Source organism: Paramacrobiotus metropolitanus, unplaced genomic scaffold (genome assembly GCF_019649055.1).
Source record: "Paramacrobiotus metropolitanus isolate TYO unplaced genomic scaffold, Prichtersi_v1.0 Parri_scaffold0000005, whole genome shotgun sequence".
Lineage (NCBI taxonomy): Eukaryota > Metazoa > Tardigrada > Eutardigrada > Parachela > Macrobiotidae > Paramacrobiotus > Paramacrobiotus metropolitanus.
Window position 1 is genome coordinate 1720606 of NW_026570225.1, and position 141096 is coordinate 1861701.

Here is a 141096-nt window from a genome sequence, read left to right on the forward strand (position 1 = left end):
AATAAATACAGAAAATAAATTTTTGAATTCCCAGGATCAATACAAAACAACAGTGACGACGTATGTATATATGCATACTTACAAAATGAACTGAAACTCAAACTTTTGTTACTATACGGTACGATTATACTAACAATTATTGCTTTTCGTTCTATGGTGCATTTAATAATATATTTTCTGCTTCGTTCACTATTTCGAAATATTTGTTTTTTTACTATGGGGTACGGACTTCTGCCTGCGACACTTTTTGATATGTCTGATCGATGCCGAATTCACGATGATAGACGTTGTGCATTGGCCATTCTGTATCGCAATGATAGCAGCTTGCTTCACGATCATTTGATTCTTCCAGTTCACGCTGTGTTTGGGTGCAGTTGTTGCTTGTTCTTCTGTTGGGCTAACCAAATGAAAACTCCACGTTCAGAATTTTTGTCATCTTTTCTAAAAGGTCGTCAATTTTTTTCGCCATTGCATCGGTTTGCGGGGATTGTTTCTTGGCAACATTTGCAAATGGCAGGCTTAAAGTTACTGCTGGTGTTTCCAAATTTCGTTCTCGGGTTCTGTATTTTACGGGATACAAATCTTCGGCCACTTCCAAAACGTTTTTTGGTGTCTTTTTACCCATGATGCGTAGTTGCATCGCTGTTTGCTTGTCCCTCATTCCTTTTAGTATGAAATATCCTATTTCTGTTTGTTCCATATTTGCGTCTGCGTGTTTGCATAAGTCCAGGATGGAAAAGTAATACGTCCGAAAGTCCTCATCGGTTCCTTGCTGCCTCGATATCAACATATCGATGGCTTGCTCTGGTGTACCCACCTTTCCGAAAGTTTTAAGAAATTCTGTTTCTACTGCATCCCATCCGGGTGCAGCATTTGCTGGACGATTTTTTATCCATTTTATTGCGGTACCAGCTAATACTTCGGGCAATCTTCTCGCTTTCGTGGCGTCGTCCCACGCATATGACTTCGCGCATCTAAGGTAAGATTCTAGCCAAGTTTCCGCGTCCTCATGTGGGGCGGCAGAGAATGGAGGGGGTAATTTAATCTTTGGCCCCTCTGCCATTCTTTGACGTTCTTGTTGTCCGTTCAAATCGTCGTCCTCCACTTTATCTACACTTTTAATTAAAGGTAAATTTCCGTTTTCTATATCCTCCTCTTTATCTTTTGGTGTATTCGCCTCTTCCAATTCTTCGGTATCTGATTCTTCTTCACTTGCGTCCTCTATAAACGCAGTCTCGTGTAAATTCTCTTCCTTTTCTTCCTCTTCAGTAAGGTCCTCGTTAATTGTTTGTTTCGGATTTTCTTCCGAATTTTCTTCGAGGCTTGTGTCTGGGGAAATTTCAGGGGTTTTTATCCTATCTGAAGCTCTTTTCACTTCCGGAATGCTTCTTTTGTTAACCAAATTACTGCTGCCTCCTGGATTCCAATATTTACTGTTAATCTGTTCTTCTGGTACTATTGGTGGCGGCAAGTTTTTTAGTCTGTTTGAGACGCGCTAAGCAACTGTGCTATTTTTTAAAATACTGCGCTGTTCTTGTGGTTTTTTAGGCGCCAGTTTGATTCATAATTAACAGAAAATAAAAGTTGCAATTTTCGTTATTTTTATATCTGTGTCAAGATAATTCACAATGTACGAACAAAATGTATATTTTATATTGCATATTATTAGTAACAAGCTGATACTATATAACACCTGCTTTTGCTTCGCTCGCTTATGTCGACTGCGGTTGCGATGTTCTATACTAGTATTCACAAATCTATGTTAATCCCTAGCGCCTATGATAATCCCCTCTCGTAGGGCCTATGATAATCCCTGCTCGTAGGGCCAATGATAATCCCCAAGGCCTATTATAATCCCTAGCGCTTATATTTATTACATACAATAGCGAACTTTATCAGTCAGACTGCACAGAGGACTCGAGCAGTGTTACTTTTCACGCATCAGTGGAGCCATGTGCTCACTTGATAAATCAAGCACAGGTTGAGACACATACATGTGTTTTACAGTCACACTTATTTGTGGATAATATACTGTGCTTACTGTCCTGATCACATTGCATACATACAAGCACTACGGATTTATTGTACAATTATCGTACTGGTGTAGTGCAACGACTATTATACTGTACTTTGTTGAGGAGTGCTGCTTTATTGTTTTTCGGATTACTACGATACAATGTAAGTGACAGCTTTTAATTAGTGTACAGTTTATCAGTGCACAGTTTAATTAGTGTGTAGTTTATCAATTACTAAGAGTAGTGCACGGTGCTTAATTAATGTGCAGATTTCGCTTTCCTACTATGCTTGTTTTAATTTTATCAGTACGGCTTCATTGGTTTCCTATAGTATGTACTATAATGTTTGTTATTTACCTGTAAGTTTCTTAACACGGGCTCAATCTAAACTACGACTATCTGTATACAACTGTGTTATTACGGACCAGGTAACAACAACAGTGAAATACCTGTGTCGTGTGCGACAATCTGTAATGAAAGTGACCTATGGTCAGTAGGACCACTTCACAATACCTGTGCCGCAAGTGGGCTTTATTCCCAAATTTTTCCTCCCGGGGTATCCGAATTTTGTTCAAATTTCCAATAATGTGTGCACGTACTTCAAAATTTTATCCAAAAGAATACAATAATCCAGGTGTATTAATTATCAAATTCACGTCAGGTAAGTAAAACAATTAAGTGGTCACATTGTGGGCTTCGCACACATTGTGTACGTCTGTTGACATACAGGTTCGTACACTTATGTAATGCCTTTGTGTTCTGTTCTTTAGCCAACGTGTTGCACAACACGTTGGCCGGTTTTGCCGTCTTGAGTTGTATAAAGTATGCCGCCTCTCGGTAGAGAGCATGGCATTGCAGTGGTTTTGTTCTTGGCGCGTATAGACATTTAGGCCTTTTTGTGGGCGAGCTCCCACATTGGTAGCAGATCGTGGTTTTTACGCTCCTGATTTTATATACCGTGTATAAAGTGACCTTTTTATATAACTAAATATCGCTCTATCGAAGGGGAGCTCGCCCACATAATACTTTACGGATTACCACCCATGGCTTGGATGTCCCACCCGCTTTTTACAACAACATACCGTCGATTCAGTATCCCTAGTAAGCTACTCTAATCGTTGCCCAATGTTTAAGTTTTTGTGCAGAAACAAACAGATTATTCGCGAGTCTGCCTAGTATTATACCTAATTAAATTTGGTGAATTACGACTTTGTCTGCCCGTTTGCTCAGTTAAATTTGCCCATACGATTCTTTGAAAGTTGCGCATATTTGTTACTTGTGGCCATTTTCTTTGTGTTTTTAGTGCACAATCAAATGAATTTTGCATTTATACACTGCCGGCCTAATTTTGTTTTCTTCGATATTAATATTACAGATGTTACTCAGTGCACAGAATTTATTACTGGCAAAGTTGCCCTAAATTTTTATCAATGGATCCTTTTCTTTTACCGAAAGTTGACCTATTGCGCGATTTAAACTTCTCTATCTCGGGATAGGTGATGCTGTGTGGAGTAGTCCCACTATTAACGGTGCGCGAGGCGTGGGACCCTTGCAGGTTAGTATACTACACAAAGCAACGCTTATATCTGTGTTGACAAAATTGAATTAACTACGTGATACCAAAAACTGCGCATTAACTGATTTTGTTTATTAATTCTGTCGACAAACTTGTTCAACAACTGAAAATGCAAAGCGCTTCCTTTTAAACTGGCTGTATTGCCGCCACCGGTTGGATATTTCTTTCACTGTTGGCAAAATTCACCGAAAATTTCGAACCTTTTCTGAAACATTATTCTCTTTTTCGGGCACATTCTGGGGGCAGTCATGAAATCTTTTCATGCAAAATTTCACCTTAAAAGAGCAAAAAAAAATACAATAATTTTACACAGTGTACGGGCTTCGTAACCAACAATTTATTGCTTAAGCACCAAACTTGCTGATTAAGTAACCAAGTATTTCGCACCCTGGTACTGAGACTTTGATTAGACGTTCTATTTTGAAGTCGTTTTTTTGACTGACTTTTGTTTCTTCACTCATGGGTATTATTACATAAACAAGAATTACAAAACTGCTAAATTCCTCGTTTGTTCACTCGTAATAAAATTCGTTCTCTCGCCACCGAAAGTACGGCGACGTAATTACCAATATTTTAGTGCCAAAAAACGTCGTGTATTGCGTAAAAACAAGAACAATAACGTCCGTTGTACTTACTTAACTTGGTGCCAGCTAATAATGTTAGGTAATAAATTGGCTAACGAACGACCGAAAAATGTACGTTCGGTTACGGTTACATCAGTAACTTCCTCTTTGTAATTATTAATAGAACCGTTTCACCTGTCTTGGCCGTTGGTTTTATGACTTGGCAACAAAACAAATTTTTTTGTGATATAACATTTTATGTTATCAAAACTGTTATGCAACAGCTTTAATGAACGCAAAATTCTTCCTATAAAACCATTATTCTTACATCTTGACTAGTCATTTACGATGCAAACATTCCGTCAGCAATTTGACCTTTCGTCAGTTCTACTAACCTATCATGCCCAACACCGAATGTTTGAACTGTGGTGGTTGGGGTCACCACTATAGCATCTGCCCATCACCCCGCACTTGTTTTCGCTGTCACATTGAAGGGCATACAGCCCGGGACTGTGACGCTGACCTTAATGACGAAGGTAAGCTGTACGATACCTGCCCTATATGCGATGAAGGAGTGCTCATCTCTCCAAATGAATGTGTGGAAGAGTTGTGTTGTGACCTTTGCGACTACTATGAGCATGATATTAACACATGCACATGCCCTCCCACTTAAGTAAAGTCAACATTGGCAAGTAAGTTCCGTACTAGATTTGTTCTGCTTGGCCAATATTTTAATATCAAAGAAAAGTAGTCCCAGTCATGTCTTGTATCCTTTTTGTAAAAGCTTCCTTATCTTTTAGATCAAATTTTTTAATCAACAAAAAATAAAAATTATTTGTTCTGTTTCATCAAACTGTTCTTGGTATCTGTTCTTAGTGATGCAAAGCTCTTCTAAAAAAAAGATCGCCTATGCAACTCATGCTTTAATTGCAGCAAAAGATCGCATTAGCGACATCTTTCCTATTACATCAGTTGAAAGGTCGCATGAAGCGACAAATAAAAATTTTCTTTACCTTAAAAGATCGCACGAAGCGACATTTAACTGTTTTTCGTTCATCAAAAGGTCGCATGAAGCGACAAATAAAAATTTTCTTTACCTTAAAAGATCGCACGAAGCGACATTTAACTGTTTTTCGTTCATCAAAAGATCGCATGAAGCGACAGATAAAAGTTTTCTTTACCGCAAGATCGCAAGCAGCGCCATTTAGTTTAGTTGCGCCATTTAGTTGTTCTATAAAAGATCATAAAGCGACACGTGAAATTTGTTTTATTTAAAAAGATCGCAGGAAGCGACAAGTAATTTTTTATTATTCAAAAGATCGCTTAAAGCGACAAATAAGATTTTTTTATTCAAAAGATCGCAACTACCGACACTTAATTTTACGATTTAAAAGATCGCATAAGCGACAATGCAGATTTTCAACACCATTTAGAAAGATCGCATAAAACGACAATTACGTTTCCTATATTACCCAAAAAAATCGCATAAGCGACAGAATTGTAAGATGCCTGCAAATATTTACCTTCAAAGATTGTATACACCATCATATTTACCCTAACTGTGAACGCTTCACAGCGTCTTTTCTAATGTTCGATTTTGGTTCTGCTGTTCCGGTTTTTCTTGTGTACGATTTCTTTTAACTGTTAGCGCGTTACACTACACCGGTCAATTACTGTTCAACTTTACTCCGCTTTCTATACAAATTCTTTATGTAAGCGCTTCACAGCGATTTCTTTTACCTTTTAGTAGTACAGAAGTGTTATTAGTGTGTCCAATGTCGTTTAACTACTTGAATCGGTAAACACTTTCTCCGGTTGCACTCTTGTTCTACATTCACAATACGCGAATACATGCAGTTAATCCGAAGATACGTGCAGAGTGCAGCAATGATACCGCTTCACAGCCAGCCAGTCGAGAATTTTTGCCGCCTTGTACTCAATCGCCTCAGGCAGTAAGAATTTCATCGCTTTCTGCGCATTACTGGACCACACTTCTATTTCAATCATAACAAAAATGGATCATCACCGTCCACCTATGGTTTACTGCAGTGCTGACTTTCATTTTATAATATTGGACATCGATATCGCCGACAGTAATCTACGAATAACATACGAAACGGATGCCTTGCCTGTTGACTTTCTCAACAATCGCTATTCCTGCCAAAATTGTCGCTACTCTACTCAGTCCGCGCTCGGGATCTTTACACATACATTCCGAAGATACATTTTACCTGCTATCCTAAGCCGGTATCTACTGCGAATCATTCGCCAACGATATACCGCACGCGCCGTGCGCGAGCATAACCGGGAATTTGATGCGGCTCACCCGTAGAAGAAGATGCATGTGGCTTACGCCACCAGCTACACTGCGACGCCAGCGCAGACAACGGAAATATAAACGCCAAGCAATTTTGGACTGGATTCCATTTTCAGTAGCTCTACCGACAGCTACAATAGCTACAACAACAACAAGAATATTAGTTCCAACACCTTCACAGCTGACTGAATCGGCGATGACACCTACAACGGTAACTCTAACACATCAACAATCAACGTCGTCAGCCCTCACAGCGGACCCAGTACCGACTCATCAACCGAAAGAAAATCAAAAGGAATGTCCGGTCTGTTATTGGGACTTCAATCACAAAAAGAAATTGCTTACGACTGCGGAAATGCGTTGCGGTCACGCAATATGTTCACGATGCCTTGGAAAAGCATTCCAAACATACACAGATGACCTCCGGGTCGATTCCTCTCTTGCTCTCATACCACAACAGAGACCACGTTGTCCAGTATGTCGAAAGAGCATCCGCCCGGAGCGGAGTCGTTTTATCTAATCATGATAATTTCCGTTCTAAAGCATCTCTACCTATCGTCCTTTAAAACAAATTTGAAAATCTTAGTTAGTGCATGTTGGTGCTCTTTTTCTAGACGTTCTTCAGTTGTCTGTTTTCTCTTTTGGTTTTGGTTTTCTCTAGACTATATCTACATGTTGTTTTTCCAACACGGAGGGAAGTGTGGGCTTCGCACACATTGTGTACGTCTGTTGACATACATGTTCGAACGCTTATGTAATGCCTTTGTGTTCTGTTCTTTAGCCAACGTGTTGCACAACACGTTGGCCGGTTTTGCCGTCTTGAGTTGTATAAAGTATGCCGCCTCTCGGTAGAGAGCATGGCATTGCAGTGGTTTTGTTCTTGGCGCGTATAGACATTTAGGCCTTTTTGTGGGCGAGCTCCCACAACATCTACAGGTTCATCCTTCACGCCAATTTGTCACAACATAAGTGTGACGAGTTCTTTTACCTGTGTGTGACTTACTGTGTGTTGTGTGTATATGAGCCCTAATGAAAGGTCAACGATGACCAGTACCTATGTAATTACAAACGAACCAAACAACCAGGTGTGCACGACCTTTTAATAATCTTTGACCATTGCCCACTACAGTATAATTATCATCAGCTGATCAGTATTTTAGAAAAGACTCGAATGAGTACTAGGGCCCGTTCACGCGTACACCTATCTATCTTAATTGCTTAGTGGGATGTGAGTTCAACCGGGGACAACCACCTAATTGCATTAGGTCCCAAAACTGCGTTCACGCAGCACACCTATGCTAACGTTAATTACCTAGCTCTTAATTGATAGATAGCAATGCGCGGCCTGAACAGTGCTTTCCTGTCGAAAGGTACCTTTTCGTTTGCTCCGTAGACACAATGGTTAAGACATATATGAACCACTTGAGGTTCCTTTTTGTATGGACATACACGCTCTTCTGGTTAAAATGCTTTCAGAATGATTATGTAATGACCTAAAAAGATGTTTTGATTCAGGATATGATAACTTGCGTCGTTAATTACCAGTGCAGAGTATCACCGCACATTAGCATGCACATGCAACCTATTTGCCGTAAAGATCACATTTTACACGAAAGCATGCGTCTGCTTTAAACTTGTAAAGGCAAAACTGCAACAACCGCACGGTCACAGTTTGAATGCGCGCAGTCTATGTTGTAATTATTTTTTGAAAACGAAATCTTTTAGCACGGATTCATCTAATTAATCATTAGTTCGAGTCTGTGTGTTGCTGGCAGACACAATGTGTAAGCTGTAAACATTTAACTGAGAAAGAGTTTTAATGAGGGAAATATCGCTGGGTGCCGTACTTACTGGTAAGTATTATTATTTGTAATTGCACTTTGCAGGTAATAAATTTATCGCTTATGACAAACCACTGTTGGTGATGACAGTTGAAATAAAATAAACAGTTTTGTGTTGTAATATCAGTTTATTTATTGAAGCATTGCCCATTGTACACTGTAAATTTATTGTGGTGTGCAGTTCATATTCTTCTGCCAGTGTTACTGCAAATTTACTGTAATGTAATTCAATCACGAAAATAATAATTATTACTATGAAGCGCTTAACTCCTCTACACGACACGTAGGCACCCGCCCGCTGTATCGGCAGCTGGCAACCGCCCGCGGTAGCAGTAGGCAGCGATATAGGCACCCGCCCGCTGTAACGGTAGCAAATAGCCTCCCTGGGTGACTGAGCGCTGCATAATGGCAAGCCCATATCAGGCGCATGGCAAGCCGAGATATTCAGCACTAAGCCCAACTGGATAAACTCGTGTCAGTTATCAATAGATTCATAAATTCTTACGCCCTTATTTTTTAGAAAATTATCTCCTAATTCGAGATTCAGTTTTTGTCTTTTCGATACTGTATGTCTAAATATTTAAAAGCCGGCCTGTGTATGTACCGTATTCTCTCACGTAGCGGCTCTGTGATACTGGTATTAGTTTGGAAGCTCACTAACCATAAGCTATGTTAATCTGTGCCAGATTTAAATACATTTAAATAATTGGGTACCCAGATAGCTAAAGGTCACAAAAATAGATTAAAAAGACAGAAAATCTTGAAGAAATAACAATGTTATTAAAAACATTTTTATCTGCTTTCTGACTTCTGAGCCTTAAGCTGTATCATTTCATTTTTAACTTTGCAAATGATTGTAAAGCTGGTTCGGCTGTTTTTTTAAGCATTTTACACTTGAATTATATTTTTAAAATCTATTTTGTTACTGTAACTGCAGACTGAATTTTTTGTAATTTCTTTCATATTATTCCTTACCTCAAACAAAAGTGGTCGCGTGCTAGCGCGACCGATACTTGTGTATCTACTACAACGCTGTAATATGAGTAATAGCGGTGGCAAAAAAAGAGCTGAAATACTGAGCTACTATAAGCGGGATGTATTTGATCTTCGTAAACATTACAAGTATAAAATAATTACCATTCTGCGATTTTGCTGTTTTAATTTTGCGTTTCGTTTCGGTACGTGGATAGGCGGCATGTGTTCACGCAGACCCAGCGGACTATCGGAAGCGCCTAAACAATAACTTTTATTGCACCTATTCAAAGGTGCCTGTGTGAACGCAATTCTGCTCCCTATTTAGGTATCTACTTAGAAGAGCGTGCCGCGTTCACGCATACTGCTAAGAAACCGGCCGTTTTGGGCGGTGTCTCAATAGGAAAACTGATAGATAGAAGTCCGCGTGAATCCGGCCCTAGACTGAATTGAATGCCTTTGATGGGCTCTTTATATATGGATCCGGACCGGTTAGAGTGTGATCGTGACTCATCCTTATGATGTCATTATGATGTAAGAATGAGTAATTATGACGCAGTTATGACTGCATTGTCCTTGGCGTTCGACCTTGACGGGCACGTGGTGGCCTCATGTATGTGAGTCATCGTGACACCGGCTATCGCCCAGCACCGGCACCCGCACAGTATCGGCGCACACACAGCACGGCAACGTATAGGTACTGTATGCATTATACCGTCACTACTCGCAAACAAATATAAATTGTACGATTACTGTACCTTGTACTCATATGGGCAGAACGCGGCAACAGCATGCTGTCTGATTGAGATCAGAAAGAATCCGGCTGCAAGCATGCATCCTGTCTGTTCAGCCACCGAACTTTGGGGCAGAAACAACTTATTTTTCTGATTAAAAGTACAGATAAGTTGTACTTAATCCAAAGAAAATTCAGTATTAGGTGCGCATCCTGTAACCAACACAGTTTATATACCTGCCTTCAAATGCATCGGAGGCGAGTAAAGTAGTAAAAGTGCGGCTTGAATCGGGTATGAATACTTAGAGGTCAGGCAGGCAGTGACTTGGCGATAGGCTGTCTGCGCCCTGCATTCGCACACATTTGGACTACCTCTACGAATTACATAAGGCCCACTCAAATTCATAATTCGACCTACGTAAAAATCATAATTTCATATCAGATCGATAACGAGCATGGGTAGCATGAAAAATTAATAAGATGTGCAATCTGTTTTGAAAAATTCTAAGCGGTTGAGGCTGTAGGCCTTACCGTACGCTCGGGCTCTTATTTAGAACTTGACGCCTTTAACGCAAACGTGCCGAAAGGTGCTGAATTGCAGATGCTGCAGATTTTAGCGAGTCGCATCACTATTAACTATCCACCTTGCTTCTACCTTCACCGCACCGTACCGCACTGGTCATCGCAACGCAATGGACCACACCGGACCCAGCATCATGACGCAACGCCCACACACAGCACTGCAACGTACATGTAAGGTAGACTAATCAGCCACGTACTCTATGTATTGTACTACGACTATGCGCAAAAAATATATCTTGTACGAATAGAGTGTACTTTGCACTTATATAGTCAGAGCGCGCCAACACCAAGCTGTGTGATTGAAATCAGATCAGCAGCAACTGTGAACATGCAGCCTGTCTGTTCAGTCATGAAATTTTGGGGGCACAAGCAGATTATTTTTCTGAATAAAACTACAGTAAAGTTTCACTTACACCTGTGGAAATTAAGAACTTGGTGTACATACTGCAAACAACGCAGGATTTATACTGGCCTGAGCAAACATTGTAGCAGTACGAGATCGGTGGTGACTGTTTGTATAATCTGCTTGTGCCCCCAAAATTTCATGACTGAACAGACAGGCTGCATGTTCACAGTTGCTGCTGATCTGATTTCAATCACACAGCTTGGTGTTGGCGCGCTCTGACTATATAAGTGCAAAGTACACTCTATTCGTACAAGATATATTTTTTTGCGCATAGTCGTAGTACAATACATAGAGTACGTGGCTGATTAGTCTACCTTACATGTACGTTGCAGTGCTGTGTCGTGCGTCATGTTGCGATGGCTATGCGGTACGGTGCGAAGGTAGAAGCAAGGTGGATAGTTAATAGTGATGCGACTCGCTAAAATCTGCAGCATCTGCAATTCAGCACCTTTCGGCACGTTTGCGTTAAAGGCGTCAAGTTCTAAATAAGAGCCCGAGCGTACGGTAAGGCCTACAGCCTCAACCGCTTAGAATTTTTCAAAACAGATTGCACATCTTATTAATTTTCATGCCGTTATCGATCTGATATGAAATTATGATTTTACGTAGGTCGAATTATGAATTTGAGTGGGCCTTATGTAATTCGTAGAGGTAGTCCAAATGTGCGAATGCAGGGCGCAGACAGCCTATCGCCAAGTCACTGCCTGCCTGACCTCTAAGTATTCATACCCGATTCAAGCCGCACTTTTTACTACTTTACTCGCCTCCGATGCATTTGAAGGCAGGTATATAAACTGTGTTGGTTACAGGATGCGCACCTAATACTGAATTTTCTTTGGATTAAGTACAACTTATCTGTACTTTTAATCAGAAAAATAAGTTGTTTCTGCCCCAAAGTTCGGTGGCTGAACAGACAGGATGCATGCTTGCAGCCGGATTCTTTCTGATCTCAATCAGACAGCATGCTGTTGCCGCGTTCTGCCCATATGAGTACAAGGTACAGTAATCGTACAATTTATATTTGTTTGCGAGTAGCGACGGTATAATACATACAGTACCTATACGTTGCCGTTCAGTGTGTGCGCCGGTACTGTGCGGGTCCCGGTGCTGGGCGATAGCCGGAGCTGGGGCGGTGGCCGCTGCTGGGGCCGGGTTTAATGCGGTGTAGTTGCGTACTATTTGGAGAGAGAATCGATGTGCAGATCCCACATATTACATAGAAAAGTGTTAAATGCCCCTCTTTTGTAGTTGAAGCACGGTATCTGTACATCAATATGATCATATTAATTGCTAATATCCGCTTGTAAATATGCGAGCAACATATGATTCACGACACTGTAGCGCAGCTGTTCCCGGTGGATATGCAGCTCCGTCCCGCCCGGTAGGTATATATTGTTTGTGCTGACCAGTATGTAAATCTAGTGTTAATGCTCATAGGTACAAATAAACTTATCTGTAATATTAATCAAAAAATAAGTTGATTTTGCTTAGGCGTTTGATGACTGAGAAGACAGGCTGCTTCACAGGCAGATGCTGACTGATTTTAATCAGACTTCATACTGTTTTCGCGCGCTCTGTCTATATGAGTACAAAGTATACGTTTTGGCCATACGTGTGCAAAGTACAGTACTCGTACAATATATATTTGTTTGCGAGTAGTGACAGTACAATACAGACAGTACCTGTGCGTCGCTGTGCGGTGAAGTGTGGTGTTGGGCACCGGTCCGGTGTGTGGTGTGGGGAACAGCGCCGTGCGGGGCCGGTACGGTGCAGGGGATGACTGAACAGACAGGTTGCATGCTAACAATCGTTGCTGATCTGATTTTATTCAGAAAGCATGCTGTTGGCTCGCTGTGTCCATACGAGTGTAAGTTACATTACTCGTACCATAATATTTGTTTCCGCGTAGGCTGTTACCGCACGTTCTCAGGCGCTGACAGATACTGCCTGATTTTAATCACACCGCATACTGTTTTGACGCGCTCTGATCATATGCATGCTTGTACTCGTATACGTATATTTTTATTTGCGCGTAGTGACAGTTAAATACATACAGTACCTGACGCTTAAGTACAGTTACCATACCTTTGCGGTGCAGTGTAGTGTCGGACCCGGTGCGGTGTTAAGCTGTTGCTGTGAGTTAGTCACACCGCCAGAAAATGTCAGATTCTTTCTGATTTCAATCAGAAAGCATGATGTTAGCGCGCTCTGTCTATACGCGTGAAAGTACCGTACTCGTACAATTTATATTTGTTCACGAGTAGCGGCAGTACATTACATACAGCACATGCCTGTTTGGTAATGGAGTTGGCTGCGTTCTCTTGCTGTGCGGGAGTCGGTGGATGTGCACGGTACGTACATATTGTTTGTGCTGACCAGTATGTACATCTAGCATTAAATGCTCATATGTACAAGTAAACTTATCTGTAATGTTAATCAAAAAAATAAGTTGATTTTGCTCCAGCGTTTGATGACTAATCAGAGAGGCTGCACGTTCTCAGGCGCTGGCAGATACTGACTAATTTTAATCAGACCGCATACTGTTTTGGCGCGCTCTGATCATATGAGCACAAAGTACACTACTCGTACAATATTTGCATGCTTGTACTCGTATACGTATAATTCTTTATTTGCGCGTAGTGGCAGTAAAATACATACAGTACCTTACGCTTAGGTGCAGTTTACCATACCTTTGCGGTGCAATGTAGCGTTGACCCGGTGCGGTGTTAGGTCGTTGCTGTGTGGAGGCCGGTGAAATACGGTGCAGGTATAAAGTACAAGTACTGTTTTCTCCTTTCTTAAAAAAGTCACTGTGACTCATCGCCACCGCAGCTGAACCATCGAAAGTCTCATGACTGAACAGAATAAATGCACAGTCACCGAGTGATGCCATCTGAATTCACTCAGATTGCATGTAGTTGAAGCGCTCGGGCCATATGAGTGCAAAGTACAATACTCGTGCAGTATGCGTTTTTTTACGAGTAGTGGCAGTGCGGTACATGATTGATTCATCTACCTTACTTGTACGCTGCCGCGCGGTGGGATGTGGTGCTGGATCAGGTGCGGTGCGATGTTAGGACGGTGCTGTGCTGGGGCCGGTGCTGTCCGGGGGCCCGGTGCAATACGGTGCAGTGTGTAAGTACAAGCATTGTTTTCTCTTGGCACTTTCTGAGAAAAGACACATCGCTAGGCACTGACGGCTGCTGTCGGATTTCAATCACACAGCATGCAGTTACCCCGCTTTGTCTATACGAGTGCAAAGTACGGTACTCGTACAATAATACTTGTTTCCGAGTAGCGATCGTGCAATACATACAGTATCTGTACATGGCGGTTCGATACTGTTTACCATACCTTTACGGTAACCGGTGTTGTGTGTAGGCCGTTGTTGTGCGGTGCAGTGTGTAAGTCGCTTTTCTGAGAAAAGTCACATCACTAGGCGCTGCCGGACTCTTTCTGATTTCAGTCAGAAAGCATGCTGTTGGCGCGCTCTGTCTATACGAGTACAGTACCCGTACAATATAAATTACAATATAAATTTGCTTGTATGTAGTGGCAGTACATGGCTGGTCTGTACAGTCTACCCTCCTGGTCGATAGTGTACGCTGTGGGGCCCGGTGATGTGCGGTGCGGTGCCCAGTGCGATGAAGGTGTAAAGTACAAGTACTGTTTCTGAGAAAAGTTTATGTGCCTCGTCGCCAGTTACGCCACCACCGACAGCTGTCCCCGGTCAAATAGCTATGAACGCGCTCACTGAAAGCGAACACATAGTTTAGTTACTCATTACAATCTCTGCAAAATGTCTGACAACCGTGTAGAAATCATAGGAACGTTTCGGGGCTATACAATATATAAAATTACACCAAGAATTATAGCGTTTTGGTGTCCAAAATACGAGTACTGTTTTTTAGTACATGACGCCCAACCGGATGCGTATGGACTAGCACTGGCCAAAGAGTACGGCGTACGGCTACAATCCACACACCTGAATGCATTCATGGAAATAATTTATGGTGGACCGTGGGCGGGGTGTTTGGATCGTGGGTTTAACGGTGATGGCTTGCCAAAGATTGGACTGGCTGGCCCGAGATGTTTACGCCTTGCGCTTAAAATTTATAAAAAACGCGGCCGTATGATCCGTTTTTCCCAGTTTGGCCGCATAATAACATTGCCATATACAGAATTTTTTGCTCTGATGGCGGAAATTCACACAACGCACTGGAAGGACAACCGGACTTTCAGTCGCCTTTTCTTTGTTCGATAATGTGTCCATTATAATGATTTTATATTATAGTTTACTTGTTAAACAATGTGCCGCTGTACCTGCATATACGAATGCTGTCTGAACAATGAATAAAAGAGAGGGTGGGGAAAAATAAACAAAAGAAAGGGAGTAAACTCCGGTTCGGTTCAGTCTTGGGCCGGTCTCGGTACGGTTCGGTTCGGTTCGGTTCTGACCAATCAGAGAAGAGGGCGTGTCTGACCAATCACGTGTCCCTGCTATTCTGCCCCCCATACTACTGATCTGGTAGATCTGGGTGGTCTGGAAGATTTGGTGGTTCTGGCAGATCTGGCTAAATTTGGGGGTTTTTGTAGTTCTGGCTGATCTGGTAGTTATGGTTTATCTGGCTGATCTGGCATATCTTGTGGTCCTAGCTAATCAAGTAAAGACACTAAGGTCTTGAAACTTTCGTACGGGCTGAGCCAGCTGAACTGGTTAATCGGAAATTGTACAGGAACTGTACTAAGGTTTCGAAGCTTAGTAAAGGCTTTGGGCTGAATGCAACGAAGGTTAAAAGGCTGTACAGGCCTGAAAGCCGTAAAGCAGGTTCTGACCAAACAGAAGGTAAGGCCGGCGCTGGCCAATCAGAAAGGTTTGGAGGCGGGATCTGTTCGAACAGAGGGTTCTGCTTTAATATACTAGATAGACAAGCAGGACGCGCGGCGCTTACGCGCCGCGCTGAAGCAGCTTACCGCACGCTTGGCCTTCGGTGTCCAGAGGCTCGAAACGGCGGGTACCGCACGCGGGGCCCTCTGTTACCAAAAGTTCAAAAAAGTGGGTACCGCACGCGGGGCTTTCGGTGATCAAAGGCTAAAGGGCGGGTACTACACGCGCGGCCTTCGGTGCTCAAAGGCTCAGAAAGGCGGGTACCGCACGCGCGGCCTTCGGTGACCAAAAGCTAAAAAAAGCGGGTACCACGCGCGTGGCCTTCGGTGATCAAAGGCACAAAACGTCGGGTGCCGCACGCGTAGCCTTCGTGGACCAAAAGCTAAAAAGAGCGGGTACCGCACGCGGGGCTATCGGTGATCAAAGGCTCAGAAAGGCGGGTACCGCACGCGCGGCCTTCGGTGACCAAAAGCTAGAAAAAGCGGGTACCGCACGCGGGGCTATCGGTGACCAAAGCTCAAAAAGGCGGGTGCTGCACGCGTAGCCTTCGTGGACCAAAAGCTCTAAAAGGCGGGTACCACGGGCGTGGCCTTCGGTGATCAAAGGCACAAAAAGGCGGGTAATACACGCGCGGCGTTCGGTGATCAAAGGCTCAAAAAGGCGGGTACTACACGCGTAGCCTTTCGTGACCAAAAGCTCAAATAGGCGGGTACCACACGCGCGGCCTTCGGTGACCAAAGGCTCAAAAATGCTGGTACCGCACGCGTGGCCTTCGGTGGCCAAAGGCTCAAAAAAGCGGGTTCAGCAGGCATGGCTTCGGTGACCAAAGGCTCCAAAAATGCGGGTACCGCACGCGTGGCCTTCGGTGACCAAAGGCTCAAAAGGTCGGGTGCCGCACGCGTAGCCTTCGGTGACTAAAGGCTAATAAAAGCGGGTACCGCACGTGTGGCCTTCGGAGATCAAAAGCTCAAAAAGGCGGGTACCGCAGGCGTGGCCTTCGGTGACCAAAGGCTCAAAAAGCGGGTTTAGCAGGCATGGCCTTCAGTGACCAAAAGCTCAAAAGAACGGGTACCGCACGCGTGGCCTTCGGAGATCAAAAGCTCAAAAAGGCGGGTACCGCAGGCGTGGCCTTCGGTGACCAAAGGCTCAAAAAGCGGGTTCAGCAGGCATGGCCTTCGGTGGCCAAAGACTCAAAAAAGCGGGTTCAGCAGGCATGGCTTCGGAGACCAAAGGCTGCAAAAATGCGGGTACCGCACGTGTGGCTTTCGGTGATCAAAAGCTCAAAAAGGCAGGTACCGCACGTGTGGCCTTCGGTGACCAAAAGCTAGAAAAAGCGGGTACCGCACGCGGGGCTATCGGTGACCAAAGCTCAAAAAGGCGGGTGCTGCACGCGTAGCCTTCGTGGACCAAAAGCTCTAAAAGGCGGGTACCACGGGCGTGGCCTTCGGTGATCAAAGGCACAAAAAGGCGGGTAATACACGCGCGGCGTTCGGTGATCAAAGGCTCAAAAAGGCGGGTACTACACGCGTAGCCTTTCGTGACCAAAAGCTCAAATAGGCGGGTACCACGCGCGGCCTTCGGTGACCAAAGGCTCAAAATGCTGGTACCGCACGCGTGGCCTTCGGTGGCCAAAGGCTCAAAAAAGCGGGTTCAGCAGGCATGGCTTCGGTGACCAAAGGCTCCAAAAATGCGGGTACCGCACGCGTGGCCTTCGGTGACCAAAGGCTCAAAAGGTCGGGTGCCGCACGCGTAGCCTTCGGTGACTAAAGGCTAATAAAGCGGGTACCGCACGTGTGGCCTTCGGAGATCAAAAGCTCAAAAGGCGGGTACCGCAGGCGTGGCCTTCGGTGACCAAAGGCTCAAAAGCGGGTTTAGCAGGCATGGCCTTCAGTGACCAAAAGCTCAAAAGAACGGGTACCGCACGCGTGGCCTTCGGAGATCAAAAGCTCAAAAAGGCGGGTACCGCAGGCGTGGCCTTCGGTGACCAAAGGCTCAAAAAGCGGGTTCAGCAGGCATGGCCTTCGGTGGCCAAAGACTCAAAAAAGCGGGTTCAGCAGGCATGGCTTCGGAGACCAAAGGCTGCAAAAATGCGGGTACCGCACGTGTGGCTTTCGGTGATCAAAAGCTCAAAAAGGCAGGTACCGCACGTGTGGCCTTCGGTGATCAAAAGCTCAAAAAGCGGGTTCAAGCAGGCATGGTCTTCGGTGACCAAAGGCTCCAGAAGGGTGGGTACCGCACGCGTGGCCTTCGGTGACCAAAGGCTCAAAAAAGCGGGTTTAGCAGGCATGGCTTCGGTGACCAAAGGCTCCAAAAAGGCGGGTTCCCCACGCGTGGTCTTCGGCGACCGAAAGCTCAAAAATAGCGGGTACCGCACGTGTGGCCTTCGGTGATCAAAAGCTCAAAAAGGCGGGTACCGCAGGCGTTAAAGAACTAAAGTTTTGAAGCTTAGTTAGGAGTAAAAATGGAGGTGGGATCGGGTTTATCAGGCGAAGTTTTTCACAGGAGAAGGTATTAAGTTTCGGAAACCTAGTAAGGACAAAGGCGTAAAAGCACAGGTTTAAAGAGCTGCAAAAGCTTAAAAGTTGTTAGGCGGGTTCTGGCAAATCAGAAACGTAAGGTCTTTTCTGGCCAATCAGGAAACGTTGAAGACGGGAGCGTCACGGAATCACGGCTCTGGTTTAATATATAGGATATTCCACAGACCGGTTTTCTTTCGGGTTTTTTCTACACCCGATTAAACAGGATGGTACCTAAAGACGAATATACAGTATACACCGCTAGGCCACCGTTCGACTATCGTGATTGGGAATAATAATAATTCACAACTTCACAGTCAGTTAAACATTGCATCGTCTTTCACAATAGGCTCTCGTCTCCGTGGACATTTTGCACAGTATGAACACTTTGTTTGTTAACTACAACAACAAAAACACTACAGGACATAACATTATCCCCTGTCTCCGATGTATTCTTCGTATCGATATCGATTTCGTGTATTGACGATGAATTTGTCTTTAAAGCACAATATTTGTACTGATCATGATAAAGAAGTACTGTGTGCACGTTAGCATGTCCTCATCGTACGATATGCAAAAGTCTATAACACATCAGGTGTTTTGTGACTCACTCAGCCAGAGCGCATAAGTATGTCTGATAACACAGAAACTGCTAATAGGGCATTGTACACAGATCCTGGAACGAATGAGTTATGCAACCGTTGCTCAGTCAGCTACTACATCGACTTCCACACTGTGGAAGTCGATGTAGTAGCTGACTGAGCACGCGGTGCCTGCGGAGGCGGAGGAGCTCGGGCACGGCAAGCCCACACCACTGCGAGCACGAGAACCAACGTCGTCAGAGCGCTGTCTACGCCGCCTAAGATAATAACTGTATTGCGGTGACTCTCAGATCGCTACATCTCAGCATACCGCTTCATCTTAGCTCTCTGCCGGCTGATCCGAAAAGGCTGGGTTTTGAAAGAAGCTTGCGAATATACAAAGTACATAGCAGGCGTTTAGCACATCAGCACCAACAGATTTGATGTATAATAACCGCTAAAAGCGCGTGTGGAGCCAAGAGTAACTGGCCTGCCCTTCTCTGTGGCTTTTTTGAAAGGGAGCAGGGAGCTGCAGGACACCTGCCCTTCCCTGTGTCTTTTTTGAAAGGGCTCAGGGAACTGCAGGACACAAATACCTACTGGTTGAAAAAGGCGATTTGGACCGTGCTGCAGGATCGTCACAGAAGACGGTCTGCAGGGAAGAATGGGTCTGATTCAGACCGCTTGCCATTTTTATGGCTTTTGGACCGTTCTGCGAGGCTGCGATGTAGCGATCTGAGAGTCACCGCAATACAGTTAATGTATGACATGGGATCCGCCATGTTATCTTGTTAAAGATGTTAAATATGTTAAAGAGTGTATGTTGTTAAATTAGCATTACCTTGTGCAATGCGGATAAGTTTATATATACGTTTCAGTGCGCCGTAGGTATTTGCGGCTACGCTTAATACGATGATACACTTCCTGGTTGCCAGCTGCACGACGAGGCACCCAGGAAGTGTATCACTAATATGTCGGCACCGACATCCAGGTATTCTTCACTATAGGTCCAGGTGAAGAATACTTTGAAGCGGAAATCATTCCCCTGACTTACTGAAAATTTTTTCAGTAAATATTTGCCGAATACCTCTAAGCAAGTTTTGCTGCGCCAGCTCTTAGTAGCGAAAACTTGATCACAAGCATTTCTCGTAATGTTGGCCCGGAGTCTCCAGGGCGACTTTAAGAGAAATGCTCGTGATTGATTTGATAGGACATACTAGCCGACACATGATTAATACTGGATTCGAAATCCTCCACCTGAGTTTTTTCTTAGTACATTAAAAAAATTCTTTATGGTTGTTCACAGAACTCGCCAATTACTATTATAAATTGTCAATAACGATTGTAATAAAACGCAAAATTTAATACTGCACAATGCACATACATAGCATTTACAGTGCCAGTTTCTGCATATAATACTAGTAACTGTAACACTCCATTATATTAACGTGTCGGTAATTACGCATGTACTATTTACTTACGTTTGTGTTATACTGACTAATATTGCCTGTTCATTTTATTTTATCAAGTTAACATCTTTACTAAAATCGCAAAATCCTTTTGAAGCGCGAATGAAATGCAGTGCGAATATGAAAATATCACAGACCGTACATTTTATAGGTGAAGGCTCCGCATACCACCTTTATACCACCGTTGGCTCCTAATACCACCTTTTGCACACCACTTTTGACTCCGCATACCACCATTTAATTTTTTAAAATTAAATTTTTAATTTATGTAGTTTAATTTAGGTGAAGGCTCCGCATACCACCTTTTACCACCTTTGGCTCCTAGTACCACCATTTAATTTTTTTTGCAGCTGCAGTGTTATGAATTAACAAGTATCGGTCGCGCTAGCGCGCGACCAGTTGTGTTCGAGGTATGGAAGAATGAAAAAATACAAAATATACTTCGTACAGCAATAAAAATGATCTTGAGAAATATTTCAAATATGAAACCCCAGCGAGTCCAGCTACGAAATATTTTGACATGTAGAAATGCGGACAGTTTTCGAGCTTTCCGGTCAGTTTGCATTTTTCACGATTCTTTTTCACGCTTTTGATGTAGCTTTATGTTGCCGATCTAACGAAATGAAAATTTGAATTTTTTTGTACGACCGATAATATTTAAACGGTGATTGAATGAATGGAGTGGGATCATTTACACGATGCCCACAAAACCATTCAGCCGATATTTTAGCGCAGATTAATGGAAACTTGTGAGAAACAATTAACGGTTGCCCAAGGTGACCTGGGAGGCTGCATCTTTAGCTACTAATTGTAAGATTTTCAGCCATTCAGTCAAGCTCTTGAGTATTTATAAAAATAAAATAAACACATATTTATTAGATTTTGAGGTTAGTGAATACCCAAGCTACCGCCAGTATTACAGAGCCGCTTTGTGAGTGAATACGGTAAACGGGCCGCGGACTGGCTTTTAGATATTTACAAATTACATATAAATTAGACAATTTAGACCGTGAGATATTGAGGTACTCAGATTTCTAGATATTTTTAAATTTCGGAACTTTGGAGGCTCAAAAAATTAGAGGTAACGCTTTGGAGCCGATTTTCGAAAAATTTATATTTATTTTGAGGTATTCAAACAGATTTAAAAACATCTTAAAGGTTTCAAGAGTTAAAAAAAAATTAAGTTTGATGGGATTGACAATTTTAAATAAGTAACTATAGTTTAGGTTGCTAAGTTGCGAAACTTGTATTTGCTCATTCGAGACGTTTCTAGAATTTACTGGAAATTTCTATGAACTTTAAACGCTAAGTACTGAAAGTTTGAAAGGGTTTTGAAAACGTTCCGGAAACCAAAATTTTTTTTCGAAGCTGCAGTAGGAAGCTTTAGAAGATGCTAGATTTTATAAAATAATCAAAAGTTTCACAAATGGAATCTTGAATTAGGAGATAATTTCCAAAACTAACAACCTTTAAGTACTAACAACCTTTAAGTACTACAGCTTCTAAAAATTTTTTTAGACCTTCTCCAAAACTTTAGATTTTTTCAAAGATAAAGGTAGGAACGTTTGCGCTAAGCTCTATTTTATAAAATTATCAACTTATTGAAAAAATCAATCTTGATTTAGGAGACAATTTCCAAAAAATAAGGACGTAAGGATATATGAATCAATTGATATTGATAAGGATATCTGGGAAAACCGAATGCAGCCGCGTCCAAATCTACGCGCTGCGCTTCATGTACATATACAGTATGTTGCATGGAGGTTATAAAATTAAATCCTGGTCTTTTCAAATTACTCCACTACTACCAGCCATTTTCGGATACCGTGTTCGGTGTACAATGTTCGCAACGTAGCGCTATGTACGGACATTACGGACACAAGCTTCCATACAAACAGTACGAAAACAAATTTCCGATGTGTGTTCGTACTGTTTTTCCATTGCGTCGGTTGCGATACTGAATGCCTTCAACTTGCTAGTTGGTACATATCTTTTCCCAGGCGGTACACAGAAAGATTTGGATCTCGTTTCTTGATGTTAATAATTTAAAGGTGAAGGTTCCGCATACCACCTTTATACCACCGTTGGCTCCTAGTACCACCTTTCAACCATTTTTGGCTCCTAGTACCACCTTTTGCACACCACTTTTGACTCCGCAATCATTTTTATTGCTGTACGAAGTATATTTTGTATTTTTTCATTCTTCCATACCTCGAAAACAACTGGTCGCGCGCTAGCGCGACCGATACTTGTTAATTCATAACACTACAGCTGCAAAAAAAAATTAAATGGTGGCATGCGGAGTCAAAAGGGGTGTGCAAAAGGTGGTATTAGGAGCCAAAGGTGGTATGACAGGTGGTACTAGGAGCCAGAGGTGGTAAAAGGTGGTATGCGGAGCCTTCACCCATTTTATATTGTTATCGCTTATGCATAATGCCACCAACAATTATCAATTATCAACAATTGTCACAAACAATTAATGCCACCAACAATTAGCAATTTTCGCAGAAAGAGAAAAGCAACGTGGAAATCTCATTAAAAACTGACATAATAAGTTGTATGATAAAGGTCATCAATTATGTAGGAGTAACTATCACAAACAAATTAGTAACATTATAAGTTACAATCTAATTGAACATAAGTTACAATCATAAGCTAAAATAGTGTGTAGTTATACACATTTCGTGTAGTGATAAACGTGTAGTGTGTAGTTTTAGTTGTCCAAGTGTGCAAGATTAAAAAAGTTCAAAACCGTTAAAAAAAATTGGAGGGGGTCTCTTGAAAATTAAAACTATAATAATTCTACTATTTTTTATAGAATTTCTAGCAAATCTCACAAGAAAAACGTGCGTCGGCTTCGCGCTTCGCGCGAAACTCACCTTATCTGTCAATCTTACATCGATCTAGCTTGGCATTGTATTTGTCCTTTAACCTTCGTTAGCTTCAAATAATTTGGTCATTGCAGTGCTAATTTGCTATTTTTAATCAAAACTCTTGCTTTTTGCAGTTGAAATTCCCTGGTTTCGCGCTTCGCGCCGGAAGTTGACATTCACGATGATTTTTAACGCTAAAATTCGTGTAATGCGTCGCTGATTTTGCCTTTCTTTAAAAAAAGAATCCAACAATTTTATTGTTTTTGTAAACTTTTTTGCAGTTACTCCCTCCGGGGGCACCCCCCAGGGGCGCTCAGGGGCAGTGTGTAGTGATAGAATTAAGATATTTTAGCCCCTGGTTACAATCTAATTGAATCTAATTGAACTAATTGAAATCAAAATTTTGGCGAGCCGACACGGTAGAACCTCTTCTTAGTAATCTAAACCGAAATGATTCTGCAAACGATAACGACATGGTTGTTTTATTAATGTCTGTCGACCAGGCGCCGGCGCCGGTAAATAAGGTTACCATACAGCTTGCGGAAAAGGGTCACAGGATGGCGGTATTTACAGTAATTTATATACGCTATTTATTACTGTATTATCACAGATTGTGCTCGTTATTATCCTTATTTTTGGTCATCATCAATGCCTTCATAACAATTATATGTTTTTATAATATCATCACCATCAAATTATTCATCCTAATTCTTTATATTTAATACGGATATTTGAATCATGTAAAAAAATATTTCCACGGTTAAGCATATTTTAATCCCTTTAGTACATTCGGGAATTGAGGATGGTATGTTGCGGTTGGTGGCGGAGGACGCCGTTTATCAGTGCTATTGTTGCGTTATGGGGAATGCGTATTGTTGTGGCCGTTAACCGGTACTACGGTACCTATCTATACAGCCTATGGATCGGTGAGTGGTCTTATTAGCCGTAAAAAAATAATTATTAATTGCATATGGTGCAAATCCTAAATAATAATGCACTAGTACAGCATACCGTACGTAAACCAGGCTCTTTTATACTGTATATCAATACAAGGTGATATGATCATGACACCTTCCGTACGTGCGCACGGCGCCTCCAATCTTCGGCACCGGAAGTGGCACATTGAGTGCATGGACGGCGAAGCTGTTGTGGGAAATAGGTACAAAGCTTTTTAAATCTGCAGTAATACGCTGTTATTTATTTTTACTTTTTACTACGACAAGGTCAACTAGATTTCGCGCATGACGTAATAAGCCATATTTCTTCCGCGGTTTTTTGCCGGAATACTTTTTGTCAGGAAGTACCGAAGGGTGGATTTACTGGACTGACGGTGAGCCGTCACATCGACCGGCCTTCTTATTGTTCGTCTTTGAACTGGTCTGACACAGTGCAAAATTTTATCTCTTAGATAATTTTTCTTGGCGGCTGTTATTTGTTAAATTGTTCCCCATTTTTAAATTAATGGGTGGTTTTTGGCAGTTTTATCTTTCTGGCACGTGTAGTCCGCGCTATGGAATACCACTGCATGTGCTCATCGTGGCGCATGATTATTATGCCAAATATTGCATATGGGCTTTGGCTTGCATTGTTGTGGTTCTGACCATCGAGAATCTGTCATGGTTCAAGTTCGGAATGGCTGCGGATGTACAATTCGAAATAGTTTGTTGAATATATTAATCGATACAACAGTTATCGGTACAATAGATGACTAATTTCGGTTAACGCAGCTGATGTCACCGCGAGGCTGGACTACTTGATTGACCAGTGTCCAGCCGAGAAGACCCAGCAGAAGTGTAGAACGTGCTAAGGAGATCTATGAACATCCCGATGCTGGAGAAACACCGTATCGTCGGCGGCGGCTGTACCACAGCGGTTGTGCATTTATTTTTTGTATATTAAACTGGGATGATAACTCGCTGAAGTTTTAGTGATCCAATAGCAAGTCGTACTTCCATCTTCTTCGCCCTTTTATATGGATGTGTGGGGGAGACTAAACGACGGGGCCGAGGTTGGATGACGGGACACCTGTGTTCTGATGGTACTGTCTTCTCCCAGTGGACAAATAAAGCTGTGTCCTCACATGTCACTGACTGATTGCTGCTGCCGCAGATTGCACTGCACGTCATCCCTTTGTAGAGATGTAGCGGCTCCTGCTTTTGATTTTTTCCCAAGACGGACGAATACGTACCATCGTAAGACACCAAGTGTACATTCCCTTGACATACCATGTAAGTACGTGCAGGCTACTGATATCACGGGTATAAACAAAGACGAACTAACTCGTATTACTGTATTACTCTCGGCACGAACTAGTCTATTTTACTTGTATTGTATTTTACTAGTCTATTGTAGTCCAGACTCGCGATCAGCATCCGCTGCGTTATACGGTAGTACATGTATTTTGAATTGCTAATAGCCAAATTCAGCAGTTATCTGAAAGAGCCTTGACCTGGCGCACTGACCTTTGGGAACGTATTTTGAGCAGCCTTTTCCTTAATAAAAATATATTTATGCATGATACAAAAGAATTTCGAACCGCAAAAATGCAAAATCAGCCTCAGGCTGCATTTGCTTCTGATATTTAATTATGTGCTTCAGCAGGTTTATAAAACGTGTACTTTACCTTACGTATCTGTACTACACATTTGTATCACCACACAGAAAATGCCTGACTATATGGGCAACAATTTGTAATACCTGAACTCGGTATTTTTCGTAGAGTAGATGTACTCGTACATTTGTTTCGCGCGGGATTGTTGACTGATGTACCTCTGCACTCTGCAGTAATAGTAGGGTATTAGTTCATGCGGTAACGCGCAAAGAATTGCCTGCAAGATGAAGTTCCCTTTCACGTAAGACATTTTACCTGGTTAAGACTGGTTAGGTGACTTTTCAGTTAATACATTTTAGGCGACTTTTCAACCACAACTCTGCAAAACGTATTTCTGTGTTGTGCCCAGCGTCGATCGGAATTTGCGGCAGTTTAAAATCAAAATGTTTGTAAATGAACTTGTACGCCATAAATACTGTATAAACTCACCGTACAGTTGAATACCGGTTAAAATCCATGATCGTGACTTTGCGCCAGAAAACAGTTTTATTAAAGTATTGGGAATTGACTTTGTGAGTCATGCACAACTGGTACGTTACTATGTCCAGCTATTATTATTGCGGGAGTGGCTACATTATAAAATTGCTTACTGTAGCTGTTATTATCCGGTTAAACACGATCAGACCAACAATACTCCTAGCCAATCGGTTTAATTTCCTGGTCGACAATGTTTTTCTGCGCCGGTGGATGTTGTTGGAAAGAGACTTAATTAGATCATGGCTAGGAGAACGGTCAATGGCGTTCAGTTGCATCATTAATAGCGTGTGGATATGTACAGCTAGATTGTAAATGAACTGATGAACTGAAGTCGGTCGATAATCCACAAAAGCACACTGTGTCCGAAAATTATTTGAGTCCGGCACACAACTGACCAGATATTTGTACTTGTCGGTTCCTTTGACATCAATGGAGCCGACGCCTAGTGCGGACGGTCCTGGGGATTTCTCTGTCCCTTAATATCGTGTAAATACAGTAATTGTTTGGATGATGTTCCAGTAATCTCGCCTACTCGTATCTTCCGTTTGTGCAGGAGCCTGAAATTTGTTTTCCTGAAATCATATACTTAATTTTTCGGGATTTCGGTATCCCGGCAAATTTCTCCGTACATCCGAACAGAGAAAGGGGGATATTTTTAATGGTGGAATATGTATGTGCTACGTCAGGTCGCCTCAGCTTTCTTAAAGTATTAGAAGTATTTGCGACTACATATCCTACGTTACTGACTGACGCGCTTCCTAACAATTTAAAACGGCCCGCGCTCAAGCTCTGACTCTGACTCAGACTCTGACCGCTCAACCTCTGACTCTGACTACTCAAAGTCTGACTCTGACTGTCCAAACTCTGACTCTGACTGAATAACCTAAGAATAACTTAAGAAACCTAAGAAACCTAAGAGAACTAAGAAACCTAAGAAACCTAAGAAACCTAAGAAACCTAAGAAACCTAAGAAACCTAAGAAACCTATTAAGAAACCTTCAGAGTCAGAGTCAGACTTTGAGCGGTCAGAGTCAGACTTTGAGTAGTCAGAGTCAGAGTTTGAGTGGTCAGAATCAGAGTCAGAGTCAGAGTTGGAGTCCAGGCCATTTAAAACCGGTCTGTTCGCGACGGTGAATTACGGTTATTTTAGGTGCGGAATGCACTCACTCAATAAATGCAGACTGTCGGTCTTCCGTGTTAATACAGTGTTAATACTCTTCTTGGATGCTAGAACATTTTAAAACCATACTTGATCCAAGTAAATTTTTTCGTTTATGATTTCGAAATGTGACTTCAAAATTCACTGCATTTGAATATTCCGTACTTTAGGTTTTCGTGAGGATCGTTTACGACAGTGCTTCCAATGGCCATAAATGTACCCGTCGTGGCTCATCTGCGTGTTTTATCTCTGATTGCTGATTTGCGAGGTACGTAAACATCACTCGAAAAACATAAGTTGTAGTTTAATATAGGATTTCAGTAATTCTGTTTTGATTTATGTAGATGAACTGCCAAACTGCTCCAAATACATTCCTAAAGGTTGGTTGGTTGCTTATGCATTAAACAATTGACTGCATCAACATTAAACTTGGATTTCAGTAGGTTAAAAAGACACTAATTTTATCGTTGCATTTCTAGAGCAAGTACTCGTGGGAAATACAATCCGAAGCTTTCCTGTATCGTCACTACAAAGTATCCTATATTCAACTGAATCTTATCTATGTGAACTAAGAAGTGACTGACATTTTCTTATACAGGCATTGGACTGAAACCATCTTTACCACCGAATTCTAACTTGGCTCAGCTGGAGGTATTGTTGTGAGACGGATGTTTGCCCGAACGAAACAATCCCATTTTTCCATTTAAGATCTGATTTAGTTGTTTTGTATTCGCTTGATGTTACTCGTTGCTTTTGTACTTCCTTTCATTATCTGAAATTAGTGAATCAAAGTTAAAAATTCTGATTTTTTAAAAACTGACAATTTTTGGAGTTAAGAAATAAACCTGGTTTTATTATGAAAATTTTTATGTGACATGTTTTCCTTGGCAGATTCTCTTGCAACATTCAAAAGTTCTGGGTTGGCACTGGACAAATCGGTTCCGATTGCAGGTTTGAATATCTTCGCAAATCAGCTTAACTTTGAGTTGTTGAGTTGTTAATATCTGTGGGATTGTAGTCCTGCAGATCATCATCGTTCTTACTTCATAGGTCTCCAAAAGTAAATTTTTATTGTATTTTAAGATTCTGCTTTCATCTTGTGTATTGGTGAACGTGTTTCTGAATCCCCAAAACGGAATCGATGTTGTCAAAGTGACCCTGGACCAGACGCTGACCCCGACGGTACGGAAACGTTTTCCCGTCTGCTGCGAGGTATCGGACTCGCTGGTTGTGGTTGGATTTTCAAATACGGAATTGACCTCTTACCGTGTAAATGGGCCAAAGGATGGCACAGCGGTGAGTTCAGCCTTGTCGATGCTTTTAGACCGACTGTGCTTTTAGCATGCGCCCATATGTGGCTGCTGAGATCGGCAATTCCAGTACAGAAACGTTTCGCGTTTTGCAGATTTGCCATTACAAGAAACGCTCAAAGCTGCATAATAACTGCGATATGCAAATGGCCTTTAGCGATGATAAAACCAGGGTCAGTTAATCCATCCTAATTGGAAGCGTTTTGGAATTTGGAATGAACTCCACATGGTTTTTTACCATAGACATGGAATTGCAGATGGTATTATGCTTTGCGCCGGTGCGGACGTACGCCGGCAGACAGTGGTTCCCAAAAAAAGCAGAGGATTCCTGTTGGACGCTCCATGTCTACGCATGCGACGTTAGGGACGGCGTTCCGCTCAAACGACTCCACAGATCTCAAGGCAGAGCTCGCTCCAGAGTTCTGCAACTCTGCTTCTTGTAAGGCTGCAAGTACCGATGATTGCTGCTTAAGACACTAATGCTGCAGACGATTTTTTAATATACATACACTGCAGTTCAAGTACCGTACATCGTACGTACCACCATGATAAGGAAGAAAGCTAGGTCTGCGCGCCTTAAAAAGTTTCCTTTTTATTGCTTTCAGTATTTGTCAGCGAATCATAGTTTTTTTTGCAGTTTTTGTTGTTACACAAGATATATCGGTACTGGTACATCAATTATTAAAATATAATTTGCCACCGGAACGTAATGCCGAAATTATGATGCTTTCTTTAGACCAAAAATTCCCGGATGTTTCATCGTGATGGATTATGTCGATGGTCCGGAACCAAACATTTCGGTTTTGTACTACGGAACTAATGGACGATCTCTCCAACTCTTCTCTTGTGTCAGTGTGGATACTTTGGGTACACTTGAGTAGCTACATACCCTACAGTAGTAGTCGTTATACGAGTATATACAGCAGTAGAATTTGTATAGTATAGCCTTAACAGATAAAACAATGTACTTTCCAGCAACTCATTCGCTGTGTACTCCAAAAACAAGTGAAACTGAACTAAATTAGTAAGTCATTAAATTTTAGTTATTTTAAGTTCAACTACTGCAGAGGTCAGGACAGTATGCAGGAAACGTGCATGATGGGCAAGACTGAATGTTGAGATTGTTGAGCGCATGTCGAGAAATGGAGTTGACATCTCGGGTTTTTTAGGATATGCGAACGCACTGATTCATTACGTTTCATAGAGAAATGTGCCGTGCAAGTGTTTATTTGCCGCACAATTAAGGTGTTTTAAAGTCTTAATTCATTTTTGCAGGAACGTTGCTTTCTTCGGCCATTCATGCTGAAAAAGAACTAATTGGGATTGGCTTGGAAGACTGTTCTGTTGCAATTTTTGACATCCGGCAAAATACTCTCCGTCGAAAGATTTGCGACGTGGTAAAACGGTGGCAGTTCTTCTTATTTGCCATTAGTAATTTCTTCCTACATTTAGACCGCTGATTTAAAATTAATTTACAGAGACCGGAGCACATTAAATGGAATCCGGATGGACTTTTCCTGGCCATTATCAATTCAGAAGCTTCCGTCCAGATTATGGACCTATCGTTACAGTTCCTTCCGCAACTGTTTCTGAATGATGTGGAAAGGCCGGCTAATCGTTTACGCCTACGAACGTCTTTTAAGTAAGCCCTTATTAAGAAATTTAAAGTCAAAACCTTATCAAGCGAGTAAAATGATATTCATTTGTCACTTTTACATTGAATTATGTATTCTAGTACGTGTAAAGGTATGAGGACAGAAATTACGCACATTTACTCAATTGTTAGCATTGACTTCACTGTTTTTCCATAGTTCGGTATCGCCACTAGCAAAATGTGAGTGGATAAGTTTGATCGCCGAAGGTCAGACCGACTCGCCCACCGGTTACTTCTCCTCAGGAATACTGCTCCAGTTTGAACGGTAATCGTGTTACTGTATATGCAGCCCTTTACTTGTTACAACGATAAAAACAAATAATCGTAGACAATTTACAGAGGACCTTTGTCCATCCTGTCCTTTGCCAGAAATCCTGATAATGTGTCCCAAATCCAAGTATTAGTAAATTATCGGATAGCACGAGAGGAATTTATTCAGGTTTGCCTAACGGTTTCAAAATTCTGTGGTTAAATTAATCAGTTGCTGAGAATTTGCTTTTTAATTCAGGTTGTGCGATTACTCAAGCAAACAAACCACGAAGCAAATTCCAGAGAAGCGATAACCGGGATTCGCAACTTGTTGGGCTACATTGTTCAAGTTATTCAGGAGCCCGATGAATCAGTGGGCGGTAAATTCTTACAAATTTTAGTGGAGATATATATGACCAGCACACTGAGCTTTAAATTTTCAGCAGGTCTACAGCTATATAGTGTAGCTCTGTATTCTGAGCTACGAACATAACTGTATAACTGACCTTTTTATTAACTTATGTCTATTATGCGTATTGTATAATTGTACTATACTTGTATTGTACAGGATGACAGTATATAGTAGAATAACGTGCTTGGCACATGGTAGCGGTTTTAAGCAAATTTGGTTAACGAAAGAAAAAAGCTGAGAATTTATCCAGTACTCCCACTCTGTATATTAGCTGCAGCTGCAGCAGAGAGCTGCAGTATCTGAGTCCTCTTACTGACGCACTGGCGTGTTTTGAGTATTGGAATGAGCGATATCTTACAACATTTATGCCTATCGTTAAATTATATTATAACAGATGTTAATTAATTTAAATTTAAAATTAGTTGTTAATTAATTGCAGATCTGATATGCGATGCGCTCTCTACGCTGCAGGAGGCAGCATCCACCGCACAGGACGAGAGTGCTGAAGAAACGTATTACTCGGTGGGCAGACTAGTGTTTAACTTTTTCTTAAGGTAAGTCAAGATCCTTGCATTAAAACTGATGTTTTATACAGTGATAATAAACTGAAAGCTTTCGTAGAGTTGGTCAGCTTTCTTCGGCACTTACAGCTGCCAAAACGCTCAACGATGAGCGTTTGTATAAGGTACGGTGATTTAGCTGCAACGTTACACTTCTAGGAGTGTATATCAGGTTAAAATGCAGCTACGCATAAATCATTGTGGGAGGTTCCATGAATTAGCAGCCGCGGTACATAATTTACTTTTAGCAAGTGTGGCGAGCAGCATGTCGTCGCGGCGAAACTGAGATGATTACCGCCGCTGAGAAGGAGATGACGGAGTACAAAACATCCGAAAAGGAACTGTTCGAATTGTTAGAAACCGACCGTAAGTGGGGTCTCTCAGTCGGATTGGAAACCGGCAATCAACATGTTTTACTGCAGGAAATGATCACGACGAACCGGATTATATGACAATATACCCGACCATCACTCCCACGGCCCCGCCTCTCAGTCCATCACCCCTTCCGCCGCGACTGATACAGCCACCACCAGGAGGACGCTCAGCCAGTCGCCTGTCCAGCGTCTCAACTACTTCGGAACGGTATATACCGACCTTTATGTGGACGGACATGGGAACAGTTTAGTATTGTTTGTTTCTTACGCATGTTTTGTCAAAAGAAAAATGTTGAATTAGCTTTGTTGTACTAATTGTAAGTAATCCGCAAAAGTGACCTCTGCAGTGCATTTTGTGATGGTATGCGACGTGGTATTGTCAATCCCGAAGAGAAACCAGTGGCTGTAACTTGTGTAACAATGCATTACGTATACCTAGTATCATCCGAATAATATAATTGCGTTATTTTGACAATTATCGTTGTTTAGAAACTTTTTCGCTATTTCTTTTTTACAGCCCAATTCGGGTACATTGCTTCCCGTATAGAAGCATACTAATTAAATTTACAAACAAAAGTATCTTGTGCATTGAGTGGTCGCAAATAGAAGTACTAGCCATATTTACTATGCATAACAGTTCTTGTAAAACGATATGCATTTCTGAAGATCTGCGTAATATTTGTACTGGTTGCACCTCGGTGAAGATTGACGAATATCCGGAGACATAAATTTCTTTATGATTACGATATTGTTGTCCTACATAGCGTCATTCCGACTGTGTAAATCTACGTAATGTATTTACTTTTTGCTCGACCAGTTTTGGTAGGTACTTCATGCTTGCATCGACCAGCAGCGACTACCTTAAGCTTACAATCAGCACGTATGATTACCAGTTTTATGGAGCTTACAATCATATCTGAAGTGGCCATTAACGATCTACATGCTCATCTACCACGCAAATTTATAACTACTTATTCAAGCAAACGCTTGTAATTTATGGATGCTTGCAAAAAGTCGAAAGATATACGTTCTGCATTTCGACAATAAACTATAATTGCCAAGCAGTTAAGCAATAATTAATATAATTCCAAAATGCGTGTACGCCGATTGGCGGTCAGCGCACAAGCTCCCTGTTAGAGGACACCGGTGGCTCGCCTGAACAGCATTCTGTCCGCACACGGCACAAAACAAAAACACACCACATCAGCACCGTCGCCGATCGATTCGCGCTTGATTGGTTGTCCTGTTCAATATTGAAAACTTTTTCTACTTGTTGAGGCTATGAACTTGTGAATTCCCAAGGTAATCACGGTTAAATTAATGTCTTTAATTAAAAGAACGAACAGCGTGCTTTAAATATAGCCTCTGTTGTGTTGTGTTGTGTGTGTGTGTGTGAGCGTCGCCGCATGGAAAAAAACGACCCAACATACTCTGCCGGCAACGCATCTCCTGGTGTGCATTTGATCGCGATGTGCACCGAATACCGCCCACTTTGAAGACGCCTTACCCAAGTGAGAGAGAGATGGTCATTATTAAATAAGGTAAGCATAACAGAGCATTCCTAAACGGTGCACTACTGCTTGTAGAAAGAAAAATATCCTGCTCCGACCAGTTGCCTGATCGTCTTTGGTAGACGTGCGCTAAGGAAGCGCAAAAAATATCAGCAGGTGGTGAATAAATTTCTCAAACCGGCGAATATCTCCTCAACCGCCGCTTAAACCACCGTCGCGACATTGCGTGCCTACTTTAAAACCCGTCCATTACGGCTCATACGGACATGTAAAGATTTCCTTCGCTCTCTTTTGGAATGCGCTTTAATAACCTAGTGGAACAAGACGGTGGATTATGTTTGAGAGAGAGAAAGTGAAATTATTATCCTCAACACAACCCTCAGCTGTGTGTTTGTGTGTGTACGCCGAATGAATGGCTAACTTTGATTCACACTTCTTATTGCCGTTTTGTACATGCACACACTTTCCGTGCCGCCATAATCATTCGCTCTGCTGCGCGCACACACTGGAATTTGTTTACCGTTCTTCATTTACCTGTTAGATGAGATGATGGAATTCTTGCTGAATGGGCATATTTTTCTATGTGGATTGGCTATTCTCGCGCTCCACTGATTACGCGCCGGTATGGAATTGGCGTTTATGTGTTATGCCGAAGAGTGAAAACGTTTTATGATATCTTTCACTTTTTTCTTCGTCTCTCGCTCTCTTACCGTCCACAAGTGCAACTGTTAACTGCACAATCTCCTACAAGCGGTTGTATTATTTTCCATGCTGACGGATCTGTTGTCACACGGAGAAAAGTGGAGGGATTTATTGCTGACAGCGGCTGTTTGTCCGCCATCTTTCGCCTTTTCCATTTTGTATTACTATTACTTGAGCGAATTTCGGCCCAGTGAATTCTGTGCATTGGATGCCAGTTGAGCACTTGTTACAATTTAATGTGATTCGCGCTGATCGCTTTTGCCCACAGAAAATGTAACGCTGACCACTTGGGGATTTTTTTCCCGACGCTGTTGTCGATTATCCCCAAGCGATGAGAGACAATGCTTGAGATGTGATGCGGTAAATCGAATTAGCACGTATTCGCTCCGTTAGGGCCTCTTGTGTATTGTTCAGATACTTTCGAAACCGCGTTCTAATGAGTTGGGTTATTTTGCGAAATGACGAATAACTTAATCTTTTAACATTTGAATACATACTATTTCATTTTCACGCTTCGGTGAGTATGTGAATAGTCAGGAGCGTTGCCGTATTTTTACTGTCAATGTGATAATTTCGCTTTTTAATAAGTTCCAGCATTTACCGAACGAATTTAACTGATTAACGATGCCTTTTCGAATAGTGATTGGTCAATCTTGAATTAACGCGGAACTCTTTTCATAATGGTTGTTTCATAAGAAACGGTTTGATTTCTTAATGATTTCTAAAAAACTTTCAAGAGGCCGCACTTAAAGATTGATTGTTGTCAGCGGTCGGTCGGACGAGGAGAACGTCGTGACGGGAAGTGATAATCCACTTACCGATCATCAAACCTTGACTGTATAAACCGTCAACAGTAGCCAGTCGGCGTATTGTGCTGACCGACCGACCGCTGTCTAGCACGCCGCTGTATATGTGAATAATTAATTAATTTACGTAGCCAGGCTCGTTGCTTTCCGATTGGCTTAAGACCTATGCGCGGACTCCTTACAGGTTGATGAATGCTGGATTGTTGAATCGAGTGCAGTCTGTGCGTGGCCATGGCGGTTCCATTGTGCCGGTGTCGGGTGCTGTATTTGGGCTGTGCAGTGCCCAAAATAACCAAAGACGGTCTGCAGGGCATCCAGGATCCCCTGAAGGACATCTATCCCGAGGGCGGGGCCGCCGATGTCACCGGGATCGATGCGTGGCTCAGCGTGTGGAGCAATGGATTACTGTTGGAGTATCTGGATTCGATGGGGCTTACGGTGACGAAATTCATGCCCATTGAGACGCTGCACTACTGTGCGGCGGTGCGCTACGTGGAGGTGACGGCCATTAGCGCGTCCACGCCCATCTCCGAAGTGGTGACTATGCGGTTTTTCCCTCTAGACCATCACCAAGCGGCGGCTAGTCCCCACCATCCGCCGCTGTTTTCCTGTATCATGCGGCGCACATCGGGAATAAAAGTGTTAGAATGTCATGGATTTATCTGTAAGAACGAGATGGCAGCCAATGCCTTGGTTCGCGCATGCTTTCATGCGTTCTCCGACAGTATGCATTTACGTTTGTATGACTTTGTCCCCCGCCAAGCCGTCCCGGTGATCATTCCCAAAACTAAGAGTATTTTTAAGTTTGGCAAGAAATCACGCTCCAAATCACTGGGTCCGCCGCGGCTAATTCCCATGCGGCCGGCCGCCACGGTCAATTTGGATCCTTATGCCAATGTCAATGGCAATTACCGCATCTACAATGACTGGCGATCCCCGTCGACCACCTCATCAGGCACCTCTCGCCCGGTTTATCTGGCCACGCACCCAACACCCCGCTTGGTGAAATCGGCCGGCGGCGATTATCGTTATGCAAGCAACGCAATCTTGTCATCAGCATCCTCATCAGACCGGATTGGCAGTCATCAGCGCAAATACCAGCGCGTATGGTCCGGTAGTAGCCAATCCGGCTCGGAACGTGAGCAGTACATTTACGGGAACAACCAACTTAATGATCATTATTCCACACCATTGACCAACAGCCACACACAGCGACCGACCCGAGCCCGGGCCAACAGTCGGCGCAGTCAGAATGACAGTGATTACGCCGATGTGGTGGTCATGCGTCATCAACTCCGCCACCGATTAGGCTCCACGGACGACGTCTATTCCGCGTCGGCCTGGACCAACCCGATGACCTCATACCAACCCGGCACGAAACCGCCGTCGAGAACGAAAGAAGAGTACTACGAAACCTCGGTGACCGAGACCAAAAAGGGCAAGAAGAACAACGCGAAAATGGAAGAACACGAGCAGAGCAGTGTGACGTATTACCGGACAAATCCGGCACCGTACATGAGCGAATTGGAGCGTACTTTATCCAATGGACAGCATCTGCCCCGGCGGAACTCCGGCTACAAACGCTACGAGTCAATGCCGGATTTAAACAAGATTAACGGTGCGGAAGTGACGAAAGGCCGCGATGAACTGCCGGGTTTGATGAATGGAATGCGATTACAGGGATCAGCTGGCTCGGCTGACCAGACGTCGACCGGCAATACGACACCGATTTCCACGCCGGCTACCTCGCTCAACGATAGCTTACGCGGCCGGAAACGCAACGGCCGACCACGGACGCCCGAGATTCCCGAAGCTGATTATTATCATTGAGTTAATTGAAAACGCACGATTTGTGGTGGGGATCGAGCGGAGCTCGCGATCCCCGTTGATGGGGGAGTGATACATGAGTTGTTGCCGGTACACAAAGTACGTGCCTGGCTAATTACGTGCCTGTTTAAACGGACAAAATCGTGTATGCAGTGTTATGCGATCGGCGAGATGGGTCGGTGCATGGCCGCCTGTAATAAGCGTTAGATCATCGGCATACTGAACTAGCTTGTTTTCCCTAGCTTTGTATAATATGAGATCAGTTGAGGAATTCTTCGGCGTATTATTAAGTATGTACAGATCTAGTTAGAGAATTTAGACAGAGGCGGTGAACGATCGTGATTGTTTGTTTTTCTGATGTTTAGAGAAGAATCCACTTCTTTTCAATGTCCTCTTGCTGCTTCTCGAGTGTATAAATAAATGCACCGTTAAGAGATGTATCATACCGGTACCTTTCAAGAAATTCAGCGCGCGTACTATCAATCGTCGATGCTCCAATTACCCATCAAATCTGCACCTTCGCCAGTTGCAGGCAGCATGAATTGCGTCTTTTCTCGACACATTCCGCTTCGTTTTTCTGTCAAATACGATTAATATAACATAGTATTCAGCTGGAATTTTTTCGTCTGGCGTAGTAGTACCGTAAAAGTGATAAAACCGTTGTAGTACCGGTAGGTTGATCCGTATGTTTATGGTAGCCAGCATATTGTATCAATGCATAAACAACCAGTTTCGCAAGACCCGCCAACCAAAAGATGGCTATTGTACGTGCCATGCTTTGTTGTTGGTGTTAGAGGTGATCTGATGTAATTCTCACGGTCTGCCTTGGCGCCAGTCAAAATATTTTAGTGGTACTTAAACTTGGCCAATGGTCTTGAATTGTTCACCAACTTATCTGCTACGAGCAATACAGTACTTTACAGATACAGTTAATTTTGAGGCACACTGTCTGCATTAAGTGCGTTCCTATTCTTGTTTTTGTCTGTGTTCGCGCAAGCCGAACATAAAACCGAAAAACTATCACAAAAAATTTACATCAATTTCCTATTTGTTATGACGATGATCTTTTTATCAATCTAATGGAAAGGTTAAATGCGAGTACGTTACTGTCATAGTATGACCTTTTCCAGTTACTATATTGACCTTTTTAATAATAAATGCAAGCGCTGGGACACTACTTGATAGTTAGAATTTTAAACTTTAAAAATTATATTGCAAGCTGTGTGCTACCTTCTAAAGTTCTACGCTTTCGAATACCGTATACATGCATACCGTAATTGTAATTAAGGGTTCCTTATGTACATGATGGTTATAAATATATGGACGGACACTGAGCGGAAAAACAAAATTGCCGATACTTTTTAACGTCCATTTTGACTAGCGTTTTAATGTTCATCCGTACCTGTTCATCTGTGCTCACTGCTTACATAGGGCATTCCAGGTAGTATAATTACTTATAGACCTATTTTTTGACTTGGAGATCACATACAGTGTATCTGGGGTCACAAAATCCTTACACAATTGGATGATTTCTAGCTAACTTTGCTCATCCAGTAAATCTATGCAGGAAAGTACAAAGGAAAGGCATTTTTGAGAAATAATAATAAATTATACTTGCAATCTGACAACGGTTACGGTAGCTGGATGTTTATATACTGTAATCGGAGTGGCGAACACATTTTCCAAATACTGGATACCTTTGACATTAGTTTTCTATGGAAAACTGTGGCTGCTTGTATAAATATGAGTGCTGCTAGAATGCGTACCCTACCACAGTATTCGACTCTGAAATGCCGAACAGTTTCGCACCTGTAGGTCTACAATCAGCTCAGAAGAAAACGATTACTTGTTATCCACCACCAGAAACGTGTTCGATTGAATCGATTCATAAAGTTTTTACATATGAAAAACATCCCATGTACTGGACTATACTCGATGACTATCCGACAAAACTGAAGACCTTAGTCGGCGACGAAAAACTGTTAGCGTTCTGTGCATCTTTATTAATCTGGCTGGTTACGAGACAGCAACAAAAATTTAGCATTCGCTTTGGCACAAATGTCACAATCTGGGATAAAAAGCACAAGCCGTAGGAGCAACGCAGAACGGATTAATCGAAATTGTTAAGCGTCAGTCTGTTCGTTATCAAAATAACTTTTACGACTATTGCAGCGCAGAACGTTCGCTATCGGCTAACGATACGATATCCTCTTCTTCTTCTTCCACTCTTCGTACAGTTCTGCAATCAACAGTTAATTAATGTATGTATTAATGTGTGCAAGGAGAAAGGTTCGGAGAAAATAACCGCGGCGCACCTCGTTGTCGTGGTTTCCTCAATAATTGCATCCGACAGGCTCCACGTGTCATCATCCGCGCGACCTTTGAATTTCTCGAGGATTTTATCGGGTGAATCTTCGATCTGCATTAGAATGTCACCCTCCACAGGGATGTCTTCCTCTCTAACGGCAACCTCCCTCCACTGACCATCAATCAGTTTCCGAACGACAGTGCGCTTCGTGCGTTTCGTTTCCGGCGAAACAGCATCTCCACGCCTAGAAAACCGCCAAAATCAACAACACTATAACAGCACAACGGAAACCTGGCATTCCATTACCTCGCAAACGATGTATCTCTGGTTTCTTCTTCCGCTCCATCCGTCCGTCGTAATGTCCGGCTGGTTTTTTCCAGCTCTTCTAGACTAACCGCATCACCCAGATTCTTCCGCTTCAGCTGCCCATAAGCTGCACTTCCCCCTCGTCGACTCCCCGACAAACTAGGCAGACTCTGCGACATACTGGCGTACGCTTCCAGGTTAGACTGAACGGCCGACGTCCCGCTCTCTTTCATGGCTTGGTCGCTGTGGAAACGGCTCTCTTCAATGGTCTCCTTCGTTTCCGTTGCATGCCGCTTATAACTCTTCATTCCTTCCGTCTCCTCGCTGTGGCCGAGGGCAGCGGCGGATAGCTGTAACGTATCCCACTTCCGTAAAGGCGACGTATCGGCTGCGGTGCGCCGACGTTGATTGTTCTTTTCGATGGCACGTTCCAGTGCGGCTTCCAGCGGTGTTTCCTCCGGGAGATTGCCTAAATGTCGTTTCACAGGCACATCTCGGGCGTACATGGTGGACTTCTTTCTTTCTTCGGCGATGCGCACCCATTCCGGCTTGTCGTCTTCGGGTTCCGCTGTGTAAGCGGGCACCGTACGATGCGGCGCAGCAACGGATGTGACACGACGCCGTCCTTCTTGTGACGCCTCCGAGTAGCTGCGCTGCGACTCACTGCTTTTTTGGGTGACGGTAGTTTCCGTTTCCATTCCAATTGGACGATATCTTGCTTCACGGCTCAACGGTCGTGTGGATAATTCCCGTTCCAACTCATTGGCTGCTTCTTCGAATTCTCTGAACACCCCGCTCTCGTCCGACCCTCGGCGTCTGCCAGAAACATCGCGAAACATGGATCCGCCTTGTGTTTCTACAATTTCTCGTTCTTGACGAATCCGCGCGGTGGTTTCAGTAATTCGTTCGTACACTTCCGCCTCTGGGGATAACACCTGCCCAGCGACTTCCTGTCGCTCATCTTTCTTCAGCGTGAAAATCTTTTCAGGATACTGTTTATTTTGGAGAATATCGCGTTCCATAGATGAGCGTAACTTGTCCGGACTGCCGGGTTTCTTCCACGGCGAATCCCTGGACGGTTCAGGCAGTTCCCTCACCGCTGACATCGGGGTTGTCTCGCGCGAATACCCACCCGGGGTGGCCATTACCGGTGTTGGTGTAACCGGCGGCGTGGACCAGGGCGGTGTGGCCGACATGGTTTTGACGCTCTCGGGTGGTGAGCGTTTGCGTGACTCCGCATACATTTCCAGCGGGCCACCATGGCCGTCGTGTCGCTTATGAATCTCCGAGCCGTCCAGCGTCGCGTGGTAGGTGAAACCGTATGTACCCATCTCGGCGGACATAGGCGACCCGTGTCCGTCGACCTGTGCTTCGTAGACAAACCCCGAATACTCGGTTAAGGGCGGACTAGGCTGCTGTGGACTAGCGGAATACTGGAATCCCCCGGTGGCCGGCGAGAATGTGCGGGCCGTCGGTGGGGAGGGGGCCATGTACATCTGGCTTTTGATTCGAGGTTTGACGTTCATACTGATGGCCGACACTTCTAGATCCATGAACTCTTCGTCAATGGCCAAGTGTTGTTCCGCTAACCATTTCTTCTCGTCTGGAAGTATCACATCCTTCTCCTTTAAAATCCCCCCTAGAAATATCACACCGGTTGCAAAACAATCACGGTAGTTACCCTTTTTTAATAAAGCATGCGTGCTCAAGCAAAGCAAAAGTGTGCAGAAATAATGGTGCAAAATTTCGATATCCCGCATTCCCTTCCGCTCCCAAAGCGTTCTGCCCCCAATAAGTGCTCTTCCCTGCGGTGATAAATACCCGCATGAGATCTAGAGTTTCATCCTTCCCATCACCTCCTCCCAACCGCGCCTGCATCTCCTGTAATGTCGGTCGTCGACCTTTCCCTTCGCTGATCACTGTCGACCGGCGTTTGGCCGGTCGCGTGACTTTTATTTCCTCTACTGGTTCTGGAACGAACGTTCCCCTCGTCGAACCGAATATATCGTCATCTAATTCGCCACCGCTAAAAATATCAGGAGAAAACAGCGGCGAACGGACCTCTGGCTCCGGTTCCTTGGGCGGTGGCGGGGGTTCTGGTTTGGGGGGTTCGGGTTCAACAGGGGGTAGTGGTGGCGGAGGCGGTTCGGCAATGACAACTTTTTTGGCCGGTTTTGTTTTGGGCTTCTTTTTATCACGCGGATCCAGAGAGGGTAGATAGGATCTGTCGCCCATAGCTTCCTCTTTACGTATTCGTGCCATCGAAGCAGGAGACAGCGAAGCCCGCGCAGCCTTTCGGCGATTTTCCCATCTAATCCTTTTTAATTTTCTAATTTTGGCCTCCAGCAAAACCGATTCCCAGCGAGGATCAAGTTTGCCACTATCGCCATGAAAACCAAAGGGAGACGGGTTCCGCGATCCGGGAAGGCTCATACTGAATGTCACATCCCGTTCAATCTTATTCAGATGTTTGGTAAACTGTAATTCCGCTTCCTCCCCATCACTCTCGTCCTTGGACGACACATTTTCATCATCGAAATCCCGTTTGTGTAATAGACCGATATATGCCCCGATTCGTTCGCGTTCTTCGTACGTGTAAACACCTTGAAAAGTGGACGGATACAACGTCTGACCTTCTTCGTCGGAGCTGCTGTCTAGGCCAGAATCTTTATAGGCCAACAGTCGATTCGTAAGGGAGCGCCTCTTCCGTGCGTAATGAACTAGCTCGGCGAAATCAACTGGGAAAAATAGATTAGCAACATGCATCAAGGACTAGTAGATCAGTTAGTATATGGCCATTAAGCATTAGAAGCCAAATTCGAAATACAACAGTTTCCCGTTGAAGGCCTTACCATGCCCGATATGGCGTTCGCCCTGGGTGCCCACTTGTAAGTGACGCGTCTCATCCAGCCATTCCGGATGCGGTCCTTCATAATCACCAGGACGCCGAGGATGATCGGGCACATCAAACTGGGAGGCATCACGGTAAACGCGATCCTTGCGCTGCTCCGAGCTGGTGCGCTCCCATATGCCTCGTTCATTGATGCGGCCGTACGTCTCGTGCTCTTCTAGGCGTGACATACGTGACCCATGGGTAGACTGCTCGAAACGTTCTATCATCGCTTCGGTCTGAGATTTCTTGGAGGCGGGGAAGATTTCTCGAAGTGCGAAAAGTAGCTGACGTTGCTGTTCCGATGTTAGTGGAGGACTGACCTACAACAAATGATACCCATTTTAGCGCCAATACGCTAATGGTCGTGCAATTAATTCCATTTCAAACATATTTATACACAAACTATGGTAATCGTTAAAAAACAATGAAAAGTTCGTTTTTGCTAAACTGTTAGTGCGGTCCACTGCATTACAAATCACATACAATGTAAGGAAAGTGCGTCGGAAAGTAAACAATACTTACTTGGGTCATAGCATAGATTAACTGCTTCTCCAACCTGGATGTCAGCGTGAAAATATCGGAGCTGGCCGTCAGTAGTTGTTGTTGCTGTCGAGTGGTCAACGGTGGAATGATCAGATCGCTTCCGGTTAGTAGCTGTCGCTGCTGACGCACAGTCATCGGCGGCAGAAGCTGTACCAGCACATTAAGGATTCTGCGTTGCTGTTGCTCGGTTAAGCGGGGGAAAATGTCACGGCTGGCAATAAGGAGCTGGTGCTGTTGTTTATGGGTCAGCGGCGGTTGAATGTCGGCGAAGGCAGCCAACATTGCGTGTTCGACATCCAGCTCGATGGAAGTGATATCGACGTCCCGGAGATTGATATCCAAAGACTGGAATTCAGCGGCCTCATCTGGTTTAACATGTGTTATGTACAAAAAGCCGAATGTTCCCAGCGCTTTCGGCTGATAAGCTGTGGCTGTTAATTCCTGCGAAAAAAGCGGAAATACTGTTGAAAAATAATAAAAAATTATTGTGTGACCTTTGCCCAAAATGCACATTTCAAGGTTAGTCATATATTGTACCGCAAGTGGACAAGTAATTAAACATTTACCTGCAAAATCTGAGCAATTTTTGAAGGGGCTGGGAACAAGCGGTTAATACCGTTCAAAAACTGCTGCTGTTGGGACACACTGAGGGGCGGATAGATATTCTCAACCACATGCACCAATTCTAATTCATCCCTAACTGACATAGGGACAATTCCCGCGCTGGCTCGCAGCAACTGCTCTTGTTGCTGATTGGTCAAAGGCGGTGAAATATCATTTCCACCCAACAACTGATGTAGCTGCAGCGGCGACAGAGGCGGGTGCACTTCGAATAGCGCCTTTAACAGTTTCTGCTGCTGGCTTTCTTCCAGTACCGGTATCAACTTGACAGCCGCGTTGAACAGTTCTTCTTCCTGTTGGACACTCAACGCCGGTTGAATCTCGTCTAGTACACTGAGTACCGCTTTTTTAGCATCGAGTTCGATCGTGCGAAAGTCGATTTCCGTCATGTTAACAGGGCGACCACTGACCAACGCCAAGGAATCCACATGGGCCATGTACAGGTATCCGTACACACCCAGGGCGCGTGATAACTGCGGCGTAGCCGGACGATGTCTTGAATCGGCGGAACGAGCTCGAGGTGTCCGTCGCCCGGTTGTGAATGGTGCTGGGACCCGATCCAGCTAACAAACGAGAATATTCAGCTTATACAATACAAAGAAGCTGATCAATGCACACGAAAAAAATGATGTATAGTTAATGTTTATCAATATTTCATAAATGGTTTTTCAATAATGCCATAATCCTAAAATGACACGGAAAGCAAAATCGGGAACTATTGCCAATTAGACAATGGCGATATTTAAACTGTACAACACTTAAGCAGAATAAGTAGAAAAACTGCCATCAGATAATTGACTGATTAGTCAATTACCTTCAAAATTTCCATTACTCTTTCCAGTGTGGGGAACAGCATGCTGATGGCATGCTTGTACTGCTTCTGTTGTGAGGGCGTTAATTTCGGGTATGCATTCGCTGCGATGTAGTCCAGTGTCCGTTCTTGCTCTTCCGTAATTGACAGGATTTCGGCGCTGGCAATTAAAAGAAGTTCCCGCTGTTCCTCTGTTAACGGTGGGGAGACTTTTCTCCCCGCTAGGATCTGCTGCATCTGCATGTTGGTCAGGTCAGGCGTAATTAATGAAAGAACATTAAGGATTTGTTTTTGTTGAGTCTGGGTCAGCTCGGAGAACACTTCCACCGTAGCGTCGAACAATTCGGTGATCTGGTTAGTGGATAATGCCGGTTGGATGTCCGACAAAGCGGAGAGAACGGCTTTTCGAATATCCAGTTGAATACTGGATGCATTAACTGTGTCCGGACTGAATGGACGCGACGAGTGTGCATCTACGTGGGTAGTATACAGGAACCCGTACAGTCCAATCGGTGGCTGCTGGGACATCGTAGAGGTAGTTGTTTCAGTTCGTGAAGTGTACTTGTTATTGACTGATCGATCAATCTGTGAGAATACAAAAATAAATCAGTATACAAATTTTCTGTCACTGTATTCACGGGAGGACCGTTCAACAAATTTTGAGAGCAAAAATTACTAACAATAAGCGATGCGCCGATCAGTGGTGATCAGTAGCCTGTTGGTTTGCAAGGAGAAGACTAACAGAAAGTACCGGTCTCCTTGGCCTACCTGAATTAACTCGCGGGCATTCTGCAGATTAGGAAACAGCAGACTAATTGCCCTGACGTATTGCTTCTGCTGGTCAACGGTCAATCTGGGATACACATTGGCCGCAATGTACTCTAGTGCATCTTCTTGTTCTCCCGTGACCGCAAATACTTCTGTGCTTCCTATCAACAATGCTTCCCTCTGTTCTGCGGTGAGCGGCGGCACCACAGTCTCGCCATGTAGAATCTGCTGTTGTTGCGTCGGCGTCAGAGCCGGCACGATCCGCGAAAGCACACTGAGTGTCTGGCGTTGTTGGATGGTGTTCAGTTCCGTTAGCGTCTCTACCGTTGCACCAAAGAGTTCCGAAATTTGCTGTGGTAACAGGGGCGGGTGAACTTCGGAAAGTGCCGACATGACGGCTTTCCGAATGTCCAGACGAATGGAGGAAGAGTCGAAAATCTCCAGTCGAAACGGACGGGTGGTATGAGCGTCAACGTGAGTGGTGTAAAGGTAACCGTAAATACCCAGCGCCAATGGCTGGGGACGGGAAGTGGGAGACGGAGTGACGCCGGTGTGGACGGTGTGTCTCTTCCGGCGAAGATCTTCGCTGACTTCTTGCGAACGACTCGTCTACAAAGAAAACAACTAAAATATTTTTCTGTTTTAGTTACTGCGAAAATGTTCTGAGAAAACCCTAGCATCTGCATTAGTACGTAAGGTGCAGTAAATAAATAGCAATAAGTTTGACACTAGTTTATGGCAATTACTATTTAAAGCGGCACACATCCTCGGGCCGGTGGTGACTGTACCTCGATTATTTGCTGTACAGTCTCCAGCGTCGGGAATAGCATAGTAATCGCCCACATAAACTGCTTCTGCTGCGACTCCGTCAGTCGTGGCTGCACATTAGCCCCAACGTATTCAAGCGCCTGTCGCTGTTCTCTGGTCAAAATAAAGGTTTCCGCGCTGGACACCAACAGTGTTTCCTTCTGTTCCCACGTCAGTCCCGGTACGATTTCGCTGCCCGTTAACAACTGCTGCATCTGGGAAATGCTGAGCGGCGGGTGAACATGTGATAGCGCGTGCCGTATGTCGCGCTGCTGGGTCACATTCAATGTACCGATAATCTCCACTGCGGTGGTGAACAGTTCGGTTGTCTGCTGAGTGGAGAGTGGGGGTTGGATGTGCGATAGGGCGGATAGGACGGCTTTCCGGATGTCCAGCTGGATGGTCGAGGTGTCTAGTTTCTCCACAGAAAAGTGCCGCGTGGTCGTATCTACGGTGCTCGTGTAGAGGAAACCGTAAATTCCCAATGCCGGGAGAGGTGGCTGAACCGTTGGAGCAGGATGGACTTCGGTGCGAGAAGTTTGCTTTCGCCGGTGAACGGTGGTGGTTTCTTCGGTGCGGCGTAGTTGTTCCAGCTGAAAAAGTTTTATGACAGCGCAGTCAATATTTTTGTACTATTAAAGAGGTAAAATACTAGAGCAGGTAAAACACCTGCATAGAAACCTTTGGACACTTCAAATTCGCCAAGTAAAAACACTAATAAAATAAATAGGAAAAAACTCAGCAGTTAACCACTTACGCGGTCACTAACTATGTCTTCATAGCCATCGCTAATATTCATGATGGTTTCACCATAGTCGCCGTATACGATATCAATTCGAGTCACCATTGTTCCATAAAAAATCAACGTTTGCCCATATCTCTATAATACTCCACTGACTGCACTGATGCAAGATATTAGGTACCTATCCTTTATCAACCACCTAAAAACATCCCCACACCGCCTGACGGAAATGGCTGAGCACACAGACTGACGGTTTCCTGTAGTGGACTCTAGTCTATACAATTACGTGAGACGGCGCGCTATATTGGTTAAGCAGAGAAAATCTATTCATACCGCTGAGATAACAATAATGATCTTTTGTGATCATCATTTTCCAGCCCGATCCATATCCTCACAAACAAGACACCAGCAAAAACCCTTTTATATTCTCGTTTAGGAAAGGCCATCGCCAAACATTTCACCATTGTTGCTTTGTATTATGTAAGCCGCACGTGCATAATCGCTACCGAAGAGACTGAAGGCGAAGACCACTTCAGCCGGGCCAGACCGGTTTGAAAACTGTTTACGGAAGGCATTTAACTCAGGTGTTAATAGGATTTCCGTCCGCCATATAATGGTTTTTGCGGGTCTCATAAATTATTATTGAATTTGGGTGTCATTATGATTAAAAATATCTTAGACACTCATGATACCCATGCAAAATTAATGTGTGCTAAAACCTAAAATGAATGAAATCCTGTCTGTGCACCGCGGTATACTCAAGCGTATTTCGAAAAATCTGCTCGTATTTGGTAGGATGGCAGAGCACAACGGAAAACGTAAAGTTGTCTGCCCGCTTTAAAAATCGATCATAATATTTTTATTGTATTATGAGTAAACTAATCTAATTTCACAGTTTCACCAGGTAGAAATATGATGTCACCCCAAAATAAAATATTAAAAGCAGACAGAATAAATTCTGACTTACCCGTATCATCCGCTCCGCTTTCTCCGGCGAGGGGAACAACCCCGTAACATGTTCAACGATCTGTTCCTTCTGTTCAGCTGTCAGTTCAGGTTTAATATTGACCATGCTATATAATAACTTCCGCTCCTGCTCGATCGTAATCGAGACAATCCTGGCACTGGCCAACAGTAGCTGGCTCTCCTGTTCTACCGTTAACGCTTCAGTAATCTCCTCTTTTCCGCTCAGAATTTCCACCTGCTGCTGCGCCGTCAGTGGCGGAACAATATCCGAAATGGCCCGCAATAATCTTTCCTGCTGTTCGTCTCGTAACGGCTCGAAAACCAGGTCGGTGGCCACAACCAGCTGTTCTATTTGTTCGCGCGTAAGAGGTGGGTGGACGTGAGCAGCAGCTGTGCGAACGACGTGGTGGAAGTCCAGTTCGATGTAGGTAGAGTCCATGGTGCGGATATTGATCGGTTCTCCCCGCAAGGCTGATTCGGCTTTGTGGTCAACATGCGTAAGGTAGAGAAAACCGTATGTGCCGGTGGGATGCAGAATGGGGAGGGTGCTGGATGGGCGGATGTGGTCAGTCGTCACATGCTTAACAGGACGCTTAGAGGGTTGGGGAAGAGGGGCTATTTCTACATCTTCCAACTACAACATTTCCAGTTACAAATTATGCCGCAAGTCATTTTAAACGATAACCGAAAACTTTTTTGCTAAAAATAAGCAATTCTTGAATGTAAATAACATCTTCTTTTCAAGGTAGTCAATATTGTAGCAGCCGAATTAACCACATTTTTCACCCAAAACAGTGACGGTAAAAAAATTTCTAAAGTATATCACCAAAGCCATTCTCCGTTAGTAAAGCTATTTTAAAACCCTTCAAACGCATGGAATTTCGAAATTAATAAGCAAAAGAGTTCCAGCACTAATTAGCATTGCAAGTGCCAGAAAGCGTGAGATTACAGTGGCTTATTAGGGGGCAATTAAATTAAGTAAAAACAATCGGAACCAGGCTTTATTTTCACACAAACCTCCACATAATAAGTACTTTTGTATATGTACTCTTTCAGCTCTTTGATTACACAAAAGAAATTGAAACGCACCTGTATTAACTGTTCCACTCTCTCCGGTGGCGGGAAAAATTCTTCCAGACTATTCAGAAGTTGCAGCTGCTGTTCCGGCGACAACGGCGGGACAATCCTCGTTGACGCTCTCAGCAGCATTTTTTCTTGATGTTCCGTGATTGTTATGATCTCAGCACTAGCAATCATCAACTGCCGCTGCTGCCCAGGGGTCAACGGCGGATGGATCTCCTCATCCAAAAATAGCTGCTCCTGTTGTCTGACTGTTAAGGGTGGACGAATCTCTGTCAGAACATCCAGCAATCGTCGCTGTTGCGTAACAGTCAACGGTGGAAAGACCTCACTGGCGGTGGTAATTAGCTGTTGCTCTTGTTCCATGGTAAGAGCTGGCTGGATATGACTAACAGCCGACAATAGCACTTGCTGGACATCCAGGTCGATGGATTTAATGGTGACTTCGATGGGCTGGCCGGGCTGTTCGCGAGCTGGTTTAGCGGGTTGTACGTGCGTGACGTACAGGAATCCATAGGTGCCCAGTTCTTTTGGCAACGTCTGACCGGTGGGGGCCAGCTCCAGCTTACCACTCCATGTTTTACGGGGAATGCGCCAAGAGGGCGTGGGAAGGGTCGGCTGTGGCGGTTGTGGAAACTCCAGCTGAAAGCGTTATGTTCAAGTATTACAAGTTAAGCAAACAACTACTGAGGAAATACAATGAAGAGTATCAAACACATTTTTTAAAAATATACTAAACTCTTCTAGCTGATTAATTAATTAAGTACTTCACTAACATTGTAAAGCGTACTTTTTGTGAAACTATCGAGTCTACTATTAACATTATTAATTTCTTGTCCAACAATAACTTTTTGTGTTTTCCAGAAGTAGTAATTGTTTGGTACAAAACATTAAGCATGTAACAAAGAATTTGTAATTCGAAGAAGGCAGGCAACTTTTTCGAAAATACTGCAAGATGGCATAATTTTCTAAATGTGGACGTATGTGTTCTAGTGTACACTGTACAGTGTAATTCGCTGACACCGCACCTCGATATCCTTTACGGCCCTTTGAGCGGGAAAAACCTCGGCAATGGCAGATAACAACTGCCGTTGTTGCTCCGGCGCCAACGGTGGAACAATTTCCACACTTGCCCGAACCACCTGTCGCTGCTGTTCAACGGTAAATGTCGGTACAATTTCCGCAGTAGCAATGGATAACTGCACATGCTGTTCCCGTGTCAGAGCCGGCACCACTTCTTCCGCGCCCGTCAGCAACTGGTATTGTTGTTGCGGGGTCAGTGGTGGCACAATCTCCACCATGGCGTTCAGGAGGCTCTGCTGTTGACCTTCCGTTAAGGGCGGGAAAACTTCGGCCGTTGCAGTGAGCAGCTGTTCTTGTTGTGTTATCGTTAAAGGCGGCTGGATTTCGGAAAAGGCGGCAAGCAAGACTTGTTGGACATCTAGCTCGATGTAGTTCAATTCCGTTTCGCGAACAATCTGGGATGTTTCGTATGCTTCTTGAATCACAATCGACTGAGTGGGAGGCAATAGTTTGGGCTCTAGTGTGGCAATGTAAAGAAAACCGTAGGTAGCGACTGATTTGGGCAGTGGCTTTCCTGTCGGTTCCGGGGTCACCTTTTCGCTTCCCGTTAACTTTGGAATACGACCAGAGACTGGAGGCGGTCGGACCGGTGGAATAGGAGGCTTCTTTAACTATATAAGGACAAAATTATTCGGTGACCAACCCTTGAAGCGTGCCCAGGAAGTCAGTGACTGAAATGAATGATTAAATCCATGAAATTCATACCTGTAGTTTTGCTTCGGCCCTTTGCGGTCGACGCAGCGGTGTCCGCTGGTAGCTCGACTTCCAGCGCTCTTCTTCTTCAGCAGTCAGACCGAGTTCGGTATGATGAGTTGGTACGGCTGTAATATTGTTTGCTTATCAAATGATTTGATAAACGAAAAGAAAAGCCAACCACGTAACCAAGAACTAACGAAATTTAATTCCACATCCCAAAAAAATGCAGTTAAATACTATGCACTGTTCGATTAGCCTTAAACAAAATATAAAAGAGATAGCAAAGATTTACCTTCGGCAATAATTTTTCGAATCATTTCGCTGATTTGATTCTTCAACGGTGGCGGAGGTGGCAAGACGACCTTCTCAGTGCTTTCCACTCGTTTCTTATCTTCCACACGGCTGCGTACGTGTTCGTCCCGGACCTGCGTTGTCGTAACGGTTTCCTTTTTGGGTTTCGTAACCTTTTTCTCCACCGTCTCCTGCACGCTCAGCCGTTCTTCTTCATCCTCCCCGAAATAATAGCGCGGTGTAACGTCGGCATGAGTCGGCACCACGGGTGGCTTTTTCACCGGTCGCACTTCTTTGGGCGGTGACACCTCCACCGCCGCCGTAACCCTGGTCGGCGTAATGATTTCGGTGTTGGCGGTCAATTCCGGATGGCGCGGAGGTGATACCGCGCGCGGCTCACCAAAGCTGGACTCACTCTCGGAAATCTCCTCCACCACCGCACCTTCTCGGACATACCAGTCGATCTTCTCCACAAGTTCTTCCCTGACTTCCGTAGGGGTTTCGATTATGTGGAAATCAATGGCTTTTTCTCGTTCAGGTGTTTTCGCATCCAGAGTCGCCTGATAAACATAACCATATGTTCCCAGAGAATGCGGCAGAGGCTGTCCAGTTGGTTCCGGCACTATCGTCTCCAAATTAACGTGTTTCTCGACGCGACCGGAAGTGGGCGGTAGTTTCGCAGGTGGAGGCCCTTTCACCTGAAAATCATCTATTAAACTATCGAATTTTAATATTGAGGCCTATTTTTATTTCATACTTCGACATGTTCTTCGACGCGTTCTCGCTTCTCATGTGGAGTATAATCAACAGTGGTCTCGTAGATGCGTTTGGGAATGGGCACCAAATCAACTTCGGTGTGGTGCGCTTCGGTGGCTGAAAATAAATACGTCAATAAAACAAGCTGTTGTGCCCTGCAGACTGCAAGCAATTGGGGCTTACCATCTATAGCAGTAGTCAGTGATGTTCGCCGCGGAAGAGGTGGTACCACCTCAGTCTTGGCTTCCAAGAATGTCGGCGTCTGAATTTCCACATCGGCGGTGATCTTGGGAGGCGACTCCCTTACCTCCACGATTCTCTCTAATACATCCACTCTCCTCATATCTTCCCGCGTGAAAATTGGCCGCTGCGGCGGTGGCAAAACGACTCGTTTCATTTCTTCTACCCTGACATCTTCTTCGTAGTGATAGTGATCGTCCGGCATGGGTCGAGTGTGTTGTACAACCTGTTGCATAACACGCACATCCTCCCGCACCTGGGTGACGGTTTCTTCTCGCAACGGTGCCGGCGAAGGAGTGATGAATTGCCGGTATTCATCGACACGCAGGTCCTCCGCATACTGTTGCGTATATTCCGGAACCGGTTCAATGGGCTGTCTTCGATATTGCTCGATTTGACGCACGTCTTCTCTGACCCTTGTGGTAACTGTTTCCTCTCGCAGTGGTGCCGGTGAGGGCGTGATGATCTCCCGCAGTTCCTCCAGTCGCGTATCTTCTTCGTAATGCTGAGAATATTCCGGAACCGGCTCCAGCACTGTTCTCCTCACCTCCTCCGTCGTTTTCACATCCTCCACGGTGCGCGAATAGCGCGGTACAATTTCCGGCGTGATAATCGTGGAATCGGAGATAACCGACACCGGTCGCGGTGAAGGAGCTTTAATCAGCGGCTCCTCCAGTCCGAAAGTCACAGCCACCGGCAACTCGGCCGGGACCACTCGCGTTTCTTCAAAGGTGATTTTTTCGATTGGTATCGGCTCAACTGGAGGCAGCGGCTCAATGCCTAGTGTCAAGCTCACATCTCTAGTGACTTCTCGATCTTCGTGGAAAGTCACCTTTTCGGCTTGCGCCACAGGTAGCGGCTGCATGCCCAACGTGAGACTAACATCCCGTGTTATCTCCCGATCTTCCCGGAACATCATTTTGTCAACTGGCTGACGATAAATATCTTCTCGCACTTCTTTTCTCTCATAGATCTCCGTCCGTTCGGCTGTCCGCTTGTGCCGTTCCTGCTCCTGCTGCAAGCCGATGACAAAGTTCACATCATGCTCGCGCTTGATTTCCTCTTCAAAATGGAACTTATACGCAGGCAACGGGGCACGGGATGTCACCACATCCTGTTGGGTGTCGATGGCCAGTTTCACCGAGACATCCCGTCGCGGTGCTTCACGGATTTCATCAAACACAAACTTATCCTCCCGCACCGTGGTCTCCGTCGTGGTACGTGCCTGGTGCGCCATGCCCAGTGTCAGTGAAACATCATGTAACCTTTCGCGGGTCTCTTCGAAGGTGATCTTCTCCGAGGGCTGCTGCTGCGCTCCCTGCCAGGTGTACTCTCGTGTCTCTTTACCGACACCGGGCACATCGTAACTGATGGTGATCTGCCGTTGATTCTCGCGAGTCTCTTGGTAGGTCACTTTCTCAGACGCCGATTTCTTGTAACCTTTCGTGTCGGTTACTCGCGTAAAGCCGGTACGAGCAGCTTTGTCGCTTTGGTGCACCAATGTCTCCTCGTCGGTTACGGCCACAGGGAAGGGCCTGTCCGTAGGCTCCGTAACGATACCGTGGACGGGTTCTTGTTCGCCGTTAACGGTAATGAGCGTACTGCCACTAGGGACAGTTACGATCTCCTCGATGCGCGGAGTGGGGCTTTTGGCGCTCGGGCGAACGTAATGGAGGTGTCTGCATTGATAGGTAATCTTAAAACAGTGGTGGCTAAGATAGGCAATACGTACTCCTGTTTTTTAAAGAAAACATTCTTTAAAGAAATCAAAAACAACAAGACGGCTTAAAATTAACTAAAAGCGAAGTTTTAGAAGTATTTTTATCATGTGCGACTGCGAATCAAGTTAATGTTATACAATATAGAAGTACTACGTACGGAAACAGCTTTCGCACCTCATTACACTAGTACTGCCGATGCCGCGGTACAACTGTCAAGAAAATTTAACCAAAATTATCTGCGCTATGGCTAAAAATCGCTTTTCTAAAAGATTAAATAATTTAATTTCTTTTTTTTCGTATGAGTAGCTTACGTTTCTCCAGAGAAATGTTGATCAATATTGTGTACCCAGTCCGGTTTGCGCGACGTGTCAACATAATTCACCAGCACTTGCTGGTCACGGGTCATCTGCTGCTGTTTAACGGAAGCCGTCTGCAATGTGCCAAATCAAACTAATAAATACATGCATCCCGCCATTAGGAATTATGGATAAGTAAATGTTCCGCATACCCGCGTTTTATTGGCGTGTGTCTGCGTCTGCTGGCGGGTAAAGTGCGATTGTGTCATGTTGGTCGGCAATGTAATATCCGAGGTACTCAAAACATCATCCGGTGCGTTTTCTATGGGAAGCAGTAAAATCAAACCCTCCATCGCCAAACAATTATAATATGCTTACAAATTTAAAAAAAAATGGAATTAACAAAAAATAAATACAAATTACACGAAAATTCGGAAACGACAGCAATCAAAATAATGGTGCGAGTTATTTACGCGCCAGTCAAACGCAGAAGAAACAATTTTTCGTTAGTTTTCAAAATGACAGCAGAACTTATGCTGTGCTAACCGGCCTACTCCGTACTAATCTTTGCAGTTATAAAACAGCTGACGGAGTAGAAAATTCATGAAAGCGCGCAGATGAGTGAGAAAGCGGAAGATGGTCGAATAAATACTGGCTACGTAATATTACGCATGCAACAGGTAATACCGGTGGTGTGGTGTGACATATGGAGCATGCGAGAGATTTGCTCTTGTAACATCCACGCGACAAATTATCCGATGTGTATTTGCACAGAAAGATGTACACCAATTGACTAATCAGTCCACCTACCATCGCCAAAATGATGCTTGACAGGATTACGCGACGGTGGCCGACGCAAACCCATACTGCCACCTTGCGCCAAGTTACCACGGTCCCGCAGGATGCGATTATCCAGCAAATGCTCTCCAGGCTACCAAAAAGCGTTCAGTGTAATTATTTATTTCAGTTTTACAATTTCCATAAAGAGAATGAGGCGCAATACGCGAGCAAAATTCTGATAACTAAACACCCTAGCTGTCACCAAACACCAAGACTAAATTAAGATGATTCTGTTAAAAGGTACATAACGAATACCGGTACAAATGAATCATATGATAATATGTTTTCTTCTTACGGTAATTTTATAAGTAATGCCGGTATCAGATCCACATTTATGTATCACAGTATCGTACAGACGAAGAGACATAAATATACACTGATACCTATACGAACACATGCACTGAGCATACCGAGTTGTTTTCTAATGGTATAAACCGCTCTTTAGTCTATACATGAATGTACAAGCCCGTTTTCAAACCTATAGACCGCTGTAAGCGGGATATTTGAAAAACGTGGGCTTGAGCCATTCAAGGTGATTCGGCACATCACGGCGTATTGGTCGTTAACGCCACTGCTAACATATTTTCGTCTGGGAAACGATTAGGTATAAAGTAATCAACAGAGCTTCATAACTCCAGATTCGGTAACCGGCATCTGCTTTAAAATACTTGCCCTTATACTGCTCTGAAACAATGCTATGCAGTAATTCAGACGTTCCAGTAATTAACCTGTATTATTTCGCAAGAGATCAACGAGGCTGCCAAAATGATTAATAAAAATTACCAAAAATAGCCTGGCAGTTAGTTTTTCTAACCGTCACCTGCGTCCGTTAACACACAGCCCACATGTCCATTTCGACACACAGCGTGCAATTAGCCATCTGAATTACCGTCACATCAATCAAACACCATTTCAAAAATCATTAAATTCCTGAATTGATTATCATGAACATTTCCTGCATTCCGACCTGTTGGATAACCATAAAACGTCTAGGATGCGTGCAGCACAAGCACCGTAACAATGGCATCGCAAAACGCGCGCCGCCACAGAATGATTGATAAATGTATGTAACTGCACTTCACACCTACGGGAAAAAGTGCACTGCGATATTGTATACCTTGATATCGGATAAATCGACACTCGATGATCGTGAACTCTGGCCGTGTGTTGTATCCGCACCGGTCACACCAACAGGAATGATCCGCTCCTACACAATATACCATCGTCATAAATCAAACAACATCCGCGCGCTATTTCATTGCTCACGTTTCATCAAGTCTAACATATCGCTGGCGTCATCTATTTGTAAAATTTCTGTATTATTTCCAAATTACTGTTAATTTCTGCATTATCAACACATGCCTTCTGACAGTTTTATAAAGGGTAAGTACTGCAGAAGTCATTTATGGTTGTTACGATCGCATAAACTTTGACTCCACAATACAATTATAAGATTCTTAATTTCTTACTTTGTTTTTTAACAAACGAGATGCCGAAAGATAATAATTTTCAAGCGACCAAGGCATTTACATAACACTTAAATGAAAAGCATTTAAATTCTCTAGACTACACAGATAAAAATAACAATCAAATTCAAATTGGGATGAGTCTAAGCGTAAAAACATGTAAAAACATCTCGTCTCCATGTTCAAATATTATCAGTTATTGCCAACAAGCCTATGAATACCTAGACTTTGTCAGTCTGTTAAAACGAGTAAATTACCCACATACATACCTTGACGGTAGTCCGCTCAGATTGCCACTCCGTCGTTTGTTGATCCGCACTGTGGTCCTGTGGCCCCACCACACGATACCGGTCATCAATGGTCACCCGCTCGTGCCGGCTCTTCCGTTCCTGTGACGGCGTCGGACTCTTTCCATCCGCTGTCGCATCCACATTGATATCCGTACCCACCATGGTATTGCGTGTGCTGTAATCTTCCCGCCTAGTAGTCTGACTGGTCTTTTCCACGGTGTACGGCAGCGGTGTATCGTAATAATTTTCCTCGACGGTTTCCTTAATCACTTCTTGGGTTTGACTGACTGGACGTGGCGGGACACGCACGCGATGGTATTCTTCGATATCCGTCCGTTCAGTGTTCTCCACAATCGATTCGCGCGGCACAACCGCCTGCCGTGCTTCTTTCCGGTTTTCAGCCTGACTGGACAGATTCCTCACTTCCACTGTTTCTTCGCGAGTTTCTGTCGCAACTTGACGATTGTCCACCCGGGGCAGAATTCGATAATAATCTTCCGTAATGGATTTTTCAATTGTTTCCTCCGTATGATCACGTTTTTGTTTAGTCGAGGGTATAAACGGACTTTTCACTGTATCGACTCGTTCAATACGTTCATCCCGTGTTTCGGTGGTGTGGCTCTTCTTGGACACAGGACGCACCCGATAATATTCCTCTACGTTAGTTTCCTCTGTATTCTGTTGAAACGCTTTTTTCTGTTCCGATGGATAGGGAGCCAGATCAGTTTGGATAATTGTCCGCGTCTCGCTCTGCTCTTCATCAGTTCGTGTCGACGCCGGTTTCCTTTGCGACGGTGCCACACGATAGTACTCCTCAATGTTCGTTGTCTCGATATTCTCCTCGACTTTTTCTTCCGGCTGACGATACCGGGGGAACACACTTTGTTTAACGTCTGTTGTGGCGCTTTTCTCTTCGGTTGTTATTTGTGTCGGTGGAAAGCGGTAACGGTCTTCCACCGTAGTTTTTTCTATATTTTCCTCAGTTGTGCTTTTTTGAGCTGAACGAGACGGGGTCAAATTAGTTCCAACACGAGTGACTTCCTCGGTTCGCTCGTCTGTGCTGACCGCCGAGTGAAGTTCGGGGTGGATGCGGTAATAATCCTCCGATACGGTTTTTTCAATGTCTTCCGTATGTGCTCGTCTGATTCCGTTGGGCCGATCGGTGCGGTACGGTTTCGGTGTTTGATAATAATCTGTAGTTTCTTGGCGTGTTTCCTCGTTGTAAACGGAATCGTAGTCGCTTTCCTTGCGAGCCGGTTGTGACTGGTACCAGTGTTCGGCGACGTCGGTCCGTTCGGTCGTGTCCAAGCGGTCGTGTCGTTGATCTGGCTGGGATTTCTAAAAATATACCGACATAAGATTAATAAACACCGGTAAAAGATTGGTTTTGTCATTTTCGAATTCAAACACGATTACTACGAGTAGTAGACTTGAACAAAATGCCGCCCAGATCGAGCTAGCAAAACAATTAATTTATGACGAAGCTTATCTTTCTCACCAAGAGATTCAAACGTTCCGACTGTGCCATAAAAATAATGCATAGTCCCGGAAATCATAAGGCTGTAGTTTATATAAATATTTCTAACGCAGCAAACCTTGCTAAGGTTTAACCTTATTGAAAGGGTTGATTCTCACGACTTTATATAAGATCCACCCCAAAAAGTGTCAAAATTTCCAATCAACCCCAAAATTTTCCACGAGTCTTTTAATCTGTCTCCGCTGTATGGGTTGGTTGTGGTACTTACTTTATTGGATAAGGATAATACGGATACTGTACGGATACATTTCATAGTTTCCCTACCGCCGAACTACGATACAGGCTACGATTTTATTTACGCACGTGTAAAATTGCAATCATAGTTTACCGGTAGCATCTGTGAACGCTTTTTCAGGCATCAGCCTATTTACGTTCTGTTTAATTCTTTTGCAGATTCAGATGCTCGATACCAAAACTTAATGGGAAACCCCAATCACCGTGTATCGAATCACCAGCATCCAGCTTAAGCTTACCAACCTGATATTGGGCTTCCAGCAAATCCTTTCGTTTCTCAGTTCTTTCGGTGAATTCCGAGTCAAAGTCACTTTGCCTTGAATCGACCCTCCCTTTACCCGGCTGAACCCGATAATAATCCTCCTCGGTGACCTTCTCGACCTTCTCCACCAGATTCCCTTTGTGATCCCGCCGCAGTTCCGTCTCCCCGTTGGTCGCCCCTTCGCCGTCCTTCAAGTGATCGGGATTCGGCGGGTAGGAGCACTTGAACTGACGATGATCAGTCTGAATGTCCTCACCGGAATCGTAATACTCTGGCTCCGGTGGCTCTCGTTCCGTATAGTATCCGCGCCGGTTCTCAAAGGTGGTAGTCTTCCCGGCACGCCGGCCACTGCCGGTTGGTTTGTCGTCGGGATGGTAGCGATACTTATCCTCGACGTTGATGATTTCCACGTCTTCCGTGCGATGTTTCCGGTCTAAACTGTTGTAGGGACTGTCGTCGGGCGATTCAACAATGATGCCGTTCTCCTACGAAGCAAATGCAATCAATCGATAAATAAGTCACACATACCATGAAGAATGTTCTTTCTGGCACTTGAGAAAAATAAGATTGGTGAGGTAAGCAAATAACTGGGCCGGCGCTTCTAATGAGTCTGTGCGGTAATATGAAAATAGCATGACACATTCGCTTGGTCTGTTGTGTGTACATAAGAGCGGTTACTTCAACACATGCAGCTCTTATTTTTTCTAAATGCTGACGATGGCCACTCGCCAATGAAATGTTTACATTTTAATATCAATCTGAAATTCAAATTTTTTCTTACGCGGATTGCTGTAGACTACGAGCCTGAGATTACCCTGCTATACTGAAAATGAAGATATCATATCGACAAACATATTTACGTGCATGCTACAGTACACTAAAAAGATTTCACTAACGATACAGTTCATGTAAGTATTTTTATCCATCCGTTTAAAACTGTTATTGCAATCCATATATGTTGTAACTGTAAGCTGTTTGACTTCTAAATCCAGTGCAGAATAAGCTCTGCACTGTTTAAGATATATCAGCAGTGCCGATATTGGCCGATTAGCTTTTAGAAAGAAGGTGAACATGTCTGATTGAGATTACTATTTAGCTCCACAGTATCTCTAACAGATTCTGCATTGATACATGCAGCGCGTCCTCAGTCCTGGTTTAAATTTTTCCTTAGGAAATTACTGACAAGATGACAATTACTATAAAAATTTCGCGGTTGTCAAAAAACAATTTTCGAACCATCAGTGTCAGTCACTAGCACTTCACGATATCTACCGGTTTCAAGCAGTCACAAGGATATAAATACGAGTATCTGCAAGTTTGCAACCGTGCAGTATATAAGCAAAGGTCATAAGGTGGTGGACAATACCTATACACTGTGCGGCATTTAGGTAGTCAGCAGCACATCCATTAAAATAACGAAACACCACATAACTTCCCGCTCGTAATCCGCACACCACGTCAAGCAATATTCATACATGGAAAGCATGTTATCACAGCCACTCAATGAGCCGAGAAAATAACCATCTTTCGCCAATCTTTACCTGCCGATTTCCATCTCGCCTCTGCACATCTGAATGGTGGTCATAAAACTTGGAGTGCGCATCAACACGATGGCCATTGCGACGCTACGCGAGAGCATAAGAGAAAAACAACATTCTGCATTGCGCATAACACGCGATAAAGCAAACAAAAATCCACGTGACTCACCTCACTTGTGGCTGCCGTCGTCGCAGTGGCCGTCTCACCATCGAAATACATAACCTGGCTCTTATGCGTTTCTGTCACCTTCTCATCCGTGACGCTCTGCTTAGTGAACTTCCGCCGACTACTCTCCGTACGCTCTGACACTGATCGCAGATTACGTGAATAGCGCTGCTGATGATCAGGATGATCGACATTTACACCCTGCAAATTGCATCATCATTAATTCGTATTCAAATCACGACCATCACGAGAAACTATGGCCTCAAGCGAAGACAAGCACCTCTTCGGTGCGCAGCTCTTCCATTTTGGAGGTCAGTCCAGCCGCGCCCTGTGTGAACTTTTTGGTTTTCTTGGACACGTATGCAACACCGTTCCGGTGTCCCTGCTCGTACTCTTCGTCGTCGGCATGGCCGTATTCATATTCTTCATCCACACCGCTAGTTCCGTTATGGACGCCTGTTCCGTTGACAACAACGGTTTGGTCATCGAAGACGGTAATGGCACCGCTGCGCTGCTCTTCGATAACTTGCTCGTCTTTTATGCGCAACTGCAGAAGAAGGTATCGACCTCACAATTCAAAGCCAAAATCAGGAAAAGACATTTCATATTTCACTAACTAAGCTAAAGCGGCAAATAACGGCTGTAAAGCCAACAAATTTCTCTCTTCCCATAATGCTCAGTGATAGCACATGTACGATTGCTGTGACCTAATTATCAAGAATTCAAAGTTTTGTAAGGTTGGCTGAGAGTACGAGTACAATAATTTTATGTAGTCGATGCAATCAGCTCAGTATTCTTCACCCATGTTTCAACTTGCCTTTCGCGATCTCTCAGTTCTTCTGGAGCGCTGGTTAGTTTGAATCTCCCGCAGTTCCCATCCGTCCGGCAGGGTCACCGGCAGATTGCGGGGATCCAGTGGGACTTTATCCGGCTTGCCGCGGATCTTCACCACCAAATTCCCATCATCGCCCACCGTGCACTCAATCTTGCCGGCCGCTCCATTACCGTTAACCGGCACTAATTCCGTCTGCGCCGTTACATAGACAATTACCATGCATGACAATCAGTTCCGCTGCGCTGATTAAAAGCACGCCAACAGTGCATGTTATTAGCCAATTAAGACTACAGAGTAAACGTACACTGGTCGTTCCGTTGGTGTGAGTCGTGTCGGCGGGACCGTTTGAGTCACGAGGAGTCTCCTCGCTGTATGTGTACACGTACTCGATGGGAGCGTTCTTGTCGTCTCCCGAGTAACGATAGAAATCGCGGCGGGTACGCTTTTCTGTAAATTTCATGTCGTTGAAGTACAGTACACGTCTAAACGATCCATGCATGTAATGATATACGTAATAATTTCGAAATAAAAATTCGTTTTACCATGTTTTGAAGATGTCTTCTGTTTCACCTGCGCGCGAATAAAATAAAACAAGAGTTAAAATATTACATTATAGTACTTCGTAAGTGGAAATATCAGCCAATAATAATGCTTTAACAATCAGAATAATTTCCACCTCCAGAACCGGCTCCCGCGGATTTCGTCCTCCGGAGCGCGAAGACGGACGCGGCACAATAGTTGTGGTCTGGTCATTCTGGTTAGTGCCACCGGAAGTGTCCGCTATCACCATGATCTCACAGTCAGTGGTATGGATATCACAACGGTGTTCACAACTGCAGTTGCATTATCCTGAAATACGCAGCCAGACTTCATTGATGTCAAGGATCATAAAAACGAAAAGCGCATAGATAAAACTCGGTGGGTAAAGCAAAGGTTTTTCGGACGAAAAGTGAAACAATTTTTAGAATTGAGTGATTGTGCTATTCGAAACTGGAACTGCGATTACAATACGGAAATGCATCACTGCAGTGCATCTTGACCACATGGCACCGGCAACGACTGACCAGTCATGCTGAACTTTGCGTACTCAACGCATTTAATCCAAGTTCCGTGCTTTTTCCTTCCTATGAGAAATCCGCGGTGGCGGCTGTTAATGCAACTGCGATGCATTTTATTGTACGCATGACCGCTTTGCTTTTTTCGTCTTGGCTAAATTGGTTTAGAGCCATTGTTTTTACAGCTGCTTATACATATGGTACAAGTTTACAAGACAACACCAATATTCTATACTGCACTCGTACTCAAACGTAAATCATATTATTGTACGCTGTTTAATAGGGCAGGCACGAGGCAGTAGGAAGACGTGTCTAACTTGTCAGGCATACATAATCGTGGTTTGGCTATTATAAAAGCACGTGGAAATAGTGCTACCTTCTATTAAAGTTATTTCAAAATTTGTGAATTTTCATATGTTAGACTACAACTGATTTCGGAAGCACAAGGGTGCAGGTCCCCTAGCGGCGCCAGTTTTTCGGCAGGAATTTGTGGTGCGCATGAAGTCAGATCTGACATTACGAGTACTACTACGTTAGTAAGAACATTGAGGTGCTTGCCTTCCTCGAGCTCTGTACAGATAGTTCATCAACAAATTTTCTTTACAATAATCGAATGCTAATGAATTGGCTATGTGTAGCCTGCTATCCGAAAGAACAACAAAACAGCGAAAGAACGAATCTGATATCGCCTACTTGAACTTACATAGTGTTTTATGACTAACCATAAGCTATACAGTATACATATAGATATATTGTAGAAAATAGCGAAGAGCTACAGTACTGCAGTGCTAATTCGTATCGGGGTATTTAACTCATCATCAGATGACAAGTAAATCTCGCAGTTCTTTCACTTAATAATTGTCCACGATCTGAACACTTACATATCGTAAAAAAAGTATGACAATTTGAGGCTACTTATAGAACCTTATAAAACTATGTATGGAGAGCAGCTCGCTTATTGTGAATAATAAAATGATAACCTTTACATAAAATTAAATTATTGACCACCATGTACTTTATAGAAATTTTTACTTTTAACAATTTTTTAGAATACTGGGTATTGCATAGATGGACACGTTATGTGTAAAAAATAAAGAAACTAGTATCTCGGTTTTCTTACAAACAACTGCTATGTACAAACAACTGTAAATACAGTTTTTTTGTCACAAAACTGCATTTGTTACGAAGCTGTCATGTTGCGAACAACAGCTAAAACGCGGACATTTTTAGCACTGTTCTACAAAGTTCAACAGTTACAAAGCAAAGGGAAATCCACTCGCCAATGCAAATTTTATGACAAGATTTTGTAAAAAGGCTCGATCGCGATGAACTAAAAACGTTAATAATCAGATAAGGATAACCATGACAAAATTGTTTACCTTTGATCACACCAAAAATCGTCACAGATTCATCCCAGACTCCCAGCGAAATGAAAATATCCAGTAAGCCACGTTCCTACAGTATGTAATACTTAAAAGTAGGCAAGTATCCGACTCTCCCAGCACCCCATACGCCGCAACCAAAAATGTGCGTTTCGCTAATTTACGAAACAAAGGTGTTCTTTTGGCATACAACCAAAGAGATGCGAATCTTAATGAGTTTGGTGGACATAACCAGCGACACATAACAACCGAACGGCTGGTTAGCGTCAAAAACTCGAACTCAACCCAGCCAGCGAATCTCTCCTTTTGTGGAAAGTGAAGACGATGAGTAATCAACAAAGATCATACACTTTTTCTCATATGTATTCAATTCAACCCGCAGAATTCTATGGAAGCAAAGCTACGTACAATGCACTGAAGCAAAGTCGCCTCGGGCGCGATACTTGTGTGTATCGTATTTCTTATGAGACATTGCGTATCACGCTCATTTACAACCGACTAGCAAACACACATAAATTCATCACCACACACCGCCAAAAACGATGTAAAAGGCACAAAATGGTCGTTAAATCACTTCAACCACCAAGAGTTTCAAAGAAGCACTAAAGGATACATACTTCGAAGAACAGCAAGCTCCAGCAGTGTTCGCATTTTTCTTCATTTCGAAGATCCTGCGTACCTCCTCGTCCTGTCGGCGATCGTCTGCGCACTCCCATATCACAGATCTCATTGCATGTTTGGTCTTCTCCTTTGGACTTAGTACGGTCCTTTCATAATGATTTATCTTTTTCTTCCTTTTCGCGACTCCGAGCCAAAGGGCTACGAAACGAGAATGAGGACTGTTTCACAGTGCTCTTGTATGTATACGACGCTATCCATACATTTTAGCGACTGATTTCTTACATTCCTCCCAAGTGGCACAAGCAGATATTAAAATTTACAAAAGATTTCCGTGGAAGAATACCTGGTTTTGAAGAGGTTGTTAATGGTATTTGGCAGCGGCAAAGCCCAATCAGCCGGCGCCTCCGAGCGTTGCTCCCATACATCGTTGCTTACAGCATTCAGGGTGCGTTTCGCTACTCGCGCTTTTTCATGCTGCACGACCCTCTTCTACAAAAATTCCGATGTATATTATTAAAATATTATGCACCATGCATAATTTGTATGGTTCTCACACAACAAAAAAATGTTCCACCACTTTCTAACATTCAGCAAAAATCAAGAAAACATGTACGGCAGGTTCCCAAATGTTAATGTATAACCAGAAAACGTTGAAAAATTTATCGCAACGATGTCTGAAAAAATTGTAACAAGTGCTTCACTAACTTTACTGCAAACTAACAGCTATGTACAATGGTTATTATTAAATACGAGGAGTAGGCATTTACAGTGATTTACTGTAAGCATTCATTTTAGCGAAAAGGATGATAAGCTGCCGTGTGTCACTTGAAATTACACATAACACTGAACAACAACAAATTAACGTAAGCTGAAGAACTTTACAATGCCTGTGCAGGTTTATTCACCCGCTACAGGAAACACAAGTTCACAGTCCAAACATGTGCTCGGTACTTGGCAGTGCTTACCAGAGCGGCCTGATCCATCTTTTTGAACCACTGCAAGCAGTCCTTGAAGTCATCTTTCCACTCTTCGCACGAGAACGTCTCTCCCGTGGTAAACAACTGATGAAACCTTCCTCGGATCGCTGAAACAGTTCAGTATCAACACGGGCTCTCGCGTGAGGTGGCTGCGCATCTTACATTTGCACTCTCGGTATTCGTCGCGGTACATTTCGCAATCGCGAACCTGAAAAGAACTCGATAAACGCGCTGTCTCAGTATTTGCGGCGCATCAAGTTATTGGTAAATGGTACGTATTAAGTCCGTATTGCTACCGTTAAATTATCCCTGATCTATTACAATGTACGACGCTCACATCACCGAAGTTACGTCCAAGGTTCAATAACAAACTCTTCTTATAAGGAGAAAGTCACAAAGGCATTCAATATCTCCAAAAATGTAGAAATGTTTTACCATCCAAGAATTGGGCTCCTCATCCTCCGTTTGGCTCATGGCATCGGCTTCGACGAAACAGATATTTTTCCGAATGATGACAGAAACGAAAAACGTTAGGAACTGATTTAACCTGATTTAACTTCTGGAAGCAACAACATTTGAGTATTACAGAATTAATCGTAAGCGGTAAGCAATCACAAAATAATAAAAATAAATAAAAGGACTTCTGTATCGTATTGTACATTTGCAATCTGTTTAGAGCGCAGCTGCAATAAGCCTTCGTCAAAGAGAACAAATTTGTGTGCTGCCTCAAAGTGGCAACAGAATACAGCAGTATTGCAGTCGAACAGAAGAGTATCGTATAGTAAGTTGTTCCTTCGCTTCCTTGCCAGCACACTAGAAACTGGGAAGAATTATTTTTATTTTTTGCCCAGTTATTACCAACACATAAAAATTTGCCATCTGTATTTTTCTCTTGGATGCAAGATTTTTTTATGCGTTAATCTATTTTCCATTTTTTGGCAGTACAGTTTTGCACCCAATTTTTCACACGTATATTGTTTTTCTAATGGAAGCGAACGGGAGGAGGCCTACGGCTCCCGGCATACCAGCCCGGCAGTGGGATGGGACACCGAATAGACCGCCAGCATCCACACCTCCTCCATCTTTAAGGAATGCCGCTGTGCCGACGCCACGAGAAGATGAAACAAAACCGGTGGATAAGCGAGCGCCACGGCTAGTGCTCATTGACCCCAACATCGGGCTCCCTTCGAGAGATCCTAATCCGGATGAGCCCACAGGAATATGGTACACACTGAGGAAATCTATTCGAGGTAGGAAACTAGGTAAAAGCGCTCGATAAACTTTCAGTTAACACGTGATTCTAGCGTTCTGGGCTACGCGAGAAACCGAAGCAACCGTCACCAACCGGGAAGCATACGTGAGAACGACCTTACGCGAGCTATTCGTCTATGTCTTGTTCCTTGCGTGCATTATGATGAGTACGTTATGAGCTAATGTTTATTCGAAAACTTTACTGTGCGTTAAAAAAATTGATGGTCAGGGGGACTCACATATCGGCTGTTTTATTTAGTGACCTTTGGCGCGACTGATTCTTCTATGTTCTACCTGCATCGAGCAATGGAATTATCGTTCGTAGAAACCTCCCCGAGACCCTTCACTCAGCTGGTTTCGTTCAACGATGTTTACGAGGTGCTGTTTTGCAATACTGTTTAGCACATTGCAGTACCCGCAGCATATATGTAGATGTACAATATTGTACATGCATTACGCTACGTACCCACATTTACACACGTTTGCTTTATCTGGCATTAAGCATGTGGGATATTTTCCCAAGAACGATAAAACTATACTCTTTTGTTAAATTTTAGTATTACGAAGTCTCCTTAATAAATGGATTATTTTGGGAAGATTTGATGGAACTCCCTAAGCCCAATCGCTCAGACATACCGGACATTTTGTAAGTTTTCCAATACCCACTTTGTACCGGTGCAAAAAATTGTGTCGTTTTCAGATTTTCGCCAGAGTTCCAGAATATGACAGATTTTGATCCCCACGCGAATTTTATCTTTTACCACAACAAAATGTTGGGTGTGCCAAGGATGCGGCAACTGCGAGTTCGCAATGGAAGCTGCGGAATTCCGGAACAATTTCAAAGCTTTATATATTCTTGTTTTAATCACTTCACAAAGTCGGCTGAGGATCAACTTCCATTCGGCGGAGCGAACGTAACGTATGTACACATGAAGTAACTGCCCGCATACGCATTGATATATCCTAGATTTAAATTACCGGATCCTGTACAGACTCTGTACAGCACATTATGGACAAATAGGATTAGTGTGAATTTAGCCAGATTTTTAGATGGACCTATACACCAATGTCAAACTCTTCGCTCGCTGCGCATTGGGGAAAAATCTGCACTTACCATGACGGTGGATTTATACAAAATCTCAATTTAACGAAAAACGCAACTGTAAATATCATAAAACAAATGCGTCAACATCGGTGGCTGAGCGAAGGCACCCGGGCAGTTTTCATTGACCTTTCCACATACAACGCAAATCTCAATTTATTCGCCATCATTCGGTAGGGAATGCTAATTCGTAGCATGATACTGAAGTTCTCCGATCAGTTTACCAGTTGTTCAGTTCATTAATAGCATAAGATATACGACGTTAATTCCTAGATTGGTAACAGAATTTCCGGCGACCGGTGGTCTGGTCAATTCCGCAGACATTCGCGTGAGCAAGTTCATCAAATACGTGGACAATTGGGATTATGTTGTGCTGTTATTCGAGGGGCTATTTATTGTGTTTGTGCTGTATTATGTTGGTGAGGAAACAGTGGAATTGTTGACCTTAAGACATCATTACTTCCGCTCGTTCTGGAATGTGTTGGATCTCATTGTTTTGGCCATCTCCATCTGCTGCATTGCATTCGAAATCCAGCGTTACATGATGGTAAGTGTTCAGCAGCTTCATTAACAATAAGGAGTAAATTATTATTTAACTTATTAATTTTTATATGTATGGTATCATATTACCGTCTGATAGTTAAAAATTTTGAAACTGTTGATGGTGATTGTACAGAGTACAGTAGACGATCGTGCATAATGACACTCTGCAACTGTGTTGTTGCAGTTACCGCTTTTACCGACCGTATTACGTACGAACAGTTACCGATGTGAATATATATGAATGTCTTTACCATATACCTGATCTTTTAGGTAGAAGAATTTCTTGGCACGCTTCTCAGCAAACGGAATGAATTCGTTGACTTTCAATATTTAAGTTTTTACCATGCGTGCCTTAATAACGCCTTTGCCGTTTTGGGATTTCTTGCCTGGATCAAGGTATGTTTTACCAACGCCTTACTTATTGCACTGTGAACAAGATAAATAGTTATATAGACTATATTTCTTGTTGACCGGTTCTCTCTGCTTATTTGCAGCTGTTTAAGTATCTCAGTTTTAACAAAACCATGATGCAGTTGAGCTATACCTTGTCGAAGGCGGCCAAAGACATTTTCAACTTCGCCATAATGTTTTTCATCGTATTCTTCTCCTTTGCGCAGCTAGGGTACTTCATGTTTGGAACACAGGTACGGCACATAATTAAATTTTGTTTGTCGGCACCGGGAAATTCGCGATGGTTTCCGAGTAGTGTGCGTGTACAAACCTTCAAGAAATATATGTATTGTATTATAATCGCAAAGCAGTAATACTGTACTGTATGTGTATAGCATCTACTGCATTACCGTACAGATTAACGCCTGATTTTGGTTGATATCTGTTTTAAAAACTGCACAATGTACATAAATCACGAAGATAGTACAACACAACGATAGTACAACGGCTGGGATTTGCTAGCATTGCTTTGATTTCTGCTAAAGAAATCAAAGGATTGCTAGCATTTCTTTGATTTTCTTCTTTTTTATATTCAGCTGGAAGGATACAGCGATATTGGCAGTGCAGCCATGACCTTACTTCGAGTGATTCTGGGTGACTTTGATTTCGACCAACTGCAGAACGCTAACAGCGTTTTAGGACCGATATTCTTCTTTACCTACATCTTCTTCGTCTTTTTCGTGCTGTTCAACATGTTTCTGGCCATCATCAACGAGACCTACGCGGCCGTCAAAGAAGATCTGGCTACGCGTAGAAGTGATTTTGATATTGGCGAATATATCAAGAAAGGATTCGACCGAATTCTGCGTAAGCTTAACTGGAAATCGTTGAGGAAAAAAAAGCAAGAAGAACTTTTAGTCCATGATAAAGTCCTGAAACAGAAAGCCCTGGATGAATTGGCCCGCTGGCAGGACGACCTGAAGAACAGGGGATACACCGAAGAAGAAATCAAGACCGTTTTCGGCAACAGTGCGCTACTTCCGGGACAGGTGGGCTGCTTCCTAACGTTTCCCCTGGGCCTTACAATTAGTGATTTTTGTGTTAGATACCGGCGCTTTACAGACTATTGTGCTACTAACATTATAAAACTGTGCCGCGAATTTTAGGAAGAATACGAAACAATCGGAGGGATCGATGCCGCGAAGTTCAATGAGTGCGGGCAAGACATAGCAAATCTTTATTAGGACCAAGATATTTTTGCTGCATTCATAAATTAATTACAGAATGGAAAAGCGAATGCAAAAAATCGAAAGCGCTCTTAAAGCCATCATTGGGCATTTCGATGCAGCGCTCAACAAGCTGGACATGATGGAAAGAGCTAAACTGAACAGAGCAAAGAAAATGGACGCTATCATTGACCACCTGGACGAGGTACTGCTACTGCATGCTGCATGCACGTTTTTCTGTCAATCCCATCATTAATGTAAAATAAGTACTAAATAAACGGTTTGTAACAGAAGTAATAGCCCGACGTTTTTTACATTTACTGAACACATTTATTGAATGTGCAATACTTACGAGCACATCCAGAATTTATAAAAACCAAATTTATGGTATCATGAAAATTAATTGAGTTGAAGTTGTTTGCAAATTCAACAGGGAGAGTTCGTTACAAATGAACGTAAGGAAGAGCTAACAGCTCAAGATATCCAGAAGCGTCGTAACCGGAAACGATCGTCAAGACCTTAAGGTATGGAAACAACACTTTTCTGATAATCATCACAATGTTCAGTCTTCAGGTGCTTTAAAAGGGTGCATGGACATTTTTGAACAAGTACGCACAAAATTCTGAACGCAGGTTACACTACTTTTTTTGCAAAACTGCAGGAGCGGACCTAACCGGGAAACCACTGCCTTGCTCGCAAGGACCAACCTTAATCAATCAAGCAGCCATCTGAATAAGTATTTGCAACTACAGTCAAGGAAGTGCTGCGTTGCTGGAAAGTGTGAAAGATTCATATCGTGTGAACTGTTGAGTACCTGCCTACCATCCGCCCCAACAGCAAAGATGCCAATGTTTTCTTTTTATAGCAGAATAATTATTATGAATTAAGAAATTAACTAACGCAATAAAAAAGATTACGACGAACAAAGCGACAATACGGAACGACAACTACATTTTTTTAGCCTTTAAGCACAAAATTAAGCGAACCAAAGATGAAATATTAATCGATCGCACAAAATCCCACTTAACACAATTTAAAGCTTATCCAAATAATTGCTCAAATCTGGGACACCCTCCTTAAGACCCTTTCGCTTACGGGTGACGGCCACCACTTCGGCAGGCTTGCTCTTGCCGTCCATGGGATCACCTGGAAGGATCTGCCAGTGGTCGAAGACGCACTGAGGGAACGCCTGGCCACCAGTGTTTGAGCGCAGATCGGCCGTGAAGCCGAAGGACTCGTTTACCGGCAGGTAAGCCTTGACGACGAACATGGGCGTGCCCACCACTTGGCTTTCCTCGATGACGTGGCCACGACGACGATTCAGTACACCGTAGATACCACCGACAGCCGCCTCCGGACACTGGATTTCCACCAGGTACACCGGCTCTTGGAGACGAGGAGCGGCAGTCAAGACGCAGGCATAAAAGCACCGACGAGCTGTGGGGATGATCTGACCACCACCACGATGGATGGCATCAGCATGGAGTGTCACATCGTGTACGTTGAAGCGGATACCACGACAATTCTCTTCACAGAGTACACCTTCCTTTGTTGCCCACTATAAACAAAAACAGTCAGGTTTTCGATTCTCTGTTACATGTACGTACTATACGCGTTGTACCTGGAAACCAGCAACGACGGAATCCTTGATTTCGTTGAGGTATTGTACTCCCTTGGTGACGTCCATAAGAAGATTAGCGCCACTTGTTTCCGGACCAAAGCACCAAATCTTACGGGCTTCACCAACGTCATAACCGTACTTATCAGCCAGGATACGGCCACGGGCCTTAAACTCCTGCTTGGCGGTGATTTCACCTGATTCAATGTCTTCAGCCAGGCCGTCCGGCATCGGAACTGCCTTCATGTACAGACGATTGTGCTTGTTGGGTGATTTACTTAAGCACAGTTCAGATGACTCTTCTGACACGGTTTCACGGTAAGATACAACAGGATCTGACGTCTTGATCGGGATGCATGCGTGATCTTCTTCCAAGTCTTTCAAACAAATTTCCAAGTGCAATTCGCCAGCTCCGGCGATGATATGCTCACCGCTCTCTTCAATGATACATTGGACCATAGGATCGGACTTGGCCAAACGCTTCAAACCTTCCACCAATTTCGGCAAGTCTGCGGGATTTTTCGGCTCAACGGCAACACGCACGACGGGTGACACACTAAAACAGAATTAAACTCTGAACTAACCCCTACTACTTAAACAGCGCAATACACGCGTACCTGAATTTCATAACCTTCAGGTTGTGAGCATCCTTGAACGTGGTAATGGTACCCGTCTTGACCAAAAACTGGTCAACACCAACCAAACCGCAAATGTTACCACTGGGCACATCCTCAATGGCTTCCGTGCCACGACCCATCATCAAAACGGTACGCTGGATAGACTTTTCGTACAAATCGTCCTTCTTGCCGGGCACATAGTTCGGACCCATAATGCGCACTTTCTGACCGGTCTGCACGACCCCGGAAAACACGCGACCGAACGCGTAGAACCGACCCTTATCAGAAGTGGGTACCATCTTACTGATGTACATCATCAGCGGTCCGTTGGGATCACAGTTCTACAAAACCAAAACTCGCGTAAGCTCCGAGTGCAGTAAAATAACATCCAAACTACTACAACAAAGACGCCAGTGTTATCGCAGTGACTTACCTTAACAGCTACGGCAGCTTCGTCATCCATAGGTCCTTCGTACAACAACTCCATGCGGTACTTTTGCGCTGTTTGGGGTGACGGCAGATGGAGCGTGATCATCTGGAACAGCACTTCACCGGCTGGGAGCCACTGCTGGAAGATCGCCTTAAGCAAGTGTTTGCCTTCCTTTTCCTTATCTTCACCCTTCAGGACAATGTTCAGTTTCTCCATCAACTTGGCAGTTTCTTCTTTGTTGAACTTCATAACGGCATCGAACACCTTGTAGATGGGATCCAAGACAAACATATTGAAGGCACGCTTGTCATCAGCTTCACTCTTCTGTTTGGACCATTTCTTGGTCTTGGCGTTGTAGTAGTTCTCACCCCACAGTTTGTTCATCAACTTCTCCAAATCAATGCCGAATTTAGCGGCATACATTTCAGCGAACTGCTTCAGCGTAAAGGCCCATCCGTGCAGACCGCTACCAAAACCACAGTTGCCCTTGGAGGGGTCGATCTTGATGTCACCCATGGGGCCCGACTCGTCAGAGTAGGTAGCGATGATGACGTTGATGCTTTCCACAATACGTTGGAAGGTCTGGTAAAGGTCTTCCTGTTCCAGCTGCAACTCCAGGAGAGCACGATCCATCTTGTTCATGAAAAGGACTGGCTTAATGCGCTCAGCAATAGCTTGACGGAGCACAGTCTCGGTTTGCACACAGACACCTTTTAAAAACACCCAAAAAATTAACAAATGGTTCGGCCCGTCGACAATTTATTGTGCACGTACCACTGACGGCGTCGACGACAACGAGAGCTCCATCGGTAACACGGAGTGCAGCCGTCACTTCACTCGAGAAGTCCACGTGACCGGGAGAGTCGATCAAGTTGATAAGGAAACCGGGTGTGCGTTCCTTGTCGATTTGCGTTTCACCCTTGACAAGGGGAACGTCTTTGGCTTGCAGTTCGAAGTACATGGAGATGGCTCTGCGCAACAAAGAACCCGTTTTACATTTAACTTCACTGGCATGCGGACCACTGCGATACATACGTTGATTTGATGGTAATGCAACGTTCCTGCTCATCTTTGCGAGTGTCGGTAAATCGCATTTCACCTGCCTTCGACTGGGCAATGATACCGGCCTTGGTAACCTGCAAAACTTTTTCGTAGATATATTCGCTAAGTGGTACCGCTATTTGCTCTTCTTATACGATTTTGTCAAATTTTTTGAAAATTAACCGCTTGTACGTGGCATACCAAAGAATCAGTCAACGTAGATTTTCCGTGGTCGACGTGAGCGATGACGGACATGTTGCGGATGTTGGTCTTTTTGTCCATCATAGCACGAATTTCGTCGATCGTGAAGTTCACCTGGAAAAAGCATCATCACAAATAATAACTGTGATGAAAAGTACGCCGTGGATTTAATAAACTGCAAGTAGGCTGAAGCAGCCCAAAAAAACTTGAAGGCTGGAAAGGTTCACTTAAAATACGTGATCATGGTATCACTACAAATGCTCGGGTTTATAACAATGAGCTCCATTTAATAACGCCAAAAAATTTCGATTTCGCTGAACACAAGTCTTTCCTGTCATACTGATACTGCCAAATGCGCTGGGTTTTATGCTTGTTAGGAATGTTACTTATGTTAGCGCTAACACAGCCACGTGGCTGATTTATCCAAATTGTTAAGTATTTCAGTTTTCTGCATTACGTAATCGCTGCTATCTATTCAGCGCAGCAATTTTGCCTTAATTGCGGCTTATGGCTTATCCACGTCTTGTGGAGTCGTATTAAGAATAAAAACGAGAAAGATAGAGATCCACAACCGGTCTACGGCGGCGTACGCTCTTTTTTAAACGTACGAATTCAGCGCAAGATAAATTTTTGACTTACTGTTTTTCAACAACCAAAGAAAATAAAATATTATAAATATTTTTATAATCGGTGTAAATTTTCTGAAATGTTTTACAGTAAGTAATTTAACGATTACAAGCTGGGAGGAGCCGCGGCCCAAGAGTCCACGGCTAAAAGCAGCTTTCAAGGTTACATCTTGTCACAAACGGGAATCGTGACAGCTCGTCCCAATCGCAAAAGACTTACCATTTTTGCGGTTAGCAGGCAGTCTTCCGATTAAAATCTGCGACAACAACAGAATCGATGGAACGAGACAATTTTTTTGGGCTCCGGCGAAGAATGAAACTTCAGGAACCAGCAGGATTTTCAAAATTTAATATGCCGCAGTGCCAGATGGCAGACTGTTTCTGAGCAAGTGAGCTCATCGGCGAAGTCGGCTACGCTGCGTTACCGGTCCACAGAGTATCGAACCAGTCGAACCAGTTAACTCCGCCCACTCCGTAACCGAATCCACTGAACATGACTGATTGGCTGGTTTGACTCATTTCGTGTTTAACATTAAAAGCACGGATTTCCACCACATGCGCACAGTTTCTTTGGCCGCCCTCTTTCTTGTGTGATGCGCTTTAAATCGATAATTTTAAGTACTCGTACCTCTAAAAGCTTAATCTTTGCAGCGACTGGGACTTTTATTAAGCAGATTTTTAATAGACATTACGGAGATTTGAAATTTGTCAACTGAAGATTCGAAACTTTGGAAACAAGAAAGTCTACAAATTTGCAAAAATCTCGTGCTATTCAAACGGAGGCATTCTCCTGAGAGGCGGCAGTTAGTCGATAATTTGAGAAATTTTATGGCACTACACGTAGTCACGTAGTGCGTGAGAGAATTTTAATGGGCCGCATTCACCTGTGACTCATATCGGTGAGTCGCCGCCAGTCAACGCATGCATGCAAGAGAAACTTGTCCTCCCGCTTCTCTGAGCGAAAATCGGATATCCTTGGCATAGTCAACAAATTTATGTAATCCGCTCTGCACAAGACAAGATCTCGCATCTTTTACATCCCCTTGGGATCTACGCCGTTCACCACAGACTTGACCGTCTGCTCGTTATTCTCCGCGACTGAGTCATTTTTAAAAGATTTATCTTTCCGTGGTATGAGGAATTCCCTATTTTGCGATACGATGGAGATATGCAATATGCATGGCGAGTTGATGGTAGATTGCTTACGCAGTCACGCAACCACAATTGCTTCTAAAGTTTACATCAAGTGATCGAGTCACGTCCAAGTGGTATCCGCATTATTACTGTTATCCCTTATTTCTCGCTGGACGATGCTGGAGATCTTTGACTGCCGCTGCATCTTCTCTTGTTCCATTGGGGACGCATAAAAAATTTCGTTCAGCGCGTTGTGGAAAGGTACTGAAAACCAGAAAATTATTTTTGAGATGTTTAGGTCTGCGCTTTTCACCTCGTCAATAATCTGATGCTGCAAAGTGCTGTTGCAGAGTAATAGCGTAACTCGGTAACTGGTAACAACTAACAAGTTAACAGCGGCGACGTCAGAACATTGCAACAGGTTTGCACTTTGGCGGATGCAGAAATTTTGGTTATCCACACGGACTGTGTTCGCAGGATGTATGTAATTTGTGTTTTTGTCTATCCATTTTTCGCGAGTCAGTACTGATAGTTTTTGAAAATTTTCGTTAGATATGAGCTAATCATGTGTAAGTTTTATTTTCGACTTAAAAGTGTAAACGATATTGCCTCCGAATATCAAATCACAAAGATAACTTGGCCTAAAACTGACAATTGAAATTGTTGAGTAGAAACCGGTTTGTTTGGTCAGCAGAATTTATTGGGTTTAGACTTTAGGTTTCACACTTTCAATTTGTTTGTAACGCTTGTTGTAAGAAAATTGTTTGTAAATAAATAGATAGATACTACAGTATTGAACTATTATTTTATAGTTTTTGAAGTAGCCCGAAATTGTGGCTTGATATGTCGGGCCGGGCGTTTTTTAACTGCAAGCTGACAATGAGCGGGATACTTTCGTTTCTGTTCGTTGTCATCACGGTCACATGCATTCAGTTACTGGGTCATCTTCGATAAAGTGGTTGTAAACTTTTGAAAGGCTTGGATTTCAGATCACTAAAATTAAATATAACTGTTACTTCTTGTAATTTTTTTAGGTTCTAATTTTTTTAAGCTTTAGCAAGCTCTTTCGTTATGGAGCAGTAAAGTCACTGAGCTTACAGATATTTCCAAATATTTTTGTGCTATGCAGCGCATCCTTGCCAATTAATTTTTCTGTCCTCGTTGCTCTTGTGCGAGTATCTCAATTGAGATTTCGCGGTTGGGTATTTTTTCGGTGAGTTTGGCGCTGCCGTCAAATGAATAAACGGAATGAATTGAGCTGAAAATGAAGGTCAGCAGTGTTCTTTTACAGTTTATTTGTTAACGGTGTCACTGCGAGCGGTGGATACAAAATATGAAGCGTATTGAATGCGATTAATACTCTGCATGCTCATCTGCGCAACCCTCACGGTGCTTTTTCTCATCTGTCTCGCGCGCGCGTTTCCGTTCCTAACAATCGCCATCGGCGATCCTTGCTCTGTGAGAGCACTCTTGTTTTTTTAACCGTTTCTCTCCTGTAGGCTGCATTATTGATGGGATTTGGATGAAAGGCGTCATTTGTATCACGGAGTGATTGTTTTGGACATGTCTTCCAGTCAAATGGCGTCTTTGACAACACAATCGGGAGAGACATTCAGTGCGCCGGTAAGTCGGGTAAGAGCGAAGGAAAAAATAGCACCGAAAAATCTGAGCGTTATTTTCTTCGACTGGCCTTATGGCCAACTTGTCACAAGTCATTGACTGCTCAAGTGGTCGTTCACGTTTATCCATAATTATCTGCACAGAAAACTGAAGAATGTTTTCTTAATCAGGTGTTGGCGTTCTGGGTGTTTGATTGTAGTGGAGATGTTTATGACAAGCGCTAAATTTACCTTTGAAATATGACGGTAAATATGCACCATTAGGGTAATACTGGTTATTAGCGTTGTAAATAGTTTATTATGGTATTGATTTATCTCTGCAACGTAATCTCGTAAAAGCACGAGATTTTTTCGATCGATTTGCACTGGAAAATGAGAGAATTAAGTGCAGATTTGAGGAGATGGTCGGTGGGTTTCGACCTATTGATGTCTAATGAACCTGTCAGTCGATTGGGCGCCGAATTTGCTTTCAAGAGAGTGCACACGAACGTAAGGCTTTTAATTTGTTATCGATTTGTTAATAATTATCGTTCTTAACTCTGAGACACCAGACGTGTCTGAAGATTAAGGCCTGGGTGAAAATTGGTTATTGATTAATCCTGATAAAATCAGCTGATCAGTGCCAAGATTTCAGATTTAGCCAATTAAATCGTACGGGATAGTCAGAATTGAAACTACCTAACTCAACATCAGATTCCTGCTTCATACCAGCCTGTTAGAGGAGCTTTCCTTTTGGTTAGTTATAGACATCTCGCTAGTTACGGTTTTATGTGGGGACTGAAGAGCGGCGTTTATGTTACTCTGTATCATGATTTTACATCGAAATGCAGAAGTTCTACGGGAAAACATTTTCGAAATCTTTGGAAGAGAGATCGTCGTATTTTGTATCACGCTTCCGACGTGTACGTAACACTGAAATTGTCAGTTCAAGCACTGTGATGAAATTCCTGTGCCGTATAAATATGATGGTTCATGTTGCCTCTAGTAATTTTCGTTGGTACCGTTTTGTGAATTCTAAGTTGCAGTCGTTTACCGCGGTGCGGTGTCATGCGTTAGACCTGGATGATGATCAGAGATCGACTTTCTCCGTCAGCTCGCCCGTTACAGAATTCAAAAATTGTCAACCATTTGCAGCAATTATACGTACTTAATTTTTATGTTTCTATATAATCGTACGGTCGTTTTGTTGTCACTGATTTACAAAGTTCTGGAAATTTATTAGGGCCATCGCGGCAGCAGTGGTGACCATCCATTTCGCGATATCGAGGAGAAGTACGGAATAGCGGAAAATGGCGATGCCGATTTGATTCCTCGTATAGATCGCGTTATTGACTACCTGAAAAAATGAACTAAGGAAAGAACTGAAGCTCAAGGAAGGTGCGGAGAAGATTCGCAGAGTGACCACTGACCGCAGCAGCTCCACACAAGCTCGCAGCATGGTCAAGAAGTCCACATCTGTGTTGCTGGAATTACAAAAAGACCTGAATGATCTTAATAACTTTCGGTTGTTTGTGGTCGGTGGGGATTCGAAGCTTGGTATGTTTTTGAATTTTCTGCATGTTTTTTTACTGCTGGGAGAGTGGATATTTTGCTGCATTATGGTTTCGTAACCTGAAGATGTTTATGTTGTGTTTGGCTGGGCAGATGCGTCGCCCCGTGTTATGCCACGACGAGAACAAACGCTGTCTCAGGGAGATTCACTCGACGATCAGCACGAGTCCGATGCCCGCTTGGAGCATATTGCAATTCTGCAGCGACAGCTTGACCGTGAAATGATGGTAAGGTGTTGTAAGTTTGTAACTTGAGAAAGATTCGTCTAGTTATTCGTATGTCAACAGATGTTGATTCCTAGGTTGTAAAGTTTCACTTCGACGACAGTAATTACGGAAATTAGCAGATTTAACGGAAATTTGCACACACCTGAGTCTTAATAAATTAATTGCCCATTATTTCACATCTTAACTTTATTGTTATATTTTTGGAAAAACTGATGGCTGTTCGCTAACACGACATGTTTTGTTTATTAAAGTCAAAACGAATTTTTTTTGTGCTTACCATTAGTGCTTTTCGTTTTCGGTAATTTCCGTTAGTAGTTTCCTTTATGTTTTACTTAGTACAGTACTTTCCGTTATCGGTAAAATGTTTAAGTTCGTAATGGATGTGCGGTGTAATGAACTTTCATTATAAAACTACATACATACGACTTGTGAATTTTTATTGTATATATGTGTGTGGGGTACTCAGCCAGATTATTCAGATGTGATCCTTTTAGGTCAAACAAGGCGCCGAAAAGCTGTTGCTGACTTTGGGAACTGGTTCGACGATGCAAAATAAAGACAAAGTAAAACTTTACCAAGAGGCGGATAATATGTTACGTGAAAGCAAGAGTCGTATGGAATACATTCGCATGCAGATTCTGAGGGCGCAAGCTGCCGTGGAGAATGGTCAGAATGGGCGTAAGTGTGCGCATGTGTGGGAATGATAATTAAACTACCGAAGATAGCATGTTGTTGGTTGTTCTCTCTACAATTAGGTAACTGTCTCGGTCTGGAAACGCCGATTCAGGTCAGAATAGAGGATTTACGTCATCGTTTACGAGTGGAGGCGGCCCTGTGCGATGGTGCGCGAAATGTCATCAAGCTGCTTAACGCGACCAAGAATGCGGATAAAAAGGCTTTACAAGAAGTAAGTCTACTTGCATGTGCTTGAATAAAAAGTCCAAAACTTTGGGAAGTGTGTTGAAATAATATCATGCGCATTGAAGAAGTGTTGGCTATGATTTATATTTCCATGGCTTTTGAGTCGGATTCATTAAACTGTGTGTTGGCTGATTTAAATGTTAGTAACTGTTGAAGGTAACCCAGGTGCTCACATATTATCGTTCGCATTGCCCAATTTTTTAAGAACAGTTTAGCAATATTTAGTAGACGATATGTTGAAAATGTGCAAAAACGTGCAAATTCTGTCTACTGTAGTTATTTCTGTACACTACCTTTTGTTCGATTTCTTACCGTACCTTATTTGCAACTTCTTGGTTTGCTTATCAGATAATTACTGTAAATTGTGCTTGACTAACATAGGCAAACAACACTTTGGAGGAATCAGAAAACAAACTCCGTTTGATTCGTTTAAGTCTGGAACGTCGCATTCACGAGTTGGGAGACTGTCCACAGAGTTCTCTTCTGGCAAAAGAGCTGATAATCTATAGCCCAACCACGACATTTAATTATACACTGGCTGATGGCCGACACTCCGTTTACGCCTTTTCCGACGTGAAGGGATTAACATCGGATATTGTTCCTCCTTGTGTATCGAAACCTGCGCCCATTAGCGGAACATTAAATGTGCGGCTGGTGGGTTGTCAACGGCTTCTGGACGAAGTCCCTGGACGGTCCAAACCAGGACTGGGTCTCAGAAGTAAGGGATCGCTGAAAGGAAGAGTGTATAATGTCCGCGATGATAAAGATCATTCCAGTAAGTAAATGGTTCATATTTTATAGTTTAATAAGGTGTGAAAAAGTAACTGTGTAGGTGAAGTCATGGCGGTTCTTAAAATTGACAATAATCGGATCGTGGGTCAGACTGCTTGGAAAAGATGTAGCGAAAAAGCCTGGGATCAAAGATTCGAAATTACCCTCGACCGGGTAAAAATTCATAAGCGGTGTTAATGAAACATGCTAGATACCTGTATATGAACTAGAGTGTAAAGTTGCAAATAAAAGGTGCGTCTATCTATCTACGCATCTACTGTCGTATCTGTGTTTGCAACCTGCGGATTTAATACAGTTACAGGTTCGCTTGTAATCTGTGCTACAGCGGTTAGTCGTAACGACAACATTTGCCGTCCACGGTTCTGTGTTATGGATAGCACTAACATAGTGTTATAACATCGATTGTAGTGTTATAATTTTTGATTTCTACAATCAAATGAGCGTTATGTTTTGCAGGCAAGGGAACTAGAAATTGGTATATATTGGCACGATTATCGGGCGCTTTGTGGTGTGAAGTTCTTGAGGCTGGAAGATTTTATTGATAACGCTCGCAACGGTATCCCCCTTGAATTGGAGCCCCAAGGAACGTTATTTGCTGAGGTTTGTATGGATTATTGTCGGTCAACGTTTGTTGTGAATCACCCGTGACAGTTAGTATTACCCAATTTTATGTAAGAGATGTCTAGCACTATTTACGAGTTATAAGTGATATGCTGAAAAGAGAGGTTATAAATCGATAAATTTGAATATCGATGTCGATGCATATCAAGTTTCAATAGGAATTCTTCGCTAATTTATATTGTAAGTGGTAACATCCATTCGGGAGCCTTAGCACTTTAATGGTGATCGGCTAATCGTGAGCATACTAACAGTAATCCGGTTTCAGTTCCATTTTCAAAATCCAACTTTTTGTCCGAAACCCCGCCTCCAACGTCAAGATAAATTGTTTGGTAAACACAAGGGAAAAGTTTTACGACCCCACGAGCTGGGCATCAACATCGCTGCTTGGAGCCGCCTTTTGAAGAAGGAAGTGCCACAGATTGGTCCAGATGAGCGCTCTTTGATCGAAGACAGCGATATCCTCCCTCCTGCACCTCATGAGGCTGCTGCCGTGATCGAAGCCGAGCTGAAAAACCGAATGAGTCGGGAAGGCAGTACTGAGAGTGATTTGATCAACCTATCGAAGGATCGGAGGCGGAGTTCTGAGAAAGTGGTGAAGCAACGCAACGGGAGCGCACGGAGTGCCGAGGTGGTGAATTCTTACGCCGACAAGGCCGCGGGTTCCGTGTCTCCGAGGAAAACTCAGGTTCCGGAAATACCGCCTCGATCCGAATTTAATGGAGACTGGATTTCCGAAGCGCAGTTGAAGTTCAGTGCAATGTAAGTTGTCTAATGGATACAGTCATACATTTTATATTAGCGTAAGTGTAATGACATAATTTCTTTAGACCGGGACAGTGCACGTTGGACGACTTCCGGTTGATATCCGTTTTGGGTCGAGGTCACTTTGGTAAAGTAGTTTTGGCTCAGCACCAGCGGACGGAAGGTTATTTCGCAATCAAAGCTCTAAAGAAGGCCGATATTATTGCGCGTGACGAGATCGATAGTCTGCTGGCGGAGAAGCGAATATTTGAAACTGTTAATGCCATTCGTCATCCATTCTTAGTCAATTTATTTGCTTGTTTCCAGACGCAGGTATAAATAGCTCACATTAATGTTTGTGGTTGGTGCGGACTGTGCGGTGAATGACATCATTGATGGGTGTGTTTATGTTGACAGGATCATGTTTGTTTTGTTATGGAATATGCTTCGGGTGGAGATCTGATGATGCATATCCATGCCGAAATTTTCTCTGAACCGCGTGCATGTTTCTACGCAGCCTGTGTGTTACTGGGACTGGAGTATTTACACCAGAACAAAATTGTTTATCGGTAGGTTAAGGTTAAAATTTGAAAACCGCTTTGTTATGAGTTTCCTGCGGCGTACCAGTTTAATAGCTACAGTCCTGGAAAAGGACATCGGCTACAATTGACATAGATACGTTGCAGTACGGACTACAGATTTTTTGCCAAACCTGAAATCATACCAATTAAATACACGAAACAGGATATCTTTGTGGTCATAGCTGAAGCTGAACCTTTCGAAAATTTATGGAATTCGTATGGATTTAAAATTGAAATTGTAACGAATAAGTCTTGAATGGGCTGCTGTTTCAGTGATCTCAAGTTGGATAATTTACTGCTGGACGCGGAAGGTTACGTGAAGATTGCCGATTTTGGTTTATGTAAAGAAGGAATGGGATTTGGCGATCGCACGGGAACCTTTTGTGGGACGCCGGAATTCCTGGCACCGGAAGTGCTGACGGAAGCCTCTTATACCCGTGCGGTCGATTGGTGGGGTCTAGGAGTACTGGTGTTTGAAATGTTAGTCGGAGAATCACCTTTTCCTGGTGAAGACGAAGAAGAAGTCTTTGACAGTATTGTAAATGAAGAAGTCAAGTATCCACGGTTTCTCTCGATTGATGCAGTCGGACTGATGAAAAAGGTAGTTGATCAAACTTTACTTACCATTAACATTGGCTAGTTATCTGCACTAGCCAGTTTTCGTAAATTTTTTCAGTGTTTAAATTTAAACTTTTTGGTTCAGCTGTTGAGGAAGACGCCCGACAAACGTTTGGGTGCAAGTGAAGCGGATGCTGAAGAAATCAAAAAACAACCATTTTTTCGCAGCATAAAATGGGATGACCTTTTGCGAAAGAAGGTGAAACCACCATTCGTACCAAAAATTGTAAGTATTAAGCTGATTTATAAATTGAATGCATTTAATGTTTGTTTTCGGAAGAATGAGTCATCTAAGAAAGTTCTCAAAGAATGCTAATATTCGTAGAGAAGGCTTCCGCATTTGATTTTTGTGCAGCTTATTTTCCCTTTTTCAGGCATTTCAGGAAGACGTTAGTAATTTCGATCCAGAATTCACTGTGCTTAAAGCAGTGCTTACTCCGCCCAAAGAGCGGCGCAAGCTGAATACTGAGGAACACTCGATGTTCCATGATTTTGATTATGTATCTGAATGGTGTTAAGCCGGATGGTCGTTGGTTGGTCTTTCTATATTTTGTGCCCAATCTGTATGGACTTCGGGCCGTGGGTTCGGCTTGGCAGTTGCACTGCGTGGATGGGGCAGGCTGCAATCCTCTTCACTCTCTTGGCGTTTCGTTTTGTATCGAAAGAAATGATTTAATTTGTCCGTCATGGCTCAACAGTTCAATAGGAAGCGGAATTGATGATGTTTTTATACGTACTTAAATTTTGTTACGGGTTGCGATGCGGTTTGTAAAAATTTTGCAGCGCTGTTTTGAAGTTTGAGTTTTTCCAACCCTGATGCAGCTGTTTGGTTAATGTCGACAGTTCTGGACTTGAAAGTTCTACCAGTACTTAGTCGTCGGTATGGTTTTCTAATAAATTATTCTGAGTTGTTATTTGTGAAGGAAATCACAGAAGCGACTCAACCTGCTAGCTGGTAATATGAAATTTTTGCAGATGACAAAATCATTAGGCTTTTATTACTATGTCAGAAGATGGCAAGATTAAGCAAATAATTGTTATGCCAGCTTACAAATAACACAATGTACCTAGTGCGATTTGCTCCAAAGCAAAATGCAACCGGAAGTCGAAAATGATCGTGCTACCGAAAATTGAAATTGACGTCACGCCAAGGAAGCTGTGATTGGTCAGAGTTTTAGCTCGGCTCGGAAATTTGCCAGGCTAAGCATTTTGGCTGAACCTGTCATCTTCTGAAAATTCCAAAAAACCGAATTTTTGGAATTTTCATTTTCCCGTCTTCGGGGAGATGCCGAGAGTGTCTGAAATTCCAAATCTACTGTGTCGTCGTGCCGTACTCCCGTTGTCTAGCAGTTACGAATAACAATCTTTGAATTTATGTTTCTCCATGCATATTGCTACTGCCTTTTTTCAGTCGCACAGCACCTTTACCATGTCAAACTGCTTAACTTAAAAATATTGAAAATTCCAGTAAAAAAATGGGCGTAAATCCAATTAATGGTGCATTTTGAATTTTGCCACAAGCAGCACTTTGTCATCGCACGCGGTCTAATATCACGAGATGTAGTTTTAAAAATCTATACAACCTTGAACCAATCAGAACTCATGCCGCAAATCGATATACCACGGTATTAATAATTAGTATTAATTAATACAGTAGCTCCACGCATACAGTTAGCAAAATAATCTGAAGAACACAATCTATGAACATTTTGACCTGCGTTCTGAAAATACTTATTAAGCCATAGAAAAGTGTTTCATCCTAAAATTTTGTTAGCGTTTAACGCTAAAAAAAACCCGAGAAAAACGTAATTGAACAATAACCGGATTACGAAAACTGGGTTTTCATTATATGTAACAGAATTATCGCACATTTCTGATTTACCCGCATAAAATGCAATTATTAATTCCCATAAATTCTAATTAATAAGAGTTTCTCGTTTTTTAACGTTCTATTTGATGTATTTTGGCTATTACGTAATACGTGATTTAACTTATCGTTAGTATTTATACAATTATTATTTTTAACTCGTGGATTAATCATTGCAAGCACTTCTATTATTACCTGCTTTTTCAAATGCAGACCGAGTATTGTATGTACCGTATCTGTATGTACGTATACTGTATACAGATAATATATTATAATAATTATCGTATAAAGTAAATGCCTTTTAGAGTTCAGGTGCGTTCGTTGAACTTCGTTCTATAAAGTAATTTTAACAATTATAATATGAGCTTTCTATGATAATTATAATATGAGCTTTTTATTTAATTTTTTTCAGAATATCACTTTGCTTTAACGCGGTTTACAATTTTACATAAACATTTTTGAAACCAGCAAGTGCCAGATCAAATTTTACAAAATTTTTTGTTCCATAGTACAGTATAAAGTAGCCGATCGACATTCGACCCTGCCATTGGTGCTAAAAGTTTGATTCTGGGCGGGCACGGAATTGATCACCGCTAGTTCACGGCACGTGAAACAATACTAAAGGGATATTTGCCGCGCTTTCTGTGCGCACTTCTGCGTATCGATCGGGATTTTGCCCGTCTGCTGTCGATGTCCGTTGATTCACAGATATCGTTCCTCTGCTTCAAACGGAAGACTTATTTATACAAGGTTGACTCTACAGTAGTCAGATTATCGATCCCGTGGTTTATTAGCTCGATAGATTGACAACATTACAATTTTACATCTCTCGCTCTCCCGTTTCCGTGACCCGTGAGTGTAAATGCTAGCGCTGCAATTAGTTCAAGAGTGGAAAATTACTGGCGCAATGGAGAGCCACGAAGTCAAAGAATTCGTGCATCCCGATGGAACCTACTTGAGGGAGGAAAACCATACCGAGAAACCCCAGGAAACGACAGAAACTTTCGTTCGTACTCACGACGCAGCTGTGGAAGAGCCAGAGAATAAAGAGAATTCGTTGGATTTAAAGACTGATGGCAGCTTCGCTTCGACGGGAGATGCTTCGCTGAACTATTCGGGATTCGTGCGGGATTTGGCTGAAAAGAATCGCGATGGCAACTACAATCAGTCGCCTGACATGAGCAAGCTGAACATGTTGCAACAAGAGACAGTGTTTGAACAACGTGGAGCTGGCGAACCTAATGGGGACCTGAGCAAATTTATTCCTCCGACAATCTCAACATCCACTGTTGGTACGTTTGCATGGATATGTGGCCGTAATTTGCTTGTCGTATCTCGGTAACTGGTATCAGTTAATACACGATTGTGCACTTGCGGTATATTCAGCAATCAGCGGCGCTCGTTGATTTTTCGAAAAAATTATGCAGTGTTTCCTTCTTTTCTGAATGATTTCCGATGCGATGAACTAAATAGTTAGATCTTGAGTCAGAACATGGATTCTTACCTTTTGTAATTATTATTTTCTAATTTATTCGACAGTCACGAGCGACGATGGATCGTTTGGCGCCACTGGTCTCAACAACGAACTCCATGTAAGTTTATCGAAACAATTCACAATGTTTCATTGTATCTTGTATACAGTGTACTGTGTTGCGTAACGTTTTCTGTTTCGCTTCCGGAGATGCACTTTCGATTGTTTTATCACCGTTTATGCTAAAAGCGTGACATTCATGGGTATTTTTAGTTGAATACTCTGAAGGGAATGTCAGTGTCGCTGGTCGTGAGGAGCGAAATGAGAAAGGTACTACTACTTGTTAATTTTCTTTTTCCCGAAGAATTACAGTATGGTAAAAAAATGAATGTTGGTAAAATATTCACCCAATTAAACACAAACGTTGCTGCTTTAATGAAGAAGAAAGTCGCTGAAAATTGGCCGCACGGGTCTATGATTCTCAACGATTCGACTTCCAAATTTGCGTCTTTCAAAACTGGTGACTGCAGCGTGCTCGTATTTACGTTTTCACGTTTCCTTTACGGTTTATCTTGCGGCTGTCGGTGCTCATTTAGCAACAGCCATCGGTAATATTTGGCAGCATACTTTTGAAGTATTAGATTTGAATTGCGGTGCATGCCTGCTTTAATAAATTATTGCATCGCGCGGTAGTCGTTTATATCAGTGTGATTAGTTTCGCGTTGAATTGTCTGGAGGTGCCAGTTTTCCCGAAAGACGCAAATTATGGAGAAGCCAGAATGTCTTATCGAGCTTGGGAAAGCAAGAGTTCGCTTGTTAATGTATATTTTCGTAGATGACTGGCCGAAGCTGCCGGCCGTCAAAGGTAGCGCCTTGCACGCCGATGCTCCTTCCTTCGTTCCGCTGGCACAAACTGTCCATCGTCCCGATCAGCTGTCGCGTACGACCCTTGGTCAGCCGCATTTGGACTCGCCGATGGCCGAATTCGACGTCGACCGTCGTCGCACCAACAGTCACGGCAACATTCGTACCCGCCGCGCCCGTCCGCTGTCGCAGCACGTTGGCGATCTGATCATGTGGCGCAACACGAAGGACTCTGCGGTTATCTTCACCTTCGGCACTATTCTTCTATTGTCTCTCTCCTACTTCAGCCTGATCAGCATCTTCGCCTATTTGTCCATGATCACGTTGATGGTGATTACCACGTTCGTATTGATGCGCCAGGTTACATCGGCCTTTCAGCAACAGACGTCCGAGCATCCATTCCGAGGAGTAATTGGGAAGGATGTGGTTATCAGTCCGGAATATGCCCATCAGCAATTAGACAGTATTCTCAAGCCCTTGAATAATACACTGGTGAAGGTGCGCAATTTGTATTTGGCTGACAGTTTGGGACAGACACTGAAGTTAACCTTCATCATGTACCTCTTGACCTATGTCGGTAAGTTTTAACATGTATTAGCCAGTGGCTCAGAATTCTTTATCGCTGTTTAAGTATCGGTAAATGATGCAGTTTTTCAAAAACTGAAATTTGTTGCCAGTACGCCAACGGATAAGCATCAGCATTTGACATAAAATTGATTTGCATTCCCATTGAGGGCAGGCATCAACTTACTTGCTTGCGGTTGCGAATAAGTACTGCACGAGTTCATTGTTAACAATTTAACACTCTGTGCTCTTCTTGCTAAGGTTCCTGGTTTAACCTGCTTACTCTGCTGACGGTTGTGTGGATTGGTGCGTTCAGCATTCCGAAGTTATACGAGGCTAACAAGGAGCAAATTGACAGTGTGCTGGATGTGATTCTGGAAGGTCTGCGTGACGTGCGTCGCCAGGTGATGCGCGCGGCCAATCATCAGCTGGCTAAGATTCGTCCCGGAGCCCGACGTGTTAATTCCACCAAACGGGAAAACTTGGCCGGCAAGATTCGTACGCAACCGGAAGTCGCTTCCAAGTTGGAATGAATGGATATCCGATTTGCATGGAGGATTTTCTCTCACCGTTCGATTTTTCTTTTCTTAACCAGAGTGAGACATTAATTTGTTCTTTTTTGATCATTTACTCTGTTCCTACGTAATATTTTCTGCTACTGATGCTATGTCATTCCACTCATCCAGTGTGAATTGTGTACTGGTCGTTGTAATTACATTCTTTAAAGTTAATTCCATGGCGTTGAAAAGTTTTTGCCTGAAATAAACGCGTTCCATTGTTTACGTGTTTCTGAGTTACTCTTGAGAAAACTAAATTCTTATTGTTAGAAAATCATCGAGTCAAGTCATGAATTCTCGTTAAAGCAGGGCGAATTAGCGTTTATTGTAGGATGCTTCGGCTCCGATACCATGTTAAATGAATTTTATTTATGGCAAAAGCTGCCATCACTTGCCGAGGCTGCTTTGCAGTGCCATACGGTACGTTAGAACTTCGAACTTTTGAAGCCCGTCCCATTATTCTTCGTTTTCTGTAAGTAAACGTAAATATTAGGTCTCTTGACCTACAATAGGGAGATCAATAACAATTAACAATAATAATATTAGTGCGCTTGCGAAATGCAGGAAGTATCTGTACGGTATCTGTATAGGCTGTAGTCGGCGTCGCTACTGAAATTCCCTCTTATATTGCTGGAGGTATCGTTCAAATCGTTGAACTCTTCTAAATTTAATCGAAAGAACTGCGTTGAAGAGTGTCAAATCGACAGCCTCCACCAAGAAAAAAACATAACTTCGTTCATTCAAGTTAATATAACACCGCATTCAGGGCCAGACTGTCGTAGTCACCGAGTGACCTTAAAAATGCTGATGTCACTCTGTGTGGCTTTTTGCCTACTCTACTTAGGCTTCGAGACGAACCAGCTTGCGTGTACACCGGCTGCTACCGAAAGCGGGGTCAGCGACAAGCTTCAGCAAACCGGTTCCCGAGGCTAGAGGATGAGGAGTGGTGGTATATGCAAACGACAGCAGCATTGATTCTTTTGCTGAATAAGTATACATTTTTCATAAAGTGATATATCACCAGCATTTCACTCCAAATTCGGTGTCTCCCATGCAACATCTTCCGTGTCAGCATCGAACATCCGGTTGTTACGTAATTTCGCCATCGACACGCTATGCAGTACGCAAGGTATGTTACGCAATACAAATCAAGCACTTATTTTCGCTCGATTCGCTGGAAGATTATCGTTGTACTCACTTTCTAAAGTTGTACGAAGAGTTGCTCCCTACTGGGCTTATGAACCGACCGGAAATACTGCAGCGCTCGAAGTGTGTACTACTATGCATGCAGTACCATTTTGCTAGTACCGCAAAAAAATCGATGCTGACGCATTGATTTATGCTCGCGTGACATCAGACACAGCCCTGACTTTCAAACTTTCATAACTGGGTTTGTCTGTTTAGAAAGACACATGATCTTCTTAACGTTAAGCACCCGAGGTGGTCGCACTTTTACGCACATGTAAATTATTGAAAGAACTCATGTATAAGCTATGTACTTATGTGTATATTTAATCGTATTTCTCTACATACAGTAGTACTACATAGTACTTAATGCATAGTACTGCACACACAGTTTAAAATTCACTCTGTGCAATGCTGATTCATCTTTTTTGCTATAACAAACACTTGGCTTAATTTCGAATGCCATATTCTCCTAAACAGTATTGCTAAGTAATCCCTTTTATCTCCATTTAATTAGCGTCTTTTTTTTATCTGGAGTCGATTATTTATCAAGGTAAGGTTTGGTCGTTTTTTATCAGGACGCACCTTTGCTTTGTTCAGACAAATGGACCGGAAGTGAGTCGAAGCACGGATCTGGATTTCGTAAGAACTTCTGGCTTTAATTTTGCGCGGCAGCTCCTGTACGTGATATCAGAATGGTGGATAGATTTGGAAGGGTACACCAGATCGTGGACTTCCTGTATTTGTCGGGCGCCAACGGAGCTCGCCGGGATCATATTCGCGAGCGAGGAATTACATGCGTCATCAACTGCACTATCGAATTATCCAATCTTCCGCTCACCAATGTGGAGTTTATTAATGTTAAAGTGGATGATTCTCCGTATGCTTCCATAATTCGGTATTTTGACAGCTGCGCCGATAAAATCGAAGAACACCGATTAGCAGGTGAGAATATATTGTAAATTTGTTCAATCACTTGTACTAATTAAAAGTATTTTAATGATTTTTACATGCCCTGCTCAGTAGCTACCAGCTTGTACAAGGTGGTATGCAACTTTTGCAGTTGTGACAGTTGTAACATAGCTTTTTTGTTGTTAACTGAGCGCAAATGAGTTTCTGGCAATGCGGAATCTGAGAGATTAATAAAGTATTACCTAATCAGCAGGAGAAGGACTCATGAAATTTGCGCAAATTAATGCAACTGTTTTAATGCAGAGCCCAGTTGGCTTTGGATTCTTTTTAAATTTTCGAAACTGATGTTTTCCGAAAATTGAAAATACCTCTTATCACCGACGAAACCCAAATCTGAAAATTTCAAAACCCAGACAGAAGTACCTGCGTAGTACGGCTGCATTTAATTATAAGTCGCATTCACGGTCATAAGAAATGAGTGTATTGTACAAGCTTACGCCCGGCTTTCATACACATTATTCTTATTAAGTTTGTAATTGTGATGTACTTTTCTCATAGGTGGTAAAGTGTTGGTCCACTGTATGGCTGGCGTATCTCGTTCGGCGTCCATCGTAATTGCCTACTTAGTCAAGTATCAGAACTTATCCCTAAAGGAAGCGTATGCTGCTGTGCGTGCTGCTCGCTCCATTATTCGGCCCAATCCGGGCTTTTGGAAGCAGCTGATTGAATACGAATACCGCATTCGCAAGGAGGAATCAGTACGGATGGTTCCGTCGGCGTTCGGCATGATTCCCGACGTGTACGAAAGTGAAATGAAGCCTATGGGCTGGCTAAAGGTCAAAACTACGTTCAGGTTGTGATGGCTGATGTCTCCGGATCGGACGATATGGGTCATCTAAACTTTTGACCGTACTTCTGATCAGATTACATTTTTTTAAAAATTTTAGGATTTCGGACACATACATCTGATTTTGTTTTTGAAATAATGACACATTGCACACCTCATGGCGTATGTGCAGTGCTACAGATATATGTATCAAACACGGATGCAATTGCGGCCTGAAGTCTCAGTCGTTGTCAGTTTGTGACTGTTTGTTATTTTATTCTGTTATGTGACAATAGTTTTAAAATAATGTGATCTTGCGGTATTACGTACATAACAGATGTCGTGTGTACATGTACTTATTTTACTGCCTACAGGGCTTGCAGAAAATACTGCGTACCAAATTTATCACTTTCAGGGCGGATGAACGGAAATTTAAAACACAATAGTATTCAGTCCTGTCATTCTATAAGATGCTCAACACTCTTCTGCAGAACTTGCTAATGGCAAATGCGTAACGGTACTAGGATAATGAACTAATGGATTTTACAACTGAGGTGGAAATAAACTCATTTATGAGTTTTTACCAGTGGATCATCAAACATTATTCATTACTATGATAAGATAAAGCCTCACCCAACGCAGCAATTGGCTGCGTCGGGTGAGGTCGCCCTTGGTAGCTTGCACGGTTGTTATTCCGTGCTTCTAAGTTTTGGCCACTCCAAACGGAATCTTCCAGTCAACATCGTTGTGTTCGTGGATAGGCTCGAAGATGTCGCTGTAGTACAATACATGTAGCCGATTTTCGCACCATTGCGTAGTGTCTGGTCGTAGTCCGTTGTGTTCTGGACTCGGATCCAAGCCGTGTCGAGGGAGGGTCGGATGTCCACATCGGGTTCATTAGGCCAAATTTTACGGTTTAGTCACCGCAGGGACTCAAAAGTTATTCGGTCTCTGTGTATCCATATACCGAATTAAGCGCACTGGTATGGCGCATGTGTTTCTTTCGACAGTGGTTGTTTGATGTCAAGTACTTCTGTGTTTCAAGTGCTCTCCGTACGTCGTCGTTCGTATGCGCGCTTTTTTGTCGCAGTAGGTCAGTGATTTCACTGGTACGGTGGTCGGTATTGTACTACGGAAAACCAAGCAGGGTATTGTTGCATTAAGATACCAGCGGCTCGTGCCTCTGGTTTCAAGACAGACTTTAACATTCTCCTGACTGATTCCATTGGAGTCGTCCGGATGTGTGCCATGTGCCGTTCAATGGCAATAATCAAGCAGATTAATCCACAGTTCTCAGCCTCTGGTATGGTGATACTTCCAGCTGCGCTACACCTGTAGATTGTGTTATCTGACCTTCGATGGGGGTCGGCGCACAGTAAAAATGAAATGAGAGTGCAGGAGTGGAGTGAATAAAATGGGAGTGAAATGGGAGAGAAATCGCATTCAAGTAGCACCCGAGTTGTTCGGTTGGACATGTAAGGTCTGGGCGTTGTTAAATCCCTGCGGCGTTACCGGTACGGCGCAACAGCAACAGAGACTTCTCCGCCGACTCTGAGGGTTTGACTGAAACCTCCCGTTGGTTCAAATTTCAGGCCGTTCAGTTTGTCGATTAAGAATTCGTCTGATCCGATATCCAGCATTGCCATAGCAGGCGTAGATCCGATTTGGACTTCGTGCGTCCATGCCCAGACTTTCTTCGGTTTCCCGAAGGACACCAACCGTTCGAAGGTGACAACCCGAATCGTTAATTCCACCGGGATTAAGGTTGTTATTCCGCAATTTTTTGACGCGGATCCGCTCGAGACAACGTTGGTGTCTGTGCGCGGTGACTGAGACACTCGATTGGGGCTCACACCGGGGATGCCGTCTGGTATAGTGATAATTAAGACTGACTGCCGTTGCAGAGGTTATTCTACAGACGTTGCCTTAAGGTTGACCGTTTTCCGTACATTTAGTCGAATTACGACTCCAATCTCTAGTATTTTGGCAGTTTCTACATTCGGGATCTGATTCGATATGCGTTTTTCATGGTTGGTTCTCCCGGGCGCAGTGTCGATAAGTTATGCTGCAGGTTGAAAAACGTTCGCGAGCCCGTTACGATTTTCACGTTGAGGCGTTGAAAGGAGTTCGCTTTCTCCGGCCGAGGGTGAGCGGGTACTCTTGCCTCCAACGAGATTGGCTCTCTAAACTTCAGAGTCTGCTCTCACGGGAGGGTCTTTGTCGCGAGCGGTCTCCCCGGTAGGCCCGCTGGTGACGGTTCCGGCGTCATTGTGACACGCTCCGAAGTTGCGGCGCTGCGCCTCGGTTATCTGCATGGCTCGTAGACCGTGGTACCTAATTGGGCGCCTGACGGTCCAGGTGGACTGGTAACACATCTTTCCCGGCCGGTAGAGTCACTTTTTTTGGTATCGGTAGAAATTTTTTGCCGAACTTGCTGGTTACTCCTTCTGGCTCGGGTTAGACAGCTGCGCTATTGCTGTCGTGTCGTTCGGGTCGATTCTTCGGTTTTCCGAACCAAATCTCCATGGGGTACCATTCCGACTTCAGCTGCAAAGGTTTTCGCGGCTCGGCCCTCCGGTGTGGGGGCGGCAGATCTGGCGTTTTGATTGCAGATGTTGGCGTTGCAGATCGGGCCTTCGGATTCCCTGACGATGGTGTCGGGTTCAGAATCTCTGACTTGGGGGGTCTTGACCTGTTGCAGAAACTCCCAGGCGGTTTATGGGTCCCCAGCATCTTTTTCCGGGTTCTGAAGGTTGCCTTCGGAGTCCCCTAGGTCGATTTCGAGGACGGTGGTGCCGGTTTAAAGGTCCAAGAGTTGTTTCGGGACCGGAATGCCGATTTCCAGTTTTTTTGTTCGGCAGTGTATGGTTGCCCTCCGTTGGTTTTGGGCGTGGACCGAAGATACCGGGGGACTTTTCTTCCAAACTCATTCCCCGGGTTGATGAAGTTATTCCTCCTGTTGTTGTCGCGTACGTAAGGTTACCATGTCGCCCTGTTGGGGCACGGTATCACGACATTTCACAACGCGACATTTCACATCGTAACATTTCACCGAATCCATTTCATGACCACGACATTTCTCAACCGCAACATTTCACAACTGCAACGTTTCACAGCCACAACATTTCGCAACCGTAACATTTCATGACTTGTGCATTTGCCGCCCCGTAACAATGCATAAAGTACATTGCGCACACAGGAACAACTCTATAACGCTATTCCATAACGAGACTCGATTGCTACAATTCAAAAACCGACAAATTTACTAAATATCCTATTTTTGGCAACTGCGATAACCCATGCCTAATATTCTGTAAAATTGTTGTAACTTGTACCTAAAACCTATTACCAAAACCCATCTTTCACAATAAAAATGACACAGCTGATATGCCTTTTATTGTTACTGTTTTACTGAAATATAACCAGTTTTAGGCACAGCATTATGTTGGCATAACTGTCATCGGGAAATTATTACAATCATAACAATCATTTTAAAACAAGCCGAGCACGGATGAATATTGGCTGATGACTATAAGAATTAAGTAATTTCAAGGATGTGTTGAATTTTGGTTGCTTACAAACTGTTATAATATTGCAAAACCCGTACGCGTATTTAGCAATAATAGCCTACTCTATATTTCAGACTGCACGGTTTGTGTTAGTTGCGGCTCCGGTTCCATGTGGAACCTTCGGTTCCGGGTTGTTTTACGTCCGTTTGCGACGTTAGCAGCTGTAACCTAGCTGTAATGATTTTGACACGCTGTAGTGACTGTATCTGCACACTCACACACTCCTTGTGGCTAGATGGATAAACCTTCGGGTTTTGAAAGATAGTCTACATCGAGCGCGGTTTGGACTTAGATGGGTGACCACTCTGAGTTCAGGCTGCGAGAGCACGGCCCGCAAGGCCTGTGTGCGAAGTGCTTGGCTGAGGCAGCAATACCACCAAGGAGACGGGCACGGGAGATGGAGGATCACAATACCACCCTGGCTACTCAGTAACGGCTTGGACTGAAGGCCTGTGATGTCCGCAGCACCAATCGTGCCAAATGGAAGGAGACAGGGAGATCAGTCGACGCAGAGAATTAGCGCCTTCCCTAGAGATGTGCTTGCTGTCGTTTTCGAAACAACTAGCCCAATAAAGCAATAGCAAAGTACGGCTGTGTTTTTTTTATAAGTTAATAGGAACCAGGACTGTCTATATACTGTCCGTAAGTTGCATTTTGCGCTGATGACTGCCATTTTTACATGAATTTGTACTTTGCATTGTGCTTATTGTTGAGTAGGAGCACAAGTATTTCTACAGTTCTGGGTCAAGTTGTGTTAAACAGTATGCATTTCTTATCGCGTCCATGGTAACAAGCTTATGGCTGACCACTGGACCCAGCCAAATGATTTTGGCAAAAGGTTGACCATCTTAGATCCACCGATGCGCTGAGAGCATTCTTATGCACTTTAAAGTAGCAAAATTGATGAAGTAGAAGCCGATGTCCTTGGCCTCAAAGGAGAGGGGCCGAAGGTTTGGCACAGATAATTAGTATTCATATAACCAGTTTACGGGATCTACATCCGTACACAAACTTTTGCGGCGCAAGTTTGTTACGCAATGCACACTTCGCAACGGTTGATCGCATTGGTCCCAGCCGCTAAGAAAACTAAGAAAGAGAAAATCTAAGAAAACTTGAAAAACCGTAAGAAAGCCTAAGAATTCTAAGAAACCTAAGAACCTAAGAACCTAAGAAACCTAAAAAAACGAAGAAACCCAAGAAATCTAAGAAACCTAAAAAACCTAAGAAACCTGAGAAACCTAAGAATACCTAAGAAACCTAAGAAATTTAAGAAACCTGAGAAACCTAAGAAATATCGTATATGAAAGAATACGAGGTATACCGATCACGCTGGTGGGATTGGCTGCGATTAATTTTTGCACATGTTTCTTAAATTTTCAATATTTCGTAACGTGCCGATGCCGAAGGCCGCGGTCTGTCTTGGTTTTTCCGAACGGTGCATTTACCATGTATGTCTATGGGGGCCCATGGCAACAATTTGTTTTTTGGGGCTACTCCTTCCCTTTTGGGGCGTATCGATGGCGCAATAGCGTAAGAACATTCGCGCCGTTGAGACGAATTTAACGCACTTGGCCGCGTCGAAATCGGTGCAGCCGCTCGCCCAAACATTGGCTACTTTATCAATCGTGTACAGTGAAACTCCTCTTAACATTCACCTTCCTATAACATTCACCTCTTTACTGCATACATGAGGCTGGGAACCAAACCGTCCGGTAGACTTTAACACAAGGGCAGTTCTCTCTATAGCATTCACCCCTTTACAGCTGTAACATACACTTTTTATGGAACCGGTAACAGTTTTACCAGCTTATTCAACCCCAGCATAACATACAGTTGGCTAGGCTGGTAAAAAAAACCATTTCGTAGACTGTAAAACAAAGTCCCGGCTTCTATTTGTAATCCGTTCAGTACCGGATCTTCCAACGCCAGGCATACAAAAGGGCAGCAAAACCAACATTCAGACCGAATAATATCCACACTCTGGTATTTGGTTTTGTTTGGTAAAGTAAAACCTCCGGCGGCTACGCCCCTGTTCCCTGGAGGGCAGTGCCTCTGGGGGCAATGCTCCTGTATAACATACACCCCTCTGTAACATTCAGAAGGCCTGGAACGGAGGGTGTATGTTATAGAGAAGTTTCACTGTATACGTGGTTACGGATTTAGATAACCAGTTTACGGAGGACTACATCCGTAACCAGTTTGTCGGGTCAGATTTGGTTGATTAATTTAAGTTTTTGTTCGCATCGAGGCCGGTGGCCGAGGTGTGTCGTGTCATTACGGACATGAGAACAACTTGTCCATGTATGTCTATGGAGGCCCATGGAAACAACTTTCCTTTCCGGTCCCTTTTTTTCCCCTCGAGGCGCATCGTCTCGGTAATAGCGTAACATCCACCGCGTCGTTGCAGCGGTTCTTAGGCACTTGACCGCGTTGAATCGGCCTACCCATTCTCCCAAACATAGGTTTTTTTACCTTAAGCCGTCACGGTTGTTAAGGATGTAGTTATATTATATGAATACTAACTACGTAACCAGGGTCCTCGACACTTTGCCGTTGTAACCAATTTTCTCCCGTTCCACACATCCAATCTGCCCGCTCTAAAGTGCTACAGAATCCTCTCAGTGTCGAGAGTGTTCCTGCATTATCAATTTTCTGGAAAGCCCACTACCCACAGTCCAGTGGTCACTCAAAAGCTTGTTACCATGGTGGCCATTAGCTTACCATGGGCTAACTGTAAATCCCCAGATTGTTACTATGTGTTATTATATCGAATTCTCATTAAAATTAGCGAACTGCGAATAAGCAAAATAACAGGTTCTGCTCACGCCTGTTTATTTTGTTCGTGCTTCTTTAATGTAATAGACATCGTGCCATTAAGTATTTAATACATACTTATACAGTTAACCTTTTTACATGCTCGAAATCCTAAGACATTATTCATCCGTGCTGGGCTTGTTAACCAGTTTACGGGATCTACATCCGTACACGAACTTTTGCGGCGCAAGTTTGTTACGCAATGCAGACTTCGCAACGGATGATTGCATTGGTCCCAGCCGCTAAGAAAACTACGAAAACTATGAAAGAGAAAATCTAAAAAAACTTGAGAAACCCTAAGAAAGCCTAAGAAACCTAAGAAAACAAAGAAACCCAAGAAATCTAAGAAACCTAAGAAACCTGAGAAACCTAAGAATACCTAAGAATACCTAAGAAAACCTGAGAATACCTAAGAAAACCTAAGAAAACCTAAGAAACCTAAGAAACCTAAGAAAACCTAAGAAACCTAAGAAACCTAAGAAACCTAAGAAACCTAAGAAATATCGTATACGAAAGAATACGAGGTATACCGATCACGCTGGTGGGATTGACTGCGATTAATTTTGCACATGTTTCTTAAATTTTCAATACTTTGTAACGTGCCGATGCCGAAGTCCGCGGTCTGTCTTGGTTTTTCCGAACGGTCCGCGAAAAGACAATGCATTTACCATTTATGTCTATGGGGGCCCATGGCAGCAATTTGTTTTTTGGGGCTACTCCTTCCCTTTTAGGGCGTATCGATGTCGCAATAGCGTAAGAACATTCGCGCCGTTGAGACGAATTTAACGCACTTGGCCGCGTCGAAATCGGTTCAGCCGTTCGCCCAAACATTGGCTACTTTATCAGTCGTGTATAAGTGGTTACGGATGTAGATAACCAGTTTACGGGATCTACATCCGTAAACAAACTTTTGCGGCGCAAGTTTGTTACGCAATGCACACTTCGCAACGGTTGATTGCCTTGGTCCCAGCCGTTAAGAAAACTACGAAAACTAAGAAAGAGAAAATCTAAGAAGACTTGAGACACCCTAAGTAAGCCTAAGAAACCTAAGAAAACTAAGAAACCCAAGAAATCTAAGAAACCTAAGAAACCTGAGAAACCTAAGAATACCTAAGAATACCTAAGAATACCTAAGAAACCTAAGAAACCTAAGAAAACCTAAGAAAACCTAAGAAACCTAAGATATCTAAGAAATATCGTATATCAAAGAATACGAGGTATACCGATCACGCTGGTGGGATTGACTGCGATTAATTTTTGCACATGTTTCCTAAATTTTCAATACTTTGTAACGTGCCGATGCCGAAGGCCGCGGTCTGTCTCGGTTTTTCCGAACGGTCCGCGAACAGACAATGTATTTACCATGTTTGTCTATGGGGGCCCATGGCAACAATTTGTTTTTTGGGGCTACTCCTTCCCTTTTGGGGCGTATCGATGGCGCAATAGCGTAAGAATATTCGCGCCGTTGAGACGAATTTAACGCACTTGGCCGCGTCGAAATCGGTTCAGCCGTTCGCCCAAACATTGGCTACATTATCAATCGTGTATACGTGGTTACGGATGTAGATAACCAGTTTACGGAGGACTACATCCGTAACCAATTTATCGGCGTCGGCTTTTGGTGATTAATTATTTTTGTTTTTGTTCGCATCGAGGCCGCTGGCCGAGGCGTGTCGTGTCATTTACACACATGGGAACAACTTGTCCATGTATGTCTATGGAGGCCCATGGTAACAACTTTCCTTTCCGGTCCCCTTTTTTCCCCTCGAGGCGCATCGTCTCGGTAATAGCGTAACATCCACCGCGTTGTTGCAGCGGTTCTGGCGCACTTGACCGCGTTGAAATCGGCCTACCCGTTCTCCCAAACATAGGTTTTTTAACCTTACTCTGTCATGGTTGTTACGGATGTAGTTAACAAACTGAGCACGGATGAATATTGGATTACGACTGGGTAAATAGACTCGTTTAAAATTCAAATGTTGCAGTCTTTTGAGGTAGCAGTAGTAATTCACTAGCAGTTAGGAATTTTTTTGAAAAGAGATAGTTTTATAGGAATGTAAGACAATAGATCGCCTTCAGTTTATTTGATTAAACTGGTCACAGCGAATGCTCTGCGGTCAACTTGCGTTTGTATCTGCTGAAAATCTTTCTGTTTCTGTTTCTGCAATTAGATCATTGACCAGCCAACAAGCGGATGTTTACTGGCATTATATATTACGTTAGCAGTTTGCACTTTTTCTTATGAGTTGAGGTCGATTAAGCCGATACCTGATGCCTGGTTCTTCAAATGTTGACTTTTCGCCATTAAAATTTGTTTCGTTTGTTCCTCGGCTGCTACTTTTCATTTTATTTTAAAACTGACTGAATCATTTGTTCACTCGGTATGTGGTCCACAAAAAACGCAGAGGCGAAGCCAATGCTGTTTCTTGTTTAACCCTAATTTGCCCGTGGTGAAAACAAGCGCATGTTAGCCCTATGGCATCCATGGCAACAAGCCTTTGAGTGACCACTGGGCTTATTCTACTTGTTAGAGTAGAAAAACCACTAGCTTTGTGTTACTCTACGTTTTGAAAAGATTCTGTGAAAATTTAAAGCTGCAAAATCGGCTCAGTGGAAGCCGAGAGCATAGGTAACAAAGAGGAGAGGCCGAAAACCTGCAAGAGATGTACATTATTCATATAACAAGATGAGCATTGAGCACGGATGAATATTGGCTTACGACTGTGCAAATAGACTAGTTTAAATCTCAAAAGTTGCAGTGTGTTCGAGAAGACAGTAGTTATGATTTCATAGTTAGCAGTTATGACTGTATTCGAGCCTCGAGGAAGCAGTAGTCATTCAATAGCAGTTATGAATTTGTTTGAAACGAGTTAATTTTAGTACGAGTATAAGACAACAGATCGCCTTATTAGATTTAACTGGTGACGCGGAACGCTCTGCGGTCAACTTGCGTTTGTATCAGCTCAAATTTTTCGTGTTCCTGCATTTAGTTTGGTGACTAGTCAACAAGCGGACGCTTACTGGCATTACATAATATTACGAGTACGTTAGCAGTCTGCACTTTTTCTTATGAGTTGAGGTCGATCAGGCCAATATCTGATGCCCGGTTCTTCAAATGTTGACCTTTCGCCATTAAATTTTTTTCGTTTGTGCCTCGGCTGCTATTTTGCATTTATTCTAAAACTAACTGAATCATTCGTTCACTCGGTATTTGGTCCACAAAAAACGCAGAGGCGAAGCCAGAGCTGTTTCTTGTTAAACCCTAATTTGCCCGTGGTGACAGACAAGCGTATGTTAGCCCTATGGCATCTATGGCAACAAGCCATTGAGTGACCACTGGGCTTATCCTACTTGTGAAGTAAAAAAACCACTAGCATTGTTTTACTCTACGTTTTGAAAGGATTATGTGAAAACTTAAAGCTGCAAAATCGGCTCAGTGGAAGCTGAGAACATAGATAACAAAGAGGAGAGGCCGAAAACCTGCAAGAGATGTACAGTATTCATGTAACCAGTTTACGGGATCTACATCCGTACACGAACTTTTGCGGCGCAAGTTTGTTGCGCAACGCACACTTCGCAACGGTTGATTGCATTGGTCCCAGCCGCTAAGAAAACTACGAAAACTAAGAAAGAGAAAATCTAAGAAAACTTGAGAAACCCTAAGAAAGCCTAAGAAACCTAAGAAAACAAAAAAACCCAAGAAATCTAAGAAACATAAGAAACCTAAGAAACCTAAGAAACCTGAGAAACCTAAGAATACCTAAGAATACCTAAGAAACCTGAGAATACCGAAAAAAATCTAAGAAACCTAAGAAAACTTAAGAAACCTAAGATATCTTAGAAATATCGTATATGAAAGAATACGAGGTATACCGATTACGCTGGTGGGATTGACTGCGATCAACTTTTGCACATGTTTCTTAAATTTTCGATACTTTGTAACGTGCCGATGCCGAAGGCCGCGGTCTGTCTCGGTTTTTCCGAACGATCCGCAAACAGACAATGTATTTACCATGTATGTCTATGAGGGCCCATGGCAACAATTTGTTTTTTGGGCTACTCCTTCCCTTTTGGGGCGTATCGATGGCGCAATAGCGTAAGAACATTCGCGCCGTTGAGACGAATTTAACGCACTTGGCCGCGTCGAAATTGGTGCAGCCGCTCGCCCAAACATTGGCTACATTATCAATCGTGTATACGTGGTTACGGATGTGTATACGGTTACGGATGTTTATACGTGTATACGTGGTTACGGGCGTATCGATGGCGCAATAGCGTAAGAACATTCGCGCCGTTGAGACGAATTTAACGCACTTGGCCGCGTCGAAATTGGTTCAGCCGTTCGCCCAAACATTGGCTACATTATCAATCGCATATACGTGGTTACGGATGTAGATAACCAGTTTACGGAGGACTACATCCGTAACCAATTTATCGGCGCCGGCTTTTGGTGATTACTTAATTTTGTTTTTGTTCGCATTGAGGCCGCTGTCCGAGGCGTGTCGTGTCGTTTACGCACTTGGGAACAACTTGTCCATGTATGTCTATGGAGGCCCATGGTAACAACTTTCCTTTCCGGTCCCCTTTTTTCCCATCGAGGCGTATCGTCTCGCTAATAGCGTAACATCCACCGCGTCGTTGCAGCGGTTCTGGCGCACTTGACCGCGTTGAAATCGGCCTACCCGCTACCCGTTCTCCTAAACATAGGTTTTTTAACCTTACTCTGTCACGGTTGTTACGGATGTAGTTAATTATGTGTTATTGTACTTTGCCTCAGCGTTAAATTAGTACATTCAGTTATATCAAAGTTATTTAGTTATATAGATATCAAAATCAGTTATATAGAAATGAGTTATATCAGTGTTAGAGGCACGACAGCCTGCGTGATAGATACGCCACTTTGCGTATGCGTATCACTGCACACATGCTGATTCGGCCTCTCTTGTACGTACGTGAGTGGCTGCACTGCACTCTCCGCCTAGCGGATCACACCGCGGGCGCACTCACTGAGCATACTTGCTCTCTCGCTCCTCTCTCTCGCTGTATGACTCAGCGCATATACGCTCGCGTTGCATACGAGTCCAGTCTGCGCGCTCACATTCCATGTGTCTGGACAGCGTGACGCCGTTGCTGCCAGCACATTTCTTTCTCTACATTTTCATTACGCGTTAGAACTCGCTCGCAGCAACTTGACTTGATGATTTCTGCCAGACATTGGCTTTGTTGTCTTTTTCTCCCGCAATCACGCGGTATTTGCTCCACTTTATTTGTACAATAAAGGTATCTGTGAGCTCTCTGCGCTTGCCTGTCACATGGTAAGCAGATCGTCTGGTTTTTCGTTCTACCGGATCCTTTGAGGAGACGGTAAAGGCATAATTTGCGGAGAACCCTGAAGAACCCGTGGTTGAAAGTCAGATTGACTGCGAACGCAGCCTCTGCTTCAACCTGGTCTTTGCTGTCTCGCGATTGTGGTAGCAACAGGTTGATCGCAAAAGCGATCCCTGCCACCTTCGCTTGCCCTATTTCTCGCCTCTCCCACACAAGGAGAGCATTTCGGCTGACTGCCCCAGACGGACGAACGGGAACTTCCCCACCGCAACTGACGGATCAGGCTCAGAAGAGAGCCTGCAGCGCGCGGAAGGAGCCTCTCAACAATCGGGGACCTTCGCCTTGAACGGCGACCCGCAACTCTAACGGATTTCGACCTCCCAACGGCGGATCACTGACCTCCACGGACACCAGTAACAAACCGGGAAAGTCCTGGTTACAGGTCGACACAGGTCGAATCTAATTATAACTCTTAATTTCTAACGGCTGAAACTTATTTCTAAGAACTAGAAATAATTTTTCTACGGTAAAAAAGTTAAATTTTGTCGGAGAAACCGACCTAAAACTTACTTTTACCGACCTAACTGATTACTCTGGATAACCGACCAGAGGTCGGTCATTGACTTTCTTTTCGATTTTGACGGACTTTTCACCGTCAGAAAAATTTCTAAGAACCTAGAAATTATTTCTAACGGCTTAAGAACTAAAATTTCGACCAGAAAACATTTCTGATCGACCTAAAAATATTCTTGTTTTTCCGCGAAAATAAGCGCGAAAATTCTCGAACTTCCTTGTGACGTCAGAACGCTCGACTTTCAGTACTTTGAGGCTAGCCAATCAGCGTGCAGGGGAAACTTCCCATAAGCTTAACATAGGCGTGAATCATCATTTTTTAAATTTTGCACGCGGCTCGCATTCTGTGACGTAGGCAGTGAAGTGCAAGACCACTTAGCCCTGTGACGTCATACTGGTCAGCACAGTAGTATAGGACGTACTCTACTGTAGTACCTTATCATACTGTACTGTACCATAGTACTGTATTGTAACGTTGTGTACTGAGTCATACACAGACACATCAACACATCAACACAACAACAACATCAAGTCGGACCATCCTAACCCACGGAAGTTCCTGAACCTAAAGACGTTCCTGATTTCATTGAACATCCCCACATAAGGGATTGTTCAATTTATTGTACAACAGTACAAGTCTTGGTTGTTCCACTTGAACCGACCTGACCTGGCAACAATGTCAAATCCGAAAGAGAATGAATACGCCCGAAAGTTCAACACGGACTATTCGTGGCGTCTGACCTCAAATGCACCGTACTCACTACGGCATGCAGGTCGGGATGGAAGTCAGCCGTCATCAACGGACTCGACGAAATCGGCCGAGGCAAGGGAGAAACGCAACGAGCGGATCCTCCTCGCCGATTCCAACCCAACGTCGGATGACAGCTTCGAGGACGCCCATGACAAGACGTTCCTTGAGCCTAGAGCTGACTTAGCAGCCCCGTCCCACCCGACCGGGGGGGAACTGGAGAAGCTGCAGGCTGAGACCACATTGTCTCACGCCGAGGCGGAACACCCACATGGTGCACCGACCTCTTTGGACCCAACTGAAGGAATCCAACTGAGCTCACAGAAAGCTCAGGAGTCGGAAACGACTACGAAAGTCACCGACGTCGGACGCAAATCACCCAACCAAACGGATGACGTGAAGAGGTCGACCTCACCCAAGTCGGGTAGAGCGACTTCACCGACCTTGAAGGTCGGAGAGGAGCAACCTAAAACAGAAATCGGTCAAGTCCAACCGACCACAGAAGTCGGTAGGGCTTCACCAACCTCAGAGGACGGTCAACGGAAACCAACCTCGGAGGTCGGTTATCCTCAACCAGAGGTCGGTCAACAGAAGCTGACCACTGAGGTCGGACCTCATCTGACAACACAAGTCGGAACCGAGGTCGGACGACCCCAGCAATCACCAACCAAAGAAGTAGGCCAAGTCCAACCGACAACCGAAGTCGGAAGGATTACACTGACCAAGAAGGATGGAAGTCCACCGACCAACCAGGTCGGACCTCTTTCGACAACACAAGTCGGAACCGAGGTCGGGCAACTTCCACCGACCTCAAGGGTCGGACAACAGCAAGTCGGTCAAGTACAACCGACCTCCCTGGAACAGAAGCCAGTGGATAACAGGTCGGATATGGATGTCCAGTGGCCTAAACTACCGGTCAGAACGGGAGAAACTGAAGCTCCGCCACGAAGCGGACCTTACCTGGCTGGATCACCAACTAACATACCGATGCCTAACGAAAAGGCCATCTCACCGCTAAGTCGACCTTCGCCAACAGAAGGCGGGTCGACCCGAGCAACGGAAGCTCAAGTGACGAAACCGACCAAGTCGTTAACAAGTCGACAAGTCGACCGACCACCAAAATTCAGACTTGGTGAGTCGGAAAGTGAACGGACACCCTCACCAACGGATGAAGTTTTCCAGACGACCACCACAGAAGCGGTTCGTCCGGACAGCAGGGAAGGATTTTTCCGAACGCCGGTGGCACCCCACTTGGGTAACCACAGGTATCAAGCGAGCACGCTTGAATACACGGCACGGAAGTGGATTGCATCCACACCCCTGAGAAGATCGATGACATTAACCGACTCCGGGAACGATGCCATGAACTGATTACGCAAATCGTTCTGGCCGACCAAATCGTTAACTCTTCGGAAGGTCAGATGTCACGATCGGCTGACACCCATAAGCTCGAACGGAGGAAATGGGAAAAGGAACTAGCCGAAGCCAACAAGGGCATAGCTGACCAACAGCGTCGCATTGAACACTTGGAGCTTTACCTCAAGAGGCTCCGACAACCCATGTCGGTACGACTTCGAAGAGGTTGAACGGCTCAAAAGCACACTTGCAACCTCAGTGGAATCAGTCTTCGAACTGAAGAGACGGCTCGCCACCGCGAAGAGGACTTGGCCGACACACAAACGGCCTTGGTCGAATCGGAACAGGTGGCAGCGGCATTCCACCAGAAGTTGAACCTGGCCAACGAAGAAGCCGAGGTTTACCGAAGCGAGGTTGACAGATATATTGTCGAACTTAAGCAGGCCGACGACGAGGTCGACCGGCAACGACATCGCATTGAACAACTGGAAACGGAGATGGAAATCCTTCTGGTCAGGGCCGGACGACAGTTTATGGCGAACTATAGCCAGCAGCCGGATGCCCCTGACCGAAGTAGGGCCATCACCGACCTGGAACAAGCCAACGCCCAACTGGCTGACCAGGTGTACGGACTTGATCACGTGCTAAATGAGGAACAGAACCTCCGAGCACAGCTGGAACACAGCCTGACGGAAGCTCAGAAGGTGAACGAAGCGCAACGGAATCGCATCGCTCACCTCGAGGCCCGCGAAAGTGAACTCCAGACTTACGGAGAAAACGCGGATCGGTATATCGATGACTTAAATCGGTATATCGACGAAATGGATACGGAGGTACGATGCCTCCGGGAGGAAACCAAACACCTGGAACAAACCAGGGTTGAGCCTCCATCCTACAAGACATCGATGGCAACGGACTTCCACTTTGAACCGTCGCAAACTGTTCGTGACATCTTGTGGGATATCAAACCCAAGGACTCCGAGAAGAAGGAACCATCCTACTTCGTGGGAATGCTTACAACTAACCCACTTACCGGAAGTCCCCCGCAGCAACAGCCCCTGCCCCACCACCCGGAACCGGAGCATAACACATCGACTGCGGCACCACATGTGCCAACGTCGAATGTTCCGACAACGACAACAGCCACCGCCGGTACCTACACAAGTACCACGTATGCAACGCACACAACGATGCTTGCGACAGCGCCCACCGCGTCCCACCCGAACGGAAAACGGGGAACGGAACGTGATGCGGGTCGGCGACTGGATGGACGGATTGGCTCCTATCCTAACATGGACGAATTCGGACGCCTAACCATACGCGACTCCGATTATCAGAGGACTCGGGCTAGGTCATACAATAATGACCTTCCCCAAGGAGGACATAACCGACAACCAGATTCGGGAAATGCAGATGATTACCCGGATCAGTCAGACCGGGCGCCTCGGTACCGACCCACAGAAGGTCGGGTACCACTAAGGAGGCCACAAGCAGGTCAGTTTGGAAGGGTTAACGATAACCCGGCTGGATTTTACCAACAGCCACCAAGACCCCCTCGAGCAACAGCACCTCAGCCGGAACGCCAACCGGCCGGTTACCCAGATCAACAAAATTACGGACATCCTGAGCACAGAAATCAGGAATATCCAGACCAACAGGGTCATGGAAATCCGAACAGAGGTCGGGAACCGAACTCCGCCGAGTCGACTGCCAGGAATGCACAACAAGCATTCCAGGACACGATGATTCGAGTGTGTGCCCGCGGACGCAGACAGAAACTGCCGGAATTCGACGGCGACCACAACAAACTAGAAGGGTGGTTGAAACAAATCCGTCGGTTCTACGCGGAAGCGAAGTAATGGCATGAATCGGACCACACATTCATGACCGACCTCATCTCACGACTCGAAGGCCAAGCCGCCCAATGGCACCCGGACACTGCCGGCGCAGAACCAGACGGGGGATGGCCAGTGAGCGTGTGGTTGACTAAGTTCGAGGAGCGGTTCGCGGACAAGAACAAGGAACTGAATGCCGTGACCGCCTTAGCCAAACGGAAGTACCGTTTCGGTCAAGAGACACCGGAGCAGTACTACGACGCGATGATGAACATCGAATCACGGTGCGACACCATAACGGACCAGCTGGTATTGTTCCACCTGAAAGAGAACATTCACGAACCCAAGCTACGAGAAGCCTTGGAGATTCGTATGCCAGCGACTCCGGTCGAACTGCGTGACTATATACGCTCGTTCGTAAATGGCAAGGAGATGTATGAAGTGCTCAACATGACTACCCGAAGGCGGAACGCCAACTAAGGTCGTTCCTGGGATTGGCTAACTACTATCGGAAGTTCATCCGAGGATACGCCCAGAAAACATCGAAGATGTACGAGCTCCTACGGAAGGACCAGAACATCAAAAAAGATTGGACGGAGGCCCACACGGCCGAGTCCAACGAAATCAAGAAGGCGTTAACAGAAGTGCCCGTACTGGCGAAGTTCGACCCGACAAAGGAGACCGTCATTGAATGTGACGCAAGCGGAGCCGGACTTGGCGCGGTGTTATCCCAGGACGGACATCCGATCGCCTACGCTAGTAGAGTCTTACACGGACCTGAACTCAACTATGGAGTCACTGAATGGGAATGTTTGGCCGTGGTATGGGCAGTGCAAAAATTTAAGCACTACATCGACCATGGACCTTTCACCGTACAGACGGATCATCGAGCATTGCAGAACCTGCTCAGATGCGAGTCAAACCGACCTGGCATCAACCCTCGACTAACACGATGGGCACTGGCTTTACAAGGACGGGACATAACCATCAAGTACAAGCCAGGAGTATTCTGCGACAATGCGGATGCCTTGTCGAGGTGGCCACTCGAACGGAGTGATGACAAAGATCCACACGAAGAGTTGGATCAGGTGCCTAACTTTGAAGACTTTAAGGACGAAATTAAAGTCTGCACCATAAGGACCAAGCCCACATGGCGAGACACTCGTACCGCCCGTGTCAACAAACGCGGAATTGCGGAAAGCACAGTTGCGAGACCCGCATCTGAGGAAAATTATCGATGAGCTGGAGAACCTGGATAAACTCGACTACAAATCGAAGTACACCGAGCATTACCAAATGGCTCAGGGACTCCTATATCGACTGAACACCATTAACGACAAGCTGGAACGATGCTTTGTCGTACCTCTCTTCATGCGAACGAACATCATACGCTCGCTACATGATGGGAAAACCGGAAACCACTTCGGACGTGACAAGACGGTAGAAGCATTGAAGTTACGCTACTACTGGGAACGGATGTCAACGGATGTCTTCGAATACATTCGAAAATGCCGACAGTGCATTTTGGCCAACAAGGTCCGACGTCCCCCACCGGGTAAACTCCAGAAGATGGAAGTTGGTGAAGCTTGGTATCGCATCTACGCGGACTTCAAGGGACCTTTACCCCGAACTCAGACGAAAGGATACCAATACATCGCAGTTGTAACCGACCAGCTGACGAAGTTCACCATCGCCCGGGCAACTAAAACGAACACCGCGAAGGAATTTGAAAAGTTCTTCGTGGAAGACGTCCTGCTGAAGTACGGAATGCCGACCTTCATCCACTCGGACCGAGGGACGCACTTCACGGCGAAAACATTTGCCAAGGTTGCGAGGATCTTTGGCATCCAACATACGCTTGGAACAGCCTACCATCCGGAAGGTCAAGGACAAGTCGAACGGCAAATGCAGACGATATGGGACGGAATACGGAAGTTCTGCAACATAAAGGACGGACACCGTTGGCACAGAGCCTTACCATACATCGTCTGCGGGATGAACAGAGCGGTCCATGCCTCGACGAAATTTTCACCTTACCATATGCTGTTATATGGTATGGTCGAGAAATGACCATGCCACAGGACTTGGTGGCCGGGACGAACGCACCGGAACAGTACACGGATAAGGAACACTACATCAGGCGGATAAAAGAACGACTTCAGATGGCCCACGAAATTGCGCGCATCAACATTGATGAAGCTTTCGAGCGGAGAGCCGAAACTTACAATAAGAAGAAGTCGTCACCGACCTTCAAACCACGGGACAAGGTAACGGTGGAATTTCCAACTAAGGATCCCGCCAGGATCAACGATACGACGGAGAGTGGACGGTCATCAGTTACGTTGGCCCAAACAACCTACTACTTCGAAGTGAGGACGGACGTGAAGACACCGTAGCCGTCGACCGAGTGAAACACTTTCCAGCCGACGCACGTCGACCAGTAACTCGGTCATCTGGTCAAAAGAAGCCGGATAACGACCTGTGAACCGACCCCACAGAAGGGAAGGCAACCAGTAAGTCGACCAAAAAGCCTGAAGTAACCATCGAACAATCGGAGAAATCGAACTTAACTGACCAACCTGAAGTAACGGTTAAGAAAAGAGGTCGAGGTCGACCTCGGAAGAAACCGCCGATGGACTTCGAGACACCAGCCCTGCAGGAACTGCAAAAGCAAAATGTGATACCAGATGAACCCGTCGAACCGACCTTGGAGAAACCTAAGGAGTCGGACAACAAGTCCGAAGAACCGGTTCAGCTATCCAACCAACCTGCGGAAGAACCCAAAAAGTCGGGAACTAAGCCGGCCAAGAAGAAGTCGGATAAGACGACCGATCAGGTGGCATCGACCACGGAAGTCGAAGTAACCGACCCGGCAGTCGCACCGACGAAGCCAAAACGGACCTATAAGAAAAGGACGGTCAAATCAACCGACCCGGCGGCACCGACCACAGAAGTCGAAGTGACCGATCAGGAGGTCGGACCGCCTAAGCCGAAACGGAAAATCGGAACGGTAAAGAAACCAAAGCTGACAGCACAACAAGTGCTGGAGGAAACCGAAGTCGCTGAAGACGAGGCCCATAAGGAAATCCTCGATAGAATCTCGGAAGGACGGGCAGACTCGGAGAAACCAGTCAAAACAGCAAAATCAAAGACACCTAAACAAGCAGTCACAACAGAACAGACTCAGCGATTGGGCCATAGGCGTAACTTACCAGGGCAGCGTCACCGGCCCCCCTCTCAGAAAAATTTCATTTTTTGCAGGTTTGCAGAGTAACACTAGGGTATGCTTAAAAAATAGTTTCATCTGCCATGGTCAGTAGGGCGTGGCCAAACAGAATTTAGAAGTTTAAAATTTGCTATGTTATAGCCTATGGCCAATGCATTGCTTCGTACTTTAAGCACATTTACGATTTAATACAAACCACTTCACGTGGTATCTTACGAGGCTTATGTGCGCTAAATGTTCTCGGCTTCCCGTTTCTGAAACGGGCTAGTAGATGACAGTTAATTATTTTTAACTTTAGAGGTAATCTGTAGGTCCTCATTACCTCGGTTTTCGTGCTAGCGGTATGTGATAAAACTGATAGCGCAGATGAAAGATATTTACGTTACACCTGCTAATCGGCTCTTACAAATATTGTTAAATTACCACGTACAGGCCGCTTCAGAAACAAAACGGTTAACGGGGAATATTGGGCACATAGGCCTCGTACGATAGCGCATTCAAGTGGTTCGTATTAATTCGTAAATGTGCTTAAAGTACGAAGCAATGCATTGGCCATAGGCTATAACATAGCAAGTTTGTAACTGCAATTCTGTTTGGCCGCCCTGCTGACCATGGCAGACAAATTATTTTTTAAGCATACCCTAGTGTTACTCTGCAATCCTGCAAAAAATGAAGTTTTTCTGAGAGGGGGGCCTGTGACGCTAGCCTGGTTAGAATAAGTTATAGTCATAGGTAGTTTAACAGTAGCTAGGTATAGGCCGACCTTTGGTGTCAAAATGGAACCTCTTCAGTTGACCGGAACATCTTCAGTTGAATTTACGGGAGTTGGTAGAATTCTAACGCGCCGTATTCCTCTCCTTAACAGCAGACAACAATGTCGGGCCGACAACGCAACGACCCACCTTCTAGCGGATCCAACAGCGGACGCAGTGGTAGCAGATCGAACAGATCGCACCCGTACCCTCCTCACCATCGCTCGACTTCGCGATCGGATAACTCGCGGTCGGCAACGAACACACCGCTGCCGCAGGTACATAACCCGCACGCTAACGATACAGCTAATGTCTTAGCAGGTTTAATGGTCGGGCCAGAACGAAGCCCACAATATCGACCAGTACCACCGCAACATCTGCCACCGAACACACGGGATTTACTACTGGCGGACTTCTCGTCAACTATGGCGCGAACGGTAACCAACCTGCTACGGTAATTGCGGGCGACCCACTTGGTCAAGCGCAACCTTACCGTTGGACGGTACCAACAACAATGGTTGGTCCGACCTTCCCAGTGCCAACGTTAGTGCCTGGAATGGTGAACGTACCACCGCCGATTTTCAGAACGCCCACTTTGGCGTCAAGCCAGCCGACATGGGCTAGACCGGTAACTCGATACGTACCAGTGTCGGGAGGAATGGGAACGATAACTCCGACGTCACCAACGCGATTCGGAACGTTCAGCGCGATAGGGCCAAACAATACCCTATCACCTCCTCGACTTGGAACATTCAGTATCGCGGGAGTGGTTCCACCTTTACCAATGACGGGACCAGTCTCACCGACTCATATCGGACTCCCGGGACAACCGATTCCATGGGGGAATCCACATGCGGCACAGTACTTGATTCAGTCGCTTAACCAGCACTTGAATCAGTACGGAGGACAGACCCCACATGGGACTATACCGGCGACGACCACGCAAGTCGTACCGCCACAGCCTCCGCCGCCACCACCGACTGAATTTCCCATACCGACCTCTACTCAAAGCAGGTCGATACCAACGGGAGAGTTACGGAAACTTGACCAAATTGCTCGTGACCAGGCGCGTGACTTGACGCACCAGTTGTCGACAATTACACCGACAACCCCTGGGTACCTGGACAGAAGGGTGGAAATCTTGGATCGAATTTCCGGACTCCAGACCTTCATTAACGACAACACGAACATATTCGCAATTTGGAGTCAACGGGCGGCCCAACCGACGTCCGCCTCCTCAGTTCAACCGTCATCGACAACGACCACACAAGTCGTTACGTCGATGCCTTCACCACAGGAACCGACCTCGTCTACCACACAAACCGGTAGTCGGACATCGTTCGCAGAGGCTATGGAACGCAGAAAGCGGAGAGACGCCGAGCTGAAGCGATCAAAGTTGGACGAACTCCGACAGCAACGAGAAGATGCTTGGAACGAAACGGTTGAACTCAGACAGACGCTACATAAGCTGTCTACTGAACAACCTACTAATAATGTTGCTTGGAAGGAGGTCATGGACCAACTAATTGGTTGGGACCATTACATGAGGGATATGGACGAACAAATCGAGCAAGAGGGAACACCACCTCCGGAACTCGCAATCGTTCCTCCGACTCAGCCGATACAACCGGTTCAACCGAGTCCGACCTCGCCAGCAACGGTGCCTAACGTGCCGAACGTGCAACCGCAACCAGCACCGAACCCACCGACTCAACAAGAGGCGGTAGTGGATCCAATTATACAGGAGCTACAGTACCTCCAGCGGGTATCGGACATTATGATGACCCGAATGGAGGCGGTCGGACAAGATCGGAGACTCGAACTTCACGAGTCAACCCGACTGGAAAGAGACCGACAAGATATTATGAAAACCAACGCCCAGATCCAACATGCAATCAAGAACGGCATTCCCAAGGAACAACTGCCCTTAACGACCTTCCATCAGAAGATAGCTCCTCTTCGGCAGTTAATGGACCAGTACCCCCACATGTCCCAGAACTTGGAAGCGTCAGAAGGGCAATCCGAACAACTACGGATACCCGACCCTGTGGCCATCGCCTCCACATTGAGCGAGGCCAGACGACTTCGTCAAGTATGGACTATGTCTGACCATATAATGGAACTAGGCGAAGTAATTGGCAACGCACAACGACTTGCCGACTTGGACAGAGCATTCTACTCAGCAGAGCGCCTTAGCAGTCGAGGTCGACCAACAACGGACGACGAAGCTCGACGGCTCATTAATATTCTGGATCGACTGAAAACTCTGATCCAAAACGAACCTTTGATGGCGGAACAACAAGTTCCCCAAAACCAGGATAAGAAGTACCACGCGATGGCACTCCAGACGGAGGAGTCCAAGCAGACAGAAGCAGCTTGGAAAGCCATCCTTGAAGGCAAAGACACTTCGAACAATTTACGAGCGTGTCCTGTTAGGCACCGAACCAAGGGCCTTCACCAAAATTTCCGACCTCCGAGCTTACACAAAGCTTGCGGAGAGTATGGTTAAGAAGGGTCCAACAGCGACAGTGCAGGAGAAGCAACAGCTTCGGATGGCGGTCCAGTGGATCGAGAGACAAAATCTCCTCGAAAAGAACCCTCCATCCCTGATACCCTTACCAGACAGGAATTATGTGGTATCCCCGGACTTCTCCACACATTCAGTAAGTCCAGTGACGTCGCCAAGGACGGCCCTACACAACAAGGTGCAGGAGGACCGCCAAACCCGGATATCCACCCACATTTCGGACGGATGGAACCGGCTCGACGACCTCCAAAGGGCATACGTACAATTAACGCCTATGGACCCAGACGCCATTAGAACGGCACGCCAGAAGATTGACACCTTGGCTGCTTACTTAAAGCAAGCCCAGGACCTCTTCGATAAGGTCGATCCGAACGAAACCGAGAGCCGACAACTTAGGTCGGTAGTTGAACGGATTGTAGAAATCCTCGACTCGGAACCGTCGTGTACTCGGATTGCCACACCATTACCTCCTCAACGGCCAGCACCGACCATCACAGCAGTAATGACGCTGGTACGAACAACGCCGATACCGGACGTCTTGAAGCATGTGGAGACAATTGCCACGCTGGTCGGGACTTAGCCGAAATTTACAATTACCAGCTGAATCGACCGATGTCACCAACAAAAGTGACCGACCTCGAACGAACGGATCGACATTTGCGAATCGAGCTGGACTTCGCTGAAACACTCAGCGAATGGGGCGTCCCAACATGCGGCCAACCCAGAGAAAGGTTGATAGAAACCCTTCAGTCGATAATCGACCATGTTAAACGGTATGTGCCGGTGCTAACACAAGCACCAGCTAGAGAGGCAACGCCACCTGAAGCGGAACCATCTCCAGCCCCGTCACCGGCACCAGCTGATGGACTTGAATTTGCTGAAGACGCCAGAGACCAACAGGAGGTCGACCTGGATGAGGTCGAAAATCAGTACCGAGAAGCAGTAGACGTGCTAGAGAATCTAGCCAAGCAACTTCGCGACCTCAACCCAGCGGACAAGTCAGAAGAACGCCTGAGAGTAGCGCTGGAACAACAGCACACCATCTGCTCCAGACGAGTTGATGATTTGTGGAAGATATTGGAGGCGAATCCACGGACGGTTCACCTCCCGCCGACCCAACAAACGGGACCGCCCATTTTTAAAACACAAGGCGAACTTGGCCGGGAGGAAATGAAGAAGTTGAAGACGGACTTTGCCCGGGCAGAACAAATAGCTGCCAACCTCCAGGTCCAGGTTAACAAGATGGAAGGCCATGACCCGATAATGGCTAACGTGAAGAGGGCGCTGGAGAGCCAACTTAGGCTTTCTCAGATACGCGTCTCTGACCTCCAAAACAAAATCGACGAACTACGTACTGACGGTCACCGCAGAACGATGGCTCGGATAGCAGCAAAGCAGAACCCGACCTCAACTGTAGGATCCGTTCAGCCGAAGCCACCAACACAGAACCTGGCTACGCTACGAAGCGCTTTGAGTATCGCGGAAGAAATTGTCGTCAACCTGACGGTACGACTCGCGGGCATGGATGACAATGATCCAGCCCAAGCAACAGATAAGAAAGCCGCCGAAGACCGACTGAAGTCTTCCCAACAACGAGTCCGTGAACTAACGGCGGAAATCGCCGAGCTTCAAAGTCAGCAGTCAGCACCGACCTTGACCAACCCGACTCAGCCGGCCTTAACAGTTGGTCCGGCTCCACCGACCTCAACAGAAGGATCGGTCCAGCTTAAGCCAGTGGACACTAGCGACCGACCTATGTCCCAGGTTACTGAAGCTCGAATAATGTCGGCAATACCGGACCCAGGAACGATGCCAACAAGTGCACCACCTCACTTGGTTAACCTGGTGAATCAGACCATGGAACTCATCACAGAAATGAGAGCCCGTCGAATCTTTTGTGATTCCAACAGCCGGTTAGCACAAGACTTGGACCGTGATATTTTGGCTTGGGGAACCAACGTAAAGTTCCTCCGCCAACTCGACCATCCGGATATGCCGAAAACTCCCGGCATAAGAGGCCATATAATAAGGACCTCTTCCTGGTTGGAAACGCGAGTCCGAGACTACATCGAAGAACGGGACCGTGACCAACAACGAAAGGATACCTCTGAAGCATCACTACGGACTTCAGCAACGGACCGTCGATCTCGGATCACACAAATCCAATCGACACGTAACCCGTCGGACCCTTTCGCGGTTCCACAATCTATACCGGATGACGAAATCCAGCTGACTCTGCAGACAGCGGACAGATTGATTGGTGAACTTTACCAGTTACGGGACTCAACCGACCCGCAGACTCCGCAGTACTGCCAGATCGACATCAACCTTGGCCACTTGGAGAACAATACCAAGGAGGTCCGGTTCATTCTCCGACCTGAGACGCAACGGACCGTCAAGAATCAGGATCGGTTACGGATTCTTAAAGTCAAAATCGACAGCTTCGCGGAAGACTTCTACAAACGGAAGCAACAGGAAGCTGAACGCAAGCTGAAAACTCCCGCGAAGAAAATTAAGGCGCAACTTAAGCCACCGGTCCAACCTGTCAAACCATTGGAGGTTGAACAAGATGAACCAATGGATGAAGCACCGCCACTTGGGAACGAACTCGAGGTCGGAGCCTCCAAACAGGTGGACATGGATACTTCCGAAACGTTAACAACACCGCAGGATGGCCAACCGAAGCCAACTGCCCGACTCACCCGACCAACAACTCTGCCGGGACTCTCACATAAGGAGCCCATAGCAGATGACAAAGGTCCGAGGAGACGCTTATTCTCACCTCCACCAGTCCGAACAAAGGAACAACTGTTGGAAATTTTGAAAAAGACTCCAGCGGATGAAACACAACCGGGTCAGTCACAGAAACCGACCTCGGCAACGAAGTCAGTGTTCACCTCCGGAGTCCATAAGAAGCTAGTCCGACAGGCCAAGAACTATGACCTGGAACGGATACTTAACGAAGCCCACCTAACAGAGGGACTGAGGCTAGGAAAGCTATCCACCGATGAGCAACAGGCACTCGGTCAGCGGATATACGCGTTAATCCAGGACAGGGATAAGGCTTTACGCCGATTGATGTTCGTGAGGTGCGGAAGACAGGCATTACGACAGCTCCCGTTGGACGCGGCCATTATCAAGCCAGTCCAACTCCTCCGTCACCCCCGCATCAACCCTGCCGCTTATACTTTGGAAATGCCCCCTCAACCGGGACAACAAGTCACCGAGAAAATTCGATTCATCATGTCGGACAGTAGCGACGAATCTGACCACAACTACAGAAAGGGTGCTCAGATCGAAGATGATCCGACCTACGACGACGACCTAACGTGGCAAGAGACTCTGCTGATGGATGCACAAACAAGCTCCAGGTCGTCATATGGATCTCGACCGGCAGAATCAACGCCGAGAAGGAGTAGGTCTCCGTTGAAACAGATCTTACCGAACCGGGCAGCGCCTCAACCGGCAACGATGCCGAGTCAACCTCCGAAGGAACAGCCACGAAGGTTCACGCCCCGGAATACTCCAACTAAACCAAAACAGACCCCGGAGGAGATGGACACGACATCTCCAAAGGAGGTCGGACCTGAATCACAGAATGAATTGACCTCGGAACCACCCAAATTGGTCATTGACGAATCTCGGACAGACGAGCCGGCAACAGCTCCGGGTAAGAGAAGCAAAAAGAAGCAGCAACCGGCTGACGACTTCTCGCGAGAATACCACAATGACCCAGCCTTGAAGCACGTTCAGGACCTGACTAGGTCGGAACAGGATGCGAGTGTGGACACTGCGTTTCCAGAGGACAAAGAACTCTGGAACTCACTCAAGTCACGCCGTGCCAGCCTCGTTGGAAACACCGACGCGGTTCGTAAGGAACACGAACGCCTTACGCAAAGGATGGCTGAGGTCATGAAACGAATGGAAGAACGATTCCGTGCGGAGAAGGCCCGACCCGCGGCACAACAACAGGCTGCTACGGTTCGGCCGAAACTCTTCACACCGGACTTCCAGTCAACCTCCACGACGACACGTCAACTGGTCGTTAAAATGAAGAACCCTCAACCAGTAAGGGAACCTTCCGTGCAGATCCAGGACGAATTACTGGATTCGAAGGTGATCGACTCGGCTAACTCGGTTAAGTTGTCACGGAGGGAAAAGAAAAAGGCTAAGAAAGAGGCCAGAAGGGAAGCCGAAAAAGAGGCGACCAAAGAACCCCCAAAGGGACCGTCCAAACCGAAGTCGGACCCTTCAGTCAAAACGCCGAAATCTAACCCGGCTAAAAGACACAAGTCCTCTGATGACTTCGACACCTCTGACGCTGGCCCACAGAAGCCGGACCAGAAGGAGCGACCTAAAGAGGCATACGATTACGAAGCAGCCGAAAAGCGGATGAAGGAACTAATCGCTAGAGCAGGTACGATGGCGACCAAAACGCAGGCCGAACGACCACACGAAAGGTCTAAGCCGACGCTTAAGCCACCTGCCAAACAGCCGAAACCTTCCACGTCCAACAAAGACTCGGACGACGAATCGGAAAAACCTTCGGAACCCGACGATGAAATCTCCGACCATGGGGAAGCCGATCTATATGAAAGATTTAAAGGCGATCGAAATGAAGAATGGAGTCACGAAGAAGACACTGACGCTTCTGAATGGCCAGCCCCTGATGACGTACGTCAGCGGCTACCTGATGCTCAACCTGGCGACCGACCAGTCGGATTTCACACAGTTCGACTCCACGTCGAAATAGTCCGGAGCGTTAGGAATGCCCGAACGGAAGGCGGAGACGTGTATCAGTCACTGGTGCGCGACCTCTCGACCAACTTAAGGATCGTAGGTCGGACCTCACCTTGGCTCACACAGAAGCTTATGATGGCGATAGTGGCTTGGGTTCTGGACTTCAGTTTAGCCGTAGCGGTCCACCGACAATGGGGACGGATTGCCGAGCTGATCTCACCCGACATCATCCAGAAGCTCAAAAGCGCCACAGCCAGAAATCAAGACGATCCCCCGACGAGAATCGTACGATGCATCGGATACGCCAGAAACCCTCGCGGATCCTCCCTACTGCACATTGCCCGTATATACAACGTTATGTACGAGAACAGTCAGGGAATTATCGATGCAATAATGGACATCTTACGACCCGTCATCGCAACGATGGTGGCGGAATTCTCTCTTCAAACGACCAACGCGGAAAGCGACCTACCACTTCGGTACACAGTACCTCGGTTCATACCGGAGCAGCAACGACGCGACTTCAAACTCCGGATGTCCTTTATCAATCGACAGCGCTCTCCAGAAGGTACCGAGATGATCGTTGAAGAATACAGCGAGTCGGATGAACAACCATCCGGCGAAGCGGCGGACATGTTGAACATAGCGCGAGCGTCCGGTATGTCGTCACAGAAACGACTACCAACCAATCGACCTCGCGCACCGTTCGAACCCGTCACATACATCAATACCGCCCCGGCACCAGGACGAGCGAGCGCAGTCAAGTCAGGTCGGAACGCAACAGGACGTTTTGCGGCGAGAGACACACAATCTCTCCCACCGGCCTCACCTATGGAAACTTCACCGGCCCCGGAAGGTAAGACTCCACGGAATAGTCAACCAAAACCGGCTAAATCAACGAAGAAGTCGGCGAAGACCAAGGAGAAAATGCCCTCCGATGAGGAGGACGAAGACGAAGAAGAAGAAGAAAACGAGGACGATGATGACACCTACCAGGGTACAACGAGAGCAAAATTATACGGACATACACCAGCAGCAAGCGGATGTATTACGAGTTCCCACCGGAGAAACGAGACCCGGCGCCGACCACTTACGAAGGTTGGGTACATGCCATTGAAGCGTGTATGGAGATGTCGTGGCACCCGGAAGGACTGACCCGCGGCGAAGTTCTACATCAGCTGGTGGCTAGGTTCGAATTTAAATGGGAAGCCGAAAAACCTCAGCTAGCCGATCCGAAGTACAAGCCCACGAACAGAATGCAAGGAGGCGAGAAATACATGTTGGGCGACGACCTGGACTTCGTCCTTAACAAAGGATTCTTCCAGAAGAGATTTGGCATCAACCAGACTCGGGAAGGCGAACGATACGAAGCCCTTAAACCATCGACTCATCGATACGGACACTTACCAAAGCATCCACCGACCTCGGAGCAACAGAAGGAGTCAACCGACTCTCTCCAGGTGAACCGGGTGGAATCGACCAACGGTTGAAGAGACGTGGAATACGTCGGAGGAGTCGCAGAATCGACCTCCTTCATGAGTACCACATAAGTACTTATGATTACCGACCTCCCCTTGGACACAACAGAATGTCCCGACCTACCTCATTAGGCACCACATAAGTGCCTTGGACCAGCTCGAGAACCGACCTGGCCCGACCGTTGTAATTATAGGGTGTAAAGTTTATAGGATAACGAATCCGAGAAACGGATCGTTTAATTTTTCTTTTAACAGCCACGACGGACTGCCGACATTGCAGAGAGAACTCAACTCCGCAGGGCAACAGACTCCCATGCGCGGACTGCATCATCTCCTTTTCGGATGAACACACTCCATTGGTCGGACGTCGTGACGCGATGCAAGCAGCGGCGTTGTACATAAACGTCGTCGCTGGGAACATTAGCGCATACCGACGCTTCGCTCGCAGCGAACGCCTGATTAATCAGTTACGGGCCTACGAACAGGATCACTTGTCGGAAATTCAACGCAACCGCGCTTCCGACCCTGGATGGACTCACACGGCACCACCGGTATTAACTAACCGACTTCTGGAGTACCGTCAGCAACAGGACCTGCGGCGCCAGGAGGAGGACCGTGCGAAACTAAAGGCAGTCAACGAAAGAATTGCTACAATAAAGGTCCACCCACCACCAACGAGACATAAACCAGAAATCACTGTTCGGTTACAGCAGCCCACAGAAGGCCGCACCGACTCGGAACAGGTGAATCATGACGTTCAAGAAGTAATAGTCGGAGACATTCACCGACCTCTTCAAACCGCGTCAATCCGAATGATAATGCGGCAGGACGATGGAACCATGCAAATGGTCACTCTTTACCACGCAACGGAGGAACAGCTGGCAGCGATCCCACAGAAGGTCGTTCCAGTGGTCACACACCCAGCCAACCGTTCCCCAAGAGATTCCCCAACCTGGATCCTCGGCACAACCAGTTGCCTCGTCGTCGACTCAACAGCAGCGCCGACCTGCCAAACCATTGGCCGGACACGACCTTCGACATAGGCTCGGACACGATGCTCGACACAGAATCGAGGAACGACGAGCCTCTGCCGGACATGGTAATAGTGAGGCAACTCGACCTTCACCTGCAAAACGGTCAAGTCCGGAGAAGACAAGTATGGGACTGGTCGTTGACTCAACTAGTAAGTCTAAACGGAACTTCGTCTCACCTGAACAACGACAGGAGCCGGAGGCCTACATGGCGGAACCGGCAGATAAACCCGAGGAAATGGACGTTGAAGTGGCGAATCAGATGGCTTCGATGCCAACAGTGCAAGTTCCGAGCCGGGACGACCCTCGTTACGACAACGCCCGACGACAGGGAGTTGAGGTCGTCATGCCACATCCGAACGAACGGACGAATTACATCATGAACACTATGGGATATGAGGAGCGACACCGACCACACATTTGGTGGATGGTAGAAAACCTACGTCAGTTCCTCATTCCATCGGGATTCCAGACCAGATTCCAACTGAATAACTGGATGGGCGAGTTCAACATGAACGACCACCCTAACCTGGATCACCCGACCAGTCGAGCGAACGCCTTGCCTTCGGTGACTGACCCGGCACTGTTGGACATACCTTCGTCCACACCGGAGAGGACGAGTTTAAGTCAGCTCGGACCTCAGGAGTACTCACGCGATCAACTGGAGAGCGTGGCTCAGTTCGTCATCACCGACGCCCACCCGGCCTTTGTCATCGCAGCAGCTCGAGGGGCCCTGGACTTATTGCAGTACTTGCCGGAAGTAGAACCAGGACCAGAGGACCACAACGCGACTATTGTACGGTACATCTTCGCAGCAAGGTTGGGCAATTACTTTTGCCACTACACGCTGTGGGGAGCACGCCGTACCGGACACACACCACCGGAACTGGACACCGTCGTCGCTCAACTCGGTTCACCTATGCGGAGTATCATCCTGGCAGTCTGGTTACGCGACCTCCTCTACATACAGGAACGGCATGCGGCCAGATATGCTTTCCGCAAGGACTTTAAAGACCCGGACGACGATGCAGCCGAGTTCGTGAAGTGGTACCGAGAAGAAAAAGCGTTACCCAGCGGATTCACCTCTAGACCGTACGGAGAAGGGATGTCGGACGACTTGGCACCCGGTGCAGTACCCAACGCACATAAACTCCGTCGGAAGGTCCAGAAAGCCAAAAAGGCGCGGGCAGAACAACCTGGCCAGGAAGACACCCCTCAACAGAGTGGGCAGCCACCAGCAACATGTAAGCCTGATGTCTTCCGACGCCTCGGCCGACCACCAAAAAAGGATGAAGACGACGATGAGGAAGATTACTTCGGCGGAGACCCGCCGATTTCAGTCCCCTTGGGATAACAGGTTCCCACACAAGGAGCCTGTGGTCCCACTTCAACAGTAAGGAAGGGACATTGGGCTGAGAAACAGCGAAGTCGAGAACCGACCTGGCGGAGAACCTGCCCAGCTGAGAAACAGCATCGCCGAGAAACGACACGGAAAACACGGAACAGACACTTCTTTTACGGATTCTAAAGCAGACGTGAACCACGAATAAGCCAGAAGCGCCAACTACATAAGTTGGCCGGATTCTTTGGTCGGACCCGGAAACGCGTGGTCAGACCTGGGTATTTCGGTTCTTTCACCGTACCGGTACGTCCCCCAAGGAATCCCCTGGAATGAACTGGGCAACCGACCTCAGTTCCCCAGCATGGCACCGGAGACAACAGACGCCCCGGCTTGCTAACATAGCATCTCGTGAACCACGTTCTGCTACCGAAGAAAGTTACCCCGGCCAACCGACTCCGGAGGACAGACCGAGAGGATTACGCTAGCATGGTGTGAAACACGTCACTGCGCTTGTTTCACGTCATGCTTGCCTGGCACCCGTGGCCGACTTTGGGACCGGGTAACCGACCAGTAACTTTCATCACCGCAGACAGTGGTATCCTCTCGGATCGCAATGTCACATTGTTCGGAGCTGACCACAGAAGTCAAAACCGACCTATGGCATAGCACAAGCGACACACCCAAGGCAGGACCGAAGAACCGGACTCCCGCCCAGAGACAAGACACCGCAAACCGCGGCCTTAACTACGTTTGGCTACCTCAGTCGACCACAGAAGTCGACCGCTTCCGAGGTACAAATCGGAACTCTCATTGTGACTCGGATGACTTAACCGACCACAGCAGTCGGTCAAGTTTCAACTTTACATCCGAAGGACAAGTCGTCTGCCAACAGTAGCCGACCCTAGAAACGTTACCACTCGACCAACCGACGTCGACCTGATGGAAGCATATGGAAGTCACAAAGCGGACCGCCTTATCGTAGCCTTTACTGACCACAGAAGTCGGTAACGGTGACCGCAGACCGCGGTACCTGACTACGATCTTAGTCTGGACGGATTCTCCGTTTGAACCCAGATCTACAGGCTCTCAACTAGGAACCTGTACCCGGAGTCCAACCGCAGTCTCCCCCGGAGGATATCGGATAAACCAACCGATTCACCGGTGACCACGACTACGCGCGGCTTGACCGTGCTGCCATTACCTGAAGAGGAACAGCGACGGTGATTTGGCTACTGGTGTACCAACGACTCCGCCGCGACCTGCTTCCCCATGTCTTAATGGAACATCCTAGGCAAACCGTGTTAGAACACACGGCTTGCACCCCCAGACAGACCCCACCTCGGACGTGTGGCGTCTTTCCCCAACAGAAGTGGTAAGGCGTCACAGGTTCGCGGAACGGAACGAAGAAACTCCAATCAGGGAACGAAGATCTGATTCTACCTCAGGAGTGCATGCTGCATGGGGATGGGAACGGGCAGTCTGACATAAGTCGGGGCCCGAGGCACAACGCTGCCGAGGCGCGGGAACCGTACGCCGGTCTGAAACCAAAGAGTCTGTCTTGTGGAGTGGGACCACAGAAGTCCCTTGATGCCACAAGGCGACCTGGATTGGATGTTGAATGGCCAACAGACGCCATGGAATCGCCGAACCTGACGGAACTCGGACCCGTCCAGAGGCAAAGTTACGGACCCGAACCAGGGCATGTTAGAGGCACGGACCGGATCACCGCTCCAAAACAACTTTACGGAGCCCGGACGGACGCCGAGAGGTTTAAACCGACCTCTTGACGGACGGAACCGACCTGGATCCAACCGACCACAGAAGGTCCAACCGACCACAGAAGTCGGTTAGGAACGCCGGATCTTTCGGATTCGCTCGGAACATCAGCGGATTAGCCGAAATACGACCTTCGAACGGACCAGTTACGCGGTAACCAACCTCGGGTCGTTCAACACTACCACCGACCTTAGGTCGGACACCAGGAGTCCCTGATAACAAGTCGGTAAAGTATCACCAAATTGAAGAACGGAACTGGAAACGACCTCGAAATGGACGAATTCGACCTAACGGGACTTGCTCGGCCCCACATGGGCCTAAGTTACACAAGTTACCGAGGTCGACCATGGAGGTGCGTTATCACCGACCTCAGGTCGGATAACATTATGACCGACCTCGGGTCGGACATCCATCCCAACCGACAACAGGTCGGATGACAACAGAGAATCATCAGTGGATGGATGGAACAACAAATTCCGACCAGACCTTCGAGCCAGTTCGCCTCGGAAAAGCCTTAACCAGGCTCGTGGTAGCAGATTTAACAGTTTTTAACCGACCACATCCCATCGGCATTACCACTTGGCGACCACAGAAGTCGCATGATACAAGTACGGTTTTGCCCGACCTGACTTTTGGGATTTGGGACTTAGCCGAATTCCCTTGCCGCCGGTTAACTCCCCGGTAGGCCGACCTTGGTCCGATGACCTTGGTCCATTCCCTCTAATTAGAGAGGATGCTTCGGCATTCGCAACAGCGACAGTGCCTCTCCCTCCGGAACGGATGAATACCAGTCGGACGTAAGTGTCAGCCGTGCTTACCCGACCTCGGACGAATTTACCGGTTACGTTGGGTAACCCGGGAACCGACGCCCCGGACCTGATATGCCGGACTGCAATTAGACAGGAGACCCCGTGGAAACTCAAGACCCGTGGACGTCATCCTAGTCGGAATAAGCCCCCGGACAGATCTGTTTTTAGTATTTTTATACATTTTCTAACAAAACGAAATTGTATTTTACTTAGAATCTCTAACCAGATCTGTTTCGCATTTATTTTTTGCTCACTGGAATTGTGATTAAACTCTATTACTTTTTATTTCGCGCTGTTCAACCGTCATTACACTTTTCTTTTACTTTCTCCGCGAGCCAACAGAAGCAAGATGCCAGGCCAACAGAAGGAATACCGGTCCAACGAAGACACCCGAAGGGCTTCCAGATTTGCGGCCGTGAGTTGCTTGCCTCTCATGGGTCTGGAAGTGATGGATGGGACGGTCAACAGGACACCGGACTCCCACTGGAAGAGGACGCGTACCGGCGACCCCACATGGGTCGACCGGAGAGGTGCGATCCTGGTGCGGTACTGAGTCAGAGCATCCTCGCAGGAGCTCGGATTCCCGCCCAGAGGCATGTTAGAGGCACGACAGCCTGCGTGATAGATACGCCACTTTGCGTATGCGTATCACTGCACACATGCTGATTCGCCCTCTCTTGTACGTACGTGAGTGGCTGCACTGCACTCTCCGCCTAGCGGATCACACCGCGGGCGCACTCACTGAGCATACTTGCTCTCTCGCTCCTCTCTCTCGCTGTATGACTCAGCGCATACACGCTCGCGTTGGATACGAGTCCAGTCTGCGCGCTCACATTCCATGTGTCTGGACAGCGTGACGCCGTTGCCGCCAGCACATTTCTTTCTCTACATTTTCATTACGCACTAGAACTCGCTCGCAGCAACTTGACTTGCTGATTTCTGCCAGACATTGGCTTTGTTGTCTTTTTCTCCCGCAATCACGCGGTATTTGCTCCACTTTATTTGTACAATAAAGGTATCTGTGAGCTCTCTGCGCTTGCCTGTCACATCAGTTACATTACAGTAGTTATATATCAGTTATATCAAAGTTATTTCGTTACATGTACATCAAAATCTTTTACCGGCACTTATCAATCGTTACTCTAAGATATTAATAAAAATCTCCGGTTTCTCTCTTGCCGCTAATTTGTTTTGAGAGATTGTCAAAAATAATTATACCTGCACATCTAGATCGAAAAATGTATAGGTTGAGAAATGTTACTATCAGGTTGAAATATAGCGAAGGTTGAGAAATGTTACTATCATGAAAAGTTGCGGTTGCAATACGTTGCGGATATGAAATGTTACGGTTTTGAAATGTTGTGTCGGCGAATTGTCCGGGATCTGAATCGTTACTGCGGTGAATTGTTACTCGGTGAAACGTCTGGTTGTGAAATGTCTGGCGGTGAAACGTTGCACAATCTTGGGGCACCACCGGGTCACCAGGTTTGGTGACACCGCGGCAATAAATGATGCCGAGTATGACGCTCCGTTCGTTGGGATACCGACCGGCATGGCACGTACTGGATGCACATGTGCGGATCCGGACTCCGAGTTCTCCGTATTTTCGCCCTTTGGGCAAGACGAAATCTCGGGTAAAACGTGGGACGGCTCTAGCAAGGTTCCATTCTGGGCGTCTTCGAAGCTGTTGTCCGGTGATTGAGTCGTGCCTCCGGCCAGGATCCGCCCATCTCGCTTCGTTTGCCTTCCAAAGACTTGTTCGACTTGGTTCACCGGTTGGAGTCCAACTAAACAGACTCCGAGCTGCACAGGCCGGCATGCCGAAAAGTGTAGCCGGCTGCCGTCCCGTTAAGAGTAGCCCTTCTCAAACTTTCTCACATACAGATCTTTTGGTCCAGTTGTAGCTCTGTTGAAGCAGTGGTGTATCTCCGCGATTGCCGCTTCGACCGAAAGCAGTCGAATGACCTGTAGGTGGAGACTTCCAAAATCGCCCTGATCGGGAACTCTCAGGTACCTGGAGAATGTGGGCTGATGTGTGTGAAGTTGTATTAATTGAAACTCAGTAACAATATTAGTATAGTGTACTCTTGCTACGTACTTGCTCTTGATTTTAGCGGTTAAAAGTTCGTGAACAATTCAAGAAAGATCGGAAAAATTCTGTTTCTCGATTTCTTTTCGGTTGAAACCTCTTTTCGTCAGAGGGAAGTTAGTTTCTTAATTTTTTCAAATTTTAACACGAAGAATTCCAGGGCCTGAAGGGTTGAAAAAAAGTCAAATTAACCAGTAAAATATGTTTTTAGCCCGTTTGTCCGGGTAAAACTAACAATAACTTTTAGCCTAAGGAAACTACTTTTTATCAGGAGGAATGCTCGGCTATATCGGGCTGTCTTAGGGATTATTCGGTACTACGAGATAGTTTACAGGCTCTTCAAGGTTGGTTGACCGTGTCGTCGTCCGCTAGGTCAGCTTGATTCCTGTTGGTACGTAGCGGGTGTGGCTTAACGCAAAGGCGACTCCGTTGCAGGTGATTAAGTATCCGTGCGCAAGAGAGAGAGAGAGAGAGAAGTGGCTGACATTGGGGATAGGGATGGGAAGTGATTTTCAGTTCTCTCCGTACCAACGATCGCCGTTACAGAATAAGTCGTATACAGTACCGTCTTTTCAATAAAAATTCAGTGCAAGAAAAATAATTACCCTGTAACAACCCAGAACAGTCGAGCTCACAATAGTGAGAAAAACTTTATTGAGAAATCAATTAAAGGAGCAGAATACAAGTGCAGAACAATGGCTAATCTGGCATGAAACAGGCGACATGTTGCCTCATCCTGCACATCATTTCGAGAGTGATTAAATGAGAACGGAGACAAACCAGAGAAAAGGCTCCATCGGCGACCCTGGGCAGATCTACCTCCAGCGATACGAACGATGATTGGCCGAAGACGCAGGTGTAAGCGGAGTCAGGGCCAAATCGCGCATGACTGAGCGAGAGAGCGCTGAGTGCAACTCAGCACACCGGAAGCAGAACTGTCGCTAGCTGCCACTGCGGTGGGATGCAATAACGACTTCTTGAATTTTTTATCAGCCATTACTGCCGAACCCGATGTTGCGCGCGAAAACGGACTTCACGCCTCTGTATACAAATCATTTGGCTACAAAGTGTCAAAAAGCAATTCAAAAAAAGTGTTTGGTAGTGCCCGAAAGCGAATAATACACGATCATTTTGCCGGTGTTTTTGTAATTCTCCATTATTTCTTAACGAAGCGATGCCGAATGCAGCGGGCTGCTTTTTTCGCTCAACATTAGTGCACATCCGTCTATGGGGGCGATGGCAACATTTTGATTTTTGAAGTTCCTGTTTCACCTATGGGGCGTATCGATTCCGTAATAGCGCATGAACCTTCCCGCCGTTCCGACGATTCTAACGCTCTTTACAGCGTCAAAATCGGACTACCCGTTCACCCAAACATAGGTTTTTTAACCTTATTGCCGTCTTGGTTGTTAAGGATATAGTTAACAAGCTGAGCACGGATGAATATTGGCTTACGAATGGGTAAATACACTAGTTTAAAATTCAAACGTTGCAGTGTATTCTTTAGACTTCCATACTTAGGCAAAATTATTTCAAGACCGACATGGTGATAATTTATCAAAATGCATCTAGTCACATTGTTTAACATTAACACCAATCATAAAAATTTGTGTAACACCATAGCAGGAATGAAGGCGCGTATCTGTATTGTATATAACAGATCTTCATTCCTGCTATGGTAACACTGAACCGTAATCCTCTAGAAAACCAAAAACAGTTCATCGAGATTGCGATTGCATTCAACTGTACCAAGAACACAGGCAGCATTGCCCCGTTGTATTTCTAAACTGCAACGCTGCAACAAAAACTGCTTCGCACGGCTTTCTCCAGTCTGCTCCCTAATACGTTTGGCCAGATCCGAGATAAAACCACTAGTGTCTCTCGAACGAATAAGCATAACTACTGTCTCTCGAACACACGTTGCAGCGTGTTCGAGAGACAGTAGTTATGCTTTCATAGTTAGCAGCTATGCCAGTATTCGAGGAAGCAGTAGTGATTTAATAGCAGTTAAGAATTTGTTTGAAACTATTTGATTATAATACGAGTATAAGACAACAGATCGCCTTCGGTTTATTAGATTTAACTGGTGACAGGGAACGCTCTGCGGTCAATTTACGTTTGTATCAGCTGAAAATTTTTCTGTTTCTGCATTTAGATTAGTGACCAGTCAACAAGCGGACGTTTACTGGAATTATATATTACGTTAGCAGTTTGCACTTTTTCGCCATTTAACTTTTTTTCGTTTGTGCCTCGGCTTCTGGTTTTCATTTATTCTAAAACTAACCGAATTATTCGTTCACTCGGTATGTGGCCCAAAAGAAACGCAGAGGCGAAACCAAAGCTGTTTCTTGTTAAACCCTAATTTGCCCGTGGTTACAGACAAGCGTATGTTAGCCCTATGGCATCCATGGCAACAAGCCATTGAGTGACCACTGGGCTTATCCTTTTTGTGAGAGTAAAAAAATCACTAGCTTCGTTTTACTCTACGTTTTGAAAGGATTCTGTTAAAATTTAAAGCTGCAAAATCGGCTCAGTGGAAGCTGAGATCATAGGTAACAAAGAGGAGAGGCAGAAAACCTGCAAGAGATGTATAGTATTCATATAACCAGTTTACGGGATCTACATCCGTACATGACTTTCGAGCTGCATATTAGTTTCGAACTATCCCCCTAGCTTAATTCCGGCCGCTCAAGAAAACTGAAAATATAATAAATCTGAGAAAACCTAAGAAACATAAGTAACTCTAAGAATCCTCAGAATCATAAGAAACCTAAGAAACCTAAGAAACCTAAGGAACCGAAGAAACCTAAGAAACCTAAGAAACCTAAGAAATCAAGGAATCCGAAGACATCTAAGAAAGCTTAGTAAACAGAACCTCAGATGATTAGGTAATTTGAAACGCCAGGCTCAGAATGTTATTTTGTTGCGCATTTACAATTGTTACATGAGTTGTTAGCGAAGCGAGGCCGAAAGGCGCGATTTGTCTTTGTCGCTCTGCGTTAGCTCATGTATGTCTATGGAGGCCCATAGCAACAAGTCGTTTTTTGGGGGCTGTCTTGCCCTCTTGAGGCGCACAATATTCGCAGTGTCCCTATGTCACTCGCAACGTTGCGACGATTCCGGCGCACTTTACCGCGTCAAAATCGGACCATCCGTTCGTCCGATCATCGTGGTCGTCTGCTTAGCATGTATAAGAGGTTACGGATGTAGATAACAAGCTGAGCACGGATGAATATTGGCTTACGACGATTTTAAAAAACTTTGTATTTCATATGCAGTATACGTATTATTGTTTAGCATGTAATTTAGTTTCCCGAAAAGTCGGAATGGAAAAGCCAAACAACTGCTCAGGATGGTTGTCCGCGACGTGCGTACTGCGTTGTTGACCTTTAACACCTAGGGCTTGTTTTGTTTTTTGCTCGCCTGGTAGGTCTCTGCTCATTTTGCCGTATTCTGAAATTGCCGAATTAATAAGCTGCTTTAGCCAGTGAAGTGGCCGAAATTATCTGTTCACTCAGCCCGTAAACAGAAGAAACGCAGAGGCAAAGCCGAAGCTTTTTTTGTTGTTTGAGTGCAGTATATAATGTGCCCGTGGTAACCGGCCAGCCATGTTAGCCTTATGGCATCCATGGTAACAAGCTTTTGAGTGACCACTGGGCTTGATATTGTGAAGATAGCAAACAACGACCGGCCTTAGATCACCCGCCAGACCGCGACGTTTTTAGAACACTTTGAAGCAGTAAAATCGGATGGGTAGAAGTGATCAAGTGAAATACTGCAAGAAACGCAGAGGCGAAGCCAAAGCTGTTTACTGTTTGAGTTAACTATGTAAGACCACTATAATGTGACCGTGGTAACAGACTAGCCCATGTTAGCCCTGTGGCATCCATGGTAACAAGCTTTTGAGTGACCACTGGGCTTGAGGTTCTGAATATTGCCAACAACAACGATTGGTCTTAGATCACCCCCTAGACCTAGAGGTTTTTAGAACATTTTAAAGCAGGAAAATCGGATGAATAGAAGCTGAGATTACCGCGGTCTAACAGCAGAGGCCAAACACCTGCAAGAGATGTTTAGTATACATATAGATAACCAGTTTGCGGAGGACTACATCCGTAACCAACTGTGTGGCGTTACGGCGCATAATTTTATGAGGTTTGTGGAAAAAATTTCCTTTTTTTACGCATCGAGGCCGGTGGGCGAGGTGCGCCCTGTATTTCATACCGAAAATAATAAGCAGTTAACATTGTTAACAATACTTTGCTTTACACAAATGGGAGCGATGTCGGAAGCCGAGGCTGACAGGCCCATGGCAACAATTTGTTTTTTGAGGCACCTGCTTTCCCCTCGAGGCGCATCGGGTCGGCAATAGTGCAACATCACCCGCTTCGTTGCGACGATTCTGGCGCACTTTACCGCGTCAAAATCGGCCTACCCGTTCGTCCAAACATAGTTTTCTTAACAAAGGCCGTCATGGCTGTTACGGATGTAGTTAACCAGTTCACGGAGCACTACATCCGTAACTAATTCGTCGGCGTCGGGTTTGGTGATCGGCGTCAAATTTTGGCGATTTAATTTCGTTTTTTTGCGCATCGAGGCCGGTGGCCGAGGCGCTTTGTGTCTTTTACACACAGGGGAACAACTTGTCCATGTATGTCTATGGAGGCCCATGGTAACAACTTTCTTTTCCGGTCCCCTTTTTTCCCCTCGAGGCGCATCGACTCGGTTATAGCGTAACATCCACCGCGTCGTTGAAGCGGTTCTGGCGCACTCGACCGCGTTGAAATCGGCCTACCCGTTCTTTCAGACATAGGTTTTTTTACCTTATGCCGCCACGGTTGTTACGGATGTAGTTAAACAATGTACGGAAATCTACATTCGTGCACATGTTTTTCGGCGAATGTTCTGCAAGAAGTTCTTCGATCGCTCAAACAAACTTAAGGAACACACCTAAGAAATCTAAGAAACCTAAGTAACCTAAGAAACCTAAAAAACCTAAGAATTACGTTAATTGTAATTACTAAAGGTCGTTCGTATTTAATTAAGGGACAATTTAATTATAGGAGAATACACAAGAAAACTCGGAAATCTTAGCATTGCGCCGCGATTTTTTCCCGAATATTGTTTTTAGCGAATGTTTTCGTTAAGTGTGGTTGCATTTTCCGTTTTTTCGTGGTTTTTTCCCTTTTTTTTCGTGATTTTTTAACGAACCGATGCCGAAGTGCGCGGTTGTCGCTTAATCTGTGCAAAGCCTTACCCTATGTCCCTCTATGGAGGCCCATGGCAACAATTTTGTTTTTTCGCCCCCTATTTTCCCTTAGAGGCGCAACACAGCGGGAATATTGTATAAACATCCGCGTCGTTTCGACGATTCCAACACATTTTACCGCGTCAAAATCGGCCCACCCGTTCGCGCAAACATCGCGTTGGTTAGTAGTTTCTGTGATAACTGTTTCGAATGCAGATAACCAGTTTACGGAGGACTACATCCGTGCCCAGTTTCGGGGCGCATTTTATTCAAAAAAAAATTTAGAAAAAAAACGTAAGAAAACATAAGAAACATAACATCGTTGCGGCGATTCTGCCATTTTTGACCGCGTCCAAATCTGCCTACCCGTTCACCCAAACATTGCTTTTTTAGGTCTGAACGTCACGGTTGTTCCAGGACAGTTCTGTGGTATTTTTCCTAATATTTTTCGCGCCGAGGCCGAGAGGGCCGATCTAACGTGTAAATGATGCTCGTGCAAGCTCGTGTGCCTATACTTTATGTTAACCGGTTTGGAGCGAGGTCGGAAGCCGAGACTTGCAGGCCCATGGCAACAATTTGTTTTTTGAGGGTCGTGCTCCCCCTTTGAGGCGCATCAGATCGGCAATAGCGCAACATCACCCGCTTCGTTGCGACGATTCTGGCGCTCTTTACCGCGTCAAAATCGGCTTACCCGTTCGTCCAAACATAATTTTCTTAGCAAAGGCCGTCATGGCTGTTACGGATGTAGTTAACAAGCTGAGCACGGATGAATATTGGATTACGACTATTTAAAATTACATACGTCGTATCTTGATGTGTTGAATTGTGTTGCAAATTCAGAATAAAAGCCAGACAGCTACAAAGTACTTATTCAGGATGGTTGCCTGCGGTGAGCATCGTGGATTATTAACAATTTTCCCCTTGAGTTTTTTCGCGCGTCTGATCACTTCGGCCGCGTTACATTTCGGCCGCACAGGCTCATTTCGGCCAACGTTCATTTCGGCCGTGGCTCACTTCGGCCAACACTCATTTCGGCCAACACTCATTTCGGCCAACACTCATTTCGGCCAACGCTCATTTCGACAACTGGATGTGTCGGCCATCTTAGGCTCTCTTAGGTTTCCTAGGTTTTCTTAACAAGTTTTCTTAAGTCTTCTTAAGTCTTCTTAAGTCTTCTTCTGTTTTCTTAGGTTTTCTTAGGTTTGTTATGTTTTCTTAGGTTTCTGGAGTTTCTTAGGTTTCTTAAGTTTTTTTTTTATGTTTCTTAGATTATGAACTTATGGTTTATTTGGCTTTCTTAGGTTTTCGTATTTATTTTTAGGTTATTCGCAGGTGATTTAAGATCTGATGATTTCTTTCCGTTTTTTTGTTGTTCTGAGTGTCGTGCGGTTAACTCACCCGGGACGGTAGACTTAGTGAGATCGATCATATGACGGTCGACGATGTGTTAATAAGAACACTTGGAAAAGAGAGACATAATGGTGCATTGGTGAAAATAGCACTTCCAAAATTTGTTTGAAAAACAGTGCGTGCAGGATGAAATAGAAATAGAAGGAAAGTTCGTGTCAACGATAATTATTCAGTTACTTTTACGCTGCAGAATAAAAGTTTAGGCAACGCCTATTTCCGCCGAAATGTACTTTGGCCGAAGTGAATTGCGGCCGAAATGAATGACGGCCGAATTGAGCGGCGGCCGAAAAACTTTGGCCGAAATGAGCGCGGCCGAAATGAAAACGGCCGAAGTGATCGGTAGCCCAACCGAACAGCTGTTCAAATTCAACCGAATTCAACCGAAGATCGTTCTTACACCGATCCACTGTCTAGCATGTTTTTCATATTTTAAAATGTATTTTTAAAATTCGGAAAAATTCGTGGAAGTCTGGATCGGTGTAAGAACGATCTTCATGGTAATGTGAATTTATGTGCAAAATTTAAAAGGGATCGATCCATAATAAGACTTTTGGTACACCTGAATGCATTTAAACTTTTTGGAATTTTCTTACCCTCATAACTCCGCAACTGGATGTTGCGCGGGAAAACGGATTTCAGGCCTATGTATACAAATCATTTGGCATATACTAGTACGTTGGCGCGTTAATTTAACTGTTCACTTGTCAATTTCACTTGTTAATTTCAAGGAACTGCTATACAATCATAATTACTTCTGCAATTTTGACTTACTATCGTTAACTGTAACAATTTTACTGCATAAGGGTTCAACAATTGCCCGCGGATGAGTAATTTCCCTCATCCGTGTATAATGGATGGCTACGGGACCTAGTCCGAAGGATTTCTTCGGAATCCTTTCGGAGGCTGTCGTGGCAGCTTGGGCTCCCTGACACTTCGGCCGCCGGACATTTCGGCTGCATGACATTTCGGCCGCCTTAAAGCCCGTTCAATTCGGGCGTAAGAAAACCTAAGAATCTAAGATTTGCTAAAAGATCTAAAAAACCTAAGAAAACCAAAATAACCTAAGAAAACTTAAGAAACTTAAGAAAACCTAAGTAGACCCAAGAAAACCAAAAAAATCTAAAACCTAAGAAACCGAAGAAAACCTCAGAAATCTAAGAAAACCTAAGAAGACTTAAGAAAACCTAAGAAAACCTAAGAAAAACATAAAAAATATCAGGCAGCCGAAGTGTCGGGCAGCCGAAATGTCAGGCAGCCGAAGTGTCATGCGGCCGAAATGGCAGGATACCGGCAGCTTGTCCGGTAGTTATCAGGCCTCCACCGTGCTGCACTCTGTAAGTTTCTCTCTTCTGGGTCATGTACTTCCCATTCTGCCGTGAGGTTTTTGTCAACAGCTGCGATGACGTGGACCTTCCCCCAAATTTCAGCTTATCTACAAGCGCCAAGGCAGTCATCTAGGCAGTGGGAACTGCCTCGAGCGCCAAGCACAGCGACTTGCAGGGCCTAAAAACTTGTGCTCACATAGCACAAAATGTGCTCACATAAAACTGCGTGTGCTCACCTAGATTGGAACTTGTGCTTAAAAATTGCCAATACTCCCCTCTTCTCTGTAATTAATCGGCTTTCTGATGTTTTTTTATTTTTAAAAGAGTAAAAATTTTCACAAACGAACACGAGAAACGTTGTAACTCAGTGTGTATCAACTACCAAGTTATCTTGTACTAAAACATGCGCCAGTGGGCACATCACTTACAGGTTACTCAACCACTCTTCTGGCGAGCAAAACAGCATAATCATGCTCTTGTTGCACGAACTATTTCATAGTTATAATAAAATTAGTTCGAGTTTCGAACGCAGTTTTAGTGTGCATCGGATCGTACGACACCGGAAATAAGCATTAAGCCAGCGAGCTCACAGAGATGGCTACGCCTTCTTAGGGAATCTCTAGCCGACTGAACTGGCTGGAAAATCAGCAATTTGAAAAGTAAGCCTAACCCGTTTGAGTCCTCTGTGATGGTTTCAACTTCACGCGGATGATCTCGCGGTCATTCGAGAGAATGGTCTCTCAGGCTAGACATACGGTATTCTATTCAACAGCGAATGTCTCTACACAGTAAAACAGAGATTGCCTTCTGCGTAAAGAAAATGCTTCCCGAAGGGTGCAACAGAGATCTTGTTGTGTCCACATTTGTTGTTATTATGTCCAAAATACTGATCTGCGTCTTTCTCAATATCTGGCATTGGATTTACACAATGAAACATTGCAATTATTCTCATTACTTACTACGTACAACAAAGTCGGTATTATGCATGTGAGACTTTATGCAGCGTCGGAAAAGCAGCCCGATAAAATAGTTGCATTTTCGACCTGATGATGGCCGGCAATTAAATTGATTAAGCAAACAAAGTGCCAACGCCGCTTGTGCAAATGTGGACCGACTCTGCGCAGCGTTAGACGGCTGCTTACTGGCGGCACGGCACAACTAGCCTGAACATAGTGTCAGACACAGCTGGACGTCCACCATCAGCTCGAAGTTGAACGGCTACTACTAGTACGTGGTAGCAAAATTGGGGTGTTCCAAGAGTGTGGTTACGTTAAAATATGCTCACTTCCAGTAAAGTATAAGGGGTATAATTTTGTATATATTGGCGCATATAATATATCCGCCGATATATGCCATATACTCTGTACGATTTCCTTCGTATACGATGCACTTTGTACGCATAATGTACTTCGTATCTTTCCAAGTGGATCGATTGTCTTACTTTATAGTACAGTACTTAGGCGACCTTTAGAGTATCGATAACCGATCAAGTTCGGTATTATTTTCATTAACTTCTGTAGTGAAGAAAATAAAAGAATGATTAATTCAATGATCAGTTTGGAACTTCGGACAGCCAAATATGGACACCGCAGCCGAATGCCAGCCGTAAGGTCACCTTTTTATCCCGCCATCTTCAGATTATGGGCAAGACGGAAGCACCCTTCGCGAATTCTGTATTAAATCAACAAACTCGAAACATTTCTATGAGTGAATAACTTCCACACCTTAAATTTATCTCGTTAAGCACTAGCGCGGCCGACATTTGTAATCACAAAACGAAACAAAACCAAAATATTTTGCTGAGTAAGTACCCTAATTTTTATTGAATTTCTCGTACTTTCTGGCCGAAAAGCATCGTCAGCTTCGCGCTTCGCGCGGGGGTTCGATTCGGAGCTCATCTCGTATTTTATGTTACCATTACGAATACGCCAGTTATACTCGCCCCCTTAAAAGCTTCTGCACATTTGTACACTGTATGTTATTGTATCTGCGGTATCAGCCGCTGTGAAAATCCAAGAAAATAATGAAGACCCCCCTCTTTGGAAAATTAAGTGTGCTCACCTAGATTTTGAAGATTTTAGGCTCTGGCGACTTGGGCACCCTGTTGGTCCTCCACAAGCCCAGAACCAAGCACACCATTCTCCTCCGAATGCAGCTGGGGCGCCTCCACCTCCTTTCATCTCAGCTAGGAGGAGAATTATGCGGCGTATACCGAAAGCAGCACGCGCCTCCGTCGCGATAGCCTTGACAAAGCTTATGCGGAGCGCTGTGTCTACCAATGATTCCTCTTCATGGTTGAAGCTGCTGTCCGCCTCCTCAGCTATTCTCTCCCTTCCAGGCGCTAATAAGAAATCACGGAAAACCTCGATTACCTCTTACATCCGTGACCGGATTGCCAGATTCGAGAACGGCGAGCTCGAAAGCGAAGAACGAGAAGCCCCTGGCAAGCCTCGACACGCTACTCCCGATGAAGAGAGTACCCGTCGCGTGGGTATTCAAATTGATGACTTTAACGTCAGTGGAGCCGTACGCACCCTGTTTTCATCCGACTCTATAGTTGACGCGACCCCGATTGTTATTGAGTCCATGAAGGTAAAACACCCAGCAGCTCCGTTGCCTACACTCCCGACTGCATCCCCAGCCTCTACATTTGTTCCGCTTACTCCCGTAGAGGTTTTGTCCGTTTTAGAGGCGATGCCACGTGGCAGCGCAGGAGGCCTGGATTACCTGCGCCCACAACATTTGCTGGATCTAATAAGCGCAGGAACAGATGACGCCGCGTCCGATCTGTGTGATACCCTGACGGACCTGCTCAATCTTATCCTGGCGGGACAAGTACCTCAGGATATTGTTCCGCTGCTCTGTGGCGTACATCTCGTTGCTCTACGCAAAAAGGACGGAGGACTGCGCCCAGTTGCCGTTGGAAATGTATACAGTCGTATTGTCGCCAAGGCGGTGGGTATCCGAATTCTACCAGTCACATCGGAAATTCTCCAACCACACCAACTTGGTTCCGGAGTAAAGAAGGGAGTCGAAGGAATTACCCACGCCACCAGAAACTTTCTCCTTAAATACAGCAATGGGGTTAAAGCACTTCTTAAAATTGATTTCAAAAAAGGTTTTAACTGCGTCTCTCGAGAAGAAGTACTGCGGATAGTTGCCGACGTCATTCCGGAATATTACGCCTTTATCAAAATGTGTTACAGTTCATACTCGTCGCTGTTTTTGGGAGAAACGGTTATTTTCTCTCAGTCTGGCGTGCAGCAAGGAGATCCTTTTGGGCCCGTGTTGTTTTGTCTGGTACTGCAGTTCATCGTCGACAAACTGAACTCCTATCTGAACGCGTGGTACATGGATGATGGAACGCTAGGAGGAACTCCATCGGAAGTAATCCGTAACTTCCAGTTTTTGGTTTTCGAAGCTAAAAAGATTGGCCTGGAAGTCAATATTGCAAAGTGCGAATTGTTCTTGTGCGGGGGCACCGAAGCACAGCGTTCATCGGCCGCTAACGAGTTCACTAGTTTATTCCCCGGAATAGCTATAATCACAGCGGATAAACTGAATTTGCTCGGGTCGCCCCTTCTACCATCTGCCGTAATCCCGATGATCAATGAAAAGATCAAGTAGCTGGGATTTATGTGCGGCCGCTTGCAGTTAATCCCTAAACACCAAGCGCTTTTCCTGTTGAAGAACTGCCTGGGAATTCCAAAAATAGTGCACATCTTGCGCACCTCTCTTGCATGGATGTTTCCACAGGAGTTGTACAGGCTGGACCAGGTCTTTCGCGAAGCAGTGGAAACCATAACCAATGTAAGGATGGACCACCCAACATGGCTCCAGGCCTCCCTTCCCGTCCGTTTCGGTGGTTTGGGGATCAGACGCACAGAGAAGCTACCTCCCTCTGCCTACTTGGCATCGGTTTCTTCGTTGCACCAACTGATTTCCGGACTGTGCCCCACACTAGCGGCAACGGATATCACCACAGCTACCCGCTCTTGGAAGTTAGAGGCCAACACTGACGATATTCCGGGACAAGCTTTCCGACACGTCCGGAAAGCCTGGGACACTCCACTAACCCTGAATGCATTTTCAAGGCTGACTACACTACGGACTTCACAGGAAGAAATCGCGCACCTTAAGGCGGTATCAGTCCCGGAATCTGGCGTGTGGATTCATGCATTACTCGCCGTTTGCCTCGGTAACCTGCTGGAGGACAACGCTATCCGCATCAGTGTTGCGTTGCGTCTGGGAGCGCCGATCGTTACCCCACACGTGTGCGTTTGTAGAGGGTTAGTCGACGAGCTAGGCCGGCATGGACTTCGCTGTAAGCGGTCTGCCGGAAGACTACCACGACACGACGGAATCAGCGCAGAATTTGCCCGAGGTCTGAAGTCAGCAGGCTTTCCTTCTAGAATGGAAGGTCTGTCCGTGAAAGATCTGTCCGTGAAAGATAAGAAAAGGCCGGATGTGATTACACTTATACCGTGGACACGCGGAAAGCCGCTGGCCGTGGATGTTACCTGCGTGGACACGCTGGCGGCCTCGTATATCGACCGCACCTCCGTGAACGCCGGCGCAGCAGCCGAACTCGCGTAAAGGAAGAAACTTTCGAAACACGCCTGGCTGCAACCAAGATACGATTTTGTTGCCGCTGCCTTCGAAATTTACGGACCTTTGGGAGACGGAACAAAAAAGCTAGTGGAGAAGGTTGGAAACGGTATAGCGACTTCCACTGGCCAGAAGCAAGCGAAAGCGTTTTTTAAGCAGCGAATATCTATGCAAATACAACGGGGAAACGCGATTTGTGTAATGGGTACGCTCCCCTATCAGGATAGCATGGAGGAAGTTTTTCTGTTATAATAACGTTCTGTTTTGGTACTAAGTTTGTACTTGTACTACGATACTTATTAAAGGTCATTCTATTTGGCTACACAATGTGTTTGGAACCTAAACCTAAAAACGCAACCTAAAAAAGTGTTTGGAAGTGCGCGTTTTTTTCTAGCTATGTTGCACGGGGCGGCCGATTAAAATACAGATCTATTTTCTTGATACTTATATAAAGACCAGAAAATTTACGCTCCTTCAGTTACGTAGTCGCCTCGCGAAGTAATGTAATTAACAGTCGAACGAACTTAAATCACCTAATCAATTTCTTATATTCGACATCCCAGTTTCTGGATTTTTACAACGGGTTTAATGCAACCTTTGTGCTTATAAGTTTGAAAATGCTTTCCCTAATAATTATTAGGTGAATTAACATGCCCTATAAGCAGGCCCGCGCTCAAGCTCTCACTCTGACTCAGACTCTGACAGCTGAAACTCTGACTCTGACTACTCAAAGTCTGGCTCTGACTGTCCTAAGTCTCAACCTAAGAAAAATCTGAAGAAACCTAAGAAAAAACCTAAGAAAACACCTAAGAAACCTAAGAAAACCTAAGAAACCTTCAGAATCAGCAGACGTTGAGCGGTCAGAGTCAGACTTTGAGCAGTCCGAGTCAGGGTTTGAGTGGTCAGAATCAGAGTTTGAGTGGTCAGAATCAGAGTTTGAGCCTAAGCCCTTTAAGCATAACAAAGTGCAGAAAATCATAAAGCTCAGTCTGCTTTATGATTGTGGACGGTCTGAATTTTTTTTCTGATGGCAAATTATTTGAGCAAGATCGGCTTTGCCGTTGGCGTTGTTAAAAGCAAATCGAAAATTAATACGGTAAAAAATGGTCCATTTCATTCTGCACTGTTTGCAAGCATTTTCACCCGATTAACCTTGCGATGTTCCAAAGCGGTCTCTTCAATGTCAAATTAAAGATTTAAATTAATATCAAATGGAAGATTGTCATGGAAATGAAATGAATAGATACTTACTTAAATAACACCGATTTCGAGCATTATTATGTAAGCCGACTTCCATCTTT

At 45.0% G+C, this 141096-nt stretch overlaps 11 protein-coding genes across 20 annotated transcripts; 8 read left to right on the forward strand and 3 right to left on the reverse strand.

Annotated features, from left to right (window-relative positions):
• The first annotated feature begins 2883 nt into the window (after positions 1-2883).
• LOC129581150 (uncharacterized) lies at positions 2884-24873 on the forward strand. 2 transcript variants are annotated; one of them, XM_055472057.1, is made up of 6 exons: positions 2884-3116; positions 3512-3570; positions 24117-24258; positions 24386-24491; positions 24630-24693; positions 24812-24873. In XM_055472057.1, exons 1-5 carry the CDS (start codon positions 3059-3061, stop codon positions 24658-24660), a joined length of 396 nt encoding a protein of 131 aa, XP_055328032.1. In that variant the 5' UTR covers positions 2884-3058; the 3' UTR covers positions 24661-24693; positions 24812-24873. The 2 variants fall into 2 exon arrangements, 1 of the variants encoding a protein (XP_055328032.1); XR_008689452.1 differs by lacking the exons at positions 24117-24258; positions 24386-24491; positions 24630-24693; positions 24812-24873 and adding an exon at positions 14917-15327.
• Positions 24874-24970: 97 nt separating this feature from the next.
• On the forward strand, positions 24971-32730 carry LOC129581149 (WD repeat-containing and planar cell polarity effector protein fritz homolog). Of its 3 annotated transcripts, XM_055472055.1 has the most exons (20): positions 24971-25370; positions 25442-25560; positions 27750-27847; positions 27924-27959; positions 28059-28112; positions 28178-28230; positions 28471-28530; positions 28663-28875; positions 28985-29062; positions 29147-29328; positions 29626-29756; positions 30165-30286; positions 30368-30531; positions 30701-30808; positions 30883-30982; positions 31052-31172; positions 31644-31758; positions 31826-31889; positions 32013-32130; positions 32187-32730. In XM_055472055.1, the coding sequence occupies exons 3-20, from the start codon at positions 27784-27786 to the stop codon at positions 32387-32389; spliced, it is 1986 nt and encodes a 661-aa protein (XP_055328030.1). In that variant the 5' UTR covers positions 24971-25370; positions 25442-25560; positions 27750-27783; the 3' UTR covers positions 32390-32730. The 3 variants fall into 3 exon arrangements, with proteins under 3 accessions (XP_055328030.1, XP_055328031.1, XP_055328029.1); XM_055472056.1 differs by lacking the exons at positions 24971-25370; positions 25442-25560 and adding an exon at positions 26515-27090; XM_055472054.1 differs by lacking the exons at positions 24971-25370; positions 25442-25560 and adding an exon at positions 27564-27678.
• A 681-nt stretch (positions 32731-33411) lies between these two features.
• On the forward strand, positions 33412-37420 carry LOC129581098 (uncharacterized). Its single transcript, XM_055471986.1, has 3 exons — positions 33412-33649; positions 33725-34711; positions 35342-37420. The coding sequence occupies exon 3, from the start codon at positions 35389-35391 to the stop codon at positions 36985-36987; it is 1599 nt and encodes a 532-aa protein (XP_055327961.1). The 5' UTR covers positions 33412-33649; positions 33725-34711; positions 35342-35388; the 3' UTR covers positions 36988-37420.
• A 1552-nt stretch (positions 37421-38972) lies between these two features.
• On the reverse strand, positions 38973-63758 carry LOC129581471 (uncharacterized). 3 transcript variants are annotated; one of them, XM_055472573.1, is made up of 30 exons: positions 63515-63747; positions 61757-61929; positions 61623-61650; positions 61385-61527; positions 61063-61272; positions 60526-60792; positions 60249-60446; positions 60083-60166; positions 58523-59026; positions 56488-57846; positions 55870-55959; positions 54723-54843; positions 54125-54234; positions 53928-54046; positions 51839-53574; positions 51657-51772; positions 50901-51597; positions 50618-50733; positions 49858-50523; positions 48839-49471; positions 47751-48383; positions 46023-46634; positions 45235-45843; positions 44470-45051; positions 43601-44218; positions 43014-43475; positions 42451-42811; positions 39599-41237; positions 39300-39536; positions 38973-39223 (listed from the first exon to the last, which is right to left on the reverse strand). In XM_055472573.1, exons 2-30 carry the CDS (start codon positions 61868-61870, stop codon positions 39148-39150), a joined length of 13140 nt encoding a protein of 4379 aa, XP_055328548.1. In that variant the 5' UTR covers positions 61871-61929; positions 63515-63747; the 3' UTR covers positions 38973-39147. The 3 variants fall into 3 exon arrangements, with proteins under 3 accessions (XP_055328548.1, XP_055328550.1, XP_055328549.1); XM_055472574.1 differs by lacking the exons at positions 38973-39223; positions 39300-39536 and adding an exon at positions 41420-42336 and having other exon boundaries at positions 41083-41237; positions 63515-63758; XM_055472575.1 differs by lacking the exons at positions 43601-44218; positions 44470-45051; positions 45235-45843; positions 46023-46634; positions 47751-48383 and having other exon boundaries at positions 63515-63748.
• A 146-nt stretch (positions 63759-63904) lies between these two features.
• On the reverse strand, positions 63905-65804 carry LOC129581472 (UPF0545 protein C22orf39 homolog). 2 transcript variants are annotated; one of them, XM_055472577.1, is made up of 5 exons: positions 65453-65555; positions 65278-65323; positions 65104-65222; positions 64482-64627; positions 63905-64336 (listed from the first exon to the last, which is right to left on the reverse strand). In XM_055472577.1, the coding sequence occupies exons 2-5, from the start codon at positions 65306-65308 to the stop codon at positions 64288-64290; spliced, it is 345 nt and encodes a 114-aa protein (XP_055328552.1). In that variant the 5' UTR covers positions 65309-65323; positions 65453-65555; the 3' UTR covers positions 63905-64287. The 2 variants fall into 2 exon arrangements, with proteins under 2 accessions (XP_055328552.1, XP_055328551.1); XM_055472576.1 differs by having other exon boundaries at positions 63914-64336; positions 65551-65804.
• Positions 65805-65929: 125 nt separating this feature from the next.
• Positions 65930-71187, forward strand: LOC129581476 (polycystic kidney disease 2-like 2 protein). The gene is made up of 14 exons (XM_055472581.1): positions 65930-66365; positions 66420-66533; positions 66626-66744; positions 66924-67012; positions 67067-67285; positions 67417-67641; positions 67742-68015; positions 68282-68407; positions 68506-68655; positions 68998-69450; positions 69568-69614; positions 69685-69832; positions 70061-70151; positions 70289-71187. Exons 1-13 carry the CDS (start codon positions 66101-66103, stop codon positions 70148-70150), a joined length of 2319 nt encoding a protein of 772 aa, XP_055328556.1. The 5' UTR covers positions 65930-66100; the 3' UTR covers position 70151; positions 70289-71187.
• On the reverse strand, positions 70473-74561 carry LOC129581475 (eukaryotic translation elongation factor 2-like). Its single transcript, XM_055472580.1, has 8 exons — positions 74381-74561; positions 73535-73648; positions 73328-73428; positions 73067-73263; positions 72296-73002; positions 71863-72203; positions 71249-71801; positions 70473-71185 (listed from the first exon to the last, which is right to left on the reverse strand). The coding sequence occupies exons 1-8, from the start codon at positions 74381-74383 to the stop codon at positions 70661-70663; spliced, it is 2541 nt and encodes an 846-aa protein (XP_055328555.1). The 5' UTR covers positions 74384-74561; the 3' UTR covers positions 70473-70660.
• Positions 74562-75046: 485 nt separating this feature from the next.
• Positions 75047-83877, forward strand: LOC129581474 (serine/threonine-protein kinase N2-like). 2 transcript variants are annotated; one of them, XM_055472579.1, is made up of 15 exons: positions 75047-75555; positions 76794-76926; positions 78136-78449; positions 78558-78691; positions 79186-79369; positions 79447-79598; positions 79994-80387; positions 80445-80557; positions 80861-81004; positions 81291-81784; positions 81853-82099; positions 82184-82335; positions 82621-82948; positions 83051-83191; positions 83340-83877. In XM_055472579.1, exons 3-15 carry the CDS (start codon positions 78350-78352, stop codon positions 83481-83483), a joined length of 2727 nt encoding a protein of 908 aa, XP_055328554.1. In that variant the 5' UTR covers positions 75047-75555; positions 76794-76926; positions 78136-78349; the 3' UTR covers positions 83484-83877. The 2 variants fall into 2 exon arrangements, with proteins under 2 accessions (XP_055328554.1, XP_055328553.1); XM_055472578.1 differs by having other exon boundaries at positions 76794-76917.
• A 1862-nt stretch (positions 83878-85739) lies between these two features.
• LOC129580874 (reticulon-1-like) lies at positions 85740-88509 on the forward strand. Its single transcript, XM_055471601.1, has 6 exons — positions 85740-86042; positions 86087-86124; positions 86372-86424; positions 86577-86633; positions 87139-87744; positions 87993-88509. The coding sequence occupies exons 1-6, from the start codon at positions 85740-85742 to the stop codon at positions 88262-88264; spliced, it is 1329 nt and encodes a 442-aa protein (XP_055327576.1). The 3' UTR covers positions 88265-88509.
• A 1190-nt stretch (positions 88510-89699) lies between these two features.
• LOC129581264 (dual specificity protein phosphatase 14-like) lies at positions 89700-91533 on the forward strand. The gene is made up of 2 exons (XM_055472240.1): positions 89700-90418; positions 90944-91533. The coding sequence occupies exons 1-2, from the start codon at positions 90169-90171 to the stop codon at positions 91243-91245; spliced, it is 552 nt and encodes a 183-aa protein (XP_055328215.1). The 5' UTR covers positions 89700-90168; the 3' UTR covers positions 91246-91533.
• Positions 91534-136765: 45232 nt separating this feature from the next.
• LOC129581172 (uncharacterized) lies at positions 136766-140197 on the forward strand. Of its 3 annotated transcripts, none has more exons than XM_055472099.1 (2): positions 136766-137779; positions 137877-140197. In XM_055472099.1, exon 2 carries the CDS (start codon positions 137882-137884, stop codon positions 138812-138814), a length of 933 nt encoding a protein of 310 aa, XP_055328074.1. In that variant the 5' UTR covers positions 136766-137779; positions 137877-137881; the 3' UTR covers positions 138815-140197. The 3 variants fall into 3 exon arrangements, with proteins under 3 accessions (XP_055328074.1, XP_055328073.1, XP_055328072.1); XM_055472098.1 differs by having other exon boundaries at positions 137877-140196; XM_055472097.1 differs by having other exon boundaries at positions 136766-136990; positions 137262-140196.
• Positions 140198-141096: the final 899 nt, after the last annotated feature.

Coding starts and splice junctions, on each gene's coding strand:
- LOC129581172 (XM_055472097.1), top strand. CDS start 137,387: ATGCGGCGTATACCGAAAGCAGCACGCGCCTCCGTCGCGATAGCCTTG.
- LOC129581098 (XM_055471986.1), top strand. CDS start 35,389: ATGGCGGTTCCATTGTGCCGGTGTCGGGTGCTGTATTTGGGCTGTGCA.
- LOC129581150 (XM_055472057.1), top strand. CDS start 3,059: ATGGCTTGGATGTCCCACCCGCTTTTTACAACAACATACCGTCGATTC. Junction 3,117..3,511: donor CCGTCGATTCAGTATCCCTA/GTAAGCTACTCT, acceptor ATCTCGGGATAG/GTGATGCTGTGTGGAGTAGT. Junction 3,571..24,116: donor GAGGCGTGGGACCCTTGCAG/GTTAGTATACTA, acceptor TAATCCCTTTAG/TACATTCGGGAATTGAGGAT.
- LOC129580874 (XM_055471601.1), top strand. CDS start 85,740: ATGGAGAGCCACGAAGTCAAAGAATTCGTGCATCCCGATGGAACCTAC. Junction 86,634..87,138: donor TGAGGAGCGAAATGAGAAAG/GTACTACTACTT, acceptor ATATTTTCGTAG/ATGACTGGCCGAAGCTGCCG. Junction 87,745..87,992: donor GTACCTCTTGACCTATGTCG/GTAAGTTTTAAC, acceptor CTTCTTGCTAAG/GTTCCTGGTTTAACCTGCTT.
- LOC129581476 (XM_055472581.1), top strand. CDS start 66,101: ATGGAAGCGAACGGGAGGAGGCCTACGGCTCCCGGCATACCAGCCCGG. Junction 66,366..66,419: donor ACTGAGGAAATCTATTCGAG/GTAGGAAACTAG, acceptor ACGTGATTCTAG/CGTTCTGGGCTACGCGAGAA. Junction 67,286..67,416: donor TTCGGCGGAGCGAACGTAAC/GTATGTACACAT, acceptor CCAGATTTTTAG/ATGGACCTATACACCAATGT.
- LOC129581149 (XM_055472055.1), top strand. CDS start 27,784: ATGGCCATAAATGTACCCGTCGTGGCTCATCTGCGTGTTTTATCTCTG. Junction 30,287..30,367: donor GTCGAAAGATTTGCGACGTG/GTAAAACGGTGG, acceptor ATTAATTTACAG/AGACCGGAGCACATTAAATG. Junction 30,532..30,700: donor CGCCTACGAACGTCTTTTAA/GTAAGCCCTTAT, acceptor GTTTTTCCATAG/TTCGGTATCGCCACTAGCAA.
- LOC129581264 (XM_055472240.1), top strand. CDS start 90,169: ATGGTGGATAGATTTGGAAGGGTACACCAGATCGTGGACTTCCTGTAT. Junction 90,419..90,943: donor CGAAGAACACCGATTAGCAG/GTGAGAATATAT, acceptor CTTTTCTCATAG/GTGGTAAAGTGTTGGTCCAC.
- LOC129581472 (XM_055472576.1), bottom strand. CDS start 65,589: ATGAGCCAAACGGAGGATGAGGAGCCCAATTCTTGGATG. Junction 65,223..65,277: donor CGAATACCGAGAGTGCAAAT/GTAAGATGCGCA, acceptor GAACTGTTTCAG/CGATCCGAGGAAGGTTTCAT. Junction 64,337..64,481: donor AACAACCTCTTCAAAACCAG/GTATTCTTCCAC, acceptor CTCGTTTCGTAG/CCCTTTGGCTCGGAGTCGCG.
- LOC129581471 (XM_055472573.1), bottom strand. CDS start 61,870: ATGGTGATAGCGGACACTTCCGGTGGCACTAACCAGAATGACCAGACC. Junction 60,167..60,248: donor CGACGGCAGCCACAAGTGAG/GTGAGTCACGTG, acceptor GCTCTCGCGTAG/CGTCGCAATGGCCATCGTGT. Junction 39,224..39,299: donor GAGGAAACCACGACAACGAG/GTGCGCCGCGGT, acceptor TGTTGATTGCAG/AACTGTACGAAGAGTGGAAG.
- LOC129581475 (XM_055472580.1), bottom strand. Junction 72,204..72,295: donor AAGCTGCCGTAGCTGTTAAG/GTAAGTCACTGC, acceptor TTGGTTTTGTAG/AACTGTGATCCCAACGGACC. Junction 71,802..71,862: donor CTGAAGGTTATGAAATTCAG/GTACGCGTGTAT, acceptor ATTCTGTTTTAG/TGTGTCACCCGTCGTGCGTG.
- LOC129581474 (XM_055472579.1), top strand. CDS start 78,350: ATGGTCAAGAAGTCCACATCTGTGTTGCTGGAATTACAAAAAGACCTG. Junction 82,100..82,183: donor TTGCTTGTTTCCAGACGCAG/GTATAAATAGCT, acceptor TTATGTTGACAG/GATCATGTTTGTTTTGTTAT. Junction 82,949..83,050: donor CAGTCGGACTGATGAAAAAG/GTAGTTGATCAA, acceptor TTTTTGGTTCAG/CTGTTGAGGAAGACGCCCGA.